The sequence below is a fragment of the Chlamydotis macqueenii genome, chromosome Z (genome assembly GCF_036417535.1).
Source record: "Chlamydotis macqueenii isolate bChlMac1 chromosome Z, bChlMac1.mat, whole genome shotgun sequence".
NCBI lineage: Eukaryota > Metazoa > Chordata > Aves > Otidiformes > Otididae > Chlamydotis > Chlamydotis macqueenii.
In genome coordinates, this window is record NC_141593.1 from 22,971,225 (window position 1) to 23,115,403 (window position 144,179).

General features: G+C 40.7%; 1 protein-coding gene across 5 annotated transcripts; it reads left to right on the forward strand.

Annotated features, from left to right (window-relative positions):
- Window positions 1-18,646: 18,646 nt before the first annotated feature.
- Window positions 18,647-77,603, forward strand: PIK3R1 (phosphoinositide-3-kinase regulatory subunit 1). Of its 5 annotated transcripts, none has more exons than XM_086770013.1 (16): window positions 18,647-18,741; window positions 22,294-23,041; window positions 50,449-50,541; window positions 51,926-52,000; window positions 54,954-55,085; window positions 55,963-56,164; window positions 56,357-56,436; window positions 66,546-66,648; window positions 67,327-67,425; window positions 67,551-67,731; window positions 68,213-68,338; window positions 69,362-69,504; window positions 69,784-69,960; window positions 70,076-70,144; window positions 72,452-72,622; window positions 73,076-77,603. In XM_086770013.1, exons 2-16 carry the CDS (start codon window positions 22,708-22,710, stop codon window positions 73,263-73,265), a joined length of 2,175 nt encoding a protein of 724 aa, XP_086626139.1. In that variant the 5' UTR covers window positions 18,647-18,741; window positions 22,294-22,707; the 3' UTR covers window positions 73,266-77,603. The 5 variants fall into 5 exon arrangements, with proteins under 5 accessions (XP_086626139.1, XP_086626138.1, XP_086626140.1 ...); XM_086770012.1 differs by having other exon boundaries at window positions 18,653-18,784; window positions 22,298-23,041; XM_086770014.1 differs by lacking the exons at window positions 18,647-18,741; window positions 22,294-23,041 and adding an exon at window positions 46,103-46,270.
- The last annotated feature ends 66,576 nt before the right edge of the window (window positions 77,604-144,179 follow it).

Sequence of the window (144,179 nt, forward strand, 5' to 3'; positions counted from 1 at the left end):
TCATGCTCTCAGCTACATAAATATTGGTATCTATTGAAGCAAATGGAATTTTAACCATGAATTGGAAAAAAAAAATTACTCTTCCTAAGGAAATGTTACTGCAACCAACACCTTTTAGAATGAAATGTGGCATTAGACTTTACTTGCAAAAGGTCTCTGGAGAGTCAAGGTGCCCGACAACGTCGGTGCTCTCTTTAGGAGGAGATATTTGAAATTTGACACTTTTCCCTTCGTCTTTCCTTCACATCTTGCCTTATTCTTTACAAGAACACTGAATGCAGGAACAAAGCAATCTTATCACACTCTGGTAATGCTTTACTCTCCCATCCTACTTTCATAATGTTTTATACACACTTTCTAATACAGTGAATTATTGCACAGAATGCAAGACAATGACAAATTAGGATCTAGAAACCAGTCAACTTGCGATTTTCTCTTGTATGTGTTTGAAAAATGCATTGAGGTACCCAGTCCTCAACTAGCAGCTGAAACCAGTCAGCAGTGCTTCATTTTTGCTACCAGAAACATTTCTAAGCCAGGTTTTAGTGAAAGAGGACATCAGGTAGGTGACAGCTTTTATGGAGTGTATGTTTAAAATCATTCCCCCCTCTCCAGGCTGACATCCATTTCCATAGAAACAGGGGTGGAATTGGACCATTAGCATCTATGAGTCAATTTAAACTACTACTAGTCAATTTCTGTTACTCACAAAAGAGCTTGAATTAGTGAAAATGGGAGTTTTTAAATGACCCTTAAAAAAACCATTTAATATATTTTTCTGCACTTGCCAGGCTGGGTCTCTGTGGAACACAGTCACAAAGGCACCCAGAGACAGCAGTGAAGCAGAGGAGAAGGATGAGAATTCCATATTACATGCAATTGCTGGAAGTAAAAAGCCCCAAAATTAAAATGCTAATATAAAATTGCATAAACTTGTTTTTTAAACAGTGACTTTTTAACATCTTTGTTTGAAAACCAGATTCTCAAGTCCCTTTAACAACTGCAACTGTCCTCTTCAGGAATTCACTTTCCTTGGAAAGTTACAATTACAGGAGAGAAGCAGCTATCTAGGTCACAGGTATATCTACTTACTAATCTTATATACTGTGATATGTTGTTTTACCAGTGCAGTATACCCCCAAAGACATGAAAAAAAGGAATTCCAAAGTATCTTTTGCTATGTAATTGCAGAATGCTGAGCTGTAAGAACGCTAGACCTGAGGTCTCTTGAGATTATGGTTTAGCAGCATGGTACAGATACTGAACCTCACATTTCTTTTATTGTGGTGAAGCTCCATTGCTATTAGTGACTTTACTCCTGCTTTCTAAGCATGAGAAGCTTCCTTTGTGGGAAATCAGGGCAATCAAAACCAGTTTTGCAGTGGCTGCTTTCAAGCCTAAGTGTGCATGTGTTGTGCTTTATTTGCACATTACATGAACCACAATATTCGACTGCCATTTTTGCTCTTATGTCTTCGTATGAGTTAAAATTTTACTTCTTTCTGGAGCTTGTATCAATTGCACAAGGCTTTAGAAGCATAAACTAGGAGTCTGTGCTGCAAAATCATACTTTTACTTGAAGAAAGAGCAACATTTCTGCACAGCAGTTTGGATGCCTAGGGCTCAGTAGCTTCTCCTCTCTTTGGATGAGTTTCACTCCCCCTCGCAGATGGTTAAAGGAAGAAAATTACATGCTTAGTATTCTTTTTTTTTCAGGAATTCTGCCTCATTTCTACAGTGCATTGATATAAAGGTCAAATTCCATCAGCTTCTGCCAGAGAATTCTCCGAATTTTATTCTTTTTTCCAGGACACACAATGAGGCAGTATACTTGCCTTAAAAATGTTTCAACTTTTGGGGGATTTGTTAATTTATTTTCTTCCAAAAGAAGTGTTACCTTTCTAAACTATTTGTTGATTTCTGTATTTAGCTCCATTATTTCAGCATTTAGTCTTCGGCATCAAGTTGAGTCCTTTTTTTCAGTCTCCAAAGCTCTCAGAAGTGAAAAAGAACATCATGTTCCTGCAGACTGCCCAGGACACATGCTTCAGAGCTGTGCCAAGTTTGCAGCTGACCAATTGGCCTACATTGCAAGAAGACTAATTTTCAAAATTTACAATCCTTTTTTTAAATGCGTGCCAGATAGTCCGATTCACTGTGAGACTTCTTTGATTTTATTGATGTTTCGTGCCTCATCCAGTTCCCAGTGAAGTCAATGGGTGTCTTGCCCGTCCTTACAGCAGGACTTGGATCAATCTCTAAGTGGGCAGAATTGTTTCCTGTCACCTATTTTGCCCACTGAGACATTCAAAAGATCATCAACCCGCATTCTGTAATGCTGTACAATGGCATTTATTGTGGAATTTAAAGGAATTGCATGATCTTCAAAGCTACCAAATTAAAGATGGAAACTGACACTAAGCCTTTCATGGAAATGGTAATACTAATGGTGTTATGTCATTTGAAATACTGTGTACCTTCCAGAGCCCTAAGTCCTGCTCCCTGAACGTAGTGGCTTGTCTGGGTGAAGGAAGTGCTGGCAAAAGCAAGTATTAGGCATGTAATCTAAAACAGTACAATGTGATTTCACTAGCAGAACTTTTATAAAAGTGGAAGCAGGCATAATTCAACCATAAAATGTTTGGATTAGAGTTTAATGTCTGAAACTATTTCAGACTGAACATTTCAGTTTACAGTGTATATAAACAGACTTCTGAAAATCATCATTTGCAAAGATGAAATCATAAGCTGGAAGACTCCAAACCCAGATGACATCTGAGTCTGTAGCCAACAACACCATCCACTCTGCAGCATAAAACCAAAAGGGTAGCAGCAATATTCATACACGTATTTGTATGTGTATGTTAGTATACAAGCACAAAAAGCTGGTATACTGTACACGGTCTGATGCCATTTTTCTGGTGCATGTAAAAAGAAAGAAAACAAACAAACACAAAGACAACTGGACAGTTTAGGGCTTTTTGTTCAATCACTCATCAGACTATGGAGGGAAAATGAAAGAAAATGAAGACGCATAATTACTCTCCCCAGTTGCTAGGGAAATTCTTTTCAGCAACCTGAAGCAGTACAATACCAGTATGGTAGGGAGGAATGAAGGAGGCAAGATAGCCTATTTGCTGAAAGAACTGGACTTTTTGGTATCCTATTTTCTCTCCCCATCTCAGTGTCATTCTCCATCTCTGGAGTCATTGCAATGATACACATAGAAGAGAGAGAAATTAAATACATAAATTGTTACAAGAAAATAAAAGAACATTTGTCCTATAGAAGAGCTGGCACACATCATCACTCCTCCTATACTGCTGGAGAAAGACCTCAAAAACCTATAATTCAGAACAGCTGAAGTCATTCTCATGGTTTTCTGGTATCTGGTATTCAGCATTGCTTAGGACCCTAAATTCCTCAAATTAGGTGATCTTCATACATGTTCTTTGGCACTGGAATGTTCACTCCAGAAAGTTATTGGAGTAAACTCCTGAAAACAAAGAGAGAAAGTTGCCTATTGCAGGCCCAAAGGCATGTAACTTGTCTGAAGTGGAGGTAAATTAGGATGACATATCAATAGAAGTTTTTAGTAGTGATGTCTACAGGCATATGAAATGCTAATCCAAACAGAGGAGAGAATCATTTACAATGCTATTGGTCAAGGCACTTGAGAACAGGCTATATGGAACAATTTTGGTATGAAGAGCATGAACTAGAAGTATAATGGATCCTTTCCATCTCCACTTTCTCCACAATCTAACATAGTTGAAAGTGCACTCTCAAAAAACTGGTAAAAGGTACAGAATGTTTTTATACACTTCTATTAAGAGAAAAGAAATGCTATGAATTTAGTTGAGAGAAGCACTAAATCTACAACCAACCAACTACAGAAGAAGTGATGCTAGACTGCAAGAAGAAAGGAAGAACAAAGTTTCCTCAAAAAAGCAATCAAGGAAAGAATAAAAATCTATGTCACTGCAAATGTTAACACTTCATAGTTTTCTCTCCAGAAGAGTTTTATTTACAGTTGTATTGTTTCCCAAAGAGAAAACAAAGAAGTCAGTCAGAGAAAGCTAACGAGATCATGCTACCTCAAACAAAGTGAGAAGGACAAAACTAGGAAAAGCAATAGCCCACGACTCCTGGACAAGTTTCTTCCAAGGCAGCTTAGAGTCATACAAGGATGTTAAACCTATTTTCCCTTTCCTTTACTTTGTCTTCACTTTCCTTGTTCCCAACACACTCATCTCCATGGTCACCCTTCCCCCATCCAGACAAAAGATGACTATAATGAGAAGGATCAAGAAATTACTTTTCATGAACCACTACATGTAGGGATCTGCAAAGTCTGGATTTTGTCACTATACCAGGAATGCAAAATATGAAAAGAATGGAAATCTGCTTTGGCTACCAGAGTTAGTCCAGTGGCTAGCTAAGGTAGCAGTCATTGTTTATTTATACTACAATGTCATTCAGAAGGTTTGTGTGGCCTGAAGTTTTGTAATCTTAGGTGCTATGTAAGCACAAAGAAAGGCATCCTTTTCTTGGGGCAGAAATTGTAAGGTAAAATGAGTGTCTTGAAGACCTGGTAACCAGTGAAGTTAAAAAGAAGAACAGGAAGGCCACAGATAGAGCACACACCAAAGAAAGTGGCTGAGAAACAGGTCTCAATTCACTATGTCTGCCTAAGGCAGATGACCACTTCACTTAGTCAGCTGACAGTGTCTGTGGGCTTAGCAGCACATTTAGTCATTTAACCTCCTTTCCTGGACAAAAGAGTGGCCCATGCAGGGGGAGAATCTAATAATGAAAACTGCAGAGTGTGAAAGTGATGCAGGTAGCATGGGTGTGCATGCATGTGTGTGAGAGGGAGGTCTTGTCATCTTTCTTTATTTTTGCCAGGAAGGTTTATTTGCTGTCCTTTGCATTTCTTTATTGACTACTGTATCACCAACAGCAGTACCAAAACTCTATGAGGGGCAGTACTTGAAATTTGTTACCCTCTGTATGCTGTGTTTCACCTAGTGAGTTAGGTAGTAGACCAATAGGCTTTACTTATTTCTTGGAAATACACATGTGGGAGAGTGGTTCTGGGCTGCACAGAGAGCTGAGACTGCTGGAGCTGACCAGGGCTTCGTTATTCTTTTCTGCCTGCCAACTACACTGATGAAAAGGGAGACTGCATAAAAATATCCTTAGGGTACTGCACCAGGGAGTGCTAGCGGTGAGGACAGAGCATTGATTTGCCCCTCCAGTTACCAGGTCTGCACTTACACTCACACTGCTGTCTTTAAATGGAAGCATGAACCTAACTGCAGGACAAAGGGAAATGGCCCCAGCATGAAACAACACAACCAGCTCCTCTGAAATCCTAACTGAAGCAGCAGTGAGGCTTATATTGTTCATGAAATTGCCTTTTTAGGAATACTTATTAAAAATGAGCCAAATTTCTCTCTTAGCTTATTAGTAACAATGGTCTTTTGAATTCTATAACAGAAGCAGATAAATGCTCAATTAATAAATGAATGGTTATGTTTCTGAAATAATACTCAGTGCCATATGGGGTAACAACTTGCTTGCAAAGCAGCTGATAAAAGTCTTAGACATAGAAGAGGAAATTGTTACTAGTTCCTTGCTCAATTATTTTTACTTTCAACACTGCCTCAGATTATATTCATACATTGCCCACTGAAGAATTCTAGCTCACTTTCTCAGAGATAAGCATACCCGCAGCCAAGATGTTCTCATAAAAGATTAAAATTCCTTCCCATATCAAAAACGAATCAGTCATTCATTTTCACACTGTTGCACTCTGGAATTAGAAAAATATAAAATATTAACTATTTTTATACTCCATTTACAAAAGCAACTATTTTAGTTAATTGCTAATTTGAGCATGGCTTAAAAACAAATGAGAAAATGTACTGTAAGTGTTAGCACTCAAGTATATAAAGTTGATTCTACTAGGAACAATATTAGCACTTAGCAGGGAGTTTGAAGAATAACTCTTCATAGGAAAAACTCCTCATACAAAAAAAAATATTTGCTGAAGACTTCATTTTCCTACATGGTAGTATAAAAATGGATCAAAGTATTTAGGATACTATTACTGTGTTATGTATCGCTTATAACTAAGAGCGTATTTTGTTCCCTCCTATAGTGGAGAGTACTTTTATTGGTAGACACAGGAATATAGTCACATGCACTTGTGATTATTTAAGAAACTTACGTGGTAACCTAATGATAAAATCCAGTGAAATCTTATCTATTGACAAGATGAATAATTATGACAAGAATATTTAACACTTTAACTTCATGACATTCCAGAAAGGGAATCCTTTAAACAGATCTGTTGGCATCACATCCTTGTACTCGCAATGAACCCAGATACATAAGTAATCCAGCGGCATAAATAAATACACGCTGGTTCACTTCAGGTGATGACTGACAAGCAGACTTCAACTGGTCTCAACACAGGACATGGGACGATGTGGCTTAGTTCCTTTGTGGGACTAGGTATAACAGTGGAGTAAAATACCTTTTCACACAAGTAGAATAGGTCCTGAAATTATAAGGAAAGTTCAGTGGAATGTATTCCACTGGAGTTATCATGCAAGGTAGTGGACACATATAAATAAAATATTAGTCAGCAATTTTCTGGCATGACACAGGGCTCTACCTGCCTCTTAAAGCTTCAGTTCTATGAATTAAAAATTATATTCAAACAACATCCCAGGTAATGTTCTTTTTTCTTTCTTATTCATGAATCAAGCTCCCATTGGACTGAGTTGGTCATTCATCACAGTGCCTCATCAGGATCTTGTCCAGCTCTTCTGCAGATGAGAAGGCTCCAGGCACACAGGCTGTGGCCAGGTGAGTTGGACAGCACAGACTGCAAGCACAGAACTTAACACTTTCTACTCAGACTACAGTATAAACAAAGGCTGGTGAGAAGCCAGGACTGGCGAAGATGTAGACCCACCACCCCAGGCCTATGTCCCACAGGCATATATGGGAAGAAGGAAGTTGTACACTTATTCTACTGCAGGATAAAGTTAATACGCAAAGTGTGAACTCCCCAGCCACAAACCAGGCTATGCAGACTCCCAGCAGGACTCTCAGGTTTGCACTGCTCTGCTCCAGTGGATCTGCGCATTGCTTGATGCATTATGGAATAGAAGTTACTGTCACTAGCTGGAGTCTAACTGCAAGGAAAGCACTGAGACTCAGGCTCTTCGTTCTGAAAGTTGTCAGCTTGATCCTAAGCCTGACTGTTCACCCCTGGCAACAACCCTGAGGGCTACCATGCTTCCCTGCTCTACCACACTGCACCACTGAATCAAGGTCACGTGCGCAAGTCAACCCCAACAGCAGGTCTCAGGGAGAACAAAGCCTCCAATAGAAACAGCGCTGCAACCGTTTCCAGGATCGGGCACAGGCATGGGCAGTTTCTGTCCTGAGCACAGAGGGAGGCACTGGTTGACCTAAGCCCTTTACCTGCCTGTCACCACATAGCTCTCCAGAATGGGCCTCTTTTTGCAATGCCTGCTCCAAAGACAAGCACAGCTGGGGCTTGGATCCCACTGATGCATCTATCCACAGGATACAAGCCAACAAAAATAGAGAGCTATGGATCACATCTGTTGCTGTGAAGACACTCCTGCAGCAAAAACACTGAAGGGATCTGTCTCTCTACTTTGAAATGGTAACAGAAGAGAAGTTTTCTCCTTTTCCAACAATCACACTGGCCTCATTACTCAGCCTAAGCTATCTCAAGGAGATCTCCTTTGACTGAGACGGCCAGGGCAACACATTGAATATCCTGAGGTCTTCATGGAGGGAGGGAGGACTCTTCAAGAAATACTGAGGCCTAAGAATGAATACTCGCATGGGAAGTGAAATCTATTTCAGAGTACCTCCAGACTTTATCTCCCTTCAGCTTTTCTTGCCAAGGCTTGCTAAGATTCCATGCAGTGCTGATATGATATGAAATACGGCACTGTGTAGGAAACAAGCTCACCAGGCTTACTGCAATTACTGTATAGGACCAAGATAAAAATATCAGGCATCCATTCAGCCTGTCCCTGTTCCCACTATGATTGGTGCAAAATAACCAGGTTTGTATTATATCATCACAGTCCTTACAGAGAATTGTAAAGCTTTATTAAAAATCCTGAATACGTGGTACTCTCCAACTCAAAACGAAGCTAAGACTCCTGGCCCACAATGAAGAATATCTGTAGACCATAAGCTCCAAAACTTTCAGTGATGCGAAAGTGAGATACTGGCCTGTGAATTCAACAGGCCCTGTCTTCCCCCAGCTCTCCTGAGTGTAGCACCATGGGGCAGCATGTTCCACACAACACATACCGTGCGTGCAGACCTCCCTCTGCCTCTGTCTACTTAGAGCAGAAAAGATCTCCAAGGACGACTGCTTACAACTTTTCTCACAGGTGACTCTACCACACAAGCCCATACAACTCCACTTCCATGTGGCTTATATTAGCCACATTTTTGCTCTCCAGTTTATTCCATTTTGCTGTTACTACAAGCAAGAGAGACAGTTGTGGCTAGTCTAAGGCACATAATTTGGGCAAAGCATATAATAGGTTCACCCAATTTGGAGTTTCTCTGGGTGACACTTTAGGCGTGAATATCTAAACTATACTTATTATTGAAATATCTAAAGGCCTCTATGCTGAGTGCTGTACAAGCACTGAGAGAAACCAGACTTGCAGGGATACTGACCCTCCCTGGACCACCATTTTCTGCCTTATTGCCTTCCAGAAAAAAACAGACCGCAGTTCTCAGGTGCTGCGGGGCAATCTGAGATGGGGGATTTGCTTCCCACAGTCCAGCCCCTTGTCAGTTTTGAGTTCAGTCACCTACAAAAACAGCCAGTTTCAGAACATGTCACGCTGCTTTAATAGCACTTCCTCTCCTCAGCTGCCTAGAAAATGTTTGCTGTACCAGCACTTCTTCTGTCCTGTATTTAACAATTAAGTTTCTTACAGTCCACCTCACTATATCACTCTGATCCCACAAAGGGGATCAGAGGCAAAACATTTTGCCTTTTTTTTTTCCAACACTCAAGCCATCAGCATCTTCTGCTTCTTTCTAGAAGGAGAAAAGAAGACTTTCTCTCTAGAAGGACTTGCAAAAGTCAAACCATTTTTTTTTCTGTGTCACATTCAAGACTTTTTAGGTTGGCTACTGTTTGAATTCACTTCTGTACTGAGTTCAGCTATTTCTTACATCTCCAAGGCTGTCACAAGATCCCTCTGAGATCTGACTTTTGATATGACACAGCTGATGAACTACAAGTTTACAAAATTCCTTTCCTTTAAAAAGTGATGCTTCAGGAAACAGGCCAGAGGGCAGTCCTGTCTCTTAAGGAGCTGGTGACCCTGCCGTAAGCCACAGTTGCATCACATTCAGGGATCTCTTTTCAGTAGCAAGCTGCATGAATAAACTGCACTTCATAACACAGCTTCTGCTTCAGGCAGCCAGCACACTCAAACAAGGGCAGTGAGAGACCAAACCCTGCTCCAGGCAACATAGCTCACTTTCATCATGATCTGAGGGCATCATAGTATCTTTGCCGCTGATTTTTGTTTGCCATCCAAACCTATGCCCATTCAAAAAACACCTAAGCCCCCTGCGCCAGTAACAAAAACTACCCGAGACTGCATGTCTCTGTTCTAGGTCCATTTCCCTCTCTTGTAAAGGTTATTGGGAGGCACTCCTTTTCCAAAATGCATTTCATTTCCAAAGTCATAAAGAAGTTAAACACTTCTTATAAGAAACATGCAACAACAATGTACAAATTGGTGGGTAATAGGCAGACACTACCATCCTTATCTTTGAATTTCCATTCTTTCCCTTAGACCTCAAAAACTTACTTTAAAACTGTGGTTTTCTCCCCCTCCCTTTTTCTTTGTGGTTTAACAGATAAAGTCAGAATGGGAGGAGGTTTCATTGCTTTTGCTGCCTGTAAAAACATTAAATTATTCTGTTATTCTGAGGCTCACTGATAGTATGAAGACGACAACTGAACACCACGGATAGCATTTTCCTGTTCTGCTAGTAACAGAGGGCTTCTTTGGTTGTTTTTTTCAGTTTAAAAAATTCCTGATGCAATTGTCTTGATACAAGCTCTTCAAGTTTTTACCTAATTTTTTCCCCAAAATAACATTCATCTTTTCCCTATTTTTATTTTCGCAAAGAAGGTGATTTCTAAACAACTATTCAGTTTATACTGAAATAGACTAGCTCACACGCATTTGTCAAATCCTGGTTTTCATCTTATTAAAAAGGTGTCCTAGCAGCACATACCAAATAAACATTCTTATAAAAATGTCACATGTAATATATTGACTCTACTAAATTTAAGTGAAAATAAAAGCAATTCAAATTTCATAGAATCACAGACTCAGAGAATAATTTAGGTTGGAAAGGACGTCTGAGGGCTGTCTAGTCTAGCCTCTGCAGTTTGCTCCAAGCAGGGCTAGCTTCAAAGTTAGATCACTCAAACAAAAAAGGGTTCCAAACATTAATGGCTCATATAATAACTGGTTTTACACTGACATTAATTTAATAATTTTTTAACATTTTTACAATAAGACATAATTTCTTGTACTACAGGAACTATGTTGTTTCCATAAAACAACACAAACATTCTACTCAAATGACAGGCACAGTTATCAACACAACGATGTGTGTGTATGTGTTGGTATACACGTGCACTGAGGAGACCCATGATGAAATCATCTTTTCCTATAGCTGCAAGGTGGGTCTGGCACTGTTTGTTCCTCTTGCTGTTTCTATAAGGAACAGGAGTAGGTAGGAATAACGAAGGCAATTTGCTGCCATGCGTTTCCCCTTGAAAAAAGTGAAAGGCAAATGTTCTTAGCCTTCTCATTTAACTGAGATTTAAGGGAGCCTGACTGTCCAAGGTGCAGCTTACAGCACCTATATTATCATTATGGGCTTGCTAGAATGACAGCTGTCATGTCGTCTGATAATATTTGCAATAAACAGGTGGAAGCCTTGCTGCTGTGCCATTAGTTAGCAACAGAACACTACGATAAAGCTATTTAATCATGTTGCAAATTTGTCTCAAAGTTTTTAAAAAAATGATAGCTCTGGCTTATGAGATTAAACAGCAAAGATTCATTCATTTACTGCTGCAATAAAAAAGAACTACTTTCCTAGCCCAGGCAGCAAAAGCAAACTGAATACACTTTTCTTCTGGCCCTGAACACCTGCTAGCTTCACAGGATGAGCTCTAATTTTGTATCTGCTTCCCAGTCCTGTAATTGTTAGAGATGTCACTCAAGATGTATTTTATGTAGGAGCAACAGCACATGTTCCTCCCTGGCAGAATTTGGATTATTCATGCCCATATTGCAGTGAATTTCACAGGCTCTACAAAAACACATCTAAATTGGCAAGCTTTCCAAGGCTTGGTCTTGCATCTTACGTGCTTTGCAAGAGAAGGCAAGGTACCATCTATCAAGTACCCATATTGAGAAGTACTGTGATGAGTGACTCCTATGAATAACTGATTTAAGGGTCCAGGATATCTCACATAATTGGTAATAAGATGTGACCTCTTCCACCTGAATGTTATTGGAAGAAACTAGACAATTCTTACTCTACGAACCGATACAAAATGACTAAATGGTCTCAACCTAAATTAAACTGCATCTGGTTCTCAGACTGAGCTCACTACTACAGGAAGCAAATTTCCCCATGATCAGATGTCAATATCAAACCCTACAAATGGCATCTTTAAGGGAAACAGTCTCAGTAGAAAACACACCTACAGATGGCAGTGGAAATTTAGGTACAATATTACTCATGAGGGTCTTATTACTCCTGGTAGCCTTAATCAGACAGAGCTGATAGACATCCAGTGCACAAATGACACAGTGCATGTGGAAACTTCCAAGATTCCTGTTCATGCTGTACACTTGTCCACACAAAAGACATGAGTCTTGCACGGCTGTCAAACCTACACTTTCCTATCACTTAGTGTACAAGCACTGAAAGAGCAGAGGAAGAATTACTCATAGATTTCATAAAAAGCAGAATCTATGTTTATGCAATTCTATGTGGTTGAAAAATAAACACAGATGTTGCATTGCAGATACAATATTTATAACGCTATTTTATCAATTATGCTGTGCTTTGGACATGGAAAAACATTCTCTATTTATTTGTCTTAATAGACTGTAGATAAAAAAATTCTTATAGATTTTAAAAGGTTTCTTGACAAAATGTCAATTTTCATACACTTAGTTATGAGACTAGAGAAAAAGATTACATAAAAAGTCAACTTTCAGATGACTAAAAATAGTTTGGTTTTTTTAAACAAAATATTTTGAAGTCTTTTCATGAACACAAAGTATTTTCTGGCTGTGATTTGGACAAAGAAATCTTGTTTTCCACTAGTTTTGTGTTTTAGAATTGTGCTGCAAAGCAAACCGGAGAAACGTCTTGCTAACAAATCATACTGCAGAGGTAAGGCCCTCCGCTTTTACAACTACAGTCATCTGGTTTTCAGATAACAAGAGGGAACACAGAAGTGACTTTTGGGCCACTTTGCTTTCAGAGGAAAAAAGTAATTAAGAGAAAGTATGCTTTCTCAGGGTTTGTGTCTACTTCTGATAATTCATATATACATGCACTTACAGAACCATAAAAGGCATCCAGTAGTCATCTATTCCATTTCCCTGGCCGAGGCAGGACAACCACTACCTCTACCAGGCAGCTGTTTGACTAGCCTTCCTAAAAAACTCCACTGAGGGAGATTCCACCAGCTCCTCAGTCACCCTGTATCTTGAAGAACGGAAAAAAGCCTTAGATGTCCACCATAGTATGAAATGAATCATACACTGGAAATGTATATAAAGGGAGATTTGTCTGATTCGCTGAGATACCGACATTTATTGCTGATGTCAGGTTTTTGGCTGGATAGAAGCCATTCTATCCTTCCCACAGAACTGAAATAAATTCAAATCAAATCACACTGTGATGCCCAGCATGACTGGCATGCTGCTAATCAGCTTCCTTCCAGTTTTAACATGAAGGTTGTCAGGCTTACTTCCCTGATTCTTAATATGATAGCATGCTTTGCTTCTTTCTTTGCTGGATTTCTGTATCTTATTTTCAGCTCATTCTTTTCCTTTATATGCTAAAATATTTTAAAACAGTGAAGGAACTTACTTTTCATGCTACTGTTTTGTCTTTTGAAACACACTTAAGACCACGTTTTGGGGCAGAAGTGTTTTCTTTGTCCTAGCTGTGACAGGAAAACATCACTATTTGCAGTCTTTGATGCTCGTCCTTCTTGTGATCCATTTTATTTATTTTTTATTTAATTTATGTCTACAATAACTATGGACAGTTTTTCCTGTTGTTTTCCTGACTCCCTACTACGGTCACTCCTTCGGGAATTTCACATGAGTCATTTAGTAATATGTGCTAGCAGAACAGCAAGATTACTCTGTATGAATTCATTTTCATCTTTGGGAGTAAGAAAGAATGTAAGCATTGATTCTCTTTCAGCTGCAACTTTCAAATCAGCTGGCTGAAACCCCACTGCTGCAGGGTGGTAGGATATTATGTCATGAATCATGGGACTCTATTCTGAACTTAGTAAATTACTTAAGCCATTAGCATTCATCACACCTAAGGTATATTCCAATAAAACTCTCCAAACAGTCTCCTCAACCTTTCCCCACACTATCCCAGGAGATCAGATTCAGCACTGATGAAATCCACTCATCTAGGTATCTTACAAATGGACTCACCTTGATATCTTAGAAGAAAATGAAGGAAATCTCCCTGCTTAAAATGTGCCAGTAATGCAGAAAAATTGAGTTTGCCAGTTGTAGTGGAAGAGATCTGATGCTCTGGGAGCATTGCTTTCCCCACAGATCCTCTGATGAGTGCGTTCTTTCCTCTCAGTTTCCATACTTTAAAATTTCCTTTCCAAGATCAAGATGATCTATTTTTGCCACAGGAAAGGGAACTTCCAGGGTAGATTCTCTCCAGTGCTGCATGACCTTTACCACAGAAAGCTTACCCAGAGGTAAGATGCAGAGGCTCAAAGCACCTGACGGCTACTAGCAGTGAAACAAAAGACCTGCTCACTTTTTCATTGCATTCCCCTAAGCAGCCTCTGGTAGAAATGCTCAAGAGGTCTCCCGACAGAGACTGCAGTTGTCTTCCTTAGCAAGAACAAGTGTAAGGCTTGTCCCTTCATAATCCTGCTCTCTGCCCATATTTCACCCTTCTGTTTTCTCTTCTTCCCACTGACTGTTGCCTTGACAATCCTTCCTGTTTACATGTCACGTCAGTGACTTAACCTTTCAATTGGTCAAGAACATCCTTACCAACAAATTGATACCTAACCAAACACGTCTACATACATTATGCCCACTGTAAGCTTCACATGCAAAAGCTTTATGCAGACCTTAAGACCTCCTGAAAAATAGCTGACAGAAGAAGGAACCTAGGTTTTCAACTTGTACATCCTTCTCCTTATCAAGCTCTACACCAGAGTACTGCTTCACAAACCTTATCGCATAGCCTTCACTTACCAATATTAGACATAGGAAATGATTCCTGGAGAAACTAGGATAATGCTAGGGTCTGCAGGCAAAGGGACGTGAGGAAGCTGAAGTGACCTCGAGACAGAAGTCAAAACAGGCCTGACAGTAAAGCCAGCAAGGTGTGCAACAACGTAACCTGCTGCTACTGCCTACTTTCCATCTTTTGGGTCCATTTCTCTCCTTGATTGACAGAGCAAGTGAGGTGCTCGAGGTGAACTCAAAAGTCAAGTGCAGGGAGGAAAACTGGTAAAGAAAGCTGAGACTGAGATCCTCAGCTACTACAGAGGGGAAGCAGCAAGGAGGTCCTAGGTCCTGCGCTGGAGATTTTCCCCTCCAGTGAGGGACACCATGCCAGGAGGCAGGGAGCACAGCCAGGGACTCCAGCCCTGCATTTCACCTGTGGGACAAGTCTCGTCTCACCAATTGGAAACCAGTATTCCAATGGTTTTTATTTCCCTTAAATACCCATTATCAAGCCAGTGCCTAGGACTGGCATTCGAACCAGCCAGTCTGTCTAATCCCCTTCAAAATCCCTGCTGTTTTTGCCCTCAGCAACAGCAAATGCCAGAGACAGCAGTCTGGACAGAAGAAATGGAACATTCTTTCTTAACTTTGCTTCTGCCTGTGTTTTCAATCCCACAAAAAAAAAAGTATGAGATGAGAGCTGGCATTTCCCTCAACAATTTTACTGTTTAGTATTTAAATTACAGCAATGCTTTTGCTTATGTACAAACACCAGTCTCTGTTCCAAAAGGAGTGTTTAGTTTAAAAGTCATTCTGTGCGTTTAGATTGACAGATAGGATAATGAGGGTATTTTTACCGTTTTCTGGGGACTGGATCCTGTGACTCCGAAGCTGCAGCTTCGCAGTGCTCTGTCATGCCCCCGGGGGGCAGATCCATGCTGTCATCCCAAGAGGCCTTAGGAGCTGTCATCTTCTCTCACCTGCAGTCCTTAAGTGAACAGAGCCCTAATGAATCAATGCAGAAATGAGTAATGGATGTGAGGAAACATCCTTTTAGTGGCCCTTGGAAGCTTGCAAAGTTAGGAACTCAATGGTTAAAAAAGTAAAATCCTCTCCAAAGCATAAGAGGCTATGGAAGAGCACCTTTTAAAGAAATTATAGCTGAAAAGAGATTTCCACTTTTTCCCTAGACTTGGTACAACCAAATTGCTTGTTTTAGAACACTTCTCAGGAACAATACCTCCAAAAGTCTAAGGATTCCAAAACCACACTCTTTTCTATCGCATTTGGTAAAAACTAATTACACCTTGTTGTAGTAAAACTGTTCAAACTTTTCTCTCAGCTGTCCATGATTAGACCATAAGCTAATTTGCTGTTTCAGAAAGCCCAACTGCCAAATTAAAGCACAGGGGACTCTCCCCTCCTTCCCCAGCCAATGTGTACTCTTCCTTTGATCATAAGACTTCAGGCTGTCTTACTTTACCAGTCCTACAGTTTCTCAAAGGGAATTTCAAGGCCAGATCCATGCACTCTGTCCCAACAAACACCTTGTTCCTGCTTTTAATGTTCAACATATCTCTCATTGGCTGCTTTTCATGAGGTCAGCCCCTGGTACTTGCATTCAACAGCATGGGTCTCAATGAACCTTTAGCTTGCTTCTTGCACAGCTATCCTTGCATTCATTCTGTGGCAGCCTGGATCTGTTTTATCTTTGCTTAAACCACTTTCTCTTCTTTCATAGCGACACCTACAAGGACTGAGTCATGGTAACATATGTACGCGTATTTAGTATCTAAAGATAACCAGAGACCTGTTCAAACACAGCGCACATACCTCAGCAGCGTGACTCTCTTGCTGCAACCACGTGGTGTTGTGTCACACCTTCGTGTTGTCAGATCCACTGGAGATTGTGCACTCCATGGGGCCAGGAATATGTCATTTTGTTCTGCGCTGCACGGAGCCTGCAAACTTGGGCACTCTGCGCTGGTAATTAATGATATCACCTGAGGATCTCTGCTGCTGCAGACAGCTACCACCTCCACCCATTCGATTGCACCTGCTGCAAGCCAGCTCTGGCTACGCCAGGGCTGAGGGGCTTTTGTTTGGTGTGGCTTGAGGCCCCCGACGGTGCAGGGCTGGACGAGGCCAAGGGGAGGACCAAGGCCGGTTGTGTGGTGGCCCAGGCAGGCTCCCCGAGGGCAGCAGGGCAGCAGCCGCGGGCCCAGGCAGCCCGGCGAGGGGCAGCAGGCCACCATCACCTGCTGCAGGCAGGGCACGACCAGCCGGACACCCACAGACCAGGTATCGGGGAGCAGAGCCGGCTCTTTTCTTCTGGGCACACTCCACCACCGTCGGATACTACGTCAATTTGGGGGCGAGGAAACGAAAAAAAGAGGAGAAAAATCCCGAAAGAGGAACTAGGCGCACACACACACGTTCCTCTCACTGCCGCTCCCGGCCTGGCCTGGCCTGGCCTGGCCTAGCCTTCCGCAGCCAAGCGGGCGCCCAGGCCTCGCAGGCACGGTCGGGCGCCGCTCCTGGGGGCGGCGACGCCTGTCGCGCTCGGCGGCCAGCAGCGGCCGCAGTCACCCCATCACCGCCGCCAGCCCAACACCGCCGCCTGCCCTGCCGCACGGTCCCCGGCCGTGGGCGGGGGGCGGGCGGCGGTAAGCACCGCCCCTCGACCGCTGTCGGTCAGCGGGGGGCGGGGCGAGGGCGGGGGCGGCGCGGGTTGGTGGACGCGCCGGGGGGCGGGGCGCAGGCAGCGCCGGCGGCGGGTACGGCGCCGCCGAGGCACTGGGGCAGTGAGCGCGGCTGGGGGAAGTGGGAGCTGGTCGTGCGGCGGGGTGGACGCACGGCGTAGAGTGGGGCGACGCGGCTGCGCCTGCCCGGCGGCGGGAGAGAGAGAGCAGGTGGAGCCGGCGGCGGCGGCGGCACCGCCGCCGCTGCTGCTGCTTCTGCTGCTGCTGTTGAGGTAACGCGAGTGCCGCCGTGGCCGCTTCACCTGGAGCTGCCCCGCGGGCGGCCGCCGGGCCAGGGGAGCAGGGCGGTGTGGGGCCGTGTGGCCGCTCGGGCACCGGCCGCCGCTGCGGGCTGAGAGGCCGAGTGAGAGCCGCGCCGCCGCCGCTCCCCGCTTCGTGCAACTTTTTCCCCCGTCCGGGGCCGGCTGTGGCGCCGCCGAGCCCTCCGGCGCGGCAGGCCCGGGCGGGCCGCCCGCTGCGGCCGGCGCCGAGCCCCCGGGGTGGCGAAGCTTCTCCTTCCCGTGGCCGGGGACGGCCCGGGCCGGCGCTTCCTGGTGGTGCGGGGCGGGCGGCGCGCCGTGCCGGGGGCCGGGTCCGGCGGCCGCGGGGCTGCCCGGGAGCCCCGGCCCCTCCGTGCGGCGTGGGGAGCCGGGCTGGTGTCCCGGCCCGGCTGGCGACCCCGGAGCGTTGGAGGGGGCGTCCGTCGGAAGCGCTGAGGCGGCCGTCTCCGGGAGGAGCGGGCGGCGCGGCGTCGAGCCTGCCTGTCCCCGAGTCTGTGCCGAGGGCGGTCCCGGCGGCTCCGCGACCGTCGTTCGGGCCGGGGTGCGCCGTCTCCCGCAGCCCTGCCCCGGCGGCGGCGGAGGGGCTACGCCCCCCGAGCGGGGACCGGGCTCCGACCCCTGAAGAGCGGCTGCTGTGCGGTGGGGGCCGCCGTCCGGGTGCGTGTGGGTGCGGGACTGCTGCAGGAGTCAACTTACCGGCCTCTGAACGGGATGGCAGCTCAGTCTGTACTGGCTTTCAGGGTTTTTAAATGTTTATTTTAAGTTTTTTTTCTGAAGTGGTCTTGATGCACCCCTGCCTTCTTATGTAGCTTTGCAGCCCTCATAAAGTTTTTGAGATGTTTCAGAATGGGTTGTGCTTTGCAGCGTTCACGGTGAAGTTAGTGTACCTCTTCCATGTGTACGTATTTGAACTTGCTCGGTGGTAGAACCTCCACGGGCTCCAAATCGCTCTTTCAAAGACTGGAAGTCGTATAAAGGTGTTATCAGTATGCATTTCCTTCTTCGCGATGTATCACAGACCTTGCTTTCTTGCAGAAAATAGTGTTCCAGTGTGATACTTGCCTTGGTTGTCTCCGTTTGGAGAGCGGCAGCATCGCACTCCAGAGGTGGCAGCGGTTCGAGGCACAGGTGTGTAGACACCTAGTGGGGAGAAAACTCTGTCTCCAGGCAAGTTCCCCACTTACACTTCAGTTCTCCTCATTTCAGTGCCTCCCTAAGTACATTAGTCTGCTCTTCTGTTGATGAAGCTCCTAATTGCCGTGGAAGAGAAGTTTGTGTTAGGCACTGTCTCCCTAGGGATGTTTGGGATAAGTATGAGAGAGGTGGCAGTACGAGGAGATATGGTTATTAAATATGTTCGTGTGATGGTGAAGAAAATATTTGCTGTTTTGTATAGGGGTGCTGTATCAGTAACACACGCGCACCCCTCTGGTTGGGCTGGTAGTAACATGGATTCATGGAGTAGAAGTTTTTATTCTCAGTCACCAAAGGAATGCTAGCTAGTGTGGGAGGAAATGCTTGGGTACCAGTGGAGTGGCAGCCAGGCATCATTTTTAATAGGGGGAGAAGGGGGGAGTGGAGGGGAGGCTTTCATGTCCCCTTCCTTTTCCACTTAAATTTACAAGCATCTCTTGCATCTGTCTGTTGAATTTTTAAGTTTGGTAACTGTTGAAATGCCCAACATAAACCATTCTGCCGAAAGACCAGAATTCTGCCTGAACTCAGGAATCTTTAGTTGAGAACAAGCTCTTAAACAGTAAATGAAAAACAAATGAGCGTTTGATTCTCTTACAATACTTCTTCCTCCTTTTCCATTCCACTGGCCAAATGGAAATCCAGCAATACATCATCTCAAATATAACAGTGTTTTTTTTCCTAAAGTGTTTGGTTTGTCTCCGAGCTATTTATTTTAAGACTAATGGGCTTAAATCAGTTTGAGTCAGAATGTCTTGAGTGTAGAGATCGGGTAACTTCAGTTGGAGTAAAGGAAATTTGTTTATATGGATTCTTACCAGAGCACTAAATAAAGAACCATCAAAGAGGGCTCTTTGGAGACACTACAGTGTTACTGGGCTGGTGTGGATAACTGGTGTCGGTCACTGCATTAGGGCTGTCTGAAAGGTTCTTGGAGTCTGAGTCTCCAAACTTGACAGATAGCGAGAATAGAAAAAGGCATAAATCCAAGAAATTCAGCATGGCTCACCCATGGGAGTGTCTCCAGATACACAAACCGTAGATCAGTCAGGAGATAGGATGCTGGGGGCCCTGTACTGAGGGCAGTGCTGAGCAGTGAGTATGAACTGGTACTGCAGCTCTGAGCCCCAGGGAAACTGGATTTAGGGAAGCTTTGCTACTGTAACTGCATTGAGTTGTTCTAACATGCAAGTAAATAGAATCTTTCGTCCTATTTGATTTAGGTTTTGAGTTTTTAAAATAAGCTTACAAACTATTATAAGCAGTTTTTATATTGTTACAACGTTGCCAGTTCTGTATTATCAGACCAAGCATAAGAGACACAAGTACTCATTTTAAATATCTGGCTATAAAGTTGCTATGATACATTTGATAATAAAAGATCAGAGGAGTAGGTCAAGTCAGTTAAATTATGCAATGTTTAGAAGACTCAGTTCGTTGACTGCCAAAATGCCTGTAGGCAGTAGGAGTGAAATGAGTAGTTGTAGCAGAGCACTTGTTGAACCTTTCTTAAAAAGAAAATAAATATTTCAGAATATTTAATGTAGTCAAAGTGGTAATTTTCTAGCAGGTTTTGCTCTGTGTAGTTGGTTTTGATTTGAAACATTTAAATTAGCTCCAACACTTAGATCTAAGGTGTGTAAGTGCATTTTGTTCCCTTGCTATGTGAAGTGGGAGGAACCCCTGCTTTTGAAAAGGCTTCTGTACAATTTAATTGATACTTGTGCTTTAGATTTTTGTTTCCTTTTTTTTCCTCTAGTTCTTGTCTGTACGCTCTGGTAGAAGAGGCGAAATGAAATATCAGTGAAACTCTTCATGTTAATTGCGAAGTCTGTGATGTTTGGTAGTGTGAGCTAAGCAGCATAGTTTGGTTCTTCAGAAGTGGCTATGGAAAGTTCTAATTAAAATTTTGGTGGGAGCTGGATGTCTAATCCACGTGGATAGATTTGCAAGTTATTAAAATAAATACTTGTGTATAGGCTCTTTGAAACAAGTCTAATTCAGGCTCAGATATTTCTTTCCTACAGCAAAAACTGGTTGCAAGGGATGATAAGGAAGTTCTTCCAGAACTTACAAGATTTTCTTCTGTTTTCTGTTACAAGAGATGTTGCACAATGAGCTGCAGGGAATTCTATTTAGACCTGATGGACTGAAGAGGAGCTGCACACAAATTAGAGATCAGGGTCATTCGCTGGCAAAGGAAGTCCATATACATTCTTACAAACACTTTTTAGCTTGTCAGTTAGTCATGTTCCAGGGACTTGATGACCGAGACATTAGAGAAAATGATGTGGAAAAGAACTGTCAGAGGTTCCCTATTCCAACCCTGTCTACTAGTGTCCCTTTACAATGTAAAAGGGAGTGTTTCTCAAAAAAAAAAAGCAGCCTTCTGTACGTTAAGTACCTAGGACACAGTCAATATTTTACCTACTGGTATTACATAGCCCTCTTGGGTCTTTCATTCAGCTGTAGTTTAGGAGTTTCAATGCAGCTTTGAGTAGTTAGCACTTTCTGGTTCCCAGGGTAGTATTTCAGATTATGATGGGGCTTGTCTTTTTAAGTGGATGAAAATGAGTGACAGTTAAAATAATGTTTAGAAAACTTTCACTGTTCTGTGTGTCTTTAAGCTACTGTTTTCTAAATAGATTTTTTTTTTTTTAGTTATATTTTTCCTTTATGGTCGGGCAAACAAGTCAAATGTTCAGGCCTCTATTTTCTTGCCTTTAGCATAATTTCAGCATACACTCTGATACTTTCCTCCTGCTGGTGCTGCTTAGGTGGTCTGGGTGTGCCGGTTTCAGTTGCTGATTGTTTTTCTAGTACTATACCATAAACACATTAAAAACCATCTGTAAGATGGTGGAGTGGGGAAGCCCCTCTTTTTAAGAAAACAGAAGTATGGTACTCATCAAGTAAAAGCATTTTGGACTTTTCAGTTCTCCTGCAGGTTATGAAAAGACCCCTCCCTCCAATAGTTTTTGGAATATAGGCTTTGGGCAGGGGATTGTTGCCCATCCTCACCCTTTGCAGAAACAGCAGAAGATTGAATACCCCAGTGGTGAGCATCAGTGCTAATTACAGTGAGCTCCTCCTCTGTCCTGGCAGACCTCTTGTGGGGAAGAGTTGTGGCCGTGTGTCTTCAGGGAGATAACATGTAAAATCTTGCTGACAGGTTAGGTATTGCATACAGGGATAGCTCCAGGGCTTAGCCCTCTCACTCTGAGACTTCAGTAGCTATAAGCCACAGAGAAGGAAGCATGCCTCGTACTGCAGGGGTGCAAATTTGGTTCAAGTAATTAGACATGTATCCTTTATAAAAATGCAAGCTCTTTTTTTGTGAGGTCATTTTATTTTGTTGTTTTTTAGGGCTCTTTTGTGGGGCACAACCTTTCTGCCACACTGGGAGAGGTTAAGTCATAAGTGGAATCTCAAGTTCACAATTATCAAGAGAATTTGAAACAATTTCACCTTCTCTTCTGTTTCCAGGAAGAGCATGCATGCAGAGTTCGGTGGCAGAATATTTAAGGTACGTGTCCAATCTGTGGCAAGTACATCTGAAGAAGGTGTGACCAGCTGCAAGAATCAGCTGAACATGAATATGGAGACCCAGCAGTGCCAGCAAGCCCAGAAGCGGAACTGACTGGAAGAATATTGCTAGACATAGAAGTGGAACACGTACTTCTGCAACAATCATTGACTCAGAATAAAAACATCAGCAGTGAAATGACAGATCCTGGTGCTTTTTGATTCTCTAGTGGATTTTATTATTGAGACATTGCTATTGACATTTTTATTATCCATTTAATGCATCTTGAATCTTTCTGTACATAAAAATATAACTGGACAATTGCATTTTGATACTGTTTAGTAACACTTTTGAATGTTAAATCGTTTGCCAAGATGAGTGCCGAGGGATATCAATACAGAGCTTTATATGACTACAGAAAAGAGCGAGAAGAAGACATTGACTTACACTTAGGAGATATTTTAACTGTGAATAAAGGTACCTTACTAGCTCTTGGATTCAATGAAGGGGAAGAAGCAAAGCCTGAGGAAATTGGTTGGTTAAGTGGCTTTAATGAAACCACAGGGGAGAGGGGGGATTTCCCAGGAACTTATGTAGAGTACATTGGAAGAAAAAAAATATCTCCCCCGACTCCGAAGCCTCGTCCTCCTCGACCCCTTCCTGTAGCACCAAGTCCTGCGAAAGTTGAAGCAGAGAGTGAGCAACAAGGTCAGTACTGTTCTTAGAAGGCATGTGTGTGTCCCATGTTTTTCAGATATTTTTGTTTCACAGACTTGTCTGACTGTACATTTATGTGTATAACGCCTGCTGGTAGCTTTTTTAGCACATGGCTCATTTCAGTCAATTAGGAGGTCTTTCTAGTTCGTCATATTTAGGTCACACACTTCATAATTTCACGTGCTTTGTCTCAGACACCACAGAGACCAACAACTTACTGTGAGGTACGTTTCACAGGTTGGAAAGTATGTCTATAATTCACAACTGTAAGGACCTAAATGGAGAATGAGCAGGGTAGCATTTATTTTAGGTTTCTAAGAAGCTGGTGGAACTGTTTCCCTCTGTGGTTCATCAGACTCCCTATTGAGAAACTTCTTGGTGAACATGACAGTACAGATTCTAAATAAACAGTGTGTTCCTATCATAAATCTCTTGCTAACAGCAAAAAATCTGTACTTTGTCATGGAGGTTTACCTGTGGCACTAAAAGTAAGAGCAGGTGTTTAAAAATAAGCAATGAAATGATGATAAAGAGATTCAGATTTGTGATTTTTGGGGGGTAGAGCATGCAGTAGAAAAAATAGCACTTATATTTCCTTTGTTTAAACACAAGTTGCTTTCTAACCTACATTTCAACAGTATGTTGGGCACAACTCAGAATTTGATCATAACTCTTCTGTTAATAGGAGAATGAGTCTTCCCTTTTTCAATTGGTAAAAAAATTAAGATTAAAAAAACCCACAAAACCCACCCTTCCTCCAAGTGATTTGTCTCCCTTACCTACTGACGTTCAGATACTTGTGTTTGATGTATCAACAAACCAAGTCCATCTTAGGACGGATTTTAGATTCTCAAAAGTCTAGAATGGCTTATTGTTGCTTTGACATGTCATACTTCTTAAATTCTCAGTGTTTCTAGCTGTAGGAAATGCAAATTGTGGTATGTGATCCTGATTTTCACAGTGACACCATAGTCCTGAATGGTATCAGCACCCTCTGCCTCCATAGAAATGTTTACAGCATCACTTGCAAAGTTGTAGGATGCATTTATCAGCTTCTATCCTGCTGTGCCTATTATGGGTTCATATTCAGCTATGAAGATAAGAATGGAAATACAGAAAATTATATGTGGCAAGCAAGTGGAAACCTATCAGAAGCATTTCTTGGTTGATGAGGCTTAATAAAGAGTAAATCTGAACTGTTTTATATAGCAGTGTACTTAAGCACTCAATAATTGCTTGCAAGTGTATAATGCCAAGTTGTACATTGTTCTTAGAATGAAGGTGGGTGCAGATGGGGGTGTGGTGGCACCTTAGGTTATAGTATCCCTATTTCTTAATTCCTTGAACTCTCAGCCTCTAGTCATTAGACTCTCATGGTTTCTCATTGGATTAATTCTGAAAATTAGGTATTTGCTTTTGAAAGAAAACACTATTACTTCTTAGATCACTCCTTATATTGGATATTAATGTTTGTGCTGATCAGTTAACTCACTTTTTTCTTAACCCAGCTGTGGAGATGGTTGTCTCCACCATATGTAACTGCAGAGTAAACATGGCTTTTTGGATAGACCTCTCCATGCTAACAGGTCATTTTGAGAGGTAGGGTGTGGAAAGAAAATATCATTCTTTACAATATGCATGCTATGGTGAAGTAACAGGTATCCTAGGCTTTGATGCATTTATTGCTTTAAACTTACAGTAGTGCTTTGTAACTTGCTTAGTCTCTGTAATCATGCTTACTTGATGCTCCTGTTCACAGCTCCACGCTGCGAGCTGACCACAGAGCTGTGCTGGGAAGTCCTGGTGTTAATCTTGCAGTTTCCAAGCCTGCCCCAGGAGTGTATTTGTAGCAGACATTTATGAGAGTTTCAGCTGCTGGGAATTGACTCTGGGAAATTCTGCTGCCGATTTGGAGGGTTCTGCTTAGATGTAGGTTTTTCTGCTTCCTAGGGATGAGACAGTGCCCCAAGCCTTAGTGACTAGATCTCTCCTAAACTGAAGTTGACTGTCTCTACACAGAGTACTATTTACATACAATTTGTTTATTTTTAATAGCGTGTAACAGTGGGGATTTGAAACAAGAAAATGTGCTAATTTAGCTGGGAATCTTAATCTCAAAGTCTGCACACGTGATCCTGCCATGCTCCAAAGTGTTTAAGAATCAGCTTGCAATCCAGCCTTGTATTTTTCTGATTGAAAATTATAAGCTAAGTTCCCATCACTCCTTTTGAATTAAAGATTTAAAGCTTCATATAAAAGGCTAGGCACCCTTAGTAATGTCCTAGGATCAGGGATTAGACCTCCCTGAACAGACTTAAGGGAAACAGACATTTGAGCTCCAAATAACTCAAGAGATAGGTTTAATTACTTTTAAAATAATGTATGTTTACTTAAAAGAAATTGGGAAAAATGATAATAAGTGATCTCTTTACAGATCCTTTTATTCTAAAGACCTAAGTCAGAGAGCACTTTTGATCTTGGAAACAAATTTGGGAAATGCTGCACTGAAAGAGTATGACGAAAAAACAAAATGAAGGTGAAATTTTAAAGTGAGCAGAATGATACAAAAATGATACATGTGGTGAAACCAGAGATGCAGATGGAAATACAGTTCAGATAAAGAATAATGCAATAATGCACATTTGACTCTCGGGTGCCTTCACTATTTTTGTATGTAAGATTTGGTTCAGGGAGTAGCACAGTTAATATTGTCCAGCAGCCAACTTAATGGGCGGTGGGCCAGAAGATTCTTCCCAGGATGATACTTCTCTCTACACCCCTACAGTGTATTTCAAAAAAAATTAATGCACAGTGTGAAACTTGCTTGACCAAATACAGTCAAGTTTACATTTTCAGTACTTGATGACTTGAAACTGCTGTGGATCAAAATGACAAATTAATGGGGAACTGGAAGCAGGCTACTTAAATGTACCTCAGTTATTTGTAACCCATGTGTTTTTTTCATTCTGTGAAGAGTCAATTCTGTATATAGCCCTGTTCTGCGTGTGTTGAATAAGAGTATCAGCAACTTAACTAGAGATTTTAAATAATATATATATATAATATCATATGAGTTCTTTTAACTTTACCACATACATAGATGTATTTTTTTTTTAAGAAAGTACTGTCTAATTATTTCAGTACTCTTTAATACTTAATTATTTATTCTCAGTGGTTTTTATTCCCCTGGCCTTGTTAAGCTTGATCACTTGCTCGTCAATGTCCAAATTGTTTTGTATTAGATCATATTAGCAATATGTAGGCACAGTGCTGTGGTACTCATACACAAATAATCGTAGACATCTCAACAGACTTCGCAGGCAAGGAGGCTAGTAACATGGGCAGAGCTGCTCCTTAGGCCAGTGTCCTGTGCAGTCACAGCCTTACTTATAAATAGGGAGCTCTTTAAATCTTTAAAGTCTGTTTGAAAACAAATAAAACCGCTGGTGGTCTCAAATTCTATTAAAACGCTCATTTATTACAACACATAGATCAAATATTTCCCCAGATTATTTTATCCATGACTCATTTAAATTTCTAGAACTATTGGTCGAGACCAGAACTGGGACTCCTTGCCTGAAATTTTAGGACTGTTGCATTTTGCCTGTATTCTGCTTACCTTTGTCAATAAACAGGAAGACTTAGTCTGAGCTTGTAGGGCTCCTTTTTTTTTTTTTAAATTCCTTCTATACTGGTACAAGAATAAAGGGGATACAAGGGCCCCAGGACATCTCTAGAACCTTTCCGTTCCTAGCCTGGTGCAGGTCAGAGCTATGGCGAGGCAGGTTTAGTTCCTCCCTGGCCCAGCCTGACTTTCCCCCGGCTGCTTCTTGCCCCAGCCAAGGGTGACTGGGTGCTACTGGAGGGACCAAGGCACTTATGACAGTGGGAACCCAGCACAGGGTCATTTTTGTGCCCTCCACTAAACATCTGAATTTACATGAAGCAGTAAAGATTTGATACAAGTTTTTTTTTTTTTTCTTTAAATGCTTTATTTTTTTTTAATTGGAGCTAGATAGGGTTGGTTCCTCTCACTTAGCCCTCTTTGAAAATGAAAAGTGCACAAGCTGTACTGAGTCCACCTGAGTTTTGTGAACTTTGATTCAGCTCGTCTGATATGGCTGCACACATTTAGAGTTGGTTCATAGAGTATCATTTCTCTACCTGGTTTGTAAAGGCTGATCTTAAGCTGACTTTGATTAATCAACAGAAATACTTTCAGATTTAACTTGGGATGCTAAATTCCCACTTTGAAATGAAGGTCAGATTGCAGAAGGGCAGGCCAGAACTTTATATGAATAATTTGTCTATTTTGATGTTTTGGAGCTTCCTGCAACTTCCTGTCTAACTTAAAAGGGTTGTGTATGTTGACACTTCATACCATTTCAGCTGGTTTAGAGCCTAAAAATAATCTGAAGATCTTCCTTCTTGTGATGAAACTGTAACATAGATTTCTTTCTTAAAAAAAGAACACCTTTCTTTACACTGTTTTCCTAGAACAGATATAGATCAGCAAATCAGACAAAGATAAAGCAACAGAATATTTGGAAACTCTTTCCTTTCAGGGACCAGGTTGTGCAATGTCTGACAAAGATCCAAGCTGACAGAGAGCATAAAACCACTTATGCATGCTTGAACTGAATATGCCGTAGGATTTGTTTCTTTAATTTTGCTATAAAGCCAGTAGAGCGATTGCGTTTCTGCAAATTATTTACGTTTTAAATTAGGGGACATAAGAGTGAGTGGAATGCAGTGAGCCAGGAGCCTCCATTGGGAAGAAAACATCATCATCTCTCCTGATTTAGGCAAATGGAAAAAGGAAATTATGGGGTAAAGTGATGAGTCACTACCTCATTTGGTAAATGTATTTGCCATTCATGCCAGAGTCCTTGGATTCATTCTAAAAAGCCTAGTTGAGCGTAAGCCTTTGTCCTGCTGCAGTCGTCAGAACTGCACTGCAGTCATGAACTTCATCAGTCCGTTGCATTTGACTTGCACTGAGAAATAGGGCAAGTTCCTGCCAGAGAGCCTTGCCAGCTACTTGTGGTCACGTTTCTTGGTGTACAAGGCAAATTTCTAGCTGCCAGCTGAGCACATGTATCTGAAAACAAAGTCCGTGCCACCTGCGTTATCGCTAATGAAAACAGATTTTGCAAGCTACATTAAAGTGAGGCAGAGTGCTTTTTCACAATGATAAAATCAGATTGATAGTAACTAAAAAAGTCCATGTAAGCACCGCAAAAAGCACAGGGATACTCTTGAACGTACTAAGTACAGATTGCACATTGACAGTGGACCTGGGCAAGTTCATGGTTGATGGGTGGCCCCACCTGCTGGTAGAGGAAGAAGAAAGCAAGAGGGAGGATCTTAAAAACAAGGATCATCCGTGTTGTGTTTTAATCATCACAAAGAAGAAGTGAGAGACAGCTTTTGAGAAGAGTATTTTAATTGACCAATTGGTATTTCTGGGAAAAATACATTATTTGGGGCACACAGAACTCCCTTTTAATCCCCAAAGATGGCCACAGACCTGAAAAGGCTTGTGTGGCTGACATGGATCTTTTTTCTCCAGCTATATCAAATAGTCTAAAAAAGTACTGCCTTTTGTTACAAATTTTGCTTTAAGGTACTGAAAGAGTAAGGCACTCCTGTTTTGATACTGTAAGAAATACTTGTCTGGTTTGTATTGCACCAATTTTAATATGCCTTTCTATAGTTACAACAGTAGCATTATCTTGAGTAACTTTCCTTGCCTTTCTTTATCCTTCTGTACTACTAATTTGGTCTATTAATACCTCCTGCTGACATGAATGCTCCTTGGGCAGATTTAAAACAAGGCAAAGGTGAAGGAAGTAGCCTGCTTCTCTCCCTTGGAATCATCTATTAAGATGATTAGTGTTCCTGTAGCTGTGATCCGGGAACATCTGAAAAAAACACTGGTTAGCAAATAGTTCTTACTTAGGCTTGCATGTGATAACATCAGTTTGTGAGTTTCAGCAACACATGGTGCTAAGTATTTGCCAAGAATGGATCATTCTGCCCCCCAAGCAAATAACCGTGCCTGCTTAAATAGTTATGTGATGCCATATACGCATCCAGATTTTCTTCTGTGAAAGAGCACAGGTGTTGTAACTGCAGCTGGCTGTGCACTCTTTCACATCTGTGTCTTGCTCCAAAGCTACTTTCCGTGATGAACATCCATGAAATCAATCTGAAGGCTAGAATACAAAGAACTGCTTTATTTTCATGGCTAAGAATGACAAGTGGAATTACAGGATTTTAAAGAAATATTTATTTGACTGGAGAAGGATTTTAAGTCCTGAGAATATTTTGATGAGAGTCTAGGTTCTTGGGAGAATTTAAAGAGAAATTTTGGCTTTTTTTTTAAAAAAAAAAAAAAGTAATAACTGTGATCAATACTTGCTAACTTCTGTTCGTGCTTTCAGCAAAATATGTGTCTAAAATACAGTCCTACTTTTTGTTTTCATTTATAGAAATTTTTTTTCTTTTCTGTTATGTGTTACATTTTTTTGCACTTTCTTATAGTAATACTTCCATCCTTGTACTTTGCCTGATGTCTTTTGGTGAAGTATTAGCAGTTGTAACATACTAAATTGACCGCTTTTTGTTGAGTCTTTTATGAATGCTGTATGCAGCAGTCCACAAGAATAGCACCCAAACACTATTCTTTATTTTCGCATATTGATACAGTTTATAAAACAGTTTGCATATAAGACAGCATTTAAAAATAGTATTTAAGCTGACAGCTTTTCAAATGATACGGATCTATAATCAAAATCCTCAGGACAGAGTTTCAAAAACATGCTACTGCCCTGAGCTAGGGAAAGGTATAATTGCATATAGTTTCTACACTTTAAAAATATATTTTAAGACTATCTTATACTTCAGAACTATTATATAAACTATGACATGAATGATGAAAAAGGTCTTTAACAGTTCAGTTAGCTGTCAGATGATTTGCTTGTATAATCCACTGGATCTGTTTGTATACGCTTGGCATTGCTGTGTTAGAGCACTTCCCAGAGGTTTATGTCTCTCATAATTTCTTCACTTGAGATTGTGGATGTCGAGGGCAAGAAGTGAGATCTGCCCTTGGCAGGTCTGAACATGCCATTTTCCATCCGTGCTGGCAGATCACTCGATGCTGTCCGGGACAGGAAGATGCTACTGTAGAAGGCAGACCTCCTTTGGGAAGAGCAATTACTTGTGGTCCACTCAGCTTCCAGAAGCTCTTGAGCAGCAATTATATTTTTCAGTAAATAGGCAAGGCGTAGACAAGGCTGATTTTTTTCTCTGTGATTTCTTTATTGTTTTTTTCTTTCTTTTTTTTTTTTTTCAATTGAGTTTCTGTGTGTTAGAAAAACAGACAAAGTTGACTCTGCTTTCCCTTAAAGTTTTGATGCTTTCTTCTAAATAACATGCACACTTAAAAATGTAAAGATAATTTTGGCTTTGCCAAAAGCCAAACTATTTATCTTGAACACATCAGATTGGTGTAATTCAAGATTTTTTTTCTGTGCTCTTTCTCCCCTGTGGGATTAGATTTGTTGGATGTGGCATGCCCAAGCACTCCTGTGCCATAGCCTCCTGCTCACCAGCTAGGAAGGAAGGAAGAGTAGCACAGTCTGAGATGTGTAGTCTAAGGAGAAGTGCACCTGCCAGCCGCCATGGCTGCACCCGTTTAGTACTTCTTGTTGTTGGGGTTATGAGAGAAAACTTCAGTGCTGCCACCAGTTTCTTCCTAGATCTCCTCATCCTACTTGGACGAAATTAGTAGGTAGCAGATAAGCATGGAGGATTATTCTTTGCGAATAAACTTTTAAATGGGATCAGATGCTGCAGACCCATGTTTCAAAGCCTATTACGTCTTCTCCAGCAGACTGTCTCAAAGGGAAGGCTTTTAGTTTGTGAGGTTACCTTTTCATTTCCAAGCCCCTTTCCTAAGCTGTTTTTGGCTGGAGGTAGACCAAACCACTAAAATTAGGGAATTAATGAAAAGAAACCACTAATTATGCCCAGCGGTAGATAAGGCTGCGCAGCTGTGTCTGATTTTATTATCTTTCTATCCAGGAGCGTTCCAGAAATAAGCAGTTAAGGGCAAAGGTTTGCAGTCCTTTTCCTCCTTGCACATGGTGTTCAGCCCTGTGACCATAGGTTCCAGTCCTCTGTTGCTAATTCACAATTTTTCTTGTGCTGCACTTGGATGGAGACATGAAAAAGTTTGTTGTGTTTATGAACTTCGCCTTGAATTGTCTCCTCACTGAGACACGGCTGCTTGGCACAAGTGAGGAGCAACAGAGGCCATGGCAAAGCCCTCTTATCATTTCCCACTTTCCTCCTATTCACTGGTGCACATTTGAGGGGCATCTGCCCTGCTGTGGTCTGCAAAGGGCTGTGAGGCTGCACGGCACCACGGGGTGCAGTGAGATGTGATCTGCTGCCGTGGTCTTCCTGTGTCTGCTGATGCATGAGTCTTCTGCAAGGGGTCGGTGCCCTTTGAGAGCTCCTCTTGGCTGACCAGCTTTGTGCCTCTTAATGTAATATAGTCTTTCATTCTTCATTTGATATTTATTGCAGTGTTTGCAATATAGCCATTCCCTTGAGAGAAATGTCAGAAAATGTCATCCCTTGATATTTTGAAGCAAGTTATTTTGGGTACTTTGGAGCCTAGTCTGTACAGATGTTTGAGTGTAGTTTAGAATATATTCTTGCCAGTCCAAATCTACTCCATTGTTCTGAAGTAAGAATAGCATAGCTAGTCGTTAGCCTACATAAGCAATTTTCTTATGGAGAGAAAGATGTAGAGAGGCCTTTCTGTTTTAGAGCAAGCCAGTTCTGAGAATAAAGGGTTTTTTTAGTGATCTTCACAATCTGGCCTGGTCGATAGAGAAAGTGTTAAGGAACACATATTCAAAACAGCTAGTAGCAAAAACTTCGTCTCAAGTATCTGGAAATAAAGGACCTCTGTTCACTCAGTGAGGGGTCCTCAAGAGCACAGAGGAATGAATGTTTGAATTCTCTTTGCTCTGCTGTATTTATAATTTATTACCATTGTTTGAAAGATTAGCATACACTCCCCACTGCTTTCATGTTTTTTCTAACTTCCTCTTGGGTCAAACTTAGTGCTGACAACTCCAAAACCCTTCTTGTAGTATGTGTAAGCTGCAGTCCCCTACGTGAAATGAGGGATTTTTGCAATCTCATTATTATCAGGACACTTTGTGGGGGTTGTATTAAATAACTCACTTAACAATGTTTACTACAGAGCGACTAACATGAAGTCTCGCTTCTTTTGAGCTGCCTTCTCAGATTTGGGAGAAATCTGAATGTCTGCTAGAGGAACATTTGGCGCTCATCTGTTGAGTGTAATACTGATCATTGCTTTGGACTACTCTCGTAGTGATAGTTAAAAGACTCTCATATCGTTGACATTAAAACTTGCACTGAAAAGGATAGTGGGCTCTGGGTGCCTTCCCCAGTGATTTAAGATGCAAGACTGTGAGTTGCATGTACGGTTTAGCAAAAAAGGGGAAGACAGTTACCAACTGTTATGCTTTTTCTCCAGATGTTTCCTCTAAGACAAATATCTAGGGTTTTATTATGACAGAGTAAGAACATGCCAATAAGATGAGAATGGTTGGGTTGGGGTTTTTTTTTTTTTTTTTTTCTTTTCATTGTCTGTTTGATCTAAATAGCCAGTCAATCAAATACTGTGGTAAATTATCTGGTAGTTTAGATGGAACATGCCTGTGTGAGCTGCTGTCTTCTAAACAGAGTTCAGAATCCCTTTGGATGCAAACTAAAAATAAGATTATTTAAAGTACTGATGTCCTTGAAAATATTATACGTGGTTGGGGGTTTTTTTTGTTTACTTAAAAGACTTGTTCAGACAAGAAGCAGCAGGCTGCTATTCTACTTTCCGTTAAATTGGTGGCAAACCTCATTTTGACCTCAGAAGGAAGAGGATCAGACCTATAATCAAAGTTTACTAGTATTGGGGCAAATCCTATAGTTCTTACTCACACTAGTCTCGGGCAAAATTCCTGTTGCCTTTAGCTCTGTTCTGAAGAGATTCCAGTATACGAGGTTGCATGTAGTATGAATGTGCATGAAATACGGCACAATAAATGCTGATATAAAGAACAATGTCTGCCTGTCCTTTCATGCATTTCAAAGATGTGGAAGGGAAACACTGTCAGGATCATCTCTTCTGAGGTTCTGGTCTAATGTGGAGCACGGAATTTTACTCAGTAATTCGTGTATTGAGCTCATAACTTCTAGATAGGTTTAAAGCATGTTCCTAATTAGTCCAAACTCCTCATGTGCTTAATGTAGATGACTTAACTTCTTAGCCATTTGTATGTCCATGATATAGTAAGAATTGCAAATTTATTAGTAGAAATGTCTTCATTTGGGGGACAAACACACATTTAAATTGTATTTGGTGATAACAGTATAGAGATTATTTTTACCAACTTACTTTCTTCCATTGTATTAAGTCCTCTTCACTAATGCATATGAAAAATTTGCTCCATGCTGCTAGATACTTTGGCAGAGCTGCTTTTTTTTTCTTAGGGCTGCCTGTTTGGGTAAGTAATATGACAGTAATGAGGGTTTCTTAAAATTGAGGAGATGATACTGTGACAGTTTTAATTCTATATTCTGTTATTGTAACAAATTATTACATTTATGATAAATACAGAGCTTTATAACCTTGATGCATGTGCATATAAATAGTGGATTATACACTATAGTAGAACATTGTTAAGATTGCAAAACTATGCATCTAAAACTTGTCTTTGTACATGTAATTACACCTTCTTGTAGTGTGTGCCATCTGATACAGTTTTTAATTACTTAGTCACCTGACCCCTTTTCCCACTTATCCTTGCTTTGTTCGTTGTTGAGGTCTTCACTGTATGAGAATTGCTTCATTCTGGTTGTTTAGTTTGTGGTCCTAAGCTACCTTTTCTTCACAGCCTTCAGGCTTCTTTCTGGAAACAGGTTTCTTCATTGCCTTTTCTTCTCTTTCCAGTGACATGCTTCGTGGACCTTCACATTCACAAATATTAAGTTATCTTCAGCACACTGTTGTGAGTGAAGGTAGTATAATGATTCCTGTGAGGAATGAAGTAGACCAAAATGACAATTAAAAAATTTACTGTTTTAAGATAGTTTAAGCTTAATAGGGAGGTCATGTGAAAAAGACTTCAATAAGCTGAATCTGGGGCCAGAACTCTTAGCTTAAAGAACTCTTAAACTGTAACACTTAAACGTTCATTGAGATAACTAAAAACAGGTGCTTTTGCTACCATCTTTATTCTGCTATGCTGAAACTGCAACCTTATTTAATCAAGAGGTGTGGCAGTGCACCTTCATCCCAGTGTGACAGACAACATTTTTTCCTGGATTACTCTGTTGCTAGCACCATAGATTAGATTTCTCTTTTGGGAAATACTAGTTTAGAAAGTCGAAATCAAAGCAGCTTCAGTGTGGATGATAGATGAGTAATGGAGGAGATATGAAAAATACTCTTGACACTTTTAATGGTTATTTGATAACTTTCCAGACATGCTAGAAATATGGGAAGAGTGTTCTGCCATGGAGGAATCTGCTGTGAGGCACCAGATCTTTATAACAAGTTGGAGAAATTGAAGGATCCACATGAAGTTGTCTGCAAAACCTTTGTTTTACTAGGTTTTTCATATTTCGTGTCTTCTAGATACTGATGTGGAAATTGTAGGGTCATTGGATTTGTGTGTACAAACAAGACACAGGACTCTGAAGAACTATAGCATTTGATCTTTGAAAACCAAGAGTGTATGCATGCATGCTCCTATGAAAACCCCAAACTGCAAAAATCGTTTGTAGTGGGCTAGAGAGGCATTTGCCAGATTACGTGCAAGTACATACATGTGTGTTTCACTGTTTGATTGCCGTAGGAGACTGGTGTTTAAGTTGGCAGATATACTTATTAAAAGCAAAGCTCTTTGGCTGGCATGATTACAGAATGCCAGAAGGAGAAAGAGACCAAACACTGAGAGAGAAAGAGTGTGCAATATGCAGAAAGCATGAGGAAGCTATAAAGCCAGCAGGAAAAAGTAGACTTAACTGTGGTTCCAGTTTGTTCTATTGGGCTCAAGTTGATAGCCATGCAGAAGTAAAAGCATGATGTTCTCTCACTTTAATATGAATTTAACGTTTTGGAAAATACAGAGTTTTCTGTTATGTTAAGTATGATTTGGTCACCTGTTTCCAGCCTGTCAGAAATCTTTAATCCATTCTTATTTTTCTGACTCAAATGGAAAAAAAAAAAAATCTTTATTAGCTTGATGCAAGACTGCAGTATTGACTCCCAGTATATGTTAAATTGCTGCGTGTAATTTGGTGATATGTAATTTGTAGCTATTTTGAGTAAAGAAAAAACAAGCCAAACCAAACACGAACCCAGTCTTTATACTTAGTAGTTTAGAACAAAACTGCCCTGCAAGGTTTTGGAAGCAGCAGCCAAACAAGTTGAGTACGTGTGTCTAGAGAAGTCTACACCTGTGGCCTCACACTTTCTCACTCAAGTTGGGTCCCTTTGCAACCTCAGGCAGCACAGATTAGAATATTCACGTGGTCCTTTGCATTATTTATTCCTAGTTGAATGCCATTAGAATAACCAGCTGCCTTGCTCTATCTCCTCAGACATCTTGGTTTCAGAACAAGGTTTGAAATATGGGAAGCTGGCTGGTGGAAAGGTGACTGATGTAGTGAAACACAAGAAAAGAGAAGCAGAAGGGTTGACTCCCCTGAGAGATCAATAAATATGCTATTAAAAAAAAAAAAAACTCAAAACAAAAACCAAACAGCATTTCCCTTAAAACAAGACCTAGATTTAGATGGTTAGTCTTACTGATCTCGCTAAAAGAGGTGATTAGTGGCACATTTACTATGAAACTTTTGGGAGGTGGCAGGCTCCAGTTCAGTGATTCTGCGTCCTGCAAGAATAGGGTACCTGGTGGTAGCGTAGCAGAGCTTACATGAGTTACACCGGCTGTCTGCTGCATCTGCCATTTTTGAGGAGCTTTATCTTCTAAAAGCTTCAGTAAAGTTCTCTGAAGATGCTGCAGCTGAGCTAATTAAGATACAGTTTTCTTCCAGCTTCATGCACAAATTTGGAAGGGTAAAATTAGAAGGAGAGAGAGGTAGAAAGATGCTTGTTCTGATGTAGAAGGCGGTTCATGTGAACTACACTTAAAAATGGAGTCATAAGCCTGTTAGAAAAATCAGGTCAGTTTAAAATTAAAGCATTCCTCTTCCTTCTGTTCTCAACAGGGAGCTGTTTTTCTGGAAGGATTCTCCATCTGGGAGTCAAGTGAGACATCCTTTCCCGCCTGGGCATGGCCCATATTTAAATACATAAATAATTCTATGAATTCCTTTAAAAAGGTAAAATGAAAAGAGAAAGAGGTGTTCCCTTCTGGTAGGGTCAAAGAAAGGTAACTCTGGTTCTTTCTTTTGGCAAGATGACCAGGGGACTCCTCTGGAGCACAATAACAAAACCAGACGTGTAAGACTTCCTTTCCCACCTCCCCAGTGGCACAGCAGGAAAACAACCAGGATATACCTGGTCTTTTGGCAGATTAGCAGCCAATTCCCAGTTCTTGCTGGCCAGTGTGGAAGAAGGCTTATTCCTTCCAGCCTTCAGCCTCACAAACCTCCACCCATTTCTTAGTGAGTCATAGCTGAAAGACCTTTTCACATGTTTGATCACATCTTGTGCAAGTCAGGGATGTATTTTTACTCCTTTATTGCGTCCTATAGTCAACATTCTGAATGAGCTGAGTGATGGCAGCTTTAAGCTCTGTTTGTATGTATGTGGAAATAGACATAGATGTGCAGATAGATAGTGCCATTCTGTTTTCAAATGTAGATGGGTTAGTAGACTAGCTAACTTTCTTGGCAGGAGCAGGATGGTGGAAAAACTGGTTTGGGTTTTTTGTGTGTGTGAACTGTAGAAGCTCTCTACACTTGCAGCACTTAAATACTCAACAAAGTAGTATTTCTTGGCATCTTCATTTATACACTCAGTACTCCTCTGAGTTCGGAGGCAGTCAAGATGAGCGTTGATCCTGCTCCCCATGAATTTTCTACAGGGAAGTCAGAGAATGTCCACAGCACATTCACCTGTGCAGGAACACGTCAGTGTAGGGCAACTGCCTGATGGCAGAGGCAAGGAAGGGAAGCAGCAGGCCAGAATGCTTCTCGCTCACTCACCTCTTGAGTCTTTGTTGAGGACTTAAAAAGAGCTTCTGCCCCCCTAGCTTCTTCCCTAGAAAAGCAGCTTTCATTTGATCCACCTGAGTTAAAAATCACACGGAACATGTTATCTGTTCTTAGCCAGACATGTATGTTTGTTTTAGTTTCCACAACACCTCTGCAGTTTAGGCTTTCCACTTCCAAAATCTTTTTTGCAGTTATTTCAGCTTCTTCTGCTCAGCGTCACTCCTTCACAACAACTGCTTGTTTTCACCAGGGACACATTTTTCTTTGTTTTAGACCCTAAAAAACTCTTTAATATTGTAGGGTTGCATGGAGGTTGCAAAAGGATTTCTCTGAGTTGAAGTGCTTAGAATTATGCTTCAGTTTTCTTAAAGAGAGGCTCTGTCTCTTGCTTTTAGTACTTTGCAAATGAATCCTCCCAGTGCAGACTGAAATCCTGTTCCATACTTCCTTACCCTGACTTCAATTAATCTTTGGCTTGCAGGCGGTGATGTAAAAACAGCCAGTTTTTCATGCTAGTTTTTCATTAGCACCATTGTTGTTATTATTTCCAACTCTAACTATTCTATGATTCTTTTTTTACACTTCCTATAAACAGGTCTTGCACTACATAAATTTCTGCAACCGAGTGTGGTAGACAGTACACAAATGAAGGTCTTTGTCCCGTTGCAGTTAGCTAGCCAGTTGAGACCATGACTGCTATGTAAAAGTCCATGAAGTTCGCTGACCAGTTTAACTGCTAAGGTGTAACGTAAAATTACTTCAACAGTGGAGTGTGAACAAACAGTGGTTTATGAAAGAGAGGTCTTTAAGTTCATGCATTAAGTACGTATACTTCATATTCTGTACATACTGTTTGTGTAGTATCTTGATCGTGTGAAATATATTGGAATGAGAAATCATCACTGACATTGCTATGCAGAGAAATCTTGACAGATATATGATATGGGCTGAAAAATCTTGTTACATACAGACCAAGAGTTTTTGCCCTTATCTGAAATTAAAGATGATGGTGGGATTAACTCTGTAGATCCAGTTCAGGAATTTCCTAATAATGTTGCTGTTTCTATATCTGTGTCAGATCAGCTCATGGTTTAATGACTATAAAGATTAACCCAGTTTTACTTTCTTAGAAGATTGCCTTTCAGCATTTCTATATTCCTCTTGCTACAGCTGGAGCCCTAAGCTTTTTCTTATCTTTTTTTTTTTTTTTTTTTTTTTAAGAGGAGAAAAAGGCTTGATTAGAAATACATTAGTTTTCAGAATAAAAAAGTCTTTCTGATGCTGGCTTGTTGTTACCTTTGTTTGCATTTTTTTTTTCCTGGTGACTGCTATGCACTCATTATTTTTAACTTTCTGTGTACTTATAAATGTTTCCCATAATCCGCAAAAGATGAAGGAGCTGTTTTGTCTTTTATCTGTCAGCAGCTTCTGCCAGTACTTTTATGTAAATCTACAAGATCTAAACAACTTGACTTCTCAAGCACAGTAATACACACTATCTTTTTCTTGTAGTAGTGAAGAGCTTATTATTTTCCTCTAGGTTGCTTGCCTGTGGATAGTTTGAGGGAGATTTGTTGGTGCTTTTTCCCCATTAGTTTCTCCACAGCAAAAAGGTAACAAAACAAAGTATTCTTTCAGAGCAAAACAATATACTGTCCTGAGTTTTTGTCTTACGATTATTCAACAGAAAGAGAATGTTTTAAAATATGCTTCTCAAGCAAAGGTGTTATCACAAACTAGTGATGGCTTTGCATAAGAAACAACTTCATGGAACCAAAAAAAAAAAAACCAGCAGTAAGGAACAGAGATCCTTTACAGGTGGGACAGGTCATTCTGGACAGAGTTCCAGTATCCCTTGTATCTCACAGTGAACGCCCATCCAGCCATCCTGTCTCAGTTACAAAAAGCAGGTGCTGCTGCAGCACCATTACTAACGATCACCATGGTTATATGTAAAGGGAATTGAGGTTGGTTAGTGCTGAACTTTTCAGAAGATGCATGTCACTGCTTTTTAGGTAAAATGATTCCAGCACAGGAATTCGTTCTACCTGTGAAATTTTTCCTAGTGGAGGTTATTCAAATCATCTCACTGTGACTCTTCACTGGCTGGCCAGAATCAACATTTTCAAGTGCCTTTTGAGAAGGACCTCAGCATTCCTTCCCTTAAAAGACAGGCAGCTGTCTCTCTCTTAAGTGACGAAGTTTTCTAGGAACAACCAAGCACGTATTTCCTTTCCCACTTGCTAGGAAGAACTCGAGAACAAGTTGTGAAGCAAAGTACTCTTGCATGGGAAGCAGAGTTGAGATGAGATAATAGAAAATTCAGTTTTGAAGAGGAAAGTGAATAGGAGAATATGAGCCTTCTGGACAACCATGTGCCCTTGTACAATCTGGATAATGCTCCAGGTAATAAACACCTCTGTTCTTCAGCTGGGTTCTGGCCCTTGAGAGCACGAGGCTTTGCGTGCTGAAATGGCAGAGTAATTTCATGGGAAGAATGCTATGACATTATGTGGAAAGAGACAAAAGAAAGAACTGAAATTGCACAGGCAGCCTTAGTTCTTTGTTTTCTGAGTGCTTGACCTTGTGGTCTTAATGCTCGTTTAATGTAGGTTTGTTTATGTGTCTCTGTAGTATACCAGGCATCAGACAGAGGGAGCTTTGCTAATGATTCCTTGTAGAGTAACTGTAGTAAAGTACCTTGTAAACGTATTAACTTACATATAGTCTCTTTAAAATAAATTACACTTTTACTAGAGTTTTGCTGTTCCTTTTTTTAAAAAAAAAATGAATCTGGAGAGTGCAGAAGTTAATACAATATCATGGCTTTAGTGTCCTTCGGAAGGATGAGGTAGGGTTTGTGGGAAGACAGCTGGCATTGATTCTAAGAGATCGCTTAGTTAATCATAAGACCAATAAGGGAAGTTTTGTTTGTAGAGAACTATCACAAGTTTGTTCCGATTCTGATAAGGGCTTCTAGGTACTACTACTGCAATCTGGATGTTTAATGACAATAACCCTCAAGGCTGCAATGAGGACCTGATAAGTAGGTCGCAGGATGCAGCTGCCAGTGGAACGTGCTGTTTGTCCATACACCTGCACTATCCAGACTACACTTGAATATTCAGTGTCATATATTTTTATTCCTGATATCTTGTATGGTTTCATGTGGAAGCACTGCCAGAAGCTGGAATGGTAAGTTTTTCATTGCCAGTTAGTATCTTTGAGGAGATTTGGGAAGAATTAGTCAAATTCTTGCAGAGCTCAGCTTGTTTTTAGCCCTGGAGCAGCAGTCCTGAAGGAAGAGGAGGGAATATAACAAGCCTCACTTGATGAAAAAGGCAGTGTTTTTTGCTTCGCTAGTCCAGCTTCTTGATTGACCCTGTCCTCTCCCTCCCTTATGTCACCTCTGTCATAATCTCCTTGCTTGTGGGGATGCAGTAGCTTGGTACCCACTGTACATTTTACCTCTCGTGCTAACATCTCTGTAACTAAAAACTGCTGGCCGGGAACTTGCAGACACCACCAAGACACAAAAAATAGATGTTGGCTTGTTAAAATATTTTATTTCTTTGTCCTCAGAATCATGCTCTGAGGACCACGCTGGCTCATTCTGTTTAGAGACGTTAACCTGCTCGTCCATTTAAAGTGATGCTCCTTGGGACTCTGAGAACGCTGCTACCAGCTGTGCTCCTGCAGGTCACACGGGGCTTGGGGTTATCCCTGGGAATGAGGGGTAAGAGGGAATTACATATCTGTCTGCCAGCCCTCAGAAAAGTGTGGGAAACCTCTAGCCGTGCCCTATGCTGCAGACCGCAGGAAGGAGGTGAGACGCACCTCTCCCGGAGATCGGCAGTAGCCAAGCCCTGGTGCCAGCTTGCTTGGGGTTTAGCTTCAGCTGTGCCTGTCCTGGGCCCCCTCTTCTGCTCCTCAGCTTATTGAGTGCCCTCCTCTGCTTAGAAGCAGAAAGACATCTTTTACTACGTTCTTGCTTATTTCTTATTTTCCTATTTCTGCTTGTCTTGCAGCATATTGAAAGAACAGTTGAATAAGCAAGTGGTTTTCACATCTCCTCCTTGGGATTTTGGAGGGGTTTATTTCGCAAAACAGTTTATGCCTTATGTGTGCCATTATAATGCAGTGTACTGCATGCCAGAATATTGCACTTAGTTGTTTTTTTTTCATAAGCCTTGCATTTTTTCCTCAGAACAGGGCTGCTCATTTCTCTAATTATGTTAATATCAATTGTAAATAGTTGCGGCCATTTCAAATCCTAAATTCAGTTCTAGTTTGAAAAGGAGCATTGCAAAAGCTCACCCATAGAGGGAAGCAGAATACTGTCTTTACAACAATTTTAACTACAGGCTGTCTTTTAAAAATTATCTGTGCTTCAGTTGAAGCCAACAAAGAACATCTGTTGTCTTATTTATAGCTCCTATTTCTAAGAAGTATATGCTGTAGCAGATGAGAAAAGTGCCTGACAGCTCATAATTCATAAAGTTACTGAGGTTTAATCTGAGAGAATAGTATGTACAGAATTCCTTCCCAGTACAGACAGTGTCACTTCCCTTTTAACAGATGATAGAAATAGGGCTTTATGAAACATTATTAATAAGTGTGAAACATGATTAGCAGCCATTATTAAAAGTATTAAATTATTATGAAGGAATATACTACTTTACACTATGTTGCTTGGTCGTTTTATTTTTCTGCTTATTTGTGCAGCTGAAATTTCCTCAAACCAGACACCTTCTTCTTTTTTTTTCTTTCTCTCCACACTTTCATTTTGTTTTGTCTTAAAGGAATTCTTTGCTGATTGAGGCAGCAGCTCTGTGACAAGCATTCATTTTTGTGTCAGATAAGGGTAGAGAGACCCCAGATTTCTTTCAGGAGAATTACATTGTAAAGTATGACTTTCTATATCAAAGCTTTGTTCTGTCTAGTTCTGCCATCTATTGTTCATAGATTATTTTCTTGCACTAATCTGTATTTGCCTGGGCTTGTTTCCCCTCAGTTCTCATAGTTGCCCCTTATTCTTCTTAGCACTAAGAGTACAGGTGGTGATAAATGGGGATGAAGAGAGGAATTAGTTCTCCTGGCCCCTCAAACTTCCTTCATAATCACAGTGCACGTAATATTTTATCAGTCAGATCATTGCTTACATATGTGTGCTGATAATCCTGGAAAATATCTAGGCAAAGTATTTGACTTGTCTCAGTTACAGCATTAATTTATATAAGTGACTGTGTCTTTTTTGACATACTATGTGTAGCCAGGATAAAATGAAGTAACATTCAGTTTTTATTCCGACCCTCCTAGATTCAGTGGGTTGGGCTATAAATGGCCCAATGATAATATACACCTGTTTGTCCTCCTGGAAAAATGATCTTACGGACCTGGCCTTACTCAGTTAAGTGCCACATACATAATAACCTTTTTCTACAAAAGTGAGTTTTAAATGCACTTTTCAAGCTTATAGGCAATGTTGTGAGTACCTACTTCACACAGAGGGTTCTGGAGCTGCTGGCTTTGCATTTTGGGAGGTACACTGGGGCTGACTGGAATTCAGAAGGTCATACTGATTACAACTCCTGCAGTTGTCATCCTGTGGAATAAGGCCCTTGGAAAAGTTCTTGTCACTCTGTATTACTGATGTAGGATCACAGCAGAAATATGGATGCTTTAGAAAGCTATTTGAAGTTCAGTCAGCCCTGTCATTGAGGTGCCTTAGGAAGGGTGTTTTGCTTTATTGAGGTGTTTCTCCATTGAAGATGAAGGAAAAAGAAGAATGACAGCAGATGTGATAAACCACTTTTTCAGTACAGATCTGTATTTTCTTCTGTGGCTGAAATCTTCAGCATATCATTTACAGAGAACATCTAAATGAAGTTGTCACTTCATCCTCTAGTTCATACCCAAAACCTACCAACAGATGAAAGAAGTAGACTGTGCAGGCCACATAGCATTGAAGGCTTTTAGAATTGGTGGTACTTCTATCCAGCTTCCTGGTTGTACTCCAGTCATGTAAGATCCCCAACAGGTATCATTTCCCTATTCCTTTTCGTAGCTCTGGGGTCATTCATAATGCAATAAATCTTGACTCACAGACATTTTTCTGCATAAAAGTGGGCTTCTCATGAGCCTGAGGACTGACAGTGTTGGTGGGCCAGACCATTCCTTTTTCTAGTGCTGGGATAGTTTTCACCTCCCTTCATTTCTTCTGGATCTAGTCTCCTTTGGCTGCCAAGGCTTCTGTGGTATTCTGAGTCCGCAGTCTGCCTGTTTGACAACATCTGATAAAAATAAAAGACAAGTAATAGTAGACAGACTTATTAAGCCACTTGTAATGATGTGTCAAATTCACTGAAGCTTAAATCACTTTCATATTTTTCCATTAATAGTGTTGTGATTTGAGACCTATCTAATGAAACCAGTACTGGAGAAGGTGGTTGAGCCCTGAACAGCTCTTCCTCCTGCCATTTTCAGTGATGCTTTCAGCCTCTAGAAGAATTTAACTACAGCCAAACTAAATCATCTCAGGTCAGTAAGGTCTAAGGAGGGGTATTTTTCTCTTCCAACAGTTGCAGCTGATTTTACTATCTGTTGCAGTCCTTGATTTATCTGAGACACAGTGACATCAACTTCTTTGTCTTCGCTCTCACCTTCTTGTCTTTCTTTCATCCTTGCCCAGTGAAAACCTTTTGCTACTAGCACTTGGGCAGTTCTGAAAACTCTGCTGGCCTGTTCTGTTGGTAAATGCCACTAGCCTCTCTGAAATTACGAATGCCAAGGCAAGGTTACAGTCCTCAAATCTCAGAGTGAATTTCTCTCTGGTAATACCAGACTCATCTTTTTCTTTCTTGGTCTGGCATGGAACCCAAAGCAGAGATATCTATGGAAACTTTCTCCAAGGGTTTAGCGTTTAAGGTGTCTTTAATCTTTCAGACTGTTCTACTGAAAGTTTCTGCAGAAACTTGCTGCTTCTATAAGGAAACATATAATGGACTGTGAAATGGCCTCTCACTAAAAGTTAGGAGTTTTAGGTCAGTTAGAGTCATTTCACTCTCTGACAGGTTGTGAGGCTCACGTGGCCTTTCTTACCCAGCTGATGAAAGCCGGTGCTGAGTGGGCCATGACAGCTGAGGCTCTGCATCTGGACTAGCTGCCACCGCAGGGCCCTGGGAAGCATCAGGTGATACCATCACTCGTGCAGAGGCACCTCCTGGTGCTTTCCAGTGTTATGGGATCTGAACCTGTGTTTTCGTAGGCCTGGCTCTTGGTGTGTTCACAGTGCAGTCTCCTGAAGCGCTGATGTCTTTGGTTTGGGAGTCTCTAGCAGTCAGCACACAGGAGTACGTTGGACTGCCTCCGTTCATACCACTGCCTTAAAGGCTCTGCAGGAATGGCAAACTGCCCACTTTTCCAATGCATCTTCCCTTGAACTTGACATTGCATACTGATAGGTGATTACGTTCAGACATTATGGATCCTTATTGAAATTCAGATTCTGATTCAAGAAAGATAAGTGATAACAGTGGAACACTTTTAAAATTCCATTTCCCATACCTAGTGGGAGTACATAACTGCTGAAATATGAGCATTTGCATCAAGAAAGTAAGCTCCCACATTTTCCAGAATCTTCAATAGCAAGCCTGAGTGTTGAACTTTGGGGAAAACCCTCCTTGCCACAACTTGTTATGCCTTGTACCACTGATGGTGCCACTAGCAAAAGTACTTTGGGTGCTCGATCAGCTGTTGTTTCTTCACAGTTTACTGGCTCATCTTGTTGGAGGCATTATCACAACTTGCTTGACAAAGACCTTTCCTTCTGCCTTTCTTCTTCTGCATTAATTAATTAATATGCTTCTGTTTATTATAGTTAATTTCAGTGCTGGTGGTACCATTCACATTTGCACATACTGTATGACTTTCAAACAAGGATATGTGTAAATCTATGAATGCGTAATTCACTGTGTTAGTGGATACAGTTGCATGCATAAAGAGTACATCTGCACGCACATAAGCCAGTTCTGATCATCTTAAGACCTGAGCTCCTAAATATTAGGCTGTGGAGCTGTGTTGTCATCAAATGCAACTTAAATGCCATTTCTGAAAAAAAGGACAACATGCATGGAGTAATCTTGACTCAAAGCTAAACTCAAGTAACATTAGTATATAGTTCCTGTAAAATGTTTAGAAATTAAACTCCTTTCCATGGTGTGTATTGTTAAATTTTAAGTTGTTTTTTTTTTTTAATATTCATTTTAGTTTATCTTCTAGCAGTAAAGAAAAGTTTGGCTCGGAAGTATCTGAAGCCAAATTCCAGCTTTAAATTTCCACTTGTCATTGCCAGGTACTAACTCTAAAGTATCTCTTTTTACTGAGAACCCTTCCAAAAGGTGCAGCTGTGTGCTGGTTTCATCTTGCACTTTGTAGCAGTGTTGGCAACCCTTGAATGTAAGGTATGCTCTCATCAACGCTGTGGTTGCCTTAGAGCTGTTCAGGCCTGTCTGTATTCAGGGAGAGGGGAGAGTTTGCAGATTGGAGCGAACCCTTGCTGGTGGTTCGTCTCATTGGTTCTCACTGTGGCAAGGTAAAAATAGAGCTAGTGGAAAAACCAGCTTTTATCATGTGGCATCAGAAGCTTCCCTTAATATCTCGAAACCCACTACCAGACTTGTGACAAGAAAGAAGACGTGAACACTGTATGACAGCTTTTCAGAACCTCAGTATTTTGGAGACTGTGCAATTTTTAAAAAATTATGCAAATTGGGGGGAAAAAAATGATTGCTTTAAGTGAAAAATTTATACTGGATTGTAGCAAAAGGATCTACAAAGTTGTGCAGATTCTTAAGAGTGGATTTGGTTCTCCAAACCTCTGTGCTGTGCTACAGCATGCTTCAAAGCAAAAGATACTTTTGAAATCAGGTACTAAATGCAGGTTGCATGTGGGCTTTTGTTCTCTTCTATTTTATTAAAACTGACCTCTCTGAAAAGTTTTTCTTTCCCTCTGTAGATCTTAATACGCATACTGAATTTTCTTCTGGAACACGAAATCTAGAATCAGGACTTCTTTAAGGACATCTTGTATTATGGCTCTGGGAGTCAAATTGTTTTTTTCCAAAATTAGGTGTACTTGTCTTTAGTTTAACCTCTGCCATTTCCTCGCAGCATTTTGAAGTTGAATGGCACTGTTCCAAATTTGACTGTCTTCTGTGTAAATGTTATAAACTGGCTCTCGTTCTATAAGTACTGTTACGTCTTTTTTTTTTTTCTGACAGATGTGTGTTTCATGAGGTGTTTTGCCTTAAATGAACATAATTTTCTATTTTGTGTAAAAGTTCAGAAGTTTAAAGTACAGGTCAGTATGATGCTGTAAGTTAATTATATTGGAGATGGTGCATTGAGTAGGAAATCCTAGAACAGGTAGCGGGTTAAGTGATTCTGATTTGTTAATGCTATCTTCTACGTGCTGATGAAGTGAATGTTTTTTTCAGTGTTGCTGAACGCTGTAACTGTGTGACTTAGACATATTCTGTCATTGCTGTGTTGAAGGTAACTGCAGGTTTTGTCCCTACTGTTCTGTGTGTGCATGGTATTAAAAGAGGTGAACATCCTGAGTTTTCAGTCAAACACACAAGTATGTTACAATTTGTGTATTTATGGAGTAGATTGTCATTATTTTAAAGGCTCTCTTCATATCTAAAACTTCAGCAATGTCTCTGGTAGGTAGAAATTTCCAGTTTTGGAGAAAAGGAATGGGGTACAGGAAACAAGAGACATCAAAAATCCTCTGAACTCCTAACATATTAATATTTTTCTAACTGCATATTTTAGAGTAGCAGAGGAGTGTTGAAAGTATTTCCTTTTAACTAATGTGACGTTTGCTTTACATGCATATGTCCTGTAGACATATTATAGATTATATAAATATAAAGGTAAATGCCTAGCTTCCAAAAGTCTTTCACTAAGAATATTATTGATCCAAGAATACTGTACAACAAAGAGATTCAGTAACAGATAATGATACAAACATAGTTTATAAGCTAAGATCCTGCATGAAGTGTAGATGAAAAGCATGAAAAGTCAGGTAGGTTGCAGGCAGAGGCACTCTCTGTTTAGATAATCTGGGTAAGGCCTGCATCCACCCCATCCTTTATATCCCATGGAGACCAACTATTTTCTGGAGTGAATTTCTTCGCCCTGCAAGGGCTTCTTCCCGTGTCAGGAAGTCTTCTCCTGACATTGAGTTCTCCTTTTTGCTTGGCTTGGACTGCATCCCTCATGTAGAAAATCTAAATCTAGTGGGAAATTTAATTATTGTTCTAAATACACCTTGTTTATAGGTATTTGGAGTACCATAATTTCAAGGCACCATTAGATTAATGTGAGAAAGCACAGTTCTGTCTGCTGCTCAGTAGCCTGGATGGACCATCCCTGAACTGCCAAGCTGTCATCTGAAACGTTTCACATGTCTGTCAGATCTGACTTCCATCATCTCTCTCTGTTTCTCTTTCTTCATCTCTCCTTTCTTTCCTCACTTTCAGTTAAGACTGTTGACTGTTGGTGCATGGTGCTTCCAGCTGGAATTATGAGATGAGCATCTCTGTTCGGAGATGATGCAATTTCATAGTTGTTATGCAAGAGGGAGAAATGTACTTAATGTAACTAGCTACCTAAGGGAGCAGAAAGTTACTTTCATAAGTAAAAATATGTAAACTCTGTTTGTAAAACCTGTTCTTCCTCTACTGCCGTGCAAGGGATGCATTTTATGCCCTTAGCATTCTGTGAGTCTATTAGTATCTCATAAGTTGATTATTTTCATAGCATACCCTTTGATATGACTCTGATCTGATCTTTCATTTATCAGTAGATTTGCCCTCATCATAAGATAAATTCATAGTTTGCAGTTGAAAGGAACTATTTGTTCTGAATATTACAAATAAAATAGTCTGAATTTCAGCATGCCTCAGCAGGGGCTGCTTGGAGTGCCACATCTTCCATAAGAGCCCAATTTGTATTTAATAAAGCAGATATGATTTTAAGCTAAAAGACGTGTTCCAGATGGAACCTGAAAGTGATTTGAAGATGTAAAGAGTTGAAAAGTCCATTCCTTCCCTGAGCAGCTTGTTCTGCATTAATAGCTATACTTGGAGATCTGCTGGTCAGCTACACCTATATAACATGTGCTGTCTTTGAAATTAGCTTTTAATAACTGTGTTATACTAAGTCAACTATCTGACAAAACTTTAGAGTTTATTATGTCTACTCATTTGCATTTTTCAGCTAACTGTGTTGCCACCAAGGAAGGAAGTAATGTGGTTTTCAACAGAACCTGTCCTCTAAAAAGCTATGCAGACAATCCTTAGTGCTGTCTTTTATTGCTTTATCGTATGAGTCTAGTATCAGGTTTTCCTTTATTTTGCCCAGGACTGATAATGTAACTAGCATGTGGTCATCTTACTTGTCGTTTCAGAGTGCAGGCTGGGCATTAGAATTCTTTTGATCCCCAGGAGTTGCTCTGATTTTCCACAAGTCAGTAAAAGTAACATCAGCAGACCAGAAATCTGCTTAGGCAACTCTTTTGGGACTCCTGAATGCTCATTTTCTGTGCCTCCTAAGTTAAACCATTATGAGTAACAGCTGTATTTGTAATGTCCTTCTCAGTTATGAATGGACTGGAAAGTATTCTATCATTATCATACCATCATTTTGCTTATTTTTGCAGGGAACATGTCTCAGTGTCCCAGTATGCTCCACTTCCATTACTGATTCATAATTCTTTATTGTCTTTCCTGTCTTTCCTCAGTTTTCTGTATTTCCACACTTCTTCTGTGCCTTCCTTATTGTCTTACCACTTTTAAATTGTTCGCATTTTTAGAAAGTTGTATGATTGTGGCTTCCAAAGTAAGGTGAAGTCTCAGTCAAAATTGTCTGCTTTCTCTTTCTCAGTTGTGCTATGTTAAATTTTTTTGCTACCTCGAATTTTTTCATTAAAAACTCTGTATTCTTATCTTGCTGTTGTGTTTTTTTTCTTTTTCTCCTTCTACTTACTTATCCTCATAATTTTGTTCAGTTTCAGTCTTCTAGCAATACCGCATGTATGTGTATATACGTAGCATGCAGCCACATGTGTGCATGTGTGTTTAAGAATTGCTCTCTCTTTGTCCGAGGTAAGTTTAATTGGGCAGAGAGCACCATCACTTAGACAATTGGCAACTTTTACTTCAGTGATGAAGTTTTGTTTATCAATCATAATCCTTCAAACTATGCCAGAGGTTTCTGGCAGTAGTTTAATATCTTTATGTAAACGTTCTTGCTTTCCAAGAGTTAAACAGGACTGCTCTAAAACTTCTGAATTATTCTTTTGGCAAAAATAGTGTGTTTAGAGATAGATCATCCCTCACATTAGAGAGCCAGAACATTCCTGTATACAGTATGTTCTCTCTGCGAAGAAACTGGATTGCATGAAAACTGACTTTGTATAAAATCTGTATGCAGTTTTGTTTGAATCTGCAAAATGTCCCTTTCTCATTTATCCTTAACCAGTCATTGTAGAAAATGAATTTTTTGCTTCAAGAAAATTATGCTGTTAGTAGTATTATGTTTGAAAATTGAAAGCAAACAAAAGTTATTCAACTTTTGTATGAGTGTGAAATACTTGTTTCTACTGCTATTTCAGGCCTTTGTAAGTCTGTTTTACCCAGGCGATCCGCGACTCCCAGATGGTGATGTGTTTAGCTCCCTCATCTGGTGCATGCTGGATGTAAATGTTATAGACCAAAAGATATTTTATTTTCTTCCTTGCATTGTATTTCTGCACATCCATAGACTGCAAACTTTTATTGTGTTTTCATTTCCTAGGCAATATGGAGAGTGTTTCTGGGACTGACTGAGGTCCCTAAAAGAAAATGCTATGAAAATGCAATTGTCATCATTTTTATTCAGCTTTCTGATTAATTGTGGAGTATTCTTGTTTAGGCCTGACAAATGGATATTTGTTCCATACTTAAAAATTTATTGGTTGCTTTATGAGTCATGACTTTCATAAACAGAAATTGGATTCAGCTGTAGCTTGGCTTATTTTTATAATTTTTCTTTTACAGCTTTCTCACTTCCCGATCTTACAGAGCAGTTTGCACCTCCTGATGTTGCTCCACCGATTCTTATCAAGATAGTGGAAACAATTGAAAAGAAAGGTAAGCTGAGGAATGATCTACCAAGGTTTTTTGTTATTTATGTGAGGCAAGACTGCAGAATCAGATCTGGAGCTGGCATCTCCCCTTTCTAGAGCTGATAATGCATCACATTACTTAACAGATACAAAATAATCTACTTTAAGGTTTGTTGCATTGCTTTCTGCTCAGTAGAGGCTACTTGGATTGTGGGAGCAAAAACAAAGCTTACCTCAAATGACATTTAATAACTCGATTAATATAAGATTATTGAAAAGTAAGGGAGAAGGATTTGGTATTGACCAATAAGCACCTTATGTTGGTTATGGAAATGCCATGGTAACAGTGAATTGGATACACAGCCAAACAGGCAATGTTTTGCCTCAAGATGGGAAAAAAAATATTAAAGATGAGAAAGTTAAAAGAACTGGTTTTGTGCTTCAGTACCCTTTTCTTTATTGCTGCTGTATGCTAAGCTCTATTTTTATGTTTTTTTTCTCTCCTGCTTTCCCGTGTTGATGTCTGTCCATTCTTTTGAGGCTTTCCCCTTTCTTCCACTATGTCTTGCCTCTTTTGCCCCATTTCTGTCCTCCTGGCTCCTGCTCTGACATCGCTTTTATAGTCCTGGTGAGGTAAGGAGCAGCTCAGTGGGTCCTGCTCATTCTGTGGCCTTACAGCCAGGGACCGAGAGGAAAAGCGGTATTCTGGCTGCTGTCCGTGGAGACCTAGGTTCTCACATACTGTTCTGACACTTTAAGAAAGCATAAGCCTTTCCTGAATGAGCAGGAGCTTGCTAACATCAATGAGAATGTCCAGTGTTTAGCAACAATCTGCATAAGCAAGTACTGCTTCCAGGAAACACCACTGATACTATTAAATCATCAGTGCTCTGCATCCCTGGTGTGGCCTCTTTCCTTATGTCTTCTCTATTTTCTCTGAAGTAGGGAAGCTATGAACAGTGTATTTCACATGGGAACACTGTATTGGTGTCTTTTATTCAGGTGGCTTATCAGGCATATACAGACATTTTCTCTCACAGCAGTGATGTGACACCCTACAGACACTGTGAGGTTACGGGCTCTATGGAGAGTCAAAGGTGACCTAAGGGTTACCTTATCTGTTCCTAGCCTGGGCCTTCTACAGCCAGCCTGTGGAGGGTTGTACAGTGTACGTGGGACTGCTGGCATCTATGTTCTTCCTTGGCCAGCTTGTTCTGCAGACCTAGCAGTTTGCATGTACAAAAAGGTGCCTTAAAAAGCAATCACATTCCATAGTGTGGTAGGTGGATGGTGGTGGGAGGATGTTGTTAATTTATACTGTAAGTACTTATTTGAAGAAAACAGAAGTATGTTGTGTCATGGCAGCAGTCATTGGCGTATTAATGTATCTCATTGGGTTTTTTTTAAAGGTCTGGAGTGCTCGACTTTGTATGGAGCACAAGGCTTAAGCAGCTCAGCAGAATTAAGACAAATTCTTGAATGTGGTAAGTACAGTTCTCTTCCTTAAAGCACTAGACAAATTTTGTGGTCAGACTGCTCCTTTTTCCTTTGCTCTCCTACTCGGCTTATAAATATGTGCTGGTTCTGAATAATGTAATATTAAAAAGAGAAATAAAAATAAAAAAGGTTTCTAACTTTTACACTTAATATGAAAGGTATTTTAACTTTTACAAGTTGTCTTTTTTTTCATGGCTCCACTGTGCTTTTTTCCAAGAATAATTATTTTAGTCATTCCTTGGTCAGTTGCTTGTTTAAGGACTGACAATATATCTGTACAGAGAAAAACAAGGTGTTTTGTTCAGAAGCAAGATAAAGATACACTATTCCTGTAAGGCTGCAGGTTATTATTTTGTAAAGAAATGAGCATTTGTTTACATACAGTTCAGTCTTTGTATTTTTTTGGTCCAGTAGATGGAGAGGCAATAGCTGCGCATTCGCTGCCTGCTACAGAGATGATACTGGAAGGGAAAGAAAGAATGGAATTAATGTTGCTGCACTAGGCTGGGTTCGCAGGTTTTGAACCGTAAAATGCAATTACACCACTAACACCACATACCCACTCAAGTTTACTGAAATATATTTCCTTCTTTTTTTGGTACTCTCTATTTCCGCTTCAGGCCGAAATACACTGGCACGGCAACACTCATTTGCAGTATGAGGGATCAGGAGCTATAGTAGGAGGAGCGCTTGACCACACCTTTGCAAGCTACGGTGCAGTGTAGGGCGTGAGCTTCCACTTGCGTAAAAGAGCACAAAAATACAAGGGCTAGAAAATGAAACTGGTTATGCCATGTTGCCGAAGGAACAAAGGAAGCAAACTCAAACTGTGAAGTAGCTCTCTTCATTTTTAGTAACTGCAAATATTAACAAAATGAACAAGAGACGATACTATGAGTAATCTGTTCCTTCAAATCAAAAGAGCATCCTGTCCTTTATTGATTGTGGTGGGAGCGAAGAAGTGTATGAGTGTAGAAAGCAGGGAGAGGAGACGTGCATGTGGTGCTAGCAGCATAAGCCATGTATTTAGTATTGTAATTCTGTTTTTCAGTACAGATAAATCCAGATTTTCTATGGCACCACATGCCATAGATTGTATCTCTTAATTTATCTGAATCCCTTTTTAAGTCTCTAAACTTAAGTGTACTTTTATGAAAGGTTCATCTATCTCTTGAGATCAAGAACTTGTGGTTTTAGGTGTATTTTTATTTTAAAAGTAATTAGGTTTGAGAAAAGAAAACAGAACTTTATCCTTTAGCAACAGTGTATCTTTTGGAGTTCTCTTTAAGATAGGATCAGAATATTCCAGGACAGAGCTGGGGCAGTGGGTGTCCAGATACATGGACATAGACAGATCTCACCTCCCCCGCCTACTCTCTTTGAATTCGCAGTGTGCTAATTCAGAGAGCAAAGGCGGCTTTGGTCTCACAGTTGTGAACTGTATTAGTGTGCTGTTCTGCTTATGGTTAAAATGTTCTCCATATTAATTGGATAACTGCCTTTTAGCTTCAACACAGTGTTATCTCGCTCCAGAATCAAAGCTGACTTTCATCTGGCCAGCTCAGCAGATGGAAGAGTTCAGGTCTGTTTATGACATGACACCCAAAGAGTTGCAGAGTACCACAAGTTTATTCTTGTTCGTGTATTCATTGTAATAATTTGGGATATACTTCAAAGAATGGGTCAGCACTGAAAGAGCCAGGTTTTAATTTGGCTTGTGAAATAAAAAACATCCTGTGAGCAACAAAACTAATGAAAACTATTTCTTATGAATTTGTGGTTGGATTCTCTGACACATAATTGCTCTTGTAGAATTCATACCCGTACTGCAAGTTTTTTATAATCTAAGCCGTTTAGCATGTCTTTTTTTCTCATGTAAATTCTTTATTGTCTGATAAGAATTGAGCTGATACTGCAAGCTTTCCTTTGGGTAAAGCAGAAGGGAAGTGGAGGAGCTCTAATTTTTTCACTACCCTCTCTTGACTGCCTTTTTTCACAGTACATGTAGAAACATCTCATGTCTGATTCCTCTGCCTCCCTGATGAATTTGTTTTAAACAGGCCACATAGGTTCAGGAATTATTTTACAGGGGACTTGGCTAGCCTAGAAAGTTGTTCAGCATTAATACCTCTAAATTCTCATACAAAATATGAATCTTTGTAAATATTTAGGACTTTACTGTGCCACAGTTTCATGGTTTAAGATGAACCCTAATCTTGCTTACACTAAGTAAACATTTTTATATTTTCCTTGGGTTTTTTTTTGCTGCTGATATTCCTTGCCTCAGTGCTAACAAGTAGTCCTTTATGTGACATTCCCAAACCTTAGCCCCAGTCATAACTATCCTGGAAGGATATCAGGTTTTACAAGATAAATCTGAACAGCTGCATAAAACACCAGGCACCCAGCTCTGCACGTGTGTATTTGTTTCGACTTACAAATATTTACTTACTTATAAATATTTACAGACTTGGAGCCCGAAGTTGTTAATCAAACTTCCAGTCATAATAGAAGTAGCTACAAGTAGAGAAGCTGCATTTGCCCAGAACCTTGATTGATACTTACATCTTACACAAAATATTTACAGGTAAAACAGAGACCTGTTAAAAATATTCAGATGTTCCATAACATTGCCAACATACAGCAAGTCACAACCGTTATTCTGAGTTCAGCCCTGCACTGTATATGACAGAAGGCCACACGCAGCTGTGGAAGCCATTTGGCTCATCAGATGCCAAAGGCCTGGGCATGGTGTTGAGTTTTGTGTGTTCTTCACCTCAAAGATGTTTCTTGGTGTCATACATTTTTTCTTAAAGAGTTATTCCCCGTAAACCAGATATAAGTTTGCAGTTTTGGCTTGGTATGAAGCCCTAATATCATGAGCCTGTCTATTTTTTCCAGTTTCTAATGTCTAAAAAGTATGTTGCTCTTTCCCTTTAGATGCCTCTTCATTGGATTTGGAGACTTTTGATGTGCACACTTTATCAGATGCTCTCAAGAGGTATCTCCTGGACTTGCCAAATCCCATCATTCCAGCAGCTGTTTACAGTGACATGATTTCTGTACCTCAAGGTATGATTATCCCATTATTTCAAATGTCAAACAAAAAAGCTTTTATTAGGATTCTGAATAGCCAGTGGTCCAGCTGTCACACACAGAACAAGGAAGATTCTGCACAACCTGGCAGCATCTCAGAAAACATATATACCTTCACCACTTTTGATTAAAGCTTTTTCAGTTCAGATAGAGACATGCATTATTTACTTACCTATTTAGGTAAACATAATGGAAAACATAAGGGATAACACAGTTCTCTACATTTTAGTAAGCGGAATGACTATAGGAAAACTGAGGGGAAAAATCAAGGACTTATCTGTATGCAGAAAGCTAATTTTTAACTTTTTATCAATGCTGACAAAGTCAATATATTAGAGGTCATGGTGTTCTGCAGTAAGTTGGGAGTTTCAGATTATGAAGTAAGAAATATGTGCATGTAAGATTCATCATCTACTGTGGTCGTTTCAAACAAGTACAGCTTATAGGCTTTCAGCATGTGGGCCAAGTATTCTGTTATATATCTTGGGACAGGATATTGTTACTGGTAACCTTCAAAGTTAGAACAGCACCTGTGAGACTTATCTAGTGCATCTCAGAATTACCCAATCGTGTGTGACAAGAGAAACTTCTACCAGTACACTCTGAACACATTGTGGTTTTTACCAAAATGCATATCTGTTTCCATTTGACTTTTAAATACTTGCTCTGTACTCTTCCCTGAGCATTTCACTTTTTTCAGAAGAAGAAAGCAGTCTTACGGCACTAATGAAGGACAGAATTATTATTTTTTTTCTGTAAAACTGATGCTTCCAAAGGAGTCGTATATAGTTTCATTTTACTTGTTGAATGTTCCTGTGCTGATATCAAGAACTTTTTATCTGTTTGCTTGCAGAAGTGCAGAGCTCAGAGGAGTATGCTCAGTTGCTGAAGAAACTAATCAGATCTCCAAATATACCTCCCCAGTATTGGCTCACACTCCAGTATTTGCTCAAACATTTCCTCAGAGTTTGTCAAGCCTCCAGCAAAAATCTCTTGAATGCGAGGTCTCTGGCTGAAATTTTCAGCCCTCTGCTTTTCAAATTCCAGATAGCAAGGTACATGGGTCATTTTATTACATTTTTTTACTGTAAATATGGGTTAGTAATATATAAAAGTAATGAATTAATTTTCTGGTCTTACTTCTAATGTGGGAGGGCATTGTTGTAAATTGTTTTTTGACTAGTTCTAATTCTAATGTAAACTTTTGCATTTTTTTGAGTTCTTACTGTCTAATCCATCTCTTCCAGCTCTGATAATACTGAACACCACGTAAAAATCCTAGAGGTTTTAATCACAAGTGAATGGAATGAGAGACAGCCGGTACCAGGTAAAAACTATTTTTAATTTAAGAAGTTTTCTTAAATTTAAAGTGCGACTTAAGGACTGTAAATGCTTCTTGATTTTCTTTTTTAATCAAACTTAAGGCAAAGTGCATAATTACAGAACTAAGTAGAAGTTGTTTACATGTTCTATAGTGATGTGCAACATTTGTCTTGTAAGAAATAGTCTTTTTCATTCAAGTAATTTAGTTACCTATACTTTGTGCAGCCTTAGGACTTTAATTTCTCTTTCAGTAAGCAGTGGATAGGAATTTCTGAATTTTTAAGACCTGTAAACCAATAGAATGCAATATCGTACTGTGGTATTGTAAATTCTGGAGATTGACTTCTCACTCTACTCCCAGACAAATTGTCTTAGAACTACAATACCCAATAGAGATAATCAGGGAAAAAAGTAAGATTTTTGCTTTTATTTACCTGTATGTATTTCTTTAATCCAGAGACTCAAAAGGTTTATCAATATTAATAAACAACACAGAAAATATGAAAACCCCATTCAGGAAAGTTAGATTACACTTGTATTGATTCTGAGAGTTAGCATCTAATTTAGTCAGCAAACAGTAAAACCTACCTCTAATTGATGCAAAAATCCTCAATTTTAAATCAAATATTTGGTAGGAGCAAGGCAGAGTTGCTGGCTGTGTGCAAAGGAAATTATTAGTGCAGAGAGACTTTAGATGTTAGCTTAAAGTAATTCCTTTTACAGCTTATTAATACAGAATATCCAAACAAAGGAGAGGGCTGTGGGGAACAGAACAGTGGGCAGGCTGTAGCAGGCTCACCTCTCTATTCAAAGTACAAGTTAAAGTTCACAGCAGTAGGACTTGTAGGGCTGCTTAAGATTTGAAGAGCTAGAATATAGCAGCAGAAAAAATTGCCAGCTCTTAGTTAGGAAACTTTGCCTAACATTTACTGTACATCTATTTTCAGCTAGTTTATACCTATTTGATTTTGTTCAAATCTGTGAAAGTAGTTAAGCAGGCATTTCCAGAACCACTGTGTATTCTTCTTCATAATACTTCATAACAACCAGGAGGGTCCAAATTTTTAATGACTATTTGTCCTATTTTACTAAGAATCAGCAAATAACTGCTAAATTTTAAAGAATTATTTTCTTTGACACCTGTTACAAGCCTTAAAAAAGCAAAATACGGTGTTGAATCCTGTAATGTTCTGAAGAGTTTGCTAATAGCGTTTTTTGAAATGGTATGTTTGCAAATGCTTTAGGGTATGTAAATTTATGTGGCTAGAGGCACTGGTTGGGACGTTACAAAAGGTAGGGTCAAGAGTGAGAGTTTCTTTAGTTTCAAAGTGAGAGTTTCTTAAGTTACACTTAAGCAATCACTTGGTCTGCAGATAGTCCTGAGTTGCTTTGTATGAGGAAAGTGTGAAAGTGAAAGGTGTTGATGTTAGAACTACTGATGAGGACAAGGAGTCTAGTCATCCTGAGAGTTATCATTAGGGCATTTGAAGAAATGTGGCTGCACCCGTCAGATTTTTAGGGTTTGACGCCACATGAATACTTAAAATCTAACATCTGCTTGTTTTCAATATTGCTTCTGCATTAAATAATATTTTATTATGCAATAGTTTATTTTGAGGGTCCTCCTGGGATTTTTCATATGATCTGTTACAAGAGCAGAACTCCTTCTCTGTGCATTTCAAAGTCCACCCTGGGCAGTGGAATGTTTTTAGTAGAACATTTGCACATCTATTTATATGCTGAAAAAAAACCCAGACACAAATTTTCAAGCTTTGTAGTCTATGGTTAGCTAGCTTCTGCTCTTAGGCCTGTAAAACACTTGAATAATTTTCAAAAGTTGAGTCTTAACAGAATGTTACGTAAATGTATAGGATTAGGATACGAGTCTGTTTTCCACACCAAAATCTCTCCGTGCCCTGATCATCTGAAGTGCTCTGTTTTTATAGTTCTCACAGAAGACTCTAAGATGTATTTTTCAGAACTACCATCTTCAAGGTTATTGCTTGTAATGGCTTGAGTTCCCACAAAAATTGTTTAGAGATACTGTAGTAAAAAGAAGATGCCTAGAAAAGATAACTTAGTTGTCATGTAAGTGTTCTGAAAATGACAAACTATAATCAAATTTTTAAAGTGCAGAAGTTAAGAGGTTTTAGGCAGAAAGAATCTTACTTGTTGAAAATAATGTAATGACAACTGAGTGATAAAGGGAAGGCCAGGTTTCTTCTCTTTTTCACAGGCTGGAGTGATAGCTCCCTCCTTTCGTTTTTCTTTCTGTTATTCCCAAGCCTGGATGACAACACTACATCTAAAACGAGCTGTGCATGAAGTTTTAGTGGTATCTTATGTGGTACATAGATACACTAAATGTAGTGTTGGAGATAACTGATCTGAATAGTGAGGAGATCTTTGCACAGCTGTGGGAGTTTTTCTTATTGCATCACCTGCTAATTATCATTCTTGCCTCAAAGCAATAGAAAGTATACAATTGGACCTTATATCTTAATGTATCTTAAAATCAGTATTTTAAATTGGGCATCTTTAATTGGACATCTTATAGCTAGAGTGATGCTTCGCACACTGTAATGCAGAAACAGGAATTACTCCTAGGCCATTACTTGATTTTTTTTTTATCATAGAACAGGTCCGGACTGATTTTTTTTTTCTCTGTCACAGTGTTCAACAGCAATCTATGCATTTTAGTTTGTGGATTAGAGCAGTGCTTAGCCGTCCACAAAAGTTAAAGTACCAAAGTTAAAAATACCTGTTGTGCCCATGTATGTAGCAGATGAAGAAAAAGTAATATTGCAGGACAAGTAAGATTGCAGAAACGGTTGGTGTTTTGAACCAGATCCATTTTCTGATTCCTCTCTCATTCTTCGAGTTTAGCAGTAGAAGAGCCAAAAGATGGTGTTAGTGGGCAAGACAGGGGATTCAACATCTCTTTTTAACACCCCAGCTTGATGAACAGCCACACAGGCTTTAATTTAAAGAGTAATGCTGATTTTACAGTCAGAAGCAAAGTGCATGTCTCTAAATATGCTATTCAAAACAATAGTATTAGAAGAAAATATCTTAATTATAACAGATTATAGCTGACAGTGCTGCTTATGTCTCATAGAATCTCTCACATCATACAGAGGTGTGAAGGCACATGTGCTTTTAGAGGTAAATATTGAAAAATAGGCTATGTTTGTAGGTGTGGAAGACTGGATGTTTTTTTCAGTTAATTTTCAAGGATCATAAAGGCTTTCCCATCTGGAGGAAGCTTGCCCTCGATGCAGGTCCCAGAGCTGTTGGTGGGGCCCAGTGGGTGCTCAGGGCAGCACAGTCGGTTTGGAGAAGGGTAGCTGGCAAGGCTGGTTGTACAAAGGAAAGTGGGGCAATGTAAGAGTTGGGGGGGGATTTTCAGGGGGAATTCCAGGAGATGGGGGTCCTCTCAGGGACAAAGGGTGTCAAGGAACATGAAGTGGCTTTGGGTGTGTGACATTTGGTGGGTGTGTTTTACTACAAGAAGTCAAAGAGGAAGGGGGATGTGGCAGGAGAGCGAGGGGGCGTAGGGAGCTTGAGGCATAGCAGGCAGAGGGGCCGGTGAGGAGCAGAGGAAGAGCTACTGCAGCAGCGGGAAGGAACTGCTGGACGAATTGAAGCCTGTAATGGCCTGTGCACTAACTCCAGCTGAGCAGCTTCGTCCGGACTGTCTATCCTAGTTTATTCCTGTAAATAACATTGTAAGTAATGGCTCGAGCTGTGAAATGTTGCCGTTTTAAGCATGAAGAGGTAGGTTTTACTACTCACAGGGTCATGGCTAAAATGAGTGAGGTAATGAGACTGCCGTACTCCTACCTGCTCACTTGCTGGTGATGGGGTGAGAGTCCTGGCAGGATCGCCAAGATGTAGACACTTTGCTTTTAACTACACAAAGTATTAGCAAGCGTGGTAGCATAACAGCCAGAGCAGGGGAGTGTAAAGGCTGATCCCGTTCCTCCTGGAACCGGGCAGAAAGCTCTGCCCTGGCTCAGCCCATAATCCTCTGGTAGCGTTTTGGGGACACAAACAGCGGAGCGGGCACGCTGTCCCTTGTCGGGACTTTTTCTGCATCATGTCGCGGTGTTGGCTGGACGGTGGGCATGGCCGAGGGTGGTTTGGAGCGTGGGGAAAGCACTTTGTCTCGTCTGGCGAGAGAGCCGATGCCGCTCGGGAGGGAGGCGGCGCGTCCGTGCCTCCCCCGGCAGAGGGCTCCCCTTCGAAACGAATGGAAGCCGGGCTTCGCGCCTCGCCCCGCGCCCGCCGCGCTGCGCCGGGGCTGGGTCTGCACAGCGGCGTCTGCTCGGCGCCCCGCAATGGCTCGTTGGACGTGTTCGGTAAAACTGGAGCGGCCCGCGCGACGTCACTGGGATTCTTTGCAGGTCGATGTATGTGTGCGTGTTTGCGTGTCCGCGTCGCATACACGCGCCAGCCTGTCAGACCTCGTCAGTTCTCTTCCTGCTTCATATATCATTTTTAAGGAAAAAACGTGCTGTATAGATCAAAGAACAGTGTGAATCTGACTGCAAAAAAAAAGTAGGTTGCTGACTTTCTGCAAACACAAATCTATAGATTCAATGGGCACCACGCAAGGTTTTGAAATTTAAATTTAAATAAAAACTAAGATAGGGCAATTGTGTGAAAATGCAGATGTGTGCATGCCAGCATCTCTTTTTGACAAGACACTTGATTCTTCTCTGCAGGATGATTAGGAGTTCATTTTTGCACAAGGCACGGGAATTAAAAAAAAAAAAATGGACTTAGGAACAAAGCCTTATGTTTTATCTCTCTGTGGGTACCTGTGCTTTTTAAAATGGTGAACAATTCAGTGAATCAGATTTGGGTTGTCTTTTCCTCTTTGAGAATGTGCTTTGCATTGTGGGCCTGTAAACCAAGAAGAATTATCAACCCCATCTGTAATTTTAACAGTAAATAGGAGGCATATCAGTTACTGTCAGAAGTTGGATTATTTCAGAAACAGAGGTTACCACCTCCATATGAAGTACGCTGTACCTTTTAGACTGTACTGATTTAACTTATATATAGAACTGATGATTGTTCAAGTAAACAAAGGCTAAAACTGGAAAAGCAAGGGATTTTTATAGGTGAAGCTAATGGGTCAACTGTAAAAGATAAAAAATGCACTGCAGATATTTGAGATTTCATTAGGAGGTACAAGTGGGTTTGGAGTTTTGCAGCACAGGAGGATTTTGGTAGGTAGAGCATTTGGGAGGTGAAAACTTTTCAATGCCATTTGACTGCTGCAAGGAGCACAAGCTGATCTCAAGGAACACAGCTACTAGAAATTCCCACTGTTTCCAAGAAGTAGGAGGAAAACATTAATCCCCTTCTCTTCTGTCTCTGAATTAAATCTTGTCATCTGCCTCTCTTTTCACTTTTAATTTATTTTATTGTAAAAGTATAGCTGGGAAAGAAGTTAACCTCTGTAAGCAAAGGGGAGCAGGCTCTTCAGTTGCTGCTCTGTTCGTTTAGCAAGCCTGATCTCCACCAAACACTAAAGCAGTGAAAATACATGTAACCTAAACTGCTCTCTCTCAGTACAGTCCCTTTTCCCACCTGCCTGCCCAAGAAATGAACAATCCTGATGTACTGGAAAACACCATGGATATGGACAGGTGTTCTTCTACTATTTTCAGTTTGTAGGAAATAGATAAAATGCCCCACAGCATCATGCTAAGGGTGGTCTTCAAGCAGCACCTGTATGTGTGATCCAGTGTGAGTGTGTAGGAGGTGATGCTGCGCTTGCAAGCAGGCTGATTTGCTTGCACAGAGCTGCTCTGAGCGATGCAGCTCCTTTCAAGGAAAATTTTTATTTTTTTTTCTGCAGCAAGTTAGCCACTTCCTGTTCATGGTGTTTTCTCAACTTAATACTGCACTCAGCAGCCAGTGACAGAGACTATTTTAAGGGCTCTTACAATAGTCCTCTCACTTACTTAGCTAAAATCAGAAAGTTAGCCCTGCATTGGCCACTTGTTAGCTGATGACAACTTTTCCTTTGAATCTGGCTCCCCCTCCCCCACCTGAAATCCCTGGCTCAGCAAATATTTGAACCTGCCCAAGTTAATCATGAAACTGAGATCTTTATCTCAGAGAGACGTGCAAGCTACCGAGGGTGGTGTGGGTTTGGTTGTTTTTTTTTTTTTACAGTACTAAAGTCAGGTTCACTTTTTAATGATGAACCAGAGTAAGTGGATACCTTCTGCGCAGCACAGAGCTTTAAGCAGTTAAGAAGAGAGAGAAGGCTTGGATTTTCTCCCTGCCTGTTACAGTTTTTTTTTTAGGGATTTTCATGAAACACTCATTGGAAAGCAGAGCAATCTCTTCTTCAGAATTTTTTTTTTCTTCATTGCTTCTTCCTAGTAAAAGGAGTTTGGAGGTTTTTTTAAGCAAGATTTTTATAAGAGGAAACCAATTAATTTTTCAGGTTGTTGGATTGTATTTTCAGGCTGTACTACAAGGGTGAGCATTTGCGATGCATAATTTACAAAGTAAGTGATTTTGAATTTCTGTGTGTGTTTTCTTCGTCACTTTGTGGAAGTATTTTGCTATAACTGACTACCAAGTAGAGCTTTTACGGTCTTAAGATATGTGAGTGAAAGTCAAGTACCTCAGTACCTCTCCAGGTTATACAGGGAATGGGGAATCACCTTTCTGCCTCCTGTCTTTTCTTGCCTGCAAGCTAGGCAAGTCTGAGCTCAGCACAAACCTGATTATACAAGTGTGGGCAGTCCAGAATTTGGCCACCAGTGAAACCCTGGAGAAGTAATTTTTCCTGAAAGCCTTTATTCAATGGAATAAAAAAAATCTTACTGATCCCACATGAGACCTAAATGCAGCAATGTAGTATTTGTAGGAAATCTTTATAAGCTAATTTAAATAATTACCTTGGCAACTTAACTGTTTGGGTAGCAGGTGGGCTAAACTTCCAAGTTCAGTGTTTGGACTTGTGTCTGGGATGATTTTAAGTATCCTGTTTCATTTTGGAAATGGAAGGAATCTTTGGAGAATGTTTACCTAAACAGAGAGGGGAGAGTCTACTTCAGAATGAATTTAAGCTTGTTAATTTATAAAGCAAACTAGCCTGCATTTTTTTTGTAGCTGTTGATACTGCAGACATGTTCTTGTATGATAATGCTTGTCTAAAAGGGGTAAGCTGCTTAGGGGCACAAAGTGAGGGTAGATGTGTGTGAAATATTTGGGAAGGATATAAATTGTGCTAGTTTTTTTAATGAGTATTGGTGAGATAGAGCATATTTCAGCTGCACGAGGATTTCTTATGATATAGGCATAGATAGTTGCTACAGCTACTCTTTGTTGTGGTTATTTTTGGTGTCTGGTTTTCTGCCCCCATAGATTATAGCGAGTATAAAGCATGCACATTGCTGCACATAGCATTCTGCTCTGGAATTAATAGTGTTTTCTGTGCATGTTTCTTCCAAGAGGTCTGCGAGACTTACAGTCAGCGATGGGGACGATTTAAGAAGGAATATTTCTAAATGGTAGGAGGATACTGATGACATAAAGTCAAGTGAGGAAGGAGACACTGACAAGGGACTTCTGCTTTTAAAAACAATTAACTTGATAAATATCTCAATGAGAACAAGGTAGAGAAACAATGTGAAAAGGCAGACTAAATCATGCTGTATCCTGACAGACTGGCTTTTTATGTTCAGCAAAATCACTTTTCAAGATCTTGCTCAGTTTTGACTTCCTGCCACAGTCTAGGCAAGTCTGCTGAATGTAAGATTACAATATCACAGCTTTAGATTTCAGAATTATTTCACCTAGATCAATTGGAATTGTATTTTATTACAAAATGGTACGGGGGGATGACATATCTGCAGCACATTTTGTATAATAATACCAAGTATATCTGACCTGTGTGTCCATTAAAATAATAGAAACAGAAACAGTTTAAAAACATAATCTATGTTTCATTATGTGAAGATATATATGCCTGTATGTGTATGTATGTGTAAAATGGGTGCGTAACGGATACACACCCACCCACCCACCCTTCTGCACCTTTAATATGCACAGTAGGTCCAGAAGCCTTTTAAAGCTTTTTGAATGGTAAAAAAAATAATGAGCAGGAGAATACAACTGAGATGGGACCAACCTGCTTTTAAAGGGAGCTGCCCTGTGTGTGAGTGTGCGTGTGTTGTGTGTGCCTGTGTGTAAGAGCTGTGTGCTGCAGCATATCAGCCTTTTGTCATCCTGCCAGGATTGGACTGTACCATGCTGCAAAGTCAGGAAAACGAGCTGGAGGCGCAGGCGAGGAGAGCCCACTCATTCCTTTTGTTTGTAATACCAGGTTTATATTGCAGTTCTGCTAAATGTAGATTCTTTCCAAAACTGAAATTGTTTTAAGATTAATGTAGAACAAAATGATGAAACAGGAGTGGTCTGGTGACATTATTTTGACATGATTGGCTGAGGATTATGATGTAATAGGTTACAGTGCAGCCCCTTATAGGTTTTAAAATGAATTCCAAGACACCATTACAAAGAGAGCCTGACTCTTTTCTTGTATCTGAGCTTACTCAGTGAAACTCATACAAATGTACAATACTGTTTGGAATATGGAAGAACTGGATATAGAATATCCTAAGACAGATATAAATTGTGGCACAGACTTGATGTTTTACATAGAAATGGATCCACCAGGTAAAACTGCAGTCTTATTATGAAAGACTTAATTCATGCTAGTCTTTACAATAGCTGCTGAAAAATTCTTAGTGGATATGTAGGATTTCTTTACTTTGTCATTGATACAAATAGTTTTTGTTTTTCCTTTTTTTTTTTTCATAAATTAGAATTAAATTGTGGTTTAGTGCATGGTTATACTAACTAGAATCTCTTAACCTGTAGAAATACCTGTCTGCTTGCTTAATTGAATTTTTACTGAATTGACCTGTTTCTAGTTTGATTTTATTCTGTCAGATGTAGTTCTAGTTCTGCTATTATATCATTAAAGATTTGTGTTTCTTTTATTATTATTTTTGCTATCTCTGTTCCACACTGTGACTAAAAAGAGATGCTGTAGTAACACTTTTACTTCCTGAAACAGTGATTGCTAATCATTGTTTTGGATTGTTTGAGGTAAAACAGGTTTTAAAGTCTAGGAATATTAATTGAATACCTGATACTGCATCATTTTTTTTGTCATATAAGATATTATGCTATCTTGATATTCACTGCAATTTTAAAGATATTTTCTTTTGTAGCTGGTCATAATATACAGGACAGGGACATTCATAAGGACTGATGTTACTTACTGGAGAACTAAAAGAGCTGGTTTGATTTTTAATCCTGATCCCAGTGTAGTCCCCCTTCCTACTAAGTCAGGAGTGCTGCAGTATCTTCTCTGGCACCCAGTGGTGTACATATGCAGCTTTGACATTGAGAAAAGGGGGATGTGGTTTTTAATCAGTCCTGGCATTTGGAACACAATTTATTCTGTAGAGTACAAAGATTAACAGAAGGGATATTTGGGTCAGAGAAGGGTTTCTTTAAGTGTTTTTTTGGCACATCATCACACAGAATGCTGAGGATCACAAAAACCCAATTCTTCTTCTTAAAATATACAGTATTGCTGTGGGTTTGCATCTTTTATTACTCAGCTTCTCAGTGAGGAAGCAGCAAGATTCCTTTAAGATCATTATATAGGAGGAAAAAAAAAAAGATATTTACATGTTTTATTATTTATATTCACCTGAAGATAGTGGCAGAAGGTAAAAGCAAACTTCAGAATTTTTTTTTTCTCAAATGCTTTTTTCACAGAGGGAGGAGATGAGTATGCTGTTATATTGTTCTTAAATTATTGCAAGAGTAACATACTTTTTTGAAACAGTACATCTTCCTTGTTGAGTTGTATTGTTTTCAGTAAAATATCTTAATTATTCTAGTGTCTTTTAAAAACTGTTAGTGATGGAAAACTCTATTTCGTAACTCTATTGGTTTTCCCCCCCACCCCACATTTGTGTAGTAATGTGTGATTTCAAGGAATATATGATGAAATTTTCAATGAGTTGTAATCAACTTCTTTTCTTTCCCTTTCATCTGCAGCACTGCCTCCTAAGCCACCGAAACCTAATACTGTAACTAACAACGGCATGAATAACAACATGTCATTACAAGAAGCTGAATGGTACTGGGGAGATATCTCAAGGTAAATCAGCTCAAGACATGTACTTCTTATGTTTAGCTTTATGTGCTCACTGTGCTGTTCTGTGTGTATACATTATGCTTAAGTATCAAAAATTACAGTTCTAACAGACATTTTTATTATATTTTCCAACACAAGCATATTATGGTTGGGTTTATTCCAAACATGACTGAAAAGTTACTGGCAGTCAGTTAGAATGTAGTATGTGAAGTGATGTTCTGTTACTTTGACAGCTATATGAAATGCTAGTGTGAAAGGACAACACCAAGAAATAAGTATTTTCTTCTTGTCCTTCATCTAGAACCTCAACTGTAGGCACAACAGTTAACAAGCCAGACTAACAAGTGCCATTTATTAGCAACATTTTTAACTGTACTATATATAGGTGCATTAGACCAGCACTGGCTGCTCCAATTGTTCAGGCTTGTATGAACAAGCAGAAAGACCTTTGCATTAATATAATTTTGTCCAGCAGTGAGAGAACATAGGATATACCATTTTTAATCCCAGTTGTTCTCTAGCAAAGTTAAATAAGCTATTAAATAACTGTATTTATTAATATGGAGTTCAAGAAGGCTTTATAAAAAACACTTATTTTAAACAGAAGAATTTAGAGCACAGTGAGAGGATAAATGAGTGAGAAGTAGCTAAAATGATTGGTTACTTTTGCTTTCATTTTAGAGAAGAAGTAAATGAGAAACTTCGAGACACTGCTGATGGTACCTTTTTGGTACGAGATGCTTCAACCAAAATGCATGGGGACTACACACTTACACTAAGGTAAGATTATTTACGGTAGCTCTGTAGTACTTGAGAGTAAAATGCAATATTGCATTTAAATTACAGTATTTTTTAGGAAATAGTACTTGAAGTATGCCTAACTTTTCATCAAACTTTATTTGCAGGAAAGGAGGAAATAACAAATTAATCAAAATATTTCATCGAGATGGAAAATATGGCTTTTCTGACCCATTAACTTTCAACTCTGTGGTCGAGCTAATAAACCACTACCGGAATGAATCTCTAGCCCAGTATAATCCTAAACTGGATGTAAAATTACTGTATCCAGTATCTAAGTACCAGCAGGTAATTTGGTCTATTTTCTTTGTGTTTCACTTAAATACAGAGAAGTCGCTGCAGACTTGATAAATGCATTCCTGTGCATTTATCATGAAGAACTTCAATTCTGTTAATACGTGAAAAAATAAAGTGGGTATAAAAATGGATATTTTTGTTTGAAACCAACTGCACAGTTTGCATGTAAATAATTAAAACTAAATAAAGGAGATACTTTATAAAGAAATAAACTTATTTTAATAAATATTGCACTCATTAATGATGAAATATATAATTGTTTCAGTATAAAGCTGAACACTTGCAATGCAAAACTGTTTTTTCTCATTAATTTCTCATTTGCATATTATGCATATAGTATATTATATCTCCATATTGATGAAAGAGCAGTCACATTTACCATGTAACTATCTACACATTTTTAAGCAGTTTTATCCTTGTGCAATAGAATTGTTTCTGTACAGAATATCTTTCTTTCTGCTCATCTTTCTAGGATCAAGTTGTAAAAGAGGATAGCATTGAAGCAGTGGGAAAGAAATTACATGAATATAATACCCAGTTCCAAGAAAAAAGCCGAGAATATGATAGACTCTATGAAGACTACACAAGGACATCTCAGGTGAGTTAGATTTGAAACGAAAGGGAGAGTGGAAGACGTCGGTAGATTTAGAAGAATATTATTGTAAATTCATACTGCCATCTTCCTCCATCCTCCTCCCCCTCCCTTCCACCACCGCTACGATTGCCCAAAAGAGGAAACATATCTGATGTGCTTGCTCAGTATAGTAGAATCGCTTACTCATGTTTGAACAGTCTCCACCTGTAACTTAACCCACCCTGTGCCCAAGTCTGACAACTGCGTCCAAAGCAAGCACAGAACTTAATTTACCAATGTTTCTGCATACTGACCTCATCAAGCTGAGTTACAGTTTTCAAGACACATTTGCAGGGAAGGATTGCGTTTTATTACTAGTTATTCAAGGGTCTGGTTTCATCTATTCAGGGGTAGAGAGATGACTTGTGTAGATACAGTGCAGGAATGAAAAGCTGTCTCTGTCCTTTCAATTTAATCAGTTATTAGCCGTGTCTTGAAGTGTCAGTGAATTAATGCTGTTTTACAGACCTAGAATCAAGACTGCTTCTTCAAATGTGCAGGAAATATGCCTAAAAATAGTTGAAAACAAGTGGAGAAGTGCAGGCATCTTGAACTAATGAGTTAAAAGAGTTAGCTATCGACTAGCTGCGTAGGGGCAGGAGGATGGAGTAGATGACCCCTTGAGACCTGTCCAGGCCAATATCTTACGCTTTTATTTCACAAAGATAGATGTGCTTCTGAAGATATTAGTTGGTACGAAGGGCAAAGTGCATTACCATAAGGCTCTCATCATCACAAATAAAACTTATTTATACAAAACGAAGATTGTAGCAGACTCTTTGTTTAGCAGTTTTTCTTGCTTGGAAAGCCTCATCATGGTAGCCTTTTGCACAGACCTGTTCTCTCTGTGTTATAAGGCTCTGCAGACAGAATGCGTTCTGGTAAAGGGATACTGAAGTCTTCTTTACAATATAGTGAAGTGTTTCCATGATACAAGCCATCCCCTCTGTGTGATAGCAACTGTAATAACAATTATTTTATTTTCAGGAAATTCAAATGAAAAGAACAGCTATTGAAGCATTTAATGAAACAATAAAAATATTTGAAGAGCAGTGCCAGACACAAGAAAGATACAGTAAGGAATACATTGAAAAATTTAAACGAGAAGGAAATGAAAAAGAAATACAAAGGTCAGTATTTGTATTTGCATTTCAAATTGTATGATTTTGAAGAAAAAAAAAACAATGGCAGGTATAGATCTACCTAAAACTAAAGCAAGATGTCAAATTTAAAGTTGTTGAGTTTGTAAGCAAACAGGCCTCAAGTGGGGTAGATGTGAACTTGCAAAATGTATCGCTACATCTAGAGAAATAGTCTGTTTCCTTAGCTGTCTACATGGCTAAATAGCAGATTATAAAGTTATGACTAGTACATCATCAGAGTGTAACCTACCACATTATTCCATTCAGAATTATGCACAACTATGAAAAACTGAAATCTCGAATAAGTGAAATTGTGGACAGCAGGCACAGATTAGAAGAGGACTTAAAGAAGCAAGCAGCTGAATATAGAGAGATAGACAAGCGTATGAACAGCATTAAGCCAGACCTTATACAACTGAGGAAGACAAGAGATCAGTACTTGATGTGAGTATCCTTATGAATTAACAAATTTATTTTGAGGGTTTTTTTTAAAAAAAAAAAAAAATTGATACCCAACTTGTGCGACTAACAGTTAATTTTATTTGCAATTATTCTCCAGGTGGCTGACTCAAAAAGGTGTTCGGCAAAAGAAGCTAAATGAATGGCTTGGAAACGAAAATACAGAAGAGTGAGTATTAAAATATTTAAATATTTCTAGTATTTCAAATCATAGATTAAGCATTCTAATTCCTGGACCACACAGAGGAAATCTCAAGCCTAGGTCTCTGGTGACAATGCACACTGTTAACACATGTCAGCCTACCTCATGCAAGTATTAGAAAGGACTCTGTCTCACCCCCTACTCTCTGTTATACAGGGAAGTGCATAATCAAGTTACTACAGCGAAGTACTGGAATTTACGTCTTTATTCTCACTAACAAAATTTAGATCATAAGGTGACAGTATCTTACAGAGATGCCATGTGTATGGATAAATTGTTCATAACTTCCCTTAGGCATGGGAAGGCTTTTTCCAAATTTCAAGCATTGTCACTATGTTGCTATCTAGTATAGTGGAACCCACATCAGTATATCACATTGCTATTGGAGATTATAAAATTATATATAGTGAAGAGAGTAGTCCTTCTCTGGTTTTGTGGTCTGGTTAATTTTTCTGGGAAATGACAGGATAGTATTCTGTCATTTCAGCAATTCAGTTTACTATAGATTCTGACAGGGGCTTGGCTAATGAATACATTTCACTTCATTCTTGGGAAAAAGCAAAAAGCACCTGGGAGGTGTGAATGCAGACCAAATTTAAACAAAAGCAAGGCACAAAATAATATTAAAAGTGTAGTAACAGTAGCGAATTAATAAATAGAAAAACAAAGTTGTCAGTGTAATATTCATATCAACATTTTCTGCCTGTGTAGTTTCCTGTGCGTGCCTTTTGTACTGCCTGGCTGAACATATGGCAAAAGCAGCAGACTAACAATGACTGTTTTGTGGCTTTACATTCTAGCCTTGTCCACATCTATTTTAATTTGACTTGGTGTATTGAGTCTCCTACTGTTATCCTGGAAATTGTGCATCTCTGCTGTGGCTGCACTGGTAGAAGCAGGGAATAAAAATGGCATACACGATTTAAAGCCATATTGTTCACTCAGTCTCAGCACAGCTCAAAGGTGATATGATGGAAAATGTATAGGCACCTGTTTCCAGTAGTGCTCCCATCACTTAAATGGTAGACAAAGAGCAATGCCAAGCCATAGTTTCAGTGTAACATCAAAATAGTAAGTGGAACTGTTTAAAGAAAATCTTCCTTTTCTCTCACTTTGTGACTGTCCTTGCCAGTGAGTCTGGTAAGTGCTTAGGTTTCTGCTGAAAAATTAAACTTTCAGAATATGACTTTAGAAAAAAAGTTGTAATGCAGAAAAAAAACAATATCATGAGCAACAGGAAAAACAGGAAGTACTTGCTGTAGGTGCTGTTTGAAAACAGCCACTGCTGGATGCATTTGAGTATCATGCAGGACAAAGGAGTACAGTGGGATAAGGGATGTACAGAGAGTGTCATCTGAAACAAAAGAACCTTTCTTCTTTCTGAAAAATTGAATTCTGTGTGAGATTGGTGATTTCTGTAGACCTCTGATAATCTTCAGAAAGACAGAACTCTGGATGAGTGAGACATCATGTTTTCTTAGACCAAGGAAAACCGATTAAACACCTATTACAGACAGAATAAATACATTAGCCAAACACAGACTGATTGCAAGCGGAGCAGGAGAGGCAGGGCCCACCAGTCCAGGCTGCTGGGGGAGCGGGGAGCTCTGGAACTGCAGAATATCAAAGTGATGTCCACACAGCTGAACCAGAGACATCTTCTTTCATGGTGAGCTTTAGATCAGAGGGCTCTCTGTAACTCTAAATCAGCTTTATAGTTGGTGGCTGTTTTGGTAGAGAAGGCCCTAGATTACTTGCCCTTCTCATAATCTGGTTATAAGGAGAGAGCACTCTACTATTCTACCCTTTCCACAAAGCCATCTCCTCTAAAATAATCTGTCTACCTGTACAACTGCTCGTAGCTTTCACAAGCAGCAGCAGTAGTTGATACATTGCATGATTTTTTACTGCTGACCAAGTGATCTTTGGAAATGAAGCTGACTTAGAGGCTCTTGATTTTGTTGGGCTTGCTATTTACCAAAACAGTGAGCAATGGTAGAAGTACTGAGGTGCTCACAGTAGATTCTGAAAGATAGCAGTATCCTTTTATACCCTTCTTCAGATTGACATGAGTGTTTTTAGAAGAAACAAGAACCAGAATTCAGTGGTTTAAACGGTGCAGTATTATGTGGTTTACATCCCTAGTTTTACCAGGGAGGCATCCTACTAATCACTGACTTACTTTTTTTCAAGTAATGTGAAATGAGGACTACTTAATTCATGGATTTTGCTCTGCCATGTGTTTCACAAACATATTTTGTCCTATTTCAACAGCCAATACTCTATGGTAGAAGATGATGAGGACTTGCCCCATCATGATGAGAGAACATGGAATGTAGGAAATATCAATAGAAGCCAAGCTGAAAATCTGCTGCGGGGAAAGCGAGATGGAACATTCCTTGTTCGAGAGAGCAGCAAACAAGGCTGCTATGCCTGCTCTGTTGTGTACGTACTCTAATTTGTGAATGATGTAACCAACATTTGAGGCACCTACCTTGAGCCATGGGGCAGATAGACGCTTGTATATGCATAGATCCCATTGGACCTCTGGGCTTAGAAGCAGACCAACAAGTCCTGAGGCCATCCTATTGCTGCTCTATTTTCTACGCAGCTCAGACCTATGCCACTCCCACAGATGAGCCTCATGCAGAAGAAGGGAAACCAAAGCATGGATGCGTTTATTTATGTGCATCCGCTAAGTCCTGCCTATCTCCTGCCTCCCTAAGCTAACACAACATCTGGGAATTTGGGTTAAACCTAGGCTTTTACCATTATCCCACCATAGAAGACAGGAATTCTGTGTAGTAACTAGCATCTTAAGATTTCTTGCCAATACCTTATTTCCTAGCTTAACTTTACTGTACAAACTAAAAACTGGTTGTTTTTTTCCCTCTTTAGGGTGGATGGAGAAGTAAAGCACTGTGTGATAAACAAAACACCTACTGGGTATGGATTTGCGGAGCCGTATAACTTGTACAACTCGCTCAAAGAACTGGTGCTACATTATCAGCACACATCACTCGTGCAGCACAATGACTCTCTCAATGTCACACTAGCCTACCCAGTATATGCACAGCAGAGGCGATGAAGATCTTAATTCTCTGAGTTGTTTGGTTTTTTCCTAAAGAAAAGATTTGACAACATTGAGGCCTCTGGAGAGAGAAGGCTTCTTTCAGCCTTGCTCAAGAATTTGAGCTGCAGTATCAAAGCTGTCTGTCTTCAGATGGGACTAGAGCTTTCCTTCACAACTGCAGTGGGAGAGATCACAGTATTAAGCTGTGAACATATGTTTCTAATCTGAAGTGCTTTTTTTTAATTAAGAAAAGAAAAACACAGGAGAGAAATCCTAACCTGATCTCCCTGCAGGGACATAGAGGCCTTTAACCATGGTGCTTGTTTACGACCACTTCTGAAGCTTTACCAGCTAGAACATTGGATTCTCCAGACACAACGTGTAAGAGGTCTTTCTCATTCGGTTATTGGAATTTTGAGGTCATGACCTGACTTGGATTTAGTGTTGCTGCACTCAGTGGATCCAGACACACAGCATTGTGGATGTTTTGGTTTCTGGTGAATGATATGTAGCAGAATGGCACTTTCATTTGTAAGGGACACTTTAAAAGGACTTCAGCTACAGTATGTTGTTCAGAGTAATTGTAATATCAAAGTGCCAGGAAGTGTTTTGTTTAGACGTTTAAAAATCCTGTTTTAAGAATATATTTAAGACTGAAGAAAACAGGACTTTCAATGGCATACAGTATATAATAATGTACATAGTACTGGATGACTAACTATCATTGATGGAAACTCTCAATACCAAACTGCTTCTCTTTTCCCTTTTCTGTTTGCTGAAAGCTGAATTCTTAGACTATGCTATGCAATACTGAATTTTCTTTAGGCTGTAGTCTTCTCTCAAGCATATCTACAGATTAAACTTGGTTTTCTTTCTTGTTTCCTTTCCTTTTTCTTTCTTTTGCCTGAGAATATTTTTCCTGATTATTATTTTTTGTTATTCATTTTATTGTTTGTTGTTTTTGTTTTTTTTTTAAATGTACAGGAAGCCAGCAAGAGTTGGCTTCAGAATTAAGACTATGAACTATTTTACAATTTTCTTTGTATAGAATATTGAGCTACTAGCTCAAAGTTTAAAACGTTCGTAATTTTTTTTTGACTAAATATTTTGTTGGGCAGTGCCTGATAAGCTTCAAAGCTGCTTTATTCAATAAAAAAATATGAACATTACAAAATATCACTGAGTCCAACAATAATGTTTCAGAGATATCTTTAGAATATGGTACCACGCTATGTTTGCTTCTTGAAGCATTTTGAACTTCTATGATGATTGTCTTTGTATTTGGAAGACAAAAAATTGTGTATCCTTCTCTGATAGTGATCTCCGAAAAAACAGGCAAAATTTGAATACTGACGTAGATAGTTTGGATTTCAGAATGAATCCACTCTTCGTAGTAAATAAATAACTTCTTGACCTACTGTGGCAGAATTTTTGTCAGCATGTAAAGTTATTTTCATTTAATATGAAGGATTTTTCTCTAATCTGTTGCCTAGATTTGTTTTTTGTATTAATATTGTGAAAAAAAAAAGCTCCCACCTTTACTGAGAACATTTGGATAAAACATAGAGCTAATTAAGACTGGAAAATGTCTGTTTTGAAAATGATTAGACTCTCATATGTAACATTTTCTTATTTGTTTTTGTAAGTTTGTAGGCTGAGGCAGTATCAAAGTGAACACCTGTGTAATTTCAGGCATCAGAGACTTAGAGAATGATGGTTTCGTTAAAGGAAACAAATACATTCATCCCACTAGAGCAAACTTACTAGAAATTCTGGAACAATTTATTGTGGGTGGTTTGCAATGGTTATTTATGGTCCTGACCACTGAGGAAATTCACACATTGCAAATTGATAAAGTAATGAAGTTCAGAGAAATCTTGGAAAAGTTTTGACTAAGTGAACATACGAATTTAATCTTCTCCCAAGATGCAAAGGCAAGACCCATTACTATTAAAGGGAGTTGCACACACAATTAAAAGAGTACGACCCATGGAGTTCTGTCATAGTAGCTCTGTTTTAGAGATACATGTGTTTTAATTCAAAGTATACAGTGCTTATTAAGCTGTTGGAAATAATAAGAAGAAATTTGCCAGTCTCCAGTATTTTTTATATTATCTTTTAATTTTTACATTATTCCTTCATTTCTGAGACTATAAGGCTTTTGATTTTGTTTTGATTTTGTGCTCTTTTTTTGGTGGATTGTCTTTGCTTTCCTATAGATGTATTTTCTTACTAGAATTTATATCAGGAAACAAGATTCAACCAATATTAATGTTTCAGAATAGTCACCACTTACAAAATTATTCCAAATATTTTTTCTGAATAGAAGTTTACTCTTCATCCCTTTCCTTCCTCATTCCACACTCTTTTCAGGCCTGTAGAATCATGGTTTACTAATAACTGGTTTTTACTATTAAAAGCACCAACAATTACTCTGGCATGCCAGTTATACTACTGGGCTTGAAGTTACAAATTAGTTCAATATACAACAATTTAACACTTGTAGCAATCCAAGATATTCTTTGGACGTATATTAATTTTTGAATGTTAGGTATTTTAAGAGTACAATTGTATTTTTTCTCTATAAGCAAAATATATGTAATCTGAATGGATATTTCATGTAGCATTTGTCAAGAAATTTTATTGTAGTTAAGGCATTTGGATCTAATTTTCCTTATATTAAGAAAACCTCTGCTATGTCAGTGGGCCATATCCTTAGCATGCCCAGCCCAGTATGGGATATCACTTGTTCCTGTGTTGTACAACTTCTCTTTATCTGTGGTTGTATCAGAGAAAAAAAATAGTGTGTGTGCAAATTTGGCATGTGCTTTTCTTGCACAAGCAACAATGAGAAATAAGCACTATGTTGTGAGGATGAGTGCGTAGGGTTTCCTAACAGGAAGTTCTGCCTACACAGGGTCTGTGCAATTTGCAGAGATCACTTACGCCCTCATATTGGCCTCAGTGGGTTTTCTTTGGTACTTACATGTTGTGTGGCCTCTGCATTTTCCTCCCTCCTTAATGCACAGCCCTATGTCCTGGCAAAGGCCCTGTTCCCTGCAGAGTTGTTTGTCCTTAATGTACCATATTGTTCACTCCAGTTTTGATTGAATCTCAGACTAACATATACAGAAAAAAAGCACATGGATGAGACTGAAAAAACACAATGCTTTTCTGTATTTCTATTGACATGTAGTTTTTCCATCTAATATGATTCACAGGTGGGATTTGTTTTGTTATCCTTTTCTTGTTTGGGGAATTATTTGTTTTATTTTAAATCCCTGAGTTAATGCTGCACTGCAGCAGCACTTTCACAAGGCCTTTGAAGGATGTGAGACATAACATGGAGAATGAAAACCCACACGCAAAATCAGGAGTTTCTGATTTCCTTATGTTGAAATTTTAATTTGGAGTTTTGGGGATATATATCTGTGCATATGCGTGCACACTTGCTGTGTTTATGTATGAATAGAACCCAGTATAGGTGCATTTTTACCAAACATGATCATTTTGCTGAATTCAGTAAGTGATACATTAACTTTGTTTAAAGACACACGTACGTGCACACTAGAGCTTTGTGCAGCATGTTTGCAAATACAGTTAGAAAACTGAGTTTCTGTGTTGTTAGATATTTTCTTTAAAAAGAAAAAAAAGCTTGTCTGTATGGTTCAGTTATCTAAGAAATCTTGTCAAGCAATCTGTAAAACCAAATCTTCAAATTTTTTATTTGGTGTCAGCTGTTCTGTAGTTAAGAAATGGCTTTGTCTTGTAATTGGCAATGAATTAATAATGCTTGGGAAAACATTAAAATGCTTCTACTGGGGAAAACTTCTGCTGATTTTCACACAGTGCTTTTGCTATGCATGGTATTAAGTTGGGAAAGTGAATCCTGATTTTTTTTTTTTTCAGGGTCACTTCAGAAATGGGCAGCTCAAAGCACAATGCCTCTCATGGGACAAGTTTCCAAAATGCAACATTTTATGTAGAATCATGGTATACTTACTGCAGTTGAAGAACTAAACTGGACTGTAGGAGTTGGTAGTGTTACATTGCACTTGTCCTAATGAGACTGCATTAGCTGCCCAAGATGCTGCTATTTTTTTTAATTCTTGTTTTTAAAAATAAAGCTCTGTTCTGTTAAATGTCTTTAAAACATTAAGATTACTTTGTTTTAAAATGATCTTTGAGGAGGTGGAGGGTAAAGTGGGTTGTAAATTGCCTTTACAAGGCAACAGTGAAAACATGCCTCCTTGAAATTTTGTTCAAGCTATAGAGTTGTTAGAGCTGTGTCTTAAGTTGCTTTTAAAAATGTAATAAGTCTTCAAGCAGAATAAAGGTTGTTTTAAAACTGCATTTCAGTTGTTGAGGCTTCAGTAAGGACTGAGGTGTCTATCTACCAACATCCTTGGCCAACTATTCCTATCTATATGTGGCCTACTTTGAAAATGAGACCCAAATGCTCATCTTATTAGAGGGAACTATGGAGCAAGTAATTTCAGCTGACTCACAACCATCCTATGTATTGAACTGAATGGAGTAGTTGAGTAGCTCCGGAATAGTCTCATGTCAAACAGTGCCAAAATGACAGTTCTGCTCATCTCAGACTTTTGCAAAAGCAGTACAATATTAATGATCTGTGATCTCCCTTTTTCACTGCAGATTAAGTTCTGATTCTTCTGAAATCAGTGTGACTTTTGTCACTGATTTCCATGAAGCCATCCTGTCAGCCTTAGTAGCTGGAAGTCGTTACCAGCTTCATGGCTGTATCTAATTGTGAAAACCAATGTCAGAATGAAAAAGAGGGAGGGAGTGAAGGGGAGATTGGGCAGGACTGATTCTGAGCATTGTTGTCTTCCTCTCATTACTGGTATGTGGTATATGACTTTTTCAAGCCCATCCATATCTTGCCCCAGGAGATGTCCTCCAGGGAAGTCAGCCAGCCACTCTGGAAGCAGAAAGAAATTCCTATTCCCATTCTGTCCAAGATTTCCATTCCAAAATCTGCCCACATTTTGCTTGCAGTAGTCACATAATAGCCCCTGACTGAGGTACTCAGGTTGCACAGGCTTGAAGTAATAATCACAACATTGTCACTGGACCTTAGAGGTTCTTATAAGAAACACTGATTTAAGGCTATTGTTATATTTTAACCTACTTAATAGAAAGCAGGACTAGCTCTCCAGTGATATTTTTAAAGGCTTGGGACTGCTCGTGTATTTTTCTTTCTCCCCAAGCCACTTGACTCCTGCAAAGTCGTTCATGAGTAACTTCACACAAATCCCTTTGTCTGAGCTGCGAAGCCAAAAAGGGAAGAGGAAACTTTTAAACTGCTCACTGTTGCCTTCTCCGGGCTTCACTGAAGGGACAGGTGGCATCTCCTCCCCTCAGACCCCAACCTCCAGCATCTCACCCCATCCCACACCTAGCACCCAGGCGTCCCTGCCACCCAGGGCGGAGCTGCCTTAAGCCAACTGACCAGGCCCACTGTAAATCATACGCCAGTGCTGATCGGCTGGCCAGTGAGCAAGGCTGGCTTTGGCAGGCAGAGGTCCCTGTAAAGCAAACAGGCCAAACAGGGGGGCAAACATAGCCCAAATGTGTGCCTATGGGCCACCCTGCATGAGCAAACACGAGCACTCCCACAGCTGCAGGAGGGGGCAGCCCTGCACAAAATGGCAGGGATGAAGATAGCCCTGTGGCATAGCCCTGCCGAGGTGATGGGCTGCCGCTCGCTGCCTGTAATGGGGGCACACCTTACACCACAGCAAAGAGCCTCACTTGTTCACACAGGGACCCTTTTGAGATTACTATGTTTAGGATACACCTTGCCTTTACCCCGGGGCCTAACACCTCACAAAGGCCCTCGTTTAGAGGGTGGAAACTGAGAAACGACAAACAGTGAGGTCCTGCCACTGTCCCTGGCTGGAAAGTAGGCTAAAAATAAACAGTTCTGCTTTCCCTGTGGAACAGCACGCGGGGGAGTGGGGTCAGACATGCTTCCCATCAGACGAGGGCTGTACAAAAGGCACTAGGCCTTTCCTGTCACCTCTGAAACAACAAAAAGCATGATCTGTGGGAGCCCTGCTGAGGACATGGTTCTGGTGTCTCTTCTTGTTTAGTCCCTTTGGGGACCTATGTCCTCAAATACATAGACTACCAAAAATAGAAACTCTGTAGGGACCTTCTGGGTAAACAGACATCAATTGATCAGCCACTATTCAAACTTCGGATAATCTTTGCAGGGACCAGCACTTTAACCTCTGAACAGCAATCAGATAACCAGAAACGTCCTCCTGACAATTCTTTGAAAAAGCAGGTTTTTACCCATGGCTGCAGCAGGCCATGTTTCTTGCCAGAACAGCATTGCAAGGACACCTCTTGTTGCACTGTTCTTTCCTCTACAAAGAAATTGCCTTTGCATACTTAAAAAGGAGGAGTGTAGGCCACTGATTTAAACATGTGCAAATATTGACAGGAGAAAAATTTAACAGGTAGCACACAAAAGGATGTAAAACCTGCCATCCTCGGGTCTTTGAACAAACAATATTGACAAAACTGAAGATGAATATAGTTAATTCAGATGATGATTTCACTGTCGTGTGTCTGGTATTCTTAACTCAGTAGAAGACTGTAGCCTGAGAAGAAGCTAACGAATTAATACCTGAGAGCATTTCTTCCTCTATAAATGTTTATTTCCTACATGGTTTAGTTTATTTTTCCACAAATCTTGTGCATGGTGAAAAACAAACGTTCTATGAAGGTTGCTAGATTAATCTTTTTTTTTTTTTTTTTTTTTTTTTTGCAACCACCCGAAGTACTTCAGATTTGTCTACAGGGTGTTAGGTGAAACAGACACATCAAGAGTCAACACTTGGTGACCTTCCTGCAGGGAATCGTGTGGCTGGTTTGTGTGACAGGGTGGTCCATCACACCTGCCTGTCCAGTACCCAAGGCAGTGCTTCATACTGATGTTGGCTTTTGTGTGCCCTCAGGCCTGTCACTGCGCTCAGGGGAATAAGGTGTAAGCTAATAAGGTGGGTATAGCAACTCTTAGCAGCTTGTATGTTGTGAGACTGAATGGGAGTAGAAGAGACCTGAAAGAACATGAAAGTGGAACTATGAGAGGAATGCAAATCCAGCACTTGTCAGAGCTGGAGCCAGCCATACCATACCAGGGTGCAGAGGTGAGGGGAACAGCCTCGCACCTCTCACCACACCCTCTGGGCAAGGACACAGACTTCACCGTGCTGAGGCTCCAGGCACCTTCCACCTTCCCTGTGAAATCTATGCAGGATTATTATTCTGTTGGGTAAAGGCTGACACTTAAAACCAGCAGCTCTTTGCATTCTTATGCAATTTGCAGCTTTCCCCTGTTTCAGGAAGACAGTGAGTTGAACATTTTGAGGTGGCATTCATCTCATCTAATTTTAGGCACCTAAAAGAAATGCTTGTCATCAAAGCCATCTGGCAAAGCTTGCTTCACAGAGAGAGCCAGGCAATTCCCCAGGCTGATTCACCCCACTTACCTCAGGCACTATTCTTAAGATGCTGTGAATCGTGCTCTGTAGCCACTCCATTGACTGGAGGGGGAGCCCAGGCAAATGGTTTACACTAGACGTGCAACTTTGAGGTGGCTGTGGTTAGATGAACTCAGACTTTCCCCTGCTGATAGGCAGTTCAGTTTTAATCTTTCCAATACCAGCTGCAATATCTTCTGCTCTTAGATAATGATAAGGGCCAATTAATTCATGGCAAGGAGTTCAGTTGGTTTGTAGAATTTGAGTCTACCATAATAATTGTGAAAGTGGCAGACAGGTTCAAAAAGATGCTGGGCTGTATCCTCCTTGGAGCTGTAATGCCAGAGTCCGTGCAGAAGAATACAGATAAGCAGTAAAACCAGGATACTACTGGCTTCTTTGCCTGCTCCAGGGCAAAACCTGACACTGCCTCAGACCTGGCTTAGCTGTGCTTCCAAGAGCCTGTCTGTGTGAAAGCCATAGGCCTGTATTTGGGGAATAATTTGGTCTGTTGCCAGCCATGTGGTCAGCTGAAAAGATGGTTTTTCAAGTGAGATTAGTTTGTTAGTCACCACATCTGTATTTCCTTTCTTATCCAGGGGAAACTTGGGGAACTTGACTTTCCTTCCTTCCAGTTGATCCATAGCCAAGACATCGTGTCAACGAAACTAAGATGGGAAGGACTTCATTCAAATTACCTCTCAGTCGTGCTGAGCTCTACCTCAGGACAGGAGAGCTGTGTGAAATTCCCCATCCATCTACTACATGGAAAATTCAAGAAGGTGCCAGGCCCTACAATATTTTTGGGGTACAGGAGTATATGCATACTTATCCCATTTAAACCAAACCTTTCAGTGGAGAATGCTCTTCTGAGAAGGGTCTGCAGACTGCATGGGGAGTTTCCCTGTTCAGTGAAATGGAAGATCTGGCCTTGCATAGCCTCAGTGGTTAGAGCAGATGCAGTGACAGGTCTAAGGCAGGAACAGCATTTTGGGCAGAAGATTCAGGAGCCTTGAGATGAAAGAGGAGACGCTGTTATGCAAACAGCTGTTGCTCTACTGATAACAGGCAGTGTAAACAAGAAAGCCATGGACTGTCAAACAACCCATTAGCACTATGAATCCTTAGGATGTGTGAATAAGATTCTCAGAATAGGTTCATGGCATTGCACCTGTTTATGGTAGGCGCTGTAGGTTTCTGGACAAAAGAACAATGCTTCTACGTGAAGAATGGCCTAGCAGGTGAATAAATGTGCACAACCACTCTTCTTCAAAGCTGTGAGTATTTCAGAGGGGAAGAGAGGACAAATTGATTAAAAAAAATAAAAGGCCAACTGGTGTACAAATACACACAATTAAATTCTGTTGATGTTTCAAAATGTCTTGATCTTTATTACCAATAACAGTGTTACTAAAACTGAAATCTTGTTATGGTCTGTCCGTTTCCCACAGTAATCTTGGCAGGCGCAGACGAGCAAGCTCTTGTCCACAGTCCTCCAGTGGAGAAAATGTCTCTTATCTGGCTGGGCCACACAGGCTTACAGTAGGGTGCGGCTAGAGGCTGGACCCAAGTTGTCTTCCCGTTAGCACAAGTCACTTGGGTGCATGTGCACTCTTCTGGCTAGCTATGTGTGACAACTCCTGGGTAATTCTGGCTCAGAAGAGCCATTTTGAGAGAAAGGGAGCAGGGGAAGGGAAAGGGATTGTCATTAAAGTTTTGGTAAGAAATTTTTTCACAAGAGTCTTCCTTTTGCTGTCACATACAGAAGAGCACATCCTCTATCAAGATGGTGTAAGAAAACTCCTTTTACTAGGGAAGGTTGTTAGCTGTAGCAATTAAATGAACAAGTTTTCCACCCTTATTTTTGGAACATCTATAGCAATGTGAATGCACATGCTCCCTCAGCATGTCTATGCTGCAGACACTGTGACTGCAATACCTGCGGGCACACCTGGGCTCACCTGACATTTCTTAGCTGAATACAATCAGTAACGTGGCCTCTGGCCTGAAGACAAGCTGACTAATCGAGAATGCATTCAGCTTCTTAGCCAGGCTGTGCTGATGAATAGACTTAATTTCAAAATGCGACGCTCCACCCATTTTTAAAATTCATTTGCCCCTTGAAAATAGTATAAAATTGGTGAAAATCATCTTGAGAAGCCTGAGAAATCCATGTCAATGCCTCAGTAAAGACGTAACCATGCTGCATGAGAGAAACTGCTGTAGGAGTTTTCCAGAAAAGACACTCCAGAGCTTGGAAAGTGAGTCTACTACGGCTCCATCACTGCATCCCATCCTTATTGTTCGTATCTATGATTTCTATATCAGATTTGCTGGATTCATCTCCAGTCAGCAAACAAAGACTGGGGTCTTTTTGACTGTCCTCAAATCTTAATATTCCAGTCTCTGGCAGGGGAACCAACTGAAGCAGACCAAAACTTCTCCCACCCACTCACCTGGGCTATTTTCTGTGGCAATGGGGCTGCAAGGGAAGGTAGTGGCTAGCTTATGCCCTGATATGAAATCAAGATGCCCCCAATGAACATGCCTGAGCTCAAAAACTCAAAGAAAGTTCTCTCATATATATATGGAAGCATATGTAATACATATCTAGACCTTTACTAATGCATGTCCATGTCCAGTTCAACATCTGTGTTTTCTTCTTTGAGCTCTCATCTTCAAAGCTTTTTAACTCACAAAAAGCATCAGCACAAGTTAGGCAGCTGGTTTCTTCTGTTAGTTTTTTTTAATGTCAGCTGTACTTTGTACAGCCTTGAAGCTGAAATAGATGACGGTAGGCTCCCCACATTAAAAATAAGCGATACCTGTGGGTATCGGTCCCAGCAGATACTTCACATCTGAAGTCTCTCTACACTTTCACCTCTGTAGCTTCTGAAGCAAACCTGGCTCTGGAGCCTTGAGAACTGGCTCCCACTGAGAGAGAGGGATGATGAGACCTGGAAAAGAACTTGTCTTCCACTATTTTCCTGAGCAACCCATTTTCAATGAATCAGTTTCCTGGGAGATCAACTTGAACGCAAGGGCAAGGGTCAAGGCAGAGAAATATGACAAGGTTGTTAATTACTAGCTTTTCTATTCACATAGTCTTCTAAAACCTCAGATTTACTTATCTTTTTAATTTTTCTTTGCAGATCATTAAGGGCAAAATTCTCCAGTCCAAGATCTTTCTCAATTTAAAGTTATTGATGTATTTGTTAGTGCTGATGCATTTGATAATCCAAGGCTACATTCCTGTGTCAGATAAATGGCCCACTCGGCAAAAAGATGTCGTCATTCTCCATCCTTTCCTATAAATTAATCTAGTCATGGACCTTGAAAGAGACGAGGAATGTAAGGCTCAGTGTGCATGTACTAGGGTTAATCAAGAATAGTTCTGCAAGGACAATTCTCATTAAAAAAAAAAGCTCACTTGTTTCATATGAAACCCTCACAAGGGTTATGGATTCAGCAGAACTTTTTCAATGTTCAAAATTAAAAGCAGGACTCTGTTTTCAGCCTGATATGTTAGTCAACAGTGACCATGTTAGCAGTCACTCAGCTTATGTGAGGTCTAGGAGAGTCTCCAATGAGCAGTGGCTGAAGTCAGAGATAAGGCATCCTAGGTGAATGCTTTTCCCACCAGACTAAGGAGTTAGCTTCAATTCATTCATGGTTTTACTTCATATAAGTAAAAATATTGATTGGGTTAAAAAAATAACTCTGATGGTGGTGCCCAGGCCTTATGGCACTCACCAGAGACAAGACAAAACTGGATTCACATTCCTACTTCAATGGTTAGTCCACATCTGCAGCAAGAAGCCTCAAACCTCTTGAAACTAAGCAGGCTTAGGCTGAGACAGGTAATTGTATCGCTATAAAGATGGTGGTGTTTTTCTCTAAACTGTTTCATTTCTTGGTTCTCTACTGACTATTACAGCTCAAGAAGTGACATCTATATCAGAACTACTTTTAGATCAGTACTCATATTTTAAGGCTTAGTTGATCTGCAATGTGAGTCTGGCTTTGGATTCTAAAGGACTGAATTCTGGGAGGTGTTTCTGCCATGAGAAACCATTTCATGCAACTGTAGAAATCACAAACCTTCTGCTTTGAACATATATAACTTAAAAACAGAACAGGAAACCAAACCCAGACAGATCTGCGTATGACACAGAAACCAGACTGGACTGGTGTTTTCATAACTGTACTTTATCCACTCAGAATCAAAGGTATTTTAGATCCTCAATTTTGATTTGGCTCTTTTTTACTGAAAAGCTCAATCCTGCCTAGTTTTTTGGGTCAGAGACATGAACATTTGAGCACAGCAGTAACCAAAAGGCCAATGAATGTATTAGAAGCTTTTGTGGCTCTAAAAATGTACCACAGCATAACTAACTGTTAACTGATTGGAGGTTCCAAGTCAGAAAATACCTTTGGGTCTTAATTTCAACTCCCTTCCCTCCAGACTACTCCAATCCCAGCACAAATTCATGTGAACTAGAGAGAGATAAATATACATGATGGGGCTGTGTGTGCCAAAAATCTCTTTAGGTTCACTGACTCCATCTAATCCTAGCACAGGTATCTCCTCAGAATTATCTTCATTCCTTACAGATAGATTTGGCTGCCATTCAGGTTACTATTTTTACTGTTAAAGTGATTAGCCTTGCCTACTTGCTAAGTTAAAATATTTTAAAATAGTTTCTGCTTTCTTTACCAATATTTTAAAATGTAACTGAACCGAAATCACTGGTTAGGTTAGGCCTCCTAAACTTGAAGACATGCATGGTCTAATGAAGTAGAAATTTTTCTCCTGTCATTTGCATGGGAGCAGTGCAAAAATCCTGAGTAGATGATAGAATTACACCATGGGTATTCATTAAGGAAAGTTCAGTAGAAGAAGAGTCACATTAAAACTTCACTCAAATAATCCCTTTTGGAGAATATTGGAGGAACACTTGTTCAAACGCTGTTCAACCAAAAAAAAAAGTGGTGATCATATCCACTAGGCAATTTATTTGACAACTTTTTCAATAATTTACCTAGCACTGATGATAGTGCATTTGTAAGTGAGAAAGTTTAAATTATCAGTCTCATTTAATTTTGCTGCTACAAGCTCCCATGGAGTGGTTTTGTACTAGTGTCATAGAAACCCATTCCCCTTATGTGCCTAACTGCATGCACTGAGTGTACTTGAATTACATTTGCAATGGAAAACAGAAGTTGTATTTCCCAATTAGAGAGCTTGACTATTCTTACAGATGCCCAAGTTTCTTGAGCTCTTTGTCCATTGAGTCTGAACTCTAAACTTTGCCTAAATATTGTTCCTACAGGGAGGATTTTTTTAAATGGTCTTCTGCAAGTCCATCTCCCTGCCTGAAAAATAAACTGTTGGGAGGGATGGAGAGAGGGCAAATTGGCAGTCTGATCAGGTGCTTGGCTTACCTGGTCATCAGCAGTCACTTTCAGGATGGGACAAATAGCTGTTATGGGAGCAAATTCACAGGGGTTGGTGGCGGTCACCTGAATCAGGAAGGTTCAAGTTTGTCTGTCTGTTTTGTTGTGGAGATAGCTGCAACTGGCAGAGCAGGGAGGAAATGTTTTTTTTCGTTAGTGATAAGGGCAAAGGGAGGTGTTGAAAGTGCAACATATAAAGCTTCTGGGGATTTTTGCATGTGCATAAACAGGCATATAGGACAATCAGTAAGTGTCACTGCTGCCACAAGAGCTTACACCATAAGCACAATCAGTCAGAAGTCCCAGATCTACCTTTTTTTTTCTCAGGCTGGCAGTGGAAATTCACACCTCAGTCTGTTGCCTTATCAAACCTGAGTCTGTAAGAAAGCCTTTATATAGTACCCCACCCAAACAAGATAGGTTCATAAATTGTTCAACAACTCAGCTCTTTCAAAGACAGCAGAAATCTTAGACTACATATGGTTGTAGCCTCCTTCATCTAGAGAAGCAGATGAAAAAACTAGCAAGGTACCAGGTAGGACAACAGAGGTGGTTGAAGGTGTGGAGTGGCTTCTCTGAGAAGGGAGAAAAGCTAGATGAGGGTGCTTTACATCGGAAAAGAGGCTGATGAGGAGATGTGAAAAGTACAACAACTTCTGAAAGACAGAAGACCAAAACAGAAAAAAATTTAGTTACTGCTTCTCAGCACACAAGGTCCACAAGGGAGCATCAAACTAACTTAACACATGGTTTATTTAAAACAAATGAATACAAATAATACATAGGTGAATTGTGAAATTCTTTGACCTGAGAAACTGTGAATACTGAAGAGTGACTAGACAAATTCATGGCAATAAAATCCCTCAGGACTACTGACAAAAAAATGACTGCTCCAACTGCCAGGCAGTAAAATCCTTAGACTGCAGATAGAACTGAAGCAATGATAAACCAAGAAAGCTATTATATGGGGACTAAACAAGTATTTGAAAAAAATGATTTTGAGATAATTCAGATCTGGATTCCAAATTTGTTAAGGATTTGGGAGTCAGCTGCAAAGTTCAGCTCCACCTAGTAATTTAAACTTCTACCTTCAGAAGTGTGCGGTGTTGTTCTACTTTGTTTTTTTTTTTTTCAGAACTTTGATCCAAACTTGTGTGTCATTAATTTTTATTTTTTTTTTTTAGTCTCCAGGAGCTTATGACTGATCTAATAAATGTTTTGGAAAAATCTATCAGAATTTCATTTCCACAAGAGGATGTCAGATTCTCTTTCAAACTCTGGGATTTACAGTACTATAGCAACATATACTAAAATTACACCAAGTATTTGTCAACATAAACAAATAAGGGGATATTCTTACTGTGTTCTTATGACCTTTTTCTTCAAAGGTAAAGACAAGCTTAATTTCTAGTATTTCTCAGCTTTTGCAGAGGCATTCTAAGAGTCTCAGTTTTGAACAAGATTGAACATGTTCACAGCTGAAATCTAAATGGGTTCTGCATCCCCGTTGAAATGTTCTGCTTAACTGTTTGATCCTTAATGCAGTCTACACTCTGCCCACAGCAAATGTTCCTCCCAGCTGCTGTTCTTCCCATTAACTGAAAGGGAATGAAGAATTAAGGTACGGCTCTCTCCAAAAATGTTGAAGTCAAGAGTGCAGTAGCTGCCATCCAATATGCAGTGGCCTGTAATAGATTGGGTAATTGCCTGCCCATATATTCAGAACTCACATTGCATGACAATAACATTCATTTTGTTAGAAACATTTTCCTGATCATTTAGTCCTTTTGGTTTCTAGTTATTCAAATATGACTTTCTCCTCCTTTCCATTCTGGAAAACTCTCCCCAAAAAGGATAAAAAAAAATGAGGATTTTTTTTCATTATTAGCCAGTACTTAGCCATAAGGGGAAATTTTGTCTTGGAGTGGAAAGAGGTAAAACAAAGCATTAGGATCATGCCAGATTCAGCCCATTCATCCCTGAATTATCATAGGTCAGTCATTGCATTTCTATCTGATGCCTTTCTAAATATGTCTTCACTCCTGCCATTTGTCTATTTTGTCATTCTCCGTTACCTGAACAAGTACTAGTAAAATGGATTTTTTTCTATTTCCAAACACTGCAAATATAAAAAAAAAAACCAAACCAAACCAAACCAAAACCAAAAAAACAGCCAACCTCTTTCAGATGAAGACAGTGACAAACCGATTTTTCCCTCCAGCTTTTTAAATAAAGTGCCATGCTGGTACTAAACCATATAATTCTGAATATTTTTTCAAGGCAAATATCCTAGTTCCTCCTATTTGGTGGTACATGAAGAAATATCTGGAATTAATTCCAGTCACTAGATTAAGCTCTGTAATAGGAGAGACTATATAACATAGGTCTGATAAACTTTATCAGTAGACTCACAGCCATTTTACTTCGGTTTTGACCTTGTATGAGAATAGGAGTTAATTGGCAAGAGGCTGTGCAAAAGCTTTTGTCTATCAGACCAGGCTGTTCATGGGAACTCTCATCATCTTGCTTCTTCGATCTAGATGACTCCGGAGAGAAGTGGACACAATTCACCTAAAATATTTGTGAACCAAAAATTTATTCATCCCTCCCTGGGAATATAGGTGGTTTCTTTCCTCCTCAGATAATTTCTTTTTAGTTTTGTTTTGTCTTTTCTAGTGGCCATCTGACTACTACACTGACTAATACAGTGTGTTCGGCAAGGAGGAATTCATTTGAGTGTGTGCTAAATTACTCAGTGCAAGCTTGTCATTGCAATTGGTCACATTTCTTCTTTTTCTCTGTTTCAGCAAAGCCTTATCTCTCAGCTTGCTGCCACAAGCTTATTTGAGGTGGGGAGGAAAGGCATGAGAGAGCACTCAATCTACACAAAAGGAAAAGTGAAAAATTAGACACACACACAAAAAAGAAAAAAAAAAACTCTGAAAGTTAACAGAGGCAATTTCCACAGGCTCTATAATCACCAAGCATCCACTTTTAGTGACTCAGTGAAATAACCAAAGATGCTGCACTTCTTGGAGAGTGTTGTGATACAATAGCCACACACTAGGTTCAGCAAACCGATATTGCTACCAGACTCCATCAATACCAGTCTCTTTTATCAGAGTTATTCTTCTCTGTAGAAATAGCTAAACATTCACAGGCTCAGAGCAACTATAGGCAATCAGAAGGGATATGGTGGCCCAGCAGCTAGATCTCTCACCAGAGGATAAAGAACAAGGTTCAACATCCTACTCCAGCATCCATTTAATTATTTATAGACACTAATAGATACTATTTATCTACTTTAAAAGCACCAACAAGAGATCTCACTTGAAAAATTCTTGTTCCCAGTACATATTAGAATCATGGTGAGAGTACTCCACTACATCATGAAAAAGACACTTTTTTATTTTTAAACTGATTCAGAGACAGAAGCTCATTAGCAATTAGCCATTCTAATGAGCAGAAGACTGGTCTCCCTTCCCTTGGGTTTTCTTCCACCAAGCAACAGTAATATTATTTATATTTCATTTATTTCCATGAAAGAAGAAAACTGTTGCCTGCCAATCATGCGGCAAAAAAAACTTGCATCCCAGCTGGCAGGTTGCCTTGGTGATACCTTTTCAGTGATTCTTGGAATACAAAAGGAAGCCAAGGACTGTTGCAAATGGACTTTGAAGTCACCTGAAACAGGCTTTGCTTGTGGAGCTGTTCAGCAGTGTAGCATCACCTTGTATCTTCTATATCCAGGCAAAACAACCCTGGGAGGAAACATTCAAGACTTTAAAAGCTCAGAGTCAGGATAGAGGGACCAAGAGCTCTGGCCCCAGAATTGAGCTTGTGGAAGAGACTTTGTTACAAATCAGCTTAGCTGAGAAACAATTCTGTGAGGATTACTGAGAGAATAGCTAACAGCAGGATAATTTGATTAGAGACATGGAATTAGATGAAGGAGTGGCTTAAAATAAACTGCTTAGATATTTTAAAGCTGTGAGTAATAGGAAAGACTGGGAGAGGGCTCAAGATTTTTTTTGTTAGATTTTCAAAGAAAGCATTCAAGGAGATTTGCCAGTGATGGAGGCTGTGTGGAGGAGGAAGTCATGCAAGTGGGAGTCTAAGGAGCAAGGCAGAGGTCACAAACCCCAAAGGGCTGGTGCAGAAGGGTCTTTCCCACTGGGGAGAGTGCTTGGCAGGACATGGTTTAGGAACTGCCCTGTACAGATGGGATGTTACTCCAGTGTGACTAGGAAATATTTTTCTTAGTTTTAATGATGTGTTATGGTTGCTGTTTACCTCAAACAGAAACTGAGCTACTGCAACGGAAAACATCATCATCTCCCAGAGGCTTTGGAAGGCAGAAGATCCGTATCATGCTGTATACTTGGGATGGACTTGCAGCAGTACCAATACACCAATTCACCTGTGTGTTTAGATATTCTGGGTCTGAATTGGTAATGATCCACAGTGCCCTCATCAATTTCTTGAACTGAATCTAAATCCTTGAAAAAGCTGAGGCTTGATTCTCAGTCTGGGTTGGAAATCAGCAGGTAGGAAGCAAACCCCTACATTAATTTACCTATATCAAGCTGCCATGTGCATTAGGAACAATGGGAAAATGTATTTCCTGTACAAACTTACTCAAGTAAAACAAAACTGTTATGCTGATTTAGTTTGACTATTCAGTCAGGTAAGTCACATTCATGACAAGTCAGGGATACAGAAAAGTTATCTTTGATCATGTGTCTTTCCTCCTTCTTTAGGAGTAGAAAAGGTGCAGCTAAGTTAACTTAAGACAAGTGAAAAGCCCAGTACAGTACATAGCTGCAACTTGCAAAAAAAATTAATATCTCTCTAATATCCAGTAGCTTTTATGTTAGCTTCCATCTCACTATTGTGAATGCCTCTGGAAGCCTGCTAGAGAACTTAGATAATGAGGCTACATATATATATCTATCTGCATACATGTCAGTCGTGGATGTGTCTCTTTGGAATCCAATGATACCCATATGGTTTCCTGATTTTATTTATATTATGTTAAGAGCAAAGCAAAGTTTGCAGATGTATTACTCAATGCATTGTAGCCTAGACTCCACCCACCGGCCAATTATGGACAGCTAACAAGTTTTTAAGCCTGCAGCCTAACATAGTTTTAGAGCTGCATGAGTTGCATTGCTTGAGCTAACATGAGTGAAAAATAATGCTTTTTAGCCTACTGAGATAGGATCTCTGAGGAAGCAGGAACAGAGTTTAAAATGAAAGGATAACCTTCTGCTGAGGATTTTTTTTCTGCCCAGCAAGATAATCAGGCCAAATCCTGAGTGGTCATGAATGCTGTCATAGCTGTGGTATAGGTGTGGTGCAAAAGCTACTTGCTCTTTGCTCTCCCCAGTGCAGTTTCTAGTCCTGAACTCAACCATACCTTTACACAGCCACTGAAGCACATCACACTTTGTAGTGCTGCAGTGCACGAAAGCATGGAAAACTGCTGTTTTGTAGCTGACAAGCATAGGACCACCATGGATGGATGGGACTTCAGTAAGGCACTTTTTGTCTAGCCAAGTCCAGCTCTCTGTTACACAAAGCCAAACTCCTGCATTACTCTAAGACTGCATCTGAGCCTGTCTGGGCTGATGCTGATCAGGGGATTATAGACATTTCAACCTCTGCCCACCAGCAGAACTGCACATCCCTACCTGCACTGCTATGGGACCTGATTTGCAATTTGCCTGTTGGCTCAGTTCTCACAGAGGAGAGGTGCTGAGCACCTACTGATACTTTTTACTTCTTAGGATTCAAAAATATTCATCACCCCTGGGAATTACACAACATTTGGCAAACCCTAAAAGAGGAAACACTTAATGGGATATATTTTTCTGTTACATCTCTCCTAATAGCTGTGCATAATGTCAGGCCACGCACAGGTTTGCTGTACAGTTAATGACTCAAAACCACAGCTAGTTTTCAGAAACCCTCCACTGTATAGTTGTCAGATCTCTGCTCCCTCACTGCACTCAGAATTCATCATCCACAATGCAGACAACACTTCCACTTGACATCTCATCTCAAAGAAGGAAAAATTTCACATTTTGCATTCTGTAACTAAAAAATGTTATTAGCCACTTCAGTGCTGGAAGTACTTGAAGTTGCTTCACATTATATGTAAAATAATGTTGGGGAAAAAAAGAGATTATGAAAGTTGCTTCTCTGTTTTGGCCATTCTTTTCTGTAGGCCTCATTAGGCTTTGGGTATACTGATCCTCATCACAACATCAAGTCTAAATGCTTATAATATTTTCCGACTATGGACCATTACTCTACAACTGTGGAGACAACACTGTTTTGTACAATTATCTTTCTCTTCTCTCATCCAGACTCCACCTCAACCCCATGAGAATGACAACACACATCTATACGGAAATGAACGACTGAGAGATACTTTTAACAATTTTTAATGCAAGATCTTATTTATTTTTTCTGGAAAAGAACTGTAATCCTACTGTTCACTATTTTACTTAATTTCCTCCGCCCTTGGATCTGTGGAGCATCAGACACCAGATAGCCTGCCTAATCTCCTGAAAATCCAGGAAAACCAGCACTTCCTCATGGACAGTTTGGAGATTGTTAAATGTCCCTCTCAGATGCTTACCAGAGAGATAATTAAAATAATAATCCTTCTCTCCATTTTTAGCTTCAGAAATAGCCTCATAAGCAATAGGCAGCAAGCATTAAGTCCTGATGTTATCCTCTCAACAAAACATAAGTACTGCTTTCTCCCAAGTCACCAACCTGCCTTCACCTACTGCTTTTTCTCTGTCATCCTCATCCAGGGAGGAAGGATTGGGCCAGGTATTGGGAGAATCAGCTTACTGAGGAAGAGATTCAGGTTTTCACATTAGGAGCAGAAAAGTCTCCAGAAGTTTTGAATAATTTTTCTCTGTACGTTTTTGTATGACTATGCTTATCTTTTTGCCCACTTTCCAATTTTTCCCTTCAACATACCGTACCAACTTGTGGGCTGTATTGCTTTGTTTTGCAGCTGCAGCAGATCTGAAGGGCCTAATGCCTGTAGGCAGGAATAATGGTTGGGTACCCCAGTGCCGTTTCTGAACTGTGCTCCTTATTTCAAGTTCCACAAGACCTCACATCTCTAACAGCTCCTACAGAGGGTACTTGATGTTCCTGAGAAGCTTCTTAACCTTCACTAGATGTAGGACTGTGCTGTGCTTTTGGAGCAAAGGGCACAACTTCTCAATGGTGCTGAGACCAGCAGAACTGGGATCCCTCAGAGACTATTCTCCTCAGCAGAACCATTTTGAATCTTCTGGGTGTGGAACTTGGACATTAGGAAAATAAAATCTGCTGAGATTAAACTAATCCAAACTCAGAAAGATTGATTTATTTAGCAAGACACACATACTTTAAATCCAGGTCTTTCTATACAAATTTGGCTTCATTAATCTCCAGGAAGGTCACACAGTTGAGTTGCGAGCTTTTCACTGACTTCTTCTTTATGGTATAAATCCGAGAGAATGTAGAACAGGATGAAATACATTAAATAATTAAGGTTCAGCTCTTAGAAACATTTTATGCATATGGTTAATTAAATGCAATGAGCTCTTTATTGAATACATGTAAGTATTTGTAAAAATCAGATGTAGACTTGTAAGATTATTATCTAATTTATGTACTGTAGTATACGCACTGTCACTGATACAACAAATCACCTTTATGTACGTTTACGAGAGTGCAACATAACAGAATCTGGGCTGCTCCTCCAAAGAACAAAGAGAGAGTTAGAAATCTCTGGGATGGAGTTAATTGCCAGAGGGATTGCCTATGCCATATAACACTGTGCCTGCAGGTGATCCTGCTGATCTTTTCTCCCCTGCTGTGCTGGTATCAATGTCTCAACTTGTAGTTTGGGTGAAAGATGAGAGTACACAGATCAAAACCCTCGGATTTCCAGAACCAGACAGTTAGAACTGGAAGGTGAAAAGTTGAGAAAAAGACTAAATGTTTGTAAGTACAGGGAGTCCACACGTACCAGACGTCCCAGTTCTGATATACTGGCTTCCTGTTTAGATTGCATAGAAATACAACTCAGTGCAAATCAGCACTTCTCTCAGATAAGATAACACTCCTTTGAGAGCACGGATACTGTGTCAAGAGTTAGCTGTTCAGAGTCCAAATGTTCTTCCCAAGAGCTTCCAGGGATTTAAATCTTTCCAAACCTGTCTGGAGAATATAGGTATTTCATTAACTTTTGCTTGTTCTGCTGAAGATAAAATGCAACTCAGAAAGAAGCCGGTTTATCCTTGACTGAGGATTAGGTCATTATCTGGCACATTCCTGAGCTCTGTTACTGCCCAGGTCCATAGGTTTCATCATTGTCTGGAGCTCTGTTATGCCTCATTCCTACACCGTAACACCACTTTACACTGATCTCACAACCATTTGTTAGAGCTGTAGAGCAGAGCCTGAAGCAATCCCATGCAGCCTGATAGGTGTGACACATAGAGGTGCAAAAGAGAAAGAACTTAGAGAAATCTGCATTTGTCCTGCCTACCATGTGGACAGCAACCATGAGACAGAGCCTAGACTAGCCTCAAAATCGTGACACTGGGGAACTTAATGAACCCAAGAAATTACATGGCTCCTTCTCGCGTGCTCTTCCTCTTCAACCAAGTGCATTGTTCAGTACATCTGGGAAACTTTCCTCAGAAATGACCTAATAAAAACTTTGTGGCTTGTTCTTTCACTCCATTAAAGTAGTAGTTATCCACCTCCAAAGTCTTGGCCTTGGGGCTCTTTTGGTCCCCACCCTCAGTCTTTAACTGCAATTCCTGTAGCAAAGTTTCAGACACAAAACGGGCTACATTATTCAATTGATGGGCTTCATCAGTGATTTTCCCAAACAGCTTTTACAGTAACTGGTTTTACTTGCATAGTAAAAGCTAAAATAAAAGGTTGCATTTATAGCTCATTGCATCACCAACCACAGCAGCAGGCCCCATTAACAGCCACCTAGCTCAGGGAGAGCTGCAGTCCCGAATGCAAATCAGTTGAATGAGAAGGACTGGCATCTAAAGGTAGATAAAATTATTTGACATTGTCGAGGTCACAATTGCCTGTCTGTTTTTGAAAGATACTGCTATCAAATTTGAAATACGTAAAAGGTCAAGTGTATCATTTTAGGAAATACAAGGTTAAGGGGAGAACAAGAGAAGGTGATTTAGTTGCATGCTCCTTAGGTTATGATTTTCATAGATTATTCTTCCATTAACTCACAGAACAGTTGAGAAAGAACAATACCTGTGTGTTTTCCTCTTACGCCTGTCTCTCTCTACCACGTCGACTCTGCAGGCTTTAATCTAGCTTCAAGTACAGGAACTTGGCATGCTCCTGGCGGGACTAGAATTTTATAGACCTCTGTGGTGATGGGGAGCAAAGTTTAGAGATTTCTCACTGGGAATGAGTCAGCTGTGGAAATCTTTTTCCCTAGACACCTGAAGCTTGGTTTGAACCATTAACATACAACAATGCCAATGTCATATTTCAAGTGCAGAACAGCAGCTAATCTCTTATCAGGGAATTATAGCAGTTGCAAAAACAGGGAGCCACCAAGTGAGACTAGAGTGCTTCTCAGAGGTAGGGAACCTGAAAATTGTTCTCTTACATATTCCACTTTTCAGTGTGAAATGGGAGGCTGAAAACCTGTCTGTAGATATAATTCCTTTGAATTAGATCAAAATTTAAGCTGGTTTTCAGTGACTCTCACACAGCATGGTTTCTGAGACAGGTTTTTGTCTGTGTTCTTTTCTTTTTAGGCATTAAGGTTCAAAATCATCCATGCAGTTCATGTTTTCTCTATTTTGGGGAAAAATCAAGGCATGCACAACAGAACAGTAGCTGTACCTGTGGATAAATTAGGCCATTGGAAAAAAATATCTTTCCCTTTTCAGAGATGCCATGTGGTCGGGACAGTGTGATTAGCTGATTTGCATTCCTGTCTGTAGCAACATGACTTAAACATTTTTTGTCTGACTTTGAGTTTGCTGGGGTGTTTTACAGCTATCTGGCTGGATGTCTGCTGAGATACTGATTGTTGAAGGTGGAGACTGCTGGACTGCCTCAGCAATGTGCATTAGGTTTAGGCTGTTGGGGGATCAGCTAGCCTAGTGTTCAGTGGCATGTTGAATCCACACCTGCTAGTGATGGAGCTCTGATCTTTTTAATATGATGGCGGTTCTCAGGACAATGCTGATCACAGAGCCTGTGTTGATGTGTTTGAGATGTGTGGTATGCTCACAGCTGGGTGGGAACAAGCTGACAGAGCATATTCAGCATGATAAACAGCAGGACATAGTTTAGACACTTTCAAAAGACCGTATCCCAAAGCATTTGGCCCTTTGGTTTCACTAGCATCCTTTAAAATTCTACACACAAACCAGAAAGTAAAGAAATTTTTACCCACAAAATAAAAAAGTACCTGAGTTCTGCAACATTTCATTATGGCCATTGATTTTACCTGATAAGTTTTCAGGTACTCTGTTAATGGATGGTTACAGAAAATCCCAAGACAAAGTGTTGTAGATGTATCTCTCAGTGAAGGAATTGCTTTGTCCCAAACTCCTGCACTGTTTCTCCACATCACAAAACTCCAGAGTGTGAAATTAGCAAACCTGTAGATATCTACAGTCCAATAGAGTGGGCACAGCTTCTCTTAGGAGTGTTGCCTTGAACTAGGAATGTTTCAACACAAAGTGCACTAAGGACTTGTGACGGCAACTCTCTCCTTTTCCTTCAAAAACTCTAGAGACTCCTTTACATAATATACACTTCAGTTTCACTCTAGTAAACCAATCTGCTATGTATTGGCTTCTGTTTTTCTATCGCAATAACCAAAACAGCTGCATGAGGCAAAAGAAAGAACTGTTCTGTCTTTGTCTTGTTCAAAACAGACACAAAAAAAATCACTGTAAAAATCATCTCTCAATGGCTGATAAAAATAGAACTGCAATTTAGGCTCCCAAATACTACCTTTATCTTAAGGCTCTTAAGGAACATTTTCAGTAATAATGGCTGATTTAGATGGATTCCCAGAGTGCTGGATCATTGCCGATGACATTAATGGTTTAAGGCTCCCTGAATTTTGATTGATTGCCGTAATCTGCAGAAACTATTTCAGGACATAGATTTATTATTATTAAGCCTATAAAATGGTGTCAGGGTCAAAGCAAGCTGATGATTTGTGTTGTGATGCAAACATTACACAGGAGAAGATGAAATCTTTTAATAAACATGAAATTCAGGAGAGAACAGTGTTTCATCTTCTTTGAAGAATCTGTGGCCAGCCAACACAGATTACAGCAGCAGGGAGAGTGTATTTAGGCTAAGGTTGCACTGCAAAAAGTAACCTTCAACAGTGTGCTGAGTCCATTGCGTGTTATTCCACCCAGTGACTGACATCTTTCAAGGTGTTTCACTAAGTTAAACCGTGCTTACCTCCCCTTCCTTATTCTCTGTCAGTGTATCTGATCTGATATTCTTGATTTCATGAAACATTGTGAACCTAAATTCATCTAATAGCATGCAGAATTTAAAAAATGTTTTTCTTAGTGAATTTTCTCCCCGTAGGACTCTTACCTAAAGAAGAGGGAGACTGAACTATACTGTAGCTCCATCAGAACATAATGGGAGAGGCCATAATTGAGTCTGGAGATTTGTGTGGTTTTTCCTAATTCATATGCTCACAAAGAGAATCAGAGCATCCAGTTTCTTGTACAAAATAGAAACACGATTATAGCAAAGTAATTCATAGCATTCCGTGGTTGAGGTGCAAAAATATCCTTGTTTGCTTTTCCTGTTGTGACTGAATGAAAAAAAAAATATTAGCAGATCCAGGACTAGTAATACAGCCAAGAAGAATGGGAGAAAGACATACTTGCATAATCTGTAAGACTCTATTTAAAGGGTGTCTTTCATGCTCTGAAAGCACACCAAAAGGCAGTGAAGACTTTACTTGGGACAAATGCTATATATACAGTGCTGAATTCCTTCAATTTTCTGTAATATCACTGGATTCAGGCTGGAGCTTCTGGCAAGATAATGCTCAGGAATACCTGAAGATCACAGGCAGTGTGGCTGTAGGAGTTCTGTCCCGCATCTTTGGCCACATTTGGGAATTCTGCCCATAAAATCTTCTGTAGAGTGGAGAAGTAACACTACTGGAGCTCTTTTTAGTGGGAATGTTCCTAGGATAGGCTGTTAGCCCTATGACCACTGCTGAAAATGTTTGGACAGGGTTTTCTAGCAGTCTGGTGTCGAGGGCTGAGGGAACAGCTCTGATTTCTTTTGCAGAAAGTCTGAGCAAGACTTTGGAGAAACTTCCTTGGTGACAACAAACAATGTGTCCATATTCTTCTTCAAAACAAGCAAGCTTCATACCCCATGTAGATGACAATGCAAAATACTTCTGTAATTAGAGTTAATGAGAAGGAATAAACACGCTTGGTCAAAACTAAACAGTGGATAATATAAGCAGTTGGTAGTTTTGCCCTTTTCTCACTTCCTTCATGGTTTCCAGATCTCTCTTGATGTTTATTCATGTGCCTAAGCTCTGTAGTACTCTTTGGTAGACTCTTGGGGCAACAGGAGGAAAGAAAAAAGGGCCTTTGTGTATATTGGCTGAGTGACAGCTGAGGAGTTGTTCATTAAAAGCTGGGGCTTGTGTCAGCCAATCTTTTCAAAACTGGGATGTCAATTCTGGGGCCATGGACTGGTCAGTTGGATACAACAATGGGTCAGGGACTGAGAGTGCACGTATGGACACTACAAGAGCTGAGGAACTCCAGACACAGGCATGCATCAACACACCAGGAAACGCTTGAAGTCAGTTGGGAGCTGGACATAATCAGCTCACAGGATGGGTACAGTCACTGGCCAGCCAGGTGGATGACTCTAATTTAAAAATTACTTGTAGACCAAGATGAAGCTGATAAGTAGAGAGCAGCTGATCCAAAGTATCATTAGCCTGACTCTGAGGCTATGCAGACTTTTGCCTGGCTCTTTTGTAAGTTGTTTTCAACAGGAAAAAAGAAAGGCGCAGAAAATGGGAGGCAAGTCTGAAAAACACAGTATATAGTCCAGTGAAATTAGAGTGTAAAAAGATACACAAATTGATAAAATTTTTTTTTTTTTCTGTAAGTACAGAATTATTTCTGCTTATTCAAGTGGTAGAGTATGAGGACTATGGAAATCTTTCCAATTGCTAAGCTTGATATTTGGCCTGGTTTTCTAAGGCAATGAAGACTATGTCATTGATCTGCTGTCTCACCAATATATTTTTAATAGATTGGTTGATTTCTAACACATTTAGAAAGGCAGAGAGATAGACTTGAGCTGATTTTGTGTTTGTTTTTATCAGGAGAGATACTTGTTATAATAGGAGTGTGCTTCACTCTTTCTTTAAACCAGAAAAAATATATATATATACACATGTAAGTGCATATGATTTTCTAGTTTTGTATGTGTAGAAATATATATAAATCTACATAACTTTAAACTATCTATGCAGCTATAACCTACGTTTATAATTAAAACTATATAACTGCACAACTACTTACATAAATACATACACGCATATGCTTGCTTTTTTTTAAAATGAACTTAAATATTAATCTGATAAACACTCTGACCGATAAATGCTAAAACATTTCCAGAGGCTCCAGGTAGCTCCAGGACTAGCTGGAACCTTCTAGAAGCTTGTTTCTTCCTTTTCTTTGCTCTTGAGTGCTATGCTGAGGCTATGCAGACCTTATCGATGTTTTTCACTCACTGTCTTCCTTCTTAAGATGTTACAGGGCCATGACAATTTCTGCATCTGAACAAGCAAAACATTAGCTAATTAAATCCCCCATTTCAGTGTTAGTTCACCCCTCTGCATTACAGTCAGAAGAAGGGATCTGCTTATGGCCGCAGATGAACTTGGTAGCAGAGCACTGAACAGATGCCAGATCTTTTGAGTCACAACTCAACTAAATAGCTATTTTGGCAATTTAGCTCAATGCAAAAACCATTCAGCATGGCTGATAAGATTCCTGAAGAATGTTTGGAAGCTAAAGGTAATATTTGCAAAATTGAAGTGCATTTCCAAGGTTACATTCCTAACTTAATGAGCAGGAAAGGCAAAGCAAGAAGGCTGCAGTTATATCTCTTTAAGGAGATGGATGGCCCCACACCTGTATTCCTCCTAATGTCTGATAGCTGTGATCTCTGAGCAGGGCATACCCGGGGCATCCCTGGGGCCACCTCCCAGCAGTACCACCCCACATCACCACAGCATCCTGGAGGCACTGCGATGTGGAGGAGTTAGAACCGAGATCCTCTGGGTGACAGAGAGATAGGTCTAAAAGCAGCTCCTGAAATCCAGGGGTGAGCAGGACTGTCTCTGTGAGTGGATGATGCCCTCCTCAAAAGACTCAAAGTATTTCAGCTAAACAAGCCACACAGCCTCCAAAAGAAAGTCAACCAAAAATATCTTCAGATTTACCATACCTCACCCACCGTATGCCTTCTTTGCCATTTTAGTGTCTTAATTTCAGGTCATGAAAGAAAGTCAGAGCTTAGGTTTGAGACTCTTCTAAGAAAGGGACCTGTCCCTGGCTCCCAAAACCATGGATAAGGCCATGTGGGGTGACCTAGTGGCCCAAGAGAAGCCTCACTCTGGGGCAGAGGATCCACTGTAGGACACTCTTTTCCTGCAGGATTGTCTCTGAGCTATGCATGACAAAGAAGTCCACATTCCCCTAAAAAGAGCAGAGGCATCATTGACCAGATCTGAGGGTAAGCATTGTATCTGTGCATTAAGCAAGACTAAGGGTGAAGTGGCTCCTGAGGGTAGACACCAACCTTCCTCCCTGCACTGTGTGGATCCCTGTACCTTCCTCCTAAGGCAGCTGGTGTACAAGTCACTTGAAAAGAACCACTATTCTATGAAACAAAAAAATGTTCAACAGAAAGACGGGCATAGCACAAGAAGTGGGGAGGTTGTGAAGTCTAGAAGCTATCATCAGTCACCCACTCTTATCTCTCACGTGTGAAGAATCTTTGGTACCAGACCCGAAATACGCATATTAAAATTCCTGGCACTGTTGATGATGGGACCTACATAGTGAAGGAACCATTCTGTGTGGGCTACAGAAACAAAGGAAGCACATCTGGAGCAGAGTTGACATAATGGAGGGAGGACAAAGAGGACAATCATGCACTAAGCAGGCTACAAGGCCATGGGGAGAGCCTCAAGCCTGATCTGGATCTTAAGAGACATTTCTGGGTGAGTCTTGCCTTCACAGAGGTACACGCAGGTCTAGCAGGCCCGGTGAAGTTGATCACGGGGATCAGACCAAGAGCAGAGTTTTGTCCTCCCTCTCTCAGAAGAAGTAAACTTCTCTGGGTGCCCTGGCTTACAGGCAAAAAATCTGTCAGACTTGGTATGATATCACATATTGAAAAGTTAGATAGGGCAGAAAGCAAAGCTTTCCCACACAGCTCAAAGAGGAGCTGAATTTTAATGCTGTACCTTTTTTTTGTGACCAAGCTTGCCCTGACAGTTTCCTACCACCAGAAAGGTAGGGCTCTCCCACGACAGCAATTCTCTTTCCATGCAATATCTGAAGATAAATAAATTAGCCAATGAGTAAGGCAGTTCCTGCTTTCCTTTGCTGGAGTGGAAGGACACCATCACTTAACAGCTCTCACATCAACCTTTCCAAAACATCTTAGCTCTATGGATAAACGTACATCTGCTTTACTCGGTCTAAGCTCAGACTTCTCCCAGTAAAGTTCAAGGAGAATTGAACTGGCTCTATTAATGCCAAAATGAGGTATAGATTTTTTAATTACTCATGTAAACAATTAACAAGGTTTCTAATGAAGGTTTAGTGTGAGTCATGTGGTTGTTTCAGAGTCACATCTGAATTATTTCTTTGTGTAATGTAATCTGTCAAGTGCCCTTGGGCACGAAGCCATTGTAAGCAAGTTGACTAGTTTACCTACCTTACCATTTCCTTTATCAAAATGCCTCACCTAAGTAACCAGTTCTGCATTTACCTGTAAGATCTGTGAAGAAACACAAAATGCGCTACAAGAATAAACAGACTTGCTAATCATCCAGGTGGAATGAATAATTCACGGTTAATAACTTATCCAATTAAGTCAGCCTATTTATGTGCTTCCAGAATATCCATAAGCAGACCACAATTCCCCCTCATTTACTCTTTATTGGCATTTTCCCAATTGTTGCAAGACTGATTATGACCTGCTCCCTCCTCCTCCTCCTCCTCCTCCTGCCAGCAGGACTCCTTTAAATTAGTCTTCTTTCCGTGAAAGTCTCTCCTCCTCTCTTGTCCTCAGCGACTCCCATTTGCACATTGAAATCCCTCAGTCTCATTTTGCGAGCTACTTCTGGTATTTTAACAAGAGTCTTCAGTAGCTGGCTGCTACTGCTCTCGGTGCATTTTTTTCCCCTATTTTCTGACCATTTTTTTAATGGTCCACAGTGAGGGCAGAGGAGAGTCTAAAGGGGCTCTGAAGCAGCTGTGAGGAAGAATTACAGGATCTTACAATATTTTTGTTTAAAGCCACACAGGCTTCTTACTCAAAGAGTCTTTCCTGAGAGCGAGCTCTGTTTAACTGGATAAAGTCCGGAGAGTCTGTGTCCCCTTCTTTCTTCTCTGTAAGACTGGACACTTTCCTGGAGGATACAGCTTATTTAGGAGGGTGTCATTGGAAGTTTCTTGGCTGATTTATCCCACAAAATGATGACCACAGGCAAACTTCTGAACCCAGACAGACCTTTACAACAGTCAGTCCATGCAGAAGTGTCCCCTCATACACACACAGGACCACCACCATGCCAGGATGACAGCAAAAAGTTCTGGAAACCTTTTCCTTCCTTGAAACCTTTTCCTTCCTTTTTTTCGAAATGTCAGTTTGATCCATGTAAAGTGTTCCAGCTATATATTACAGATTCCTCTGGAATCTTCTGTCATCACTTCTGTCAGTGACACAAAAATAAACAAGTGTGTCTGAACCCGTTGTCGCCACTTTGTCTCATCTCTCTGCCAAAGAAAGGAGGAAGTTGGGAGCCTTCTGCTCCGGGGACATACATCTCAAGCCTGCTGTCTCTCATGGACTTGTTGATGCACATACGGATTTTCATCGAAGGCAAGTAAAACAAATATCCACATGAAAAATGTTGTTGTGTTCCCATTAAGCTGTGATACTGGCCAGAATGAATAATATCATTCATTACAATGCTTCTATCACCCCAGAAAGCAAAGAGAACTGTATGACAGCTGGCATATGAAATCAGTGCTATGTGCTTGGCCCAGTGGAAACACAGAAGTGCACAGGTAATGCAAAGGTGGACGGAGAGACAAATGAGACTTATTTTCAATGTGTCTGAACCTTGTTTTAAGACTTTGGTGTTCATCTGTACCTGTTAAAATACATTTATTCCACAGGACTACAAGGCAATATTTGGTACAATCAACAACCTAGCTGAAGAGACCTATCAATCAATGCAATAAAGTTTATCATGATGCGAACACTAAGAAAGAACAGATCTGACTAGCTGGTGAAGATTTCTACTGGGAGGAGGTCTACCTTCAGATGTCTATCAGAGGTTAAAAGAAAGAAGAGATCTGACTAGCTGGTGAAGATTTGTACTGGGGAGAAATCCACCTTCGGATATCTATCAGATTTTTAATTTCCCTGCTTAAAATGCACCCAACCTGAAACTGGAGTCTGTTTGTGAGACCTATCACATACACTTGCATAACTGTCCTCTATCCCATTGTACTGCATTTTTATTTTCTGCTCTGTTTCCATGTAAATGGGAGTAAGAAGGTCAGACATATGGTCTAGGCAATGGCTTTAAAGGTGCTTGAAAGACTTTGCTATTCCCTGATCTCATTTTTTTTTCTGAGAATGGAAGTGTGAATGAAAGGAAGACACTTTTTTTGGGTCTGGGGTGGTTTTTTTTGTTTGTTTTTTTGTTTGGTTGGTTGGTTGGTTTTTTGTTGTTGTTGTTGTTGTTGGTTTGTTGGGTTTTTTTCATGGCATTTAATTTGAATCTGTAATCCCAAGAAGCCAGGAAAGGCCGTTTTACTTCCTTCCATGTTCTTGGGGGAAACTGATGTGATGGGCAGCCCTGGGCTCTATTCTGAACACATTAGCACGGTCCTTTCATATCACATGCTATGTGACACTGCTATGCAGTGCCTAAAAGGCCCAGTATGAAACAAAGACTTTGTACGTACCTGGGAGTGGAGCTTCAAGTCTATTTGCCCATTATGAAATGGGAGTACTGTTTACCTCAGGGATGTTTTGAGGCTAACTACAGTTACACTTGGAAAGTACTTTGAGATCCACCACTGGAAATGGCTCTAGTTAGGAAGCATTTGCCTTGTTGCTACTACTAAGCAGAACTAAGATAGAGGTATTAGACTGCTCTCTTTCGATGATTTTATCCTATTTTATTGTCATGCTGCTAGCTTCCATTTCCATGGAAACAGGGCTAGAGAGGCAGCTTGTAGCAATGTGCAAGATATAGCTGGGAATTACACACATAGATTTTAGCAGCTGGATGTCAGCTGATAGCTAGAAAAATTAAGAAAGAGGAATGACAAGGAGGAAAGGGATGGAAAAAGAGAAGGGAGACCCAGGGATTTCAAAGCCGATAAGCACTCCTCCTTCCTACTAAAGGCTGTGGAAATTTTGTGTTTTCACTCTTCGTTATTACCTCCAATTTCCAGGCATGTGCTTGGACCTGGACTCCTTTCTATTACTTCTGTTATAATTAGGTAATATTTTGTTGCCATGGTGCCTGAAGACCCTGGAAAACTTGAGGCCCTCCTGTGCTAGAACCATGCAAACCTGGAGCAAGAGACATTTCTGCAGTGGGAAGGAGAAAAAAGCACAGGAAAGGTAAAATTATTTGTTTGTTGTCACACACAGAGTCTGGTGAGATAGCCAAAAATGGTCTCTATCTGCTGTGGCACAGCTCTCTCCGCTTGCTCACTGCTTGCTGTGCTAGGGCTGAGGGAGACACGCCTTTGCCACTTCTTTCTCCAATGCTTTCTATGCTCCTCCTGAGCCTGGGATTTCCTTCCAGAAACTCTCTCTCCTGCTTACAAATTGATTTCAAGTTTAGCTCTTCTAAACCCCATGCCTACAGCAGCCTACAGACCACTTCTTCATTAGCTCTTCTACCTGTATTACTGCGTTCCTCCCCGCAACACTGCTCAGACAGAGCACTGGCTCTGCTAAACCTGGTGTGATAGAGACGTCTTTCCTCTTCCCACTGTATATTAAACCCTCACCTGTCTGCCCAAGCCACCTGTAGGCCTGCAGAGAGGAGGATTTTTGCCTGTGGATTTATTTTTTCCTGGAAGTTCCTGATCAAACCATTCCTCCTCTTAAAAGTAGTGAGGCATTGTTATAATAGGGCAATTCTCTAATCTCCAACACACAGTGATGGATATTTCACCTTTGAATTGGTCAGCTTGATAAAACTCAGGCTGCTCCACCCTATCACTGAATTCTATGATCTATCTATCTTTGCTATCACAGATGTTGTCTGTGTTAGCTTCTTTGCTACCCTGGTTAGGGGCCACAAGTCTCCTAAGGACATCATTATTTCTGAATGGAAATTTATGACGCAATTATTATATTTTAATTACTTAATTTTAAATAAGGTCTTCTGTCTAAAATATATGATATCAAATGAACAAATCTTCTATTGTTCACAAGGCAACATGCGCATCACCTTATTGGCCGATATTGATTATTGAGGAAGGTATTTGGCACTGGTTATGCTGGATCTCTGATATACATAACCTTTAATTCACCTGCACTGCAAGAAGCAAAGTGCTATTACAGGGAGAGAGGACACAGGATGAATAGCCCAAAGGCAAGTCTCCTAAAGAAGGACTGAGCTAATCTTTCTGATGATGTAGGAAAAGACTATATTTTGGTCAAGCAGAAGGGAGGAATTGTGTTTTGGAGGCTTTAGTGCATACGCTAAAGGCTTGATCAGGCCCAGGAGAGATGAGCTATGAATTATTGCATTACCACAGCTGACTAGAGCCTCTGCTACAAAAGCACAAGAATAGCAGGATGAGGGACATTACTGTGAAAGCCACTACTTAGTGAAAGCTGTATTAAAGCCTGTGTTTGTGAGAAGAAACCAAAACTCATTACCTGCCATCAGTGTGCTTGTTTAGCTTTTCTGTTCACATACTCTCATACCTAAGTAAGATCTAAATCTCATTTATGATGTCTGTGTCATGTGTGTTTGTGTCCCTGGTTTATTTTTTTATTTACATAGCCTCTCAGGGTCTATGTATGACTCATTTCAGTCTAAGAATGGGAAGCACTCTAAGTATCCAATGAAACCCCAAAGCTTGTTGTTCTGTAACTACTTGAACAAGTAGGTAACCAACCTTCATCTCGGTGCGCAGGAAGGATTGGTATTCATAATGTCAGGGCAGGCAGCATAGAGTCTCCTAACAGCAGATAAGCTAAGAACCTCACACATCAGTGCATCACACTAAAGAATTTATTTGGTTTATCACAAAACAATTCTAGCATGTTAGATTTTTCCTTTTTTTTTCTTTTTTTTTTTTTTTTGTTACTTATTTAGTGCACCAGGGCTCTTTCAATTATTTGCTGTTCTTCTTTATATACCCTTTCCAATAAGAAGAGAAGCATGGAGATATTTAGGGGTTTTTATACTACAGGGAGAATGAATGAAGGGATGTAAATTCATTTTATGATATAGCACTATTCCCTTTATACCTTAAAATTAAACAGAGTAACACATTTTTTCTGTGTGTTAACCTCTTCTTCCATCTTCAAACTACCACAAGCTCCTTCATTGCTTCACAGCTGAAGGGAATGTTGCCCTCTCCTTGAAGCACCTAAAAGCTGATAAGGAATTATATGCCAGCGAGGACAGCAATAATTGGAGTGCAAGCTGTCCCAAAATCATTCCTGCAGAAAAAAAAAAAAAAAAAGGTTTAAACATGAAAAATGAAAATAAAAGAGAAGGCATGGAAAAGATTTTCAAATTCAGACATCCTCCAAATGTTCCCCAGATACCCAAATGGATGTGTCAAAGGCAGTGAGATGTCTCAGTTCTGCCTTTTCAGAAGCTAAATTCTTTCCCATACTCCAGACTGTCCTCACTTCTACCTCCACTTGTCGGTCCTCAGCGCTCACCGGTGTCTTCAGAAATCAGCTTTGCACAATGTCCAGGACTGGAAGACATATGCATCAGGCATCCCTGGCACTGCAGAGGCCCATTACATGTGGGAGCAACCACACCGAAAGCACGCGAGAGGATATGCTTCCTCTTCTTCCAGATTTCAGCACATGAACAGAGCCAGGCATCAGAGAAGTGCTGAAAGAAATCAGAGTCACCACATGTGAGTCAAACCTATTCCAGCCATAGCTGATGAAAAATACCTACGAGCACCATTACTGACAGAGTATGTCAACACTGCCATGAAGAAGGTGGCTCACTGGTTCTCCTAAATCAGAGCTTGGCATCTCCTGGGATAACTTTTTGGAGCTGACTGATCCTATAAATTATGCTTGGCTCCAGAGCACTTCTGAGTAATGGGATTATGGGTTCACCAGGTAAATATTTTCTTTTAAATCTTTTGACCACCAGGCAAGTCCCTGAGACTAACTCATGGTATTGCAACACAGTTGGTAACACTTACAGGTTTTCTACACATATAGTCTAGAAAAAAATCTGTGCTTGCTTGTGGGATTTGATACTCATTGCAGTTCAGAAATTGTTCAAGAGGCTGAAGAAGAAACTTTTGAAAGAGATTAGTTCTGATTAGCACCAAAATAATGGTAAGGGGGTGAACTCTGAGCAAAGACCAAATTGAAGTAATAAGAAATATCTGAGTAATGCTGTAGAAAAGCAAACAACCTCACAAAGTGCCTCTACATCAAAGGAATTTTCTGCTGCAGCATCAGAATAGATTACAATTCATCAGGGTGTCTGGTTCCTCCAGGCTGTTTTGCCTGAGCTAAAGACAGAGCATTAGATTCAGCCAAACAGTTGTGAGTGCTGAGTGCTTAGCTTCTAATGGCAACCCCAAAATGCATTTAACACCCCACATCTGGAAGCAGGCAAACAGAAGCAATCCTACAGCAGCATACAAAAGACTTTCCTTCCACTTGTGCCGACTGTTCTTCACTGCCTCACCACGCAGCTGATGTGCCACAGGGTGGCGAAGCAAAAGGTTCAGGGAAATGTAGATGACTTAATCATTTTGCTTATGCCCAATGTAGATGACTTCATTCCCCAAAATAACTGAACCTGGCAGAAAATTTTAACAAGCAAAGAAAGCTCCTGAATACAGTGATTACAAGACAACTGGCATCGCATTTGACAGATCAGTTATTTCTTCTGTGCTTCCTTAAAATCTTTTCCCTTATAGTCCCAAGACTTACCATAGAAGAACCTACAGGAAGTTGTAAGAGGGAAGAAAACCCTTCCTCCACTAAAGTTATACTTTCCTGGGGTGATTTTCCACCAATTATTCCAATGGCACAAAGATATAGCATAGCACTCCTTTTACTAGCTTGGGACCTTGACTAAGTTTCTTTTTTCTTACATTGCAGGGATCACTAGGGATCATGTGTACATATTTGAAATTGAACCATGTCCAAATGTTTTCCTTCTTAGCACACTCAATGAGACATGAAACCAAAGCAAGAAGAGAAGAGAGTGTCCCAGAAATGGAAGGGCCATTGCCGTTACTTCACATGACAGTGGATCCTCTAGATTATGACCTCTCATAGCCAAAATAGCCTTGATGACTCTTGCTATGGCCTCTTCTACAGGGTGAGTCTATCCTCTGGGCAGCTTATTCACCCTGGAAATGAACGTCCCCTCTTTGTGGTGGCAGGAAGGGAAGCAGTGATCCTCTTGTCAACCTCTCAATCCTTGCCTACTTCTGTTCTGAACAGCAGAGAGACTTTCACAGTATCCGGGGAGAAGTCAGGCATAGTTATACATATAGAGCCAGAAAAAGACGCTTGCAACTCCTCGGACTGTAATGTGTCTCCATGATCTGCTCCAACTGAGTACTAGATAACTGTCTTAATTTTGTTCTCTTAGGAGTCCAAGGGAGCTGCTATGAATTTCAAAGAATTTCTGAACTTGAAACAGCACTGCTTGCTAGCTTGCTTTCTCTCAGAAATTATAGAGAAGGAAAAGAAAAAAAAAAGAATGGGAAAGAAAGAGAAACCCCAAAGACCAAATAAAGGGCAGGGGGTCAGATTACAGGGCCTAAAGCCATCTTTCTTTGCTGTGAAAATTAAGTATCTGTCACCACCAAGATAAGATCTTCACTCAGTTCTGGCCAGCTCATCCAAAGAAGACACCAGTGTTCCTGCAGCATTCCCTGTCTCCTCTCTGTCTGGGAGGTGATGCTTTCCTCCAGAAAGCACTCTGGTTCCCTGATGCCAGTCCATATAGCAATGCCTCCCTGAAGGCTGGACTGCCTCTGTCACCTCCATAGCCCACTTAACGCAGCACCTCACTCCTAATGCTTACAGTGCAGCTGGCAACAGAATTAGAAAAAAAAACTGGATCTGGGCAATGATAGGAAGCATTGGCCCAGAAAATAACCAGGAGCCTACTATGAATCCCTCAACATCCTGGGTTTGGATCATTCCAGTTTTCCATGACACACATGCATCTCTTGTAATTTATGGGTTTTTTTTTTAATTGAATGGATTATCTGAAATGTTTCCTACAGTAGATTTCGTAGTTTAAGTATTTTTAAATGGATTAAACTTCCTTCTACTTGAAGAACTGGATCCCAGCATTATTAAAATCTTTCCTTGCTCTACTCATTTATCTTTATTTCATTATTTAGGTAATGGGTTTGGGATTGTTTTCTTTACTTCCCTTCCACCTTCTTTGTTTTAAATCTGACTTAAATTGAGCACTTAGGGAAAGAAAGGTGATACTGTGTTGTGTGCAGTCTCTCTCAAAGTTTATCAGAGAACTTGGTTAGTGAAACCTTGGTCTTTGTGCACAGTTAGGACACTATTGTGCTGACTTATGGCAGATTCTGGAAGTGTATATACAAGGAGTAAGATTTGACCACTGCATTTATTCTCTAAGATCCCTCACAAAACCATTTATCTAAAATCACAGATCTATCTACAGAGCCTGTCGGAGAAGTTCTTAAAGTAAGAAGAGGGAGAAAAATGGTATGAATTCAGGAAGGCACAGAGGATTGTAATGATAGTGCCAGCACCAAGAAAAACAGAGACTGGAACAATCATTTCATAATGATGGTTCACATTTTATTAACCTCTTAAAATGATATCCTTAATGGTTATGAGCACCATGAATAATCTTACAGTCTTCCCTGTGCGGAGCAATTGTGATCTACTGTTGAAAAAGCTGCCTGTTTTCTTTATCCCAAGGAACTGCCGTTGGATGGTTCGAGCCAGGAAGATGAATCAGATGTTTCTGTGGTCTGTTTCTGACTTTGCATGATTGAAGGAAAATCATTCGACCTCTCTGTGATTCAATTTACTCATCCGAGGAAACAGGAGAATTCCTACTCACGTGGAGAGACACTGTGGATACAAGTTTTGCAAAGTGCATTGTAAGCAGCAGAATGGGGAGCTGCATTGCATGAATGTGAAGATTCATTCTATACAACTGCTAGTACCTTACCACTAACCAACCACCTTTGCCAAGTCCTCAAATCTATCACCACAAACCTTTGGTGTCCATAAAGGCTTTGCATAGGCTTACTAGCATGGGGCATGCTTCTGGAGCTATTAGAGACACATTCAACTTCAATTGCATGTCCCAGATCGATCTTTTTAGGTCTCTTGCTGTCTCTTTCCACTTGGGGACTTTGACTTAGGAAAGGGTAAAATGCTTAGTTCTTTTGGGTTGTGTATGCTGTAACCCAGAAGGACACACTGACCTCCAAACCCCATCTTCCCGCAGCAGAACTGTAAATGTATGTGGCTTGCACTTCAGAAATGGCTGTAGAGTTAAAAGCTGGGTGCTAGGAAGTTATTTTTGTCACAGGCAATTATATTTGCAGTTGTGCATGGTCTTGAAGATAAATCAGAGTTTATGCTTTGTGGCAAAGGAGAAAGCTTGTGGGAGTCAGTTTCAAAAGACTTCTCGATGAATCAGTCACCTTCAGGGGCAATGCTGGCAGTTGCTGGCAGTGCATACAGAGCTGGGTAGGAAAGGAGGATGTCTGTCTTTAACACACACAACGAAGGCAGTGAGTTTGGTGTGAAAAAAACAGAGGGGAGATTAGCGCCACTTACTGTTTATGTACTGAGGGCAATACCTTAACGTCTTCTCTTGGTTACAGACAATAACTCTTCAAACAGATGAAGGCTTATGAACTCCTGCAAATAATCACTCTGAGGCCTTCTCCATGGGAAGGTACACAACTAGGGAGAGAAGCACCATCCCTGCTTCCATCTGTGTATCTGGCTCACATAGCAGCAAGCAAGGGATCGTGGGCCTTGTTTATTCAGCTGTTTTCCCCCCTTCCTGTCGGCACTGCAGGTTGCATCTAGCCTTAGTGCCCCATGTCTTCTAACTGCTGACCAGCAATTAACAATTTTAGCTATTATGGCTAGGACCTCTTGACTCTGAGACAGCAGTCCTGAAGTGGGAAGCACCCACAACAGAGCAGATGAAAGTTTTCATGCACAAAGGAAATGAATAATCACTCTTGCATAAAAACAAAACAAGCTATAAATCATACCTCCAAGCCAAAAGAGGGAAATTGCAAAACAAAAAATACCCCCTGAAACAAACAACCCAAAATCTTGTGATCACCTGGAAGTACAGCCAACTCAAAGCTCTTCACATCATCACCAGTAGTTGCCCTGTCAGAGGTAAGTCAACCTGCCTGTAGAAAGTCAGGCAGTAGCAAGGAAAACAAGAGTTGCAGAGCCACTTCAGTCTTGAGAAGTTGCATCCTTCCTCCATGTGCTGCAAGGACAGGAAGAAATTAATTACTTTTTATTAGCTTACCCAGCTGATTGGAAGTCCTAAAGGGTCACTGCTGGTTTTCTACAGGTTATTCTGGCCACTGCAAAGCGATAACATGTATTATGTACTCTCTAGTATATACCTCATAGCTGTATATAACATGCATGCATATAACAAACATATGTAGCAACAGATCATATAGCTTCAGGTGGGCTTGTCTGAAATGTGACATCTTTGTGAAAATCTGTTGGAGGGGCGGGGTCAGTGTACTAAGGCAGAAAATATCAGGAAATGTTTCTCACACTTATGCAGAAGAAGACCCACCCAGTTCCGTGTGACCCTGGCAGTACAATATCAGACTTCCCACCTTCACTTGTCCTTCTTTCTCTTTCTTATAATTTTGTCTGACTGTGGTGCTTTACTGACACTGGCTAACCCCTTATCTCCCATGTGTTTGCTATTTATTTCCACCAAGCCCCATTTAGTGCTGTTCTCTGCCCATAAGGACATCACAATCTGACCCATTGTGCTTATACTTCAATTTGAGCTTTTATTAATTTGAATACAAGATATATTTTACTTTCCAGTTTATTGATCAGTTGTGTACAGTTCTTAGCTTGGGATAAAAAGTTGTTTAATGAAAGCTGTGCTGCCTTCTCCCATACGGAGAGGGATGGAGTCTGTAATTACACATGACACCGTGTGCTTCTGCTATCCCTCAGTGACCACAGACGTAAATCTAAATAGATACAGATATTTATAATGATGCAGCCTATCCATACTAAATGTTATACAAGCAAACTGGCCTTTATCCACGGCCTTCTCCTTGTCACCAGCCTTCCTGAAGAGGCAGTTTTAAGCAACATAGCTGTGCTTTTCTGCTTCATGTGAAAGAGACAGGCAGCTAAAATGGGTTGTCTCTTTACCACTAGGTTCATGAGAATTTTTCTTCCACAGATGGGTCATTATATAATGGCTTTACTGCCGAGTAATATATGATTACTATTCTTGAGACACTAAAAAAAAAAAATCAGATAATACTGCTTAGTCCTAAGCAGTTATCAGGCTTTGCTTCAATATGTTGGAAATCCTTTGCATAGCAGAAGCCCAGGACACATGTAAATATAATTTAGATTGTATCTGACATCAAAAATGGCAAAAGAAATCTGCTCATGGGGGTAGTGAGTCACAGGGGATTTACAAGTAAAGCTGTATACAATTTCTTAGGAGGAAATTATTTTCCCACTCTCTTGAATGAGCACAGAGAGATCCCAGAGAGAAGCAGATCCACCTAGGTGAGATGATACAGGCTGTAGGAAGGCTTCTGACAGTTTCAGAAGGGAAGGGCACTTGGGAGAGAGCTAGTTTCAGTAGGGCCGGGACAGGAGGGACACTGGAGGACCTCAGTCCCTCTGGGAAAAGCCTCAGCAGAGGTGGCGGGAGGAGGCTGGGAAGGCAGCTGCGCAGGGTGGCGGGGCGGCGGCAGACTCCACTCTGAGCATCTGCTCCCCCCCTGCATCCCCTGGGACTGAGCCTGTTCATTTGGGATTGACACTCAGAATAGGGGCCAACATACGTATAAGCAGCTTGTTGCAGCAAACACTGTGCTGCAACAGCGTGGTGCACACAGAAAGGATGTGGGGAGAAGGGAGGCTTCTGCGTTGCCACTCTTCATTGCATAAGTCTAAAATTTAGATCCTCAGGCAAGAACTGTGGTTGCTGAGAGCTGGTGGAGAGCTTGTTCTGGCCACAGCTGTAATGCAATCGGAAAATGGTTTCTTTATCTGCAGCCAAATACAAAGCTAATGTAATCACCAGTGCTGCGTTTTTAACATGGGGCTATATTTGACCCTCTAGTCTGCTACTGTCCCTTACTTTTTTAGTGTCACTGCATTCTTGGAGCTGTACAACTGGAAAAATAAATATAATCCCTGTATTGATGATCTTACACTCACAGAACTGGCTTGCAGTACTGTAAGGATCTCTAAAAAAAAGTTAACTGCCTTAGACTGCATGTAAGAAGAAGTAATTTACTCAGGAGCTTTTGCATGAAGGCTGCAATAAGACCACAAGACAGTCTCTGTTATCACCCTTAGTTCTGACCTTTTGTGAGTCTGAAAAATACTCACTTTTTTAGCTGAAAGTGTTCATCTCTGTTTTCTGGCCAGAAATAAACTATTTCAGTGAGCTTTATCCCTTCAATTGTTATTGAGTTATGACAAAGTATAAAAAATATATCTTTTCTTCTGGTGTAAAATGAATTCTTGCAATGCTGTTGGGTTTTTTTTTTAAGCTAAACAACAGCAAAAAACAGCTGAGCTCTAAAAAATAAAATCTGGCAAGGCCCCAGTTCAGCCTAGGATTGATCCTTCTGCTAGTCCTTGCTCAGGAAAATAATTTAGCATGGACAGCAAGTGGAGTATGTGCTTACATCCCCTTCAGGTCAGTGCTAAAGTTACAGTTAAGTATGTGATTAAGTGTTGTGTGGGATAGGGATGGTTTACTGAATTCTGACCCAGCTATATTTCTTGTCTGGAAAAGAAAATGTCTAAGCAGGAGCTGAGAAAAAGCATTTCAAAACTGCATTCTCAGGACACAGAACAGACAGGTTAAGTATGCAGTGGCACACTTAAACACAGAGGGTCAGAGCCCCAGTATTGATGATACTGAGAGCAAGATTTGCCACAGTTTCTCGCTGCAGCTCAGCAAGTCCCAGAGCTGCAGCATTTGGGAGGGGAAGAGGGCACATAGCTCCCTTGTGCAGGGATGCTGGCCCAGCACTGCCCACAGAACATTCCCAGAGTCCACATGGGCTGGGGCAGACAGAAAATATTATTAGATGCTTTCCCCTCTTCAGATCCTCCAGTCCTCCTCACTCCATGCTGCTGACCTGGCCTTCATGATGCATCAGGGAGCCACTGAGTTGCTCTGCAAGAACATTTTTACCCTGGGACCCTGCACCTGCCCCGCAACCAGTTTAACTGCATCAGCTCTGCACTACTGAGAAACCACAAAACAATCCTGAGTTACCAAAATGAAAATTCAACCTTTGCTATGCGAATCTAACACTTTTGCTGCTATTGTTCCCCTTATCTCTATTGCCCTTTTACTGCTTAGTATTGATAAATGACAACATTGACCTAACGTCTCGCTCTTATTTACATTTTAAAAATAGACCACATTGATATACTATCCAGAAACGGCAAAATGTCTAGTTTCCTATTTGATTTTTTTCATGGAAGAAGACTCTTGAGGGCTTGTATGTGCTCTTCCTGTGGGGTTTGCTTTCCCAGGCAAGCAATCTGTTTCGGGCTTGCTTCACTCCTGCACAGGGATTTGGAAATATTTTTGTCCATGTAATGTCAATTTCCAAATTGTAGTACTTTCTCTCAGTCTGTAAAATTCTACTTTCAGGGTGGTGTGCTTAGTTCAGAAACCACAAGTTGTGCTTAACAAGCTAAACATTGGACCTGACGTGAACTTGTTAACTAACGTGACCTAAGCAGAGGCAGCATCATGTTCCCTCCCGAGCCGGCAGCAGGAGGTCACATTGTGAAGTCTGCAGAGCCCAAAAGCGACGTGAGCAAAGCTTTCCTGTAAAATAGAGACACATTAACTTGAGGTTCAGAGTACAGAGCAGCCATATGAATGGAAACCTCTGATTAGGGATTGCAAAAAAGAGGTTAATGTTTACCCAGCTTATCTGCTGACAAAACATTGCCAAAGATCTTCCTTAGGTTCTGATTTCTAAATGGTACGTAGCAGGAGTTGGCTATCATGGACCAATTTCAGCTGGGTCCTTTTGAGCTGAGCAAGAACATAACAGAGACACTGCCAAGTATATTTTGTTTAGTTTTAGCTTCTCTGTTTTTTAATTCTGTCCCCATCTTCCGTGTTCAATAATGCATACGAGGTGTCTGTTCTTTCAACATCGGAATGAAACAGGGAGGTGGAAATGGTTTAAAACATCTTAAATTGCTGAAGCATTATGTGTATGAGGTTTAAAAATGGCAGATAAATAGTTCTGAGTAAATAAATTAAAAACCCTGCTGACGACTGAATTGGGAGATGAGAGCGTGCAGTGCTGCAGTTAGCCCAGCAGTCTCACATGCAGACACCGCAGCTCCCTTTTGTGTTTGAAGAGGTAACAGTACATCGCTGCCAGAGGATATGCAGCAACCCAGTGCTGAACTCTGGTGCTTCTCCATCCATCCTGAAAGCAGTGGAGGTGCTGGAAGAGGCTGGAGCAATGCAGAAGGAGCACCATGCTGTCTTCCCCCCACCCCTCGGCTCGCATGACACAGTATGTTGTGGATCTGCAATACGCGCATTGTGTGTCCCTGCCAGGAGCTGCCAGGGCAGCAGGTCTGGCAAGGGGACCCCATTGCCATGTCCTTGCTGTCACTCCTCTTTACAGGCTTCTTCCAGGGAGTTCTTCACATCAAGTGCTAATCTGGGCCAGAGCCAGGGATGCAAAGCTAAGCACTTTCCCATGCTGTCTGCTAGGCCACAGCACTAAGCCAATGCATCAGAAAAAATGTGCAAAGCCATTTTGTGTCTATTAGGTTTTGAGTGAGGCTCCAGTTACTGTCTTTTCTATTTTACTGTCATCCCTTTTACTTACCTCACCTTGCAGTTTCAGTCTTCTAGGGTTCTTGCAGAAGTGGAGCTGGCTTAAAAAATTATCTGTGTTGATTTGCAAAAATCACCTCTTGCTTCTGGATCAGCTGATTGGGCCTAAACAAGAAAGCAGGTTCATTCTCCTGATTTATGGGCATGGGAAATAAATAAATGCTATTTACCTGAAACAGAGCTGGGATGACTCCGTCAATGTGCCTTTACCCAAAATTGCATTAGTGTGAGATTTTATGGAACAAATTTCAATGAATTTCTTTTTGAAATTTTTGTTATTTCTGGTGTCACTGACAAAATTTTCTAAGGCAGTGGCCGTCCCTGGTAGCTGCAAACCCAGCTGCACACCCAGCTGCACACCCAGCTGCACACTCAGGAGGCCAGAAGACTTTTTTAGAACTGTAGTTACTTTCTCTTGGGTATTTTTCAAGCACTGTTCATGGTGACAAGGTGCCTGGGGCTGCAGGAAGCTCAGTACTTCCCTGAGTAGCAGCCCTACTCCGTTGCTCCCATCTCTGCATCTATAAGGATGGGTTTAAGCAGACTTCTGGTTCTGCTGTATTTGCTGGTTGATTTTTATGCACCTGAGTGTTGGCTGGAGGAACCACAAGGCAACTTGTGCAGGTACGATTGCTTTTGCAATTGTCCATGGGCAACCTGGCAGCATTAGACTGCACAGAAGGAGAACTGTCTGACCCCTCCTCTTTCTGCTACACTGCATTCTCCCAAAAGGAGAACTGCCTTTGCTCTCTGGTTGCTGCCTGCTTGGCACAACAAAGACTGTCAGCTCCTGCAATAATGATATTAACAGACCACTGCTGCTGCCACTGCTGAGGCAAGAGAACGTGCAATCTACAGGTCTTAACTGGACTGAATGGCCCAGTCTGCTGTGTCTCGTCATTAAAAGAGACATAATGAGAACAAAGAAATAAAGTATGGCACTGTGGATTTAATATGCTTATCTGGCCCAAGAGCAAGAGCACTGAGAGCCTTGACCAAGGTTTATAGATGGCACAGCCATACAAAGACACAGTAGTTGCAGTGGTGCACAAAAGCACTCTTCAGGAGGAAGACAGGTTGTCTCCTGTCTCTGTGGAAAAAGAGATGCCTTACAATCTGCTTCAGATGCAAATGACTTTAAGAGCAATGAGAAGGGAGATAGTGCATTCAGGGAGTGCCATTTGGTCACAGATAAATTGTGCACATCTGCATCTGGATAGTTTGAGATTCCTTATGGATGTTAGGTATATGTATTCACTGCAGGTGTATATACCCTGTGGCACTAAAGGTATGAGCAAAGAGAGGGTATGTCAGGAGCTGTTAAGCTTAACACATACTTTTTAAATAAAATTGCTTTAATCTCTTTGTATGAGACATATTATCTTGCTTTACTAGATTAGGCATAAGCCAACCACAGACATTACTATACTTTGGTGATAGAAGTAAACCACTAAGTAATGGGTTTGCCCCTTTTTCTTATGTGGAGACTGAACATTAAGAAATTAAATTAAATTGATTCAAGTTTAAGCAAATCAACCTGAAAAATAATCAAAGAAAGTCAACAAAGGAGATAAATACAGAGGAGAGGCGTACCAGATCACAGAAGAATCTAAAAAGCACTCTGAAAAGCAATTTACAGCAGTACAGATCCCTATATGACACTGCCATAATCTGAGGAACATCAATAATAGTCTAACCATTTCTGCTGCCATCTTGGTGAGGGCTGTACTTGTCTGTAGGTGATGTGATTTACTGTATCCTAGAGAAACATTGGTCAAAAACATTTGTGTTTGAAGGTAGATCCAGGATTTATGCTAGAGTCTTTAAATAACAAAGTTTGACTTTCAGAAGTGCTGAGTCCCATTTGGGCCTACTAGAGTAACCAGCATTAGAAAATGAGGCCAGTTCCCTCTAGAGTCAGTTGTGCTGTAGGGTGCAAAAGCTCAGCTCCTACTTCCCTCTTACAGACATAGGTCCTGGTGCTTCACTGCATTTTACCTGGGAGGCAGCCAGCCATCAAAATAGGGCTTCACTCAAATTTAGTGTCTATGACAACAGGTCTAGTGGAAGGAAATGTGTTTAAATGTTTGCAAAGGCCGTTTCACAGTTGAAACATCTAATTTAAATTATTTTTAAATTTAAAATACTAACCATTTGCTGTATCATGCTGGATAGCAGTTAGAGGGAGAGTGCTGAGGACCCCTACCCTGGCTTGGCCTTGCTGTTCATAGGGAGGTGGTGGGAGGGCACAGCCAGAGGTGTGGGCATTTATTGCCAAGGGGATGCCTTCTGGAGAGTCATGGGAAAGGGACAGCAGATGAAAGATGACTTCTTCCCAAAGACAAAAATAGAAGAAAGGGGAAAAATAAATTTGAAATTGAAAGACACTTTGAACAACACAATCCAGAAGGATGAGGGGGAAGAGGATTTGGCTTGGTTTTCAGTATTTCAACTTTCTGCCTTGATATGAGATACAGAAAAATTGTGAAAGCTTAAAAATTCCCACAGGTTGAGGAAAAAAAAAAATCTGCCCCTCTATACTTACTAGCATCTCTGTGTCATGAACTCAAATCAATACCACTTGTCTGCAATGCCGTCGGTTCTGGCTTTTTAACTCCTCATGTCAGGCCTGTCTTCTTTCTGGTCCAAACCTTATCCCCAAGACTTTCCTGGGGCACAAGAGGCAGCAGATGGGGCAGCATGGGGATGAGTGTGCCCTGCCAGCTGGCCGTGCTCAGCCCAGACCCACTCTGGCTGTCACTAAAGGAGGTATTAGAGCTTCTTATAGGCACATTTAGGAAGGACTCCCATATGTCTATGGCTGATGAGCAGTGGTCAGTGCAGACACTTCCGCATCAGCTAGTGTTCAGGACTTTTCAGAAAAATGCAATGTGATGTTCATGTCTAGGAGCACTGAAGAAATTCATGAGGAAGCTATTAATGTAATTTAATTATACACCCTGTTGAATGTAACTTTCCATTCAGTATATAAAGTTTTAAAATTATCTTTAGTGGGGATAGGATCTAAATTGGAAGTGATGTGGCTGGTATAATGATCTGATAAAATGAAAAATCTAGAGTGTTTTATTTTTCTTGTCTTCAACAAGGACTTTTCTATAAATTAATGTAGCTACAGACCATGAGCCTTGTGCCACTTCAAGGATTTTCTTTACAGAAAAGGCTGTTTAATAACTCTCCACGTAGAGGAATCAAGAAAAAGCTTAAGGCAGCTGGTGTGCTCAGTGTATGAGCATAAAACAAGAGCGTGACAAAGCAGTAACTACTCAAGGTTAACAGGGACTCAAGGGGTCACTGGACAAGTACCCAGAAGAAAACAAATAGTCAGAGCCACATCTAAGTCAGGCCATCCCCAAAGCTGAAGTAGTAGAGGATGGGAAAGTGCTTGGGTGAATATCATATGGCCTGCCACTCCACCATGGACACTACTCCCATTGATTTTACACAGCCTATGACTAGCAAAAATAATTGTTTCCTCCCCTCATTCCACCCCCAAAAGAAAAAAAAACAGGGAGGATTAAGGGAAAGAAATTGGGAGAAAAACCGAGTGATCTCAGCACAGAGTATGTTTCTGGTTAAAGATTTCTCCTGCAATATGGAAGACCCAGCTAAAAATCCTTCCTCACTGTTGGGTAAAGGTTTTGAACTCTAAATCCAGCACAGTCAAGAATGGCTCCCCATCTTTGGACTACAAATTCCCTCTTTTACATGTGTGTGTTTCTCCTATGGTTTTCACAATGAACAACAAATGCCTTCAGTAAATTTTGCTGCAGAAGTGGCAAATTGTGGTAATCACGAAACTTTCCACTGGACATGAAAAAGCATTTCTAGCTCTCTTCCACTAGTGCTGAATTGATACAACTGACTCCCAGACACAGGTAACTTAAATTAAGCTTTGCGTAACCTGCATTTCCCCAGTGAAACCACACCATGAGACCGCAGGCCTGACTCATCTTCCTTGCACTGTCCAGGACAGTTGCTGTCATTACATTGTCCATGTCTCCGGTCCCTAGGAGTCCGAGCAACAGCTTTTATTGGAAGCACACTAGATGATTGCAATGAAAAATTCCACCCCTGCAATGCTGCCAGATCTGTTTTGAAAGTGATTTACTTTAATAGGCTTTGAATTTTCCCACGTATATCAGAAGTGACCATGGAGTCTTATGGTCAGCTGGCTATGGCATCTCTGCTTTCCCAGCTTTTGTTCCAGATTGGCTCACATGGGTCCTGGAGAACACTTTTGCTGTGAGATAACTGCTTTTACATATGATGTTGTCATGGTCCACTCATCCCATCTCACCAGTCTTCAGAGGCAGATTGTGCCTCACTCTGATTGTTCGCCCTCCCCACAGAATGTCTGGCATGAACACTTGCAATTTGTTGTTTTATATAGCTTGTTCTCAGACTCTCTAACCTCTGTCTTGAAATTGCCTCATAACTACCTTGATTGATGTTTTCTGTGTCATTCGGTTGCCTGTATTTCTTTCAAGTTGATGATGTCATATTTTTGGTGAACTGCCATGCTTCGTGTTACAATGTCCCTTTGGAAAAGAAGCCAGCTAGGTACCTGTCAGTCTCCTGAAGCGTTTGTTTAAATGCTAGCTCTGCCATATCAGTAGCATGTGATGAAAGCTTTCAGAAGCTGATAGTAATGGCTTTTTGAAAAGCTATCTAGTCATTCCTGGCCACCTTCTCTTTGAAGGTTTCCCACGCTTGGACACACTGGATATATTTCCCATGTACTTTTCACAGACGCACGGTCCTGCAACCCCTCTTTCAGTGTGGCCTTCAACACGGAAGCCACTTACTGCCACTTCTGCAGCCTCTGTGACATCTTTCTGTACACATCCCAGTATTTTGGGATGGGTAGGCAGACTCTGAGGTGTGGGATAGCCATGCCATGTTGAGGCAACCGTACACCACATTTGTGTAACAGTAGTCATGAAAGTTTACTTACATCTAAAGGTTCTGGGGGGAAAAAGTGTAGCAGTTTACAAATGCTAATAGTCTGTAAATTGATTGAATCCCATTAGTGTGGATATGTGTTTTATCACTTCTGCCTTCCCAAGGCCAGGTCATGGACCTGGTGCAGTCAGTGGACTGCTGCATGTGACACCACTTCCAGCTGCAGTCCTGCATCCCTGGATGGTCCTAGAAGACAGTGGGGATTTCTAACATGATTCGCAGCAGCCTTCCCCAAGCTGGTGTTGTGTCTGCGCCACCACAACGACATCCACTATGATGCAACTTCCTAAGAATCTTGTTTGTACATCTTTCTGGTAACACTGAAAGTCTTGCTCTTAGCTTTTACCCCAAATGTCATTCTTTGCCATTTCTATCAACCTGATGACATCCCAAATATGGTGAAGTAGCTCTGATGACATTTATTAATATCTATTGTTGGCACTGGTTGCCAACATGTTTTGCCGATGTCAAGTCAGTTTATATTTCTCCTTTTGCAGGCCTTTGATGTTGAGCTCTTTTTAGTGCTTTGTTTGAAGCACTGAGGGTCTCTGGCAAATAGCTTGCCTGGTTCCTAAGCAAGTACCACGCTACTCGTCCAGCTCTTGGCTCCTGTGACAATACAATCTCCGTTTCCATTCTCTTTGTGGCTCCCATTGTTAGTTGTTTTTCTCTTGTAATGGAATTGCTTTTCTGGGAGTCAACTCCTGTAATAGCCAAACTGTTTTATCTATTATCACATGTAACAAGTCTGGAAGACATCCCGGTCCATCAGAAAAATAACATGATGGTAATTTACTGGACTTCTGGCTGCCTTAATGGAACAGAAGATTTAGTTCCTCCTGCTATACCTTCAGTTTGCCGTTTGTCTATGAGAGGGACGTTTCTTTTGGCTTCGGGCTTGTCAGGGTCGTATATTTTAATAAAAGCAGAGGCTTCTCTGTTCTCTACCTGAATTCTCAGCCTTCCTCTTTCCCTGTACCCTGCTTTTCAGTTACACTATGTTTCTGGTTTTGTTAGGATGCCATCATATGATTTTCATTTGCTTTGTTTTGCTGCAATCTCACTTTCTTTCCTTGCAAAAGGCTATGGGTAACTTTGTAGCATAAAACACTGAGTACGTCCCAGTGTCTGTTCTAGTTTATTCATGGCTTCAGCCATTCTCTTGCATCTGATACTCCACTGACCTTTACAGTCTTCTTCTGTTCATTTGTGTTTTGCAATTGGCAGTTTCCTTTGCTGAGCTCATGTATGTGTAAGTAAGTACTCACTCTTTGTATGCCTGCTTTTTTGGAATCATAGAATAATTTGGGTTGGAAGGGACCTTTAAATGTCAGCTAGTCTGACCCCTCTGCAAGAAGCAGGGACATCTCCAAACAGATCAGGTTGCTCAGAGCCCCGTCCAACCTGGCCTTGAATGTTTCCAGGGATGGGACATCCACCACCTCTCTGGGCAACCTGTTCCAGTGCCTCACCACCCTCAGAGTAAAAAAACTTTTTCCTGATGTCTATCCTGAAAGTTCAGTTTCCGTGACCTTGTTCCTTTGTTTCCCTTGTTTGTACACTTTTTTCATCACAGGATTCTCTGCAGTTTGTCTCCTCTGTATCTGATAATACTTCCCCCGTTTATACCACCACTTTTTCTGGCAGCAGCCCCTTTCCTTTTCCCATCTGTGCTCTGTCTTCAGATGGAAGATTGCCCATTAGCCTTCCCCAGACTGTCAGTCTTGGTGGAATTACATGGCTGCTTGGGTCATTCTCCTTCAAATGCCTTTGCCTTTCATCCTGATTATGAATCTAGCCCAAATTGCTTCACCTTTTATGCACTGCTCCTTGTTCCAGTCAATCCTTTTGCATGCATTGTAATTTGATCGATTTCTTGTTCTCTTTCTGTGTGAGCACTGCCACTGAAAAGGTAGATTATTGTTTTATGTCTTTGAGGAGCTGAGTATGTTTTTTGAGCATTTGCAGGATTTTGGATAGAGCCTCCTAATCTGCCTCTGCTAGATGCTGCTGATGCAGGTGATGGCTTTTCCCACCATGCTAATATTATAGCTAGTACTTAATTTTCCTTTATTTTTCAGCCAGTCACTTGCAATCTTCTGGTTGTTCTAGCACAATCAAAAGAAAATAGTTTTGCCAAAAGAACTGGTAAATTCATCCCTTTTCAAGAGCATCTGCTTGGGAGCAAGAAATTGGTTGCTACTGCAAGAACCATTTTCTTTCTATGAGGAGGGTTGCTTGCACTGTTGGGAGTACTTTGGAGGGTTTTTTTTGGTTTTTTTCTGTTCCTGATTTGTGTACTCTATTCGGAAGTCTTCTGTCATTGTCATTTCATTTTCTTGAAAAATAGCTATGACTGAATAAAGAAAGACCACAGTCCCCTTCTTCTCCCTCAACTGAAGGACTGGGTGCCAAATTGCTATAGCCTCATAAAGAGAATGAATAATGCCTGCACCATCTTCTCTTAGGACAAAATCTACAGGGAAAATTGCAGGTGTTATTCCAAAGACTACAATATGCTCAAACCTGCTCATAACTCAGCAGTTCTATGCTGTCAATAATTTAACAATGCCTCACAAGGAAATCATTTTGCCTCTGCCTACAGTAGTCCATGTACTGGCTGTCTGTACAATCTATGACAAATGCGGGAGACAGCATTACACAGTAGGTTTATCCACAGTGTTCTGCTAGAAGTGCTATGTATTGTGCTTAAAAATATGCTAAGCATAATTAAAAAAAAAAAACCAGTATAAATTGCCTCTGTCTGATATGACAGGGAGCAAAAATCAGAGAGCCATCTGTAAGAAGTGCTTCCCACTTGTGGGGCAAAAATGTGCTTTACAGAAATTCTTTCCCAAATCTCTATGATAAGTCATGTTGTGATTAGAGTGATGTAGTCACATTCATGTAACGCAGGGAATTCCTCCTACATTTCATCTGGGTAGCAAAACTTTAAGGTTGCCATGCTGCCATGCCTGTGTGGTGTGACATTCCTGAAATGCAGGGTATGAATAGCTATTTAGTAATGTATAATTCCTCGTGCTTAGGCCCCTGAACTGTTGTAGCAGGCTGCTGCTCCACTGAAGGCAGCAGGCTCAGGGGTTTGAAAAAATTAGACAAGTTCTGTGGAATGAACAACTCAACGAAGCCTCTCAGAGAAACAGTCAGCTTCTGACAGCAGCCCTAGCCTTTCAGCTCAACGTGGCTGTAATCTGGTGTAATCTTGCTGGTTGCTGGTGAATCAGCCAATTTGTTCTGGCTTCCTACACGCCACCTAAGCCTGGTGAGCAGATAAGCACATTTGTGGGAGAGTGCAGCCTACAGCCGTCTACTCCAACAGAGAAGTTTTCTGGGTTGGTTAGTGTTTGGTTTACGTTAATGTTATTTTGATTATTTATGTCATGGCACTGTTGGCACAGCTGCTCTGGAAGGAGAAGGTGGGACAACAGCTTCCCACCAACCTCCGTTGTCATTGTCAGAGCATGAAGGACATGGTGGAACAAACCTTACCCGACCTTTGGAGACTCTTCACCTCATGCTGGAGACTCTCGACACTCCCCCTCTGCTTAACAGCAGGAAAAAAACATTGTGATACTCAGGGCACGCACTTCTGTGCCTGTAAAATTTTCTCTATAGTCTATAGTCTGGATTACAAATGCCAGGTGAATTATAGCAATATTCCTACTTCTTTTAGATACTGATCCCTCAATCTCCCCTGTAAAGAAAATAACAATTACTGTAAAGAATATTGGAGATTACAGCTAAGCCTCAGGAGCCTTCCAGCTACAGCTGCAGACTGGGAGACGGGCTTATCTTCTGACTCATAACCCAAACAAGCTTCTGAATGTGCATTGTACATGGGAATAGATGAGAATGCTCTAGAGGAACAGAGCCAGGAAGAACAGCACTGAAGGTAGATAAGGTCAGACCAATTCTAGTAATAAAGGCTAATTAGCAAATCAGCAATGGAGTGTTTCAATAATGTAGGCTACATTGCATCAGAAAAAGGAAAGACAGAGTGTACCACGCGTCTGAGGGGATGGAAAAACCCTGAAACGATGAAGTCAGCACGGCAGAAGAACTACCTTTACTTAACCATTGAAGGGCTGGGTGTAAGACCTATCTCAGACACTTAGAGTTTTATTCACTCAGCATTTTTTTCACTGCTGGAGAGCAAAAAGATTCTGGGTGGAGTTTACTTTGAAAGGGAGGAGCTGAATGATGTTCAGCAAGGAAAGGAAGCAGTTGGTCTTCAATGCAGGTTTAGATTGAAAGTAAATGTCCCAGTGAAAGCTCTAGCCTCACTTAAAGAAGACTTTCAAGACAAAAGTGAAAGATCATTTAAGTATTTGAAAATGGAAGTATAATGTGTTCTGTTGCAATGAAGAGGAGAAATACTAATGTCATTGTCTAAAGAAAGGTGAAGTATGAATTATACGAGTCATACCATAGGTCCATATCAGATTTGGCATCAAATATTACTGAAAGTAAAAATGTAGTACTATAAGAGTATTTTCAACAAAAGTAAAAGAGATTGACGAAATAGTTAACAAGTGTGTCATTTATGTTTGCCTTTGCATGTCAACAGGCTGACTTTTCACAGAGAGACAGAATGGGAGTGAGAACAGCAACATTTCTTTTGCTTTACGTTGCAGTGGCGTTCTTACAAAGCCCCCGCATGTGAGCCCTCCCTGTGAGGGCTGAGATGCGGCTGCTCAGACCTGTGTCTGTAAAGCAAGAATGAGAGACAATAGTTAGTCTTCCGTTAAGAGACGATGCTTCAGCATCTATGGACTTACAGAGACCTCAATGAGGAGAGGTTGACTGCACTTTGATACCATCTGCTGTGAGCACTGCAGACATGACAGTGATGCACAGCACCACATAGGGACTCAGCAGAGTGGGGTCCCCAGCCCAGAGACAAGGGTGGCTCTTCTCACCCTGCACGTCATTGCCACTGGCATGGTAGCTCTTTTTCGTGAGAAATGCAGGCTAGAAAACCCTGCAGACTAGGGAGACTAGGATGACTGAAGAGCTAATGAAATGGTGAGATTATATAGGGGAAAAAAAAGCTCAGTACAAACAGGTGGGAGTGACAGGATTTCAAGACGGCCTTTTCAAAGCTCTTTGTCTTTTATTTGCTTTATTAACACCTAGGTAACATCAATTATTCATTAACAGATGAAATAAGGAAGCTTTTGTTAAAAAATTCACAGTCTTCCTTCCTTTTCACTCAAACTGCTAAAAGCTCCTGAGACTTCCCCTTCTGCTCCAGCAAACCCACTAGAATGCCGCTTCCAGTGTTTTCAGTATGGTAAATCTGCACACACTTTTTTAGCTACCTCCTGCCTCTCCTCCCCCTCTACCTGCCTGTAATGATGCTACAAAACATGGCCTTTCCTCCAAAATTTATAGAGCAGTTCAAAACAATATAAATCAAATAGATGCTATCTACAGCAGTCTTGGTGTGAATTTTTGTTGCAAAATGGAAGATGGTCAGACCCATATTTAATAGAGAAATATGAATTTGGAGGGATTATTTTACAGTATCGATCTGATGTTGATCTATAGTACAGTTGGCAGGGAGGGTTTTTTGATTGAAGTTTTTCAGGGGAAATTGATGATTTATTGACTCATGAACACTGTCCCAGTCTTAGCAATCTAAACTCTTCTTTCAAGTAATTAGTGTGGAGAAAAGGCGTCATTCCTGTCTTGCAAAGGGACAAGATAAGATCCTGGTGGCAGAGCTTTTCTTCCAGAGTATCCAGGGATGAGGACTTTTGTCTCAGCAGCAGCTCACCTAGCCAGTGACAGGCACCCTGTGATGGGCACTCCATCCTGGATCCCATGGAACTCCATCTGTGAGCACACCCTGTTCTTGGGCCTTTCTGAGGATGTGCTCAGCAGCAGATGAAATCTGCTGTTCAGTAGGCTCAGGGTATGTGTGTGACAATGAGCTGCAAAGTGGAATAGGTAGGAGGAAGTAAATTTTGTGAATTCCAGGAAGATTTAGTCATGAGTTTCCCCCTGGATAGCACTATAATTTGGATGTCTATCCACCAGCAAAAAAAATACACAGATTTAGAAGCTTTTATTGGAAAATCAGATTCAGAAGAACTTACCCTGTCAAATGACAAGTTGTGAGTAATAGTGGTGCCTGACAGTTGAGTTCTGATGCTTACAGAGACAGATTTCAGCTACATCTATGCAGCCTTTATAATCCACGACGGGAGTCTGGAGCCTCCGATCAGTTGGTGAGGGATGACTCATGCTCACACTCTTCAAGATCAGGCCCCCTGGAGCAGACTGACCGCAGCAAAACTCAAAACAAACCTTGTCATGGTCCCAGTCCCAGAGCCCTTCATATTCATCCACCAATGAGCCCCTGTAGCTCCACTCCTCATTGTCTATGCTGCTCTCTGCACAGGACCACAACAGAGCACAGCAAAAAAGGCAGCACACTTTCATTGTTACTCCCTGGCAAAGCTAATCTTCTGCCTGTTCCCACCCTGTTTGCACCTGCCCGTCGCTTCTCGGCCCATGATGGCAGAAGCCCTTCACTGAGATCGCCTCAGCCTGGGGGAGCCCAGCTGAGACAGGGAAGGCTTGGGAGAGGGTGCATCTAGAGAGTGTGCAACGCTGGCTCCTAGATTTGCAGACCACACTTATTTTTACTTTTCCCCAACACAGCCCCACTTACTAAAGAACCTAGTTTCTGATTGCACCCTGTGGCAGTCCTTCCCTTCTATGAGGAGGGTTTGGGGTTATGGACACCAGCGTCTGTCACTGTTGGGACTAACTGTGTGAGATTGCCAACCCAGGATGCAATATTTAGAAAGACAGAAGGCCACCTCTAAGGTGTCTGGCTGGGAACTGGGAGCCCCCTTGGAGCCATATGATCACACCTGAAAGCAACAAATAACCCCTGAGCCTGACTCACCCAGTGTCAGCTCTCACCTGCTTCTAGAGGTTTGGTCTCCCTCTGGAGCACCATCTCCTCAGCATCATGAGGGATGAAGATCCAATGGTGAGGTGGCCCTTCCTCTGGTTCCTCCTCCTTAGCACATAGAATCGAGGACATGGAGGTGGCAGCTGGGCTCCCTGGCCTATTGGGCTTGAGATAGAACCCCAGTGCCAGGCCAGAGGGACATTGAACATGGTACAAGAGAGGTGGACCAGAGAAGATCTCCTCACATTTACGTGAAGTTGCACCAGATCTTTTGGTGGAATCTCTAGCCTTGGAAAAGGCTGGATTCAACTTCTAACTGGCACAGTTCAGCACAATGGTTGTATCTTGATGTACCAAGCTGCCATGCAATCTGGTGGGAGCTGCCTGGCCGCTGGGAGTCTGGAGAGCATCTGGGATGCCTTTGATCTCTTCAGCCTCAGTTTGCCCCTCTGTGCCCTTGCAACATGCTAGTTGTTCTTAGTGTAACAATTCAAGATAAGATAAGACAAGATCTATTTAGAGAACGAGCCCTGACAACCAACAAGTATGGTGGTTTTATCTCAGGAAAATAGCAGTGTGTCATGCATGCGTGGGATGTGGGGCACCCCAAGACTTATGTAGATATTGTTGAAAGACTGGTGGGCTGAGCAGTGAGACCTTACACTGCCCACATCCTCATTGGCTGTGTGAGAAGCGGATCCTGGAGCGAAGTCCTTGTCCTCCAGCTCCAGGTTTCCTCTTGGGAGGAATTATCTCACAGACAACACGGAGAAGCTCAGGAACAAACTAGCATATATGCTGCCTGGGCAATCATCATGACAGGGCTGGAGGGACCAAGGTCCAGAGGCACCCGTGGAGAAGAGCCTTCATCCCCCTTGAAAATCTAGAGTCTCCAGTCCCTCACAAGCTAGCAATGCCTTAATTGGAAAAAAGTTTAGCTATTTCTGCTTTGAACATACTTGTGTGAGGAGTGGGATGGAAATATTCCTTTTAACAATGACCCCAAGATGATGTACATATATGGTCTCCTTGTCCTAGAGAGTTAGCAGAAGCGCTGCCCCCCTCCCTGCGCTGCGTTCAGCTGGGGATTTCCAGGAGGACAGAGAGCTTTTGTTGGTCGGTTTCTCTGGTGAGTCCACCCAGTGAGTTCATGGTTTCCCCCCTGACTCAGCTGCATTCCTGCCACCCACCCAGCTGGGAGCAGGGGTGCTTATTAACCCCTCCACACCTCTGAGAGCGGCTGGGGTGGCTCGGCAGAGGTACCTCCTAACTAACTAACTGTCCAGGCTTTCTGGCACTCGATTCAATTCCCAGAAAACCACATGGCCGGCATAGTCTGATGGAACACACCACTAACCACAGACCCTCCCTGGGGCCGCTTCCCATCCCCTGTTCCTTACTTTCCTGTAATTAAATCTGCTATCTAATCTCTTCTCATTGTTTCGCTCACAGCATTGAAAGCTGCTCTGGAGTCAAACAGCTGTACCTGAAGACTATCCAATGCTGCTCAGCAAGGTGCCTTTCCCCCATGTTAAATGAAACAGGCTCCTGCCCTCCACAAACCGTTTCCTGACACGATACGCTTGGCTGTATTTGTTATATTGAAGGACCACATACTGTGTGTGTCAAGCATTACATTTTAAAACAAAGCAAGTACAAGGTATTCCAATGCAAGGACAGTAACTTTTTTAAAAAAGAGAGACTAGCTGTAAAATTGTACTTCCAATTAAAGGACTTGTAGTAAAACTCAGCTGCTGGATAGGAAGTGCAGGTGTCATTTTCTGAGTCATTATTGAGCCAATTTACTGGTGTGATGTGAAGGGGTCATAGCACTTTATCATACAGAAGAGAGATAAAACTGAGATCTTGATCACATGGCACTCATTAGTTTTGATGTATAAATGATAGTTATTTTTCCTAGGTGAAGTCAGTAGATTTTTTAAATTACTTTTCCTTTGGTTTTGAGAGAAACCACATCTTAGCCTAGGTTGTATTTTGATTCCAAGCATACTAAGGTGAGGTAGTGCATGCAACGCTGTTGTTGCCTGCAGCAGGCACCACTTAGTGCCCAGCTTTCACCACGGGAAGTACAGTAAGAGGGGAATGCTTTCTCTGGTGCACCTGAGGAGATGCTGCATTACTGCAATCACATGCAACATGCAGCCAAATGCAAACATTTGTGAAGTGGCAAATGTTATTTTAATGATGCCCAGATTGGTGGTTTCGCAAGGGTGAAATCAATATCATGATAGTTAAACTGAAGCTATTGTTGTTTTACCAAGAACATATGTATGACCTCGTTGACAATACTCAGAACATGGAGCTGAGAAAGGAAAATCTTCCTTTTGAAAGGCTACAGAGGTTCAAATTAATCTGCAATATAGAAAAGACGTGTTCGTTTAGATAATGCTCGAAAACAGCCACAAAGCAGAGATAGCTGAATGTTCATTATAGGCAAGGTTCCTTCTGCTGCTTTTGAGCATAAGCAGTAAAAGGTCACGCTGTCTCTAATTGAATTGCTCTGTATTGTGCTCATCTACCTAATGTCCTGTTTGCAAATATAGCATCATCTTAAGCACTTTGTGCCATGTGGGCTAACATTCAAATTGTGCTGTTTATTGCATTTGTGTGTTTTGTAATTAAGTAACTGTGGTATCAGAAAACTGTTGGTCTATTTATAGCTTCACATTCCTATGAATGGACTATTTGTTACTAAAATCTTTCCTAAACTCTTACATTTATCTCACATTGTCAGAATTTTTGCTTTCAAAAACGCTTTTCCATTTGAATCTGGGGGAGACCTCCTGCAGCTGACGCCAGGTACTCTACTTCTGAGAAAGAGTCCAGTTTTGTTGCTTCAGCTCAAAGCAGGGATTGTATTTACAAAGTGCTTTCATAAACACACGCAAATTGCACTTTAACTGGCTGCCCCTGCCCTACCCAGAGAAATGAATGTCATGTTGTGTGTTGGGAGGGGATTGTTTCTGATTTATTTATTAATTTTTACAAAAGATAACCTTAGGAACAGGGTTGGTTTTGCAGATTTCTGTCTGATTTGCTCCTTCTTGTTCTTTTTAAACTTTGCACTTCGCTCTTAAGGAATTCCTTGGCACTGAGATTGTGAAGGTAGCCAGGACTTTGGTAGCAAGGAAAACACTGGTTAAAGTCCATGTGAAAGTCAGAGCCCCACAAAAGGTGGAATGACACGATAAGGCAGGGAAACCCTGCAGGAATGTGCTGCTAACCTTAGCGTGTGATCATCTCTGAAGAATGAGGACTATTGGGCAGATGGTACGGTGCTCTGCCCTTCTGTGAGATGCACTTAACTTTGTTCTTAAGTTACTACAGTCATTTTAGCAGTCTCAACATTGCTTTTTGCCAGAGCTTTTCCCTAAAGACTCATCAGATTTTCCACCTCACAAGGAAGAAGAAAATGCCTCCAGCCATCAGTAATCTAATACGGCATCTTGTTCCAAGCCCATGTAAGTGAATGGCAATGCTTAAGCAGTTTGCCACCTTATGGGAAATTAGTCTGGTCAGGTACCTTGTTAAGAAAAGGCAGGAAATCTACAACTGAGACCAGCTAATGAATATACATTTCTGGAAACTGCTTAGTAAGAACACCTTTACATTTATTTATATCTGTACTACAGCACTCTAATGTTAAAAGGTGGAAATCTTTATAGTTTGGCAGAGAAAAAGCAAACTTACTCCACCATCCTTTGATAAGAGTAGGCAGACATCAATATTCTTCGGGTAAGGCCCTCCATTCTGGTGTTCACTACTTAAGTTAGATTCGGAGTAACTTGTTAAACTGGTTTTGGGTTTACACTGAAGTGATTAAGGTCATGGCCAAGTCTTAAAGGTTTTTTAAGTATTATTTCATGGTCATTAAGAGCTGGGAAAAATAACTTTGTCAGCACCTATACAGTTAGTCTTGCAGGGTGGAATATATTACTGATAAATCGCCATGTAATGCTAAGCATACCACCACATTTTGGTGACGTATTCATAGGAGTCATTCATTTGCCACTAGAATTTCTGCTATTGCCAGGGAGATGCTTGATTCAGAGATGAGGAGATAAATTTGAGCTGAGCATGGACAGTATTTTGTTCAAACAAGGAAGGTGAGAAGGTGGTACAGGCAATTGCTAACTCTCTGTTCAGACAGATAAGATGGTATCATCATTTTATAACCTTTTATTTCTAAAACATTGAACTTGGATGTAAAAAAACAAACAAACAAACAAAAAAAACCAACCCCAAGCCAACACAAAAAACCCCAAAAGCACACCAAACCAAACAAGAAAAAACAAGAAATGAACCGAAAATACTCAGCCATGAAAGATGCAGCATGCAGATCTTGCAGATTTTTAAGAATGAGCCGTTTTGTTAGGACACACAAGAAGGGATGAATGATTTGGTAGAGAGTTGTTTCATAACTACATTACTGTACCTTTACTGGCTGAATGGTGACTGGTTTGAAATCACAGCAATGCCACTACAGCTCTAATGAACAGGACTCAGTAGCCATTGTCCTTGGCTCACTGAAGTTGGTAGTATTTTGCTGCAAACCTCTTTGCAACCAAAATCATGCTCTCCATTGTTAAGTTACAAACAACTGGCAACAAAATCCAGATAAGGATGCTGATGAACTTCTCTAACTTTTTTCATTTGAAAACATTTTGAAAGAACATCAGTAGTCATAGGAAATAGTTAAAGTGAGAATACGGAAGTTGAAAATGGAACTGGTATATGAAAAGTACCTGTAAGATTGGTTGAACTGCAACACCTATTCAGTCAGTCATACAGAACACAATCCAAAGGATACTGGAAGTCAGTCACTGGAAGTGACTGCTGCACCATGCTTAAAATGCATGTTTTGTAAACAATTTGCATTGTCATCTAAAAAGCACTGTCTTGTTGACAGAGTCAGGAGTTTGACATGTGGAAGGCAGTTCAGCCTAACTCAGTGAGAACTCAAAATGCATGTCACTCCACCTCAAAGTCAACAGGACTCCGTGAGTATATGTGTGTGTGTGTGTGAACAGAAATTGACTTGAATTACCCCTTGATCGCAGGATGATTGCAAAAATTAGGAAAGACCATCTTCATCTCATCTAGTGAACTTATCAGGTAACAACTGATAGGAAACTTATCTAAAAAAAAATTTTCCATTTGAAAATATCTTTTTTATTCCATAAAATGCTTAAAATGTAGCAAAATTCAGCAGAAGGAAAACACTTTGAAACAAAATTTTATGATCTTCCAAGTAACATTTTCAAGACAATATTTATTTGGAATGCAATTATCTTGTTAACTGAAGATTTAAAAACCTTTTTTATTGCTTTACTTCTGTATTTCTTCACAAGTTAGTAGTTGTACATAATGTTATGCAACAAAGCACATATGCAAATAACTGAAAAGATAAACAATTTAGAAAAAAATTGTAAAAATTATTTAATTTAGGATTAACATTTCAGAGGAAATTTGAACATATTTGTATTTCTGAACAGAAATGAAAATAAATTTTGAATGTGGAAATTTCTAAGAAGAAGCAGCTGAATTTCCATTGCTCTTTGTTAAGGTATTCCCTCTGTTCCCAGAGGTCAGCACATTCACAGAGCTCTCTCTTTCTCAGCACTGCAAACCCACACAGAGGAAAAGAGCAAAGTCTGAAAACTTGTTCATGTTTTAAAACTCATGTATATTCTGTCACCCTTAACTTCCATACTCTCTTTCCACAGGCATTTAAGCCTTTTGAGTGCTGGTGTCATGAATACTGAGGGAACCAGATGGTCACACTGGCAATCACTCACCTCTCTGTAAATGTTAGAAGTCTCAATTATGACTGAAGTACTTGTAAATAAGGGAAATTACGTGGAAAGCTGTTTTTCTTAGGACTCAGAAGGATTTTCTGTGGATCTGATGGCTTTATGCAATTGGTAGTGTTTTGTGAGACTCTGGGTCCTCACATGGGGCCTGTGGGTTTGTGGGCAGTAAGAAAATGATGGCTAACATGAGCTGAGTGTTTGTGGGCAACAGGCAACAAATCTTTGTAGGGAAGTTTGGCACATCTTCTGTAATTACTGTAAATATATATATATATCACCAAACTACTTAATCTGTAAGACACATACGGGCAGGAAAAATCCGAAAAGTTTTTTTCTCTCTCCTCCTCAGCTGAAGCCCCAGTACATTATCACTACCCCAGAGAGAAGAGTTGAAATACAATATTCACGACTCGAACAAGCTGTGCTTGCTGTATATTTGAAGTTTAGATTATCTTCTCTGAAATTACTGGATTAAAAAGTGGACTATCATGTAGAAATTATTTCTGATGTTTAAGTGTGACCAGTTTTGCAACACTAAGTAAGCCTACCAATTACTCCCTGGATAAAATAGCTGAAAGTAATTTTCCATGTATTTCAGGACTTGCTCCATTATACATCATTGCATCAAGCACTGTGACTTCTGAGATCTTCATGTGTCAATAACTGCACATAAGGAAAAAAAACCTACCGCCATTGCAGTGTGTTGACTCTGGCCAACAGCCAAACTCTCTCATTCCCCTCTTCCTAGAGCTGGGGAGAAAACAGAAGGTGAGGAGACTTGTGGATTGAGATAATGACTTTTTATTAGGGAAAACAAAAGCTGTGTGCACAAACAAAGCAACAGGAGGGATTCATTCACTACTTCCCACTGGCAAATGGATGTCCTGCCACTTCCCAGAAAGCAAAGCCTCAGCAGGTGTAAGGGTTGCTGGGGGAAACAAACACCATAACCACAAACATCTCCCTTTCCTCCTCTCCCTGAGTATTTATTGCTCAGGATGATGTCATCTGATATGAAGTATCTCTTTGGTCAGTTGGGGTCAGCCCTCCTGGCTGTGTCCCCTTCCAACCTCTTGCCCACCCGCACCCTATTCACTGTCGGGAAGAGGAAGAAAAGAGAAAGCCTTGGTGTTGTGCAAGCACTGTTCATTAACAGTCAACACATGGGTGCGTTATCAACACAGTTTTAGCTACAAATGCAATATGAGCTGCTGTGAAGAAAGTTATCTCCGCTCCCACCAGAGCAACTGGAACCACAGGCAAGCAACCTTGCTTGCCTAAAGTCTGTAAAATTCTGGTTGTAATGAGGCAACTTAGATGCAAGAGAGCAAGAGCCTGCCACAGAAAATGTAGCACCCTTATATCACCACTTCTTCCCTACCATTTATTTCCTACCTGCAATATTATGTAATAGCACTGCAACATTTGTGTCACGTGAGAAGTCTGGCTTGAAAATGGCATCCCTTGCGTTACTCTCTGCATCTTCGAAAACATAGTCATTCCTTTTGCATGACACAACCTCAAGCTTTATCTTAATATCAAGGAGCACTCTTGGGATTTCATGAACCTTTGTCAGCAGCATGTGATTAAGAAAGAAAATTTAGCTGGCATTCTGGGGAGACAGAATATGCCTTGCGACAGAGCAGCATCTCCAGCAGCTATGATGGCTCTGCAGGCAGGACTTACTAAAATCTAGTGTGAAACAGTTGGCTGTCCTGGCAAGTGTGACATGGGAGGAAGATACAGCCATCAGTCAAACCACATTTTTACAGAATACTTTCCCACATTGCAAGCAGACATATTGGACAAGTAAAACTTAGCCAAACGGATGCAGAAATCAATGTAACACTAAATCATGCTATGGAAAATGCTCCAACAAGAGCTACAAATGGTCACAGAACTGCCCGTTTCAATTGTTTTATCCGTTGTAACAATTTCGGACAGTACAAATAGAAAATGCCCACCTGCTCTGCCTTGCACATACTCCTGTGCCCAAAGGCAGAAACCATCAGTCAATAACAAGACAATACACAGTAATCCCATGAGCGATCCTGTTCATCTTTTTGGTTCCCACCTGAGAAAAGGCATTTTAAATACTCAGGAAGGCCTTACATGGCATCATAAAAAAAGGCTAAAATTCAATGTACACCTCGTTCAAAATACTCTCTCAGGTTAGAGAGCTGAAATGGAAAGCTGAAATTTTAGTGCCCACTGTTTCTTGGCACTGGTAGTCAGGGATTGACTCCTGACTGCAAGCCTCATTATTGTAGAGGTTTTTTAAAATATACTTTCTCTCTGACTCAGTGTAGTCTGTGGTCTGTACCTATGCTTTGTTCCTCACTGCACTTAACATGTGCAAGATAATACATTCCATCTAGGGAAGAAAGCTGAACTTTTACCTCTAAAATAAGATACATACCAATTATCAAGTTTAAAAGTTTGTTAGAACTAAACAATTAAGGAATGGGGAACTTTGTTCATCCTTCTCTCAACACTAAAACTACTGAACATGAGAGCATTACAAGGCAATAAGCCAGTGATCAACCTGTCCAGATGCCCCCAGTTAGCAATGGGTTCACAACAGGTCTTCAAACCACAAACCTTATATACCACTATGTTTAGGTGTCAACTTGACCCATTCTTGATATTTTACTGCCACGTTTGCAACTGCTCAACTAAAAACCCAAAGTCAAGCTTTATCAGATATTGAGAACAGTATAGATTACAGACCAAAAAAAAAGTCATAGAAATATTGACATTTTCTTTGCCTCAAGCAAAATTCAAGGGTAGGGTTAGGATTGAACTTAAAGGAAAAGCAAGGAAGATCAGGTGCAGTTTGCATGTCTGTACAGACTAATTCTGTTTCATAGCAACCCAATGAGGAAAGGAGAGAAGATATTGAAAAAAAAAAAAAAAGCAAATCTATTGTTAGAAACTTGTTTCATCTGCCACCGCAGACTTTAAGCCTTAATCTTCATGACAAGTTACATGATATTTTAATAGCTACGGAATTTCTTTGCAAATGTACTTTGTTATATCTGGACTTTATACTGTATGTAGATTTGGAGATTAAAACTTGTTAGGAATTAATTTTGCTCTTCGTTGTATCATGAGGGATGAAATTATAGTGAAATTATATTCAGGAAGATAGTTTATTTGAAGGACCAGTATCATGCTTGTTGAAGAACTGAAGTAGAGCAACTTAACTAAAGGAATTTCAGTTGCTGTATGAGAACAGGAGCTAGGTGGCATAGCTTTAGCAGGAACTACGTAGTGCAATGAATTTAAGGATCTTGATGAAAAATGGTTAACAAATAACTGCAAAGTTGGCAAAAAGAATAGTACAGAAAAAAAAAATGGTGCCTAGCACAAGCCTCAATCCAAAGAATTAATGACACAAGAAATTAATGAAACTACAAAGAGTTGAGTAAATGCCCTGATGAAGAAAGTTATAGTAGCCATTACTCATTAACTCTCTTTTAATAAAAAATAACAATAATCTACTAATAACATCTACAAGGGATGGTGATTTTGCAGTTAAGGGACCTCTGCAGATCAGAACGGCTCTTGTTTGTGCAACTTCACACATACACACAAAATCACAGTTGGTGGAAAATTTATTTTTATTTTCTAGTCATTTGCCACTCTACTAGACTTTGACATTTTTGAAGGTGGGACCACATCCTGTTCGCCCTGCACAGGGCTTGGCTTGACACCTCCAATGCAACTGAGGTAGCTCAACAGAATTAGGGGCCACACAGTGCAACACATGCAGGAGGGGACAAACAACACCACCATTCTGACGACAATGTTTCTCCCTAAATATCATTACCTTCCTGACAGTTCCGTTCTTAAGCCAACATCATTCTTTAGGGACAATCCAGAGAGGAATGTAATATTAAGACAAAACAAATATATCTAATGTCTAATGGACCTTCAGAAGGCGAATAGGTCTGCCTAAGGCATTCCTAGACAACTTTTGAGGTACTTACTCCTTTCTGTTTCTAGACGAGCAGCATAGTCAGGTTACTTTGAGAGGGCTACTCTGTTTTCATATATAAACCTAGAGGATCTAAACAATGCCTGCATTGGGTGGGCTGGACCCTCAGCCTGAATGTGAGCATGTGAGTTTCTTTTATGTGAGTTTTGAAAGTCAGACATCATACACATTGCAGAGCCCTTGTTTCAATGTTGTGTGGAAGGGATAAAGTTGATAATAGTATTCTGGGACTGATGTTCTAGCAAAAACAATTTCTAAAGTAGAATATAACTACTTAAGGCTCCTGTCTGTACTCTGATATGCAGCAGCAGATCTGAGAGAAAAAGATGTGCTCTCTGCAGTTCACAGGTTTTGACTGTCCTCTGGTAGAGTCACCAGTTACAAGTATTTTTATCAAGTCAAGCAACAGTTATGACAAGCTGGAAGCTCTCATACACAAAAACACCATTAAAAGTGGACACTAAAGCTGCTCCTTTCTAGTTGGACTGCCTGGGATAGGTGTCCAGCATGCAACCGGCAAAAGGACTTTCCCAAGAGCCAAGGTCACCAAGCCATTCAGTCTTTCCCTTCAGCCCCAGAGGAGGGAGGGCCTGGGGGAGGAGGCAGGGAAGCCCAGCATTTCAGACCTCAACAGCCTCCTGGTAGGTGTCTGGGGATGCAGGCCGTCCCCTCTGTGACAGGCAGAGAGGAGGAAGGGACGTGCCTTGGTTAAATGCACATTGCTGCAGAGTTGTACTGAGGTCCCTGTTGCACTAGCAGACAAATGTCCCCAGCTGCTGTCTGCTTCCCAGTCACAGCCAAGAACCACACTTCTGTGGCATCCTCCACATAGGAAGGCCCTCAGTGCCCATAAATGCCAACTTCTCTGCTCTCCGTGCTGTGCAGCATAGCTCTCCACATGGAGACACAGCAGTGAAAGGACAGTTTTATAACTCAGTCTTTCATTCACGATCTTTTTGACGGCTGCTGCTATGATGTGGCTACCCAGTAGGTGGGAGAGACGTCAGGTGTAGCTGAGCTTCTGTGCTGGAGAAGTTCTTCTCTGCCAGCTCAAGTACAATGTGATGCACACGCCTAGCCTCAAATGTGTGAGGTCAGATGAATTTTACTGATGCTTAAACTACTGTCTTTTATGCTGAGAGAAAACGTGCTTCGTTACTGTGGCTCGGATGACGCACATGAACTTGTTCCTCCGAAGGACTGAGGTCTCTGCCTGAATCCTGAGTGGGCAGAGCATAACCTCAGAGTATCTAAATGGCTGAGATGATGCTTTATTGGTTTCCTCTCGTGCAGCAGCTGTACAGCTGGAGGGAAGTGACAGAGCTCTGTGCAATGGGCTGCATGAGAGCTCTGGGTGAACATCCTGTTGCCTCTTTCCCACAGCCAACTGTTGCTCTTGTGTTTACTCTGGACACATAACACATGCTAGCTCTGTGGACCAGTAGCAATTTTTTCTTAAAAACACCTTGCAGGACAGCACTACGGGTTCACTCACTGATGCTGCACTTGCAAATTCCTCAGCCTTTCTTGTCCTAAACTCAAACTGTTGCGTGCCCAGTCTCCACCTCAGAATGCTTGACAGCCAATAGTAGATTCTCTGGGATTTTCTCCATGAACCCTTCAGATGCAGCACGTGCATTGCCCCACACTAGAGACTTCCTCATGAGCCTTTTCTGGATCTCTGTTGCCCCTTCTGGAGGTTTGGTCAAGAGAGTCACTGGAAACCTCCCAGGTGCTCAGGCATTTGGAAGCAGCCAAACATCAGCTCTTGCAGTTTCCAGTAACCCAGGGACCAGAAGCACAGGACACAGACACAGCTTATAAGGATAAACATGGCTTGTGAAAAATCTCACTTTAACCTGCACTAGTTCAGCTTAAATCATCTGGCCCCAGGAGAAAACTTCCAGTATTTGTATCACTTTTTGATCCAGTACCAGTTGTCTATTTGCAAGACATCATGTCTCCTCCTATATAACCAGATGAGCCCTTTTCCTGGTGATACCCTGTGTTCCTTCACAGATCTTCTACACAGGCTAAACCCTGCAAGCCCTGCTTTCTCTCAGGCCTGGAAAAAGTTCAAGTGGTCTTTTAGATCTCTGGTTATCAGTGTATTCTGTGGCACTTCCATCTCCCCAGTTATAAAGTTTCAGTGAAGCCCAAACAACTAGACACATTATTATTACAGCCATAATCTTCAAATGTCCCATGGCTGTGACGAGTCTCCTCCATGAGACACCTGTATAAAACACCACATCACAGGGCAATCAGAGCTGATCCTGTCTTAACCAGTACTTCATAGGAAATAGATTCAATGCAGCTGCTTTTTTACAGGTAGGCATCTGTGAGACCTCTGTGGCTCTTGTTCCCAGCTACGCAAGAGATACCAGGTGCAAGTCCTGTGTGTTGTACATCAGCCTTGGAGTTTATCAAGGTCCTGGTTCCAGAGCAGCTGTGCTACAGCACAGTGCCCCTTCTGCATGGCTGCTACCTCCAAGGGAGCACTGATTCAGGAAAGCAGCACTGGTCCTTTGTGTCCTCTACCTTGACAATTGTGGACCTCCTGCAATGCTTCTACATCACTTCTTGCCCCTGGCCACAGTTCTCCAGCAAGATGACTATCCAGGAGGACTCTAGCAGAAGCAGGATCTGCTCTCTGATACCATGCGCAAGACACCAATGAGTCACCTCAGGAAGCGGCTCTCTGCTCAGTGGAATGCATTCAGTCGCTTGGTTCATCCAGTGTGAGGTCCCCATCCCTCAGGCTGTGCTCAAAGAGTTTTTCTGTGAAGGAAATCCACAATGGGCAAGAGATGAGGAACGGGGTACAGAAAGTTGTAGGGGTTTGTAAACTCCTTGAATAAATAAATATGTGACTTCCTTTGCATCTTTATAGACTAGAGCATTTTATAGTGCCTGAGTTTGGTCCACAGCTTTGGACACAAGAATATGCATGGTAGATAGAAATTTTATGTAATTGATTTAGATAAGGAAAGAAGAAGTCAAGTTCCCTGACTCATATCCATCTGCTTTAATGTACCTTTGATGTAAAACCAACATCTTAAAGGCACTTGCCTGCTTTCAGCTTGCTGCTAGATTGAGTTCTTTTACTTCAAATATAAGATGTAATAATGAAAAGATAACAAAGTCCTATAAACTTAAAAAAAACCCCTCCTAGCCACTCTAACACTAATAATACATGTTCCTAAGGAAGAGAAACCTGGCTGATAAGACTGTCCAAAATAGCAAAGTATCTAGGTTGATGTGACCTAATATCAGAAGCATTTCTGTCATAAAGGTGAGGCTTGTTTTGTGCTTGTTGATGTATGTTGACATCTCTAAAATCTTTTTTAGCAAGTTCTATATGGGAGTCATCTCGTTATTTACTGTGAGAAAACCTCAGAGAAAGACTCGAAGGGTAAGCCGCAAACTGTGCTATTTTTGAAACTCCTGTATTGTATTTGTTCCTACTTGACCTTTTCTTGAAGTGCTCTTGACCTTAGGTCTAGTCAGTAGCCATAGTGCTGGTCTAATTCCTAGCTCCCCATCTTTATTCGTCTGAGCGTCCCTTTGGATTCTTAATGAATCAAGACCACCAAAAATTGTAGTCTCCTGACTATACTTTTTCAGGGAGAAATGCACGTAACTTCTGTCTTGAATTTCAGCTGGGAATGGAGTTCAAAATAATATGTGATTTCTGTGATACTTATGATATACATGTATGTATGATATACATGACTATACCAACTATAAAACTTTCTGCTGCTAAATAACACCTTTTGTTGAAAGAAAAAGCAATTAGGAAGATCTGCCATTTTATTGTGTGAGTAGATAGGTTTTGCTAAGCCAGGAAAAAGCTGTCGTCTCCAGGATGAGTTCACATCTATGAGGTGAATGTTTCAAGATCTGCCATTGTAAATCTCATTAACTCCTTTCAACTGCCTCCCATCAATCCTTGGATAGTAGATTTTAATGGCAAAGCAACAAGACAAGTGTTGTTTCTGTAGATAGCACTTTGTTGAGTCCAGCCACATGAATGTAAGAGTTCATTACAAAGAAAGAACTACTTAAGACCTGTCTTGTTCTCTGTCATTGTCAATGGCATGCATATACCAGAGGTTGTTCTGGTTGTACCCTATCTTCATCAGCCATGCCCAAACGTGAAATGGAAATGAAGCAGGTTTGTTCCAGCTGGTGACTGTATCATCTCAAACAAATATTTTCAGTTTCCAGATCACTGGAAGGCACAATACTCCAGGCCACAAATCTCCCAAGAAAATATCTGTGACTATGAATCTAATCAAGCCCTATGATGGCAGGGGCTAGATTAGAGAAGACCAAGGTACAAGAAGTGATAGTACTGCTGCCATCTTGATGAAGGCAGATTTTCAAAGCATTACCTAGAAGCTGGTGACTTGGTGATGAAGATTAACAGAGACATTCATATCCATGTCTCTAAATAAAGTAGAAAGCATAGTTAGATATCCAAAGGCCGAGGACAGTCTTCCACAAACAAAAGGCTGAGACTGCAGCTGGAATGCTTTCATGTGCATGTATGTGTGCTCCTACATGTAGGTCCTATGTGTGGCTGTGTTACAGTGAGTATTTGTTCTTCCCTTTATTATCCAGGTTTTAATGAGGAACCTCTGAAGAAAGAAAAAGTGATAGATTTTAACTTTCCAGTGTCTGTTTGCTACTCCTTAATTGTTCTTTAGGAAATTATAGAACAGTTCTTTGGAGATCAGGGAGGACTTCTCTTGGATGTCATTATTTTCCATACATAAATATTGAGGGGAGCAATTTGAGATGTAGAAGCAACAAGTGCAAATGAGTTCATTAAACTGAAATGCCACTGAGACTCACAGTGATGACTCTATCTCAGTTAGAAGTAGGTCATTGCAATTCCTGTTATCACAGGACTGACCCTGATAGGGGATCTGGATTACTACCCTCACACAGCTAGGCACTGCAGCTTCATTCCATGCCCGTCAACAATGTCCAGATGTAACCATGAAAAAGTCAGAGGCAACATGCACTGTAAATGATGCTATATTTAGCAAAAAACATACAACAAAACAGTAAGATAATTTCTGCTAATTTTCTTTCTTTTTTTGATAAAAGAAAGAAAAAAGTATACAAAATGAAACTGGATTCACAGGCCATACCATGACTGCTACAATCTACAGATTATCCTTCAGATGTATTTGTTGCAGGGGCTGACAACCATTCTTATGGGAAGTGGTTTGATCACATTGAAGTTAAAACTTCCTTGGCAGGTCCCTTGCACTCTCATATGACTCAGATGCGTCCACAGTCATGCTATGGCTTTAGATACAGGCTCACACAACTATTTGTTAAAAAACAAACCTCCTACAAACATGAAGTCATACCAGCCTCAATCCAGAAGATTAATTCATCCTTCGAGAATAATGATCTAAGTGTGCAGTTAAACAGCCCAGTGTGTTCCTCTTAATGCCAAT

What these genes read in the sequence shown, in the direction of transcription:
- PIK3R1 (XM_086770013.1), top strand. Translation starts at nt 22,708, where the DNA reads ATGAGTGCCGAGGGATATCAATACAGAGCTTTATATGACTACAGAAAA. An exon ending in CATGATTTCTGTACCTCAAG is followed by an intron (nt 55,086 to 55,962) that starts GTATGATTATCC and finishes GTTTGCTTGCAG; the next exon opens with AAGTGCAGAGCTCAGAGGAG. An exon ending in TACTGGGGAGATATCTCAAG is followed by an intron (nt 66,649 to 67,326) that starts GTAAATCAGCTC and finishes CTTTCATTTTAG; the next exon opens with AGAAGAAGTAAATGAGAAAC.